The sequence below is a fragment of the Symphodus melops genome (genome assembly GCF_947650265.1).
Source record: "Symphodus melops genome assembly, chromosome: 17".
In the NCBI taxonomy this organism is placed as follows: Eukaryota; Metazoa; Chordata; class Actinopteri; order Labriformes; family Labridae; genus Symphodus; species Symphodus melops.
In genome coordinates this window covers 17,758,216-17,901,838 of record NC_136707.1, presented here as the reverse complement: position 1 = coordinate 17,901,838, position 143,623 = coordinate 17,758,216, and the positions used below count along the sequence as shown (strand labels likewise).

Here is a 143,623-nt window from a genome sequence, read left to right as displayed (position 1 = left end):
ACCCTGTCAAAAAAAAGAAAAAAAGTCATGTTCATTGAAAATCTCAAACTTGTCAGGAGTGGGGCATGTGTCTGTGTGCGTACGTGTGTCCAGGATTGCAAGAGTGCTTACGTGGGTGTTTGACCGACTTGGTGAGTAAGAGCGAGGTGGGACAAAATGAGAATCAGAGCAGGAGGGAACAAAAAGAAAAGGAATGGTTAAGTAATCAGAAAATGTTTTTTTTTTTCCTCCACTATTCTCCTGCTGCATGCTCCAGCTGTGCCCCTTCTGCTGCTGCTGCTGCTTTGGGCCCGTCAGGAAGTGTTGAAGGGGGGGGGGGGGGGGGAGTGTGAGGGGTGGAGGCAGGGTGAGGTCACCGTGCTGTTGGCCCCTGGGATGGGAGGAGAGAAGGAGAGACACTCGGCCCACTGTCACAACTCTATCTATTCATTCTGAATCGTATTGCTAAGTGAGGCCTTCATCTGCAACACATGTTGTATGGAAAGCATTCCACCACACGCTATACATCTGGAGCGCCGCACACAAGAGCTTTCCCCACTATCAAACACTGACCCTCTTTTTTTTTTTTACATGTTCCCATGCACACACAGTGGGAGTGAGTCACCCACAGAGCCGTAGGCACATTTAGAGAGTCGAGACCTCTGTGTGAGTGCCGGGCGCTGCGTGTTTGGGATGCCTTGGGTGTGACCAGGGGTGGCCTGCAAAGTTTGTTCTTGTGTGTGTGTGTGTGTGTGTGTGTGTGTGTGTTATGGTCAATCCAGCTGGCTGTCGTCTGCAGTTCGTCTCAGCGAGCCAGACAGCGACTCCAGCAGACACCACACACACACACACACACACACACACACACACACACACACACACACACACACACACACACACACACACACACACACACACACACACACACACACACACACACACACACAGAGAGAGAGAGAAACACAGACACAGAGAGGAAAGGCGACTCAATGGAAAGAACTGCTGACAGGATTTGGAATTTCTTGATCACCAGCAGATTCATTGGAAATCAAGCACTGGTCATCTTTAAGCCTTTACTGTGGCACTTTAAATCTCACACTGCACTTTATGAATGTAAATATGTGAGCCGACTCAATAATGAAAGTGAAATAGAGAGCTACCTGATGAGCCACAGAGAGAGGAGAAACATTGTCACGGTCACTGCAGAGTTTCCAGTTTTACATGAACTTTTCAGTCATCCATTGCGTGATGACTACACCGTCACTAGTCTGGTGATTCTCAGGGACTCAACCAGCTCCACCTACTCCCTCCTCCCACTACCATGTGTGTAGATTCTTTTTTCTTTTTTTTCTTTTTTACAGACTGGAGATCTACAAACCCAACCATGACCTCAGAGAAATAAATACTCTCCACTGAAAAAACCCCCAACAATCCCAAAGTAGCATTTTAGCTTGTCAGCTGCGTTGCGATTGTGTGTGTGTGTATTTTCTGTAAGAGCTTGTGGCTTTAAATATGCAACTGTTCTCCATGAGCATGCTTCACTTGTGTGTGTGTGTGTGTGTGTGTGTGTGTGTGTGTGTGTGTGTGTGTGTGTGTGTGTGTGTGTGCAGTCAAAACATGTTTGTTCTTGTGGTATTTATACCATAAATAAGTTATTAAGCCCGAATGAGGGGCATTAGGTCTTGAAGGAGTTGCGTTTTCTAACAAAGCTAAGCTGCAGACCAGCTTTAATGAGAGCCCAGGTGATTGTTTTGAACGGTTAACTTTATAATGGAAAAATATAAAAACAACCCCTGTTTTCAATTAAGTCTTTCCATCCCATCCCCCCACTCCTCTGCATCAGTGGAGAGTTCAATCCAAGCTGCCATGCTATATAACCTCTTCTCTTGGTTCAGCTCTTGCTGACTCAAAATGTCAGAATTTAAGGTCTTTTTTTTTTACTTCCACATTCAAAAAGCTCAAATTTTGGCCATAAATAAAGTGTGACATTTTCAAAGTCAAGCTCTTCAACATTTTTTTTCTCCAATAGAGAAAGAAAGGAGGAAATGTCACAAGAAGGCATAAGGTGGAGAATGTATAGATACTGTTCTCCGTCTTTGTAACACTGCTTGTTGTTTCTTGCCACACCCAACTTTTCTTCTGTCGTGAAAGGGTGAAATTCATCATTCAAGGGTTTGTTAGCGCAAAACACATGTTTTGTTACACTCATATGGGTGGGGGAACAGGCTAAGGTCTCATCTGGAATGCATAAAGCATAACAATACATCCCAATATCTCTCGTCATTCTGGAAGGAGCGAGGCCGGGATGGGAAGGGAAGGGATGGAAATGGGTGGGTGAGAGGGAATCTGCAACATCTTCGATCCTGCTGGAATAGTATGAAATGAACTCTGTTAGGATCAAGCTGTTCTTCCCGTGCCTGGCCCCACTTGTATGTGAAAAATGTCTCCCTGTTGTGGGAGGACATTTTTTTAGTTTGGTTTGGTTTAAGTGATAATCCACAAGATCGATGTGCGAGACACAACCTTCATGATAAGCCGTGATAAGCTGTTGTGTTCTTGCTATAAATTTTCCATCTGTATCCCATACCAAAACAACAGGGCCGGGGTTTGTTTTTATAGGTCCTTAGATTTCTTTTGCATTTTTGAAGAATAGCAAACCAACGTCTTAGTTGTCCCAAATCTTTCTTAAGTGAGCTCAGCATTTGTTGTTATTGTACTGTATTCTTTCAGGCAGTGCTTCTCAGGCCTTCAGGTTCCACCTACAATTCCTAAATGACAAATTCCAGCCCAAATTTCGGATTTAGAAAAACACGTTATTCATAAATAAAGCTGTCCATGCATCTATGTGCCAGACTTCAACATTTGACTCTGAAACAATGACTTTGACTTTTTTATTTATTGTCCCCGAGGGGAAATTCTTTTCCACAGAGTGTACAGTTTTAAGGGCAGCACGCCGACAGAGGGTGAACACAGGCACAGGGAGATACATGTGAGACAACAGGACATACATGTGGGGCGACAGACAGTGATAGGGCATACAGTGACAGGACAATGTTGTTATTTGAATCAGAATCAGTTTTTTTAATTAGTGGAAATTTGTGGAAATCCTAGTTATTTATCAAGACATACAGTAACTAAAAAGAAAACATATAGATGCCTTCTTCTGGTGGTGCTTGTGGAAAAATGGTGGGAAAAGACCTTACCAACGGTCTTACCAAATTGGCCCTCTCAAGGTCCATCCTGCTACACTTACTAAAGATAGCGATGTGTTTAAAGGATTTTTTCACAAGTACTGCTTGAAGACTAAGCCATGGATATGTTACGCCAAGGTTTTTGGTAAGATTGTCGTGTTTTGGAATGTTTGTTGGAGCTAATTCAAATGAATTGAAGAGCATTCGCATCACAAATGTTTAGACTTTAAACACATGCTGGTGAATCTCTGTCTGCCCAATCTCATCTCCTCCTTCGCTCCTCCAGTGAGAGGAGCAGGAGCTGTCAGTGGGTTCTGTTTAGATCTCGTGTCAGTGGCTGCTCTGGGCTCCAGTCCAGGCCGATGCCGACGGATGAGCACACACAACACACAGAGTCTCTGCTTCCAGCCAGGCTTTACGGCATGGCCACAGTATCCTGTGGCCAGGCCTCTATACACTGTCACTAAGCCAGCCGTCACATTGGCGGGTGTGTTTCACCACATTCCCTAAAGACGACCATGTCTGACCAGACAGCCATCTTTTTCTACTAATACTGATATGAAACTAAAACAATGTGATTGTTATGGATTCCATTATCAACTTTGGTTTTATGTATCAACAACTAGATGACTCATAAGTCAAGCTGCGAGCCTGAACGAGAAAAGATAAAACTGAAGCTTGTTCAGCAGCATGCTCATTGTTCTTATTCTTCAGGCCCTTTCTCAATCAACACCTTAGCTTGTTTTAAACAGAGTGGAGTATAGTCTGTGCCTTACTCAATATTACCCTAAATCTCCAGTGTGAGCTGCATGTGTGAACACAAACTGACATCTTCCACCCAAACTTTACTCACACCGTTACCTTCCAGCTCCCACAGTACAATATCTGCAACGAAATGTCGTGAGCCAGTGCTCCAACACAGCAGGGAATATTCCAGAAAATTTAGCACAGGCAATCGAGCAGGTAGATGACAGTCATATAGTGCAACCTGTGGGTCAACCGGTGCACATAGTAGATCTGCATCACTCTCTTCTTTGCTTGCCAGTCTTCTTGATGTCATCTCCTGCCTCCTGAGACCCCCAGCTCCCATTCCACAGTGAAAGTCTCCAGCTTTAAGGTAAGTAAGCGACTCATTTGCAGATTTCAAATGCAACACATCAAATGCTCTGAAATGTTCTTATAGTTTTCAGGAGTGCATCTTTAAACTTCCTGATGACCGCAGACTAACTCAGCTACTCTCACTTGTGCTAATCAGTATACAAATCTTATCTTAACACGTAAAATTACCTCATGCCTGTGATTACACAGAATGATCTTTGAACCCAGAAGCAGCTGTATTTCATCTCCATAAATGTCCAACACGTAAACCATAATTTAAAAGAGTCTTTTAAAAATGCATCAGCATGTAAACTGCAAATCACGAGAAGACAAGACTTTATTTTTGTCTTCGGAAGTTAAAAGGGATTTAAGCTGCAGCGCTCCAAGCAAATGAATCATATTGTTGTCTGAGCACAAGTGTTTACTCAGACACATTTGATTGTAATACAAAAAAAAAAGGAATGAGCGCAATCAATGCTGCTGTGATATCTTCCAGCAGATAACAGAGATGTGAGATGTGTGCAGAAATGAGAGCAAGGCGATTCAAATTTAATTCTTTCATAGCTTTTATTGCTCCATTCCAAACCCCTGAGGCCAGCATAACTCTGATTCACAGCAACAGTTTGTATGCTGGTCGTGCCTGATGGGATGTGTGCGCTGATGACATTGAGTCCAACAGGAAGCCAGGGGCTAATGATTAGCACATGTTTAGGATCACTAGGGTGCCACAATCTGGAGTTCTTCATGCCGTATGTCACTGATTTATTTGGTTGTTGTTGCTTCACTGGGAGGGACAGGCCTTTTTTTTTTTTTTTTTTTTTTAAAGCACACACGCCTCTACAACATCGAGGCCTGCTTTATTTGATTTAGCTCCCAGCCAATGGAGATCCAGGGCTTGGTCATGGTCCATTTTGCAGCTTTAGAGTTTAAAATGGGAGAGGTGAGATGGGGCATGCGTGGCACAGATGCTCAAATGTGTTCCTGTTTTAAACTTGCACAGACCTGCTTTGTTTGTTGCTCTCGTACAGTTCAAAGACTTTGACAGACCAGACTCCCAACAATAAGCTGTAAATATTGTGTTTTGCAGTTTGAAGTGACTTTTATTTAGCAAGTGATAAAACGTGCCTCCATTTAGGTTTTGCACATTTTTAGAGAGCTGCAGTGTGATTGTGCATGAACAGTTTAACATGTTGTTGCCAAGAGTGCAATCCTTTAGCTCAGGTCCTCTGCAGCTCCTCCTGTGTGCTCTGTGGGATGTTATCTGATAGTCACTAAGTGGCGAAACAAAAACACTAAGGGCAGCGAAGCGAGGCCAGTTCAGGCGTGAGGATCGGGCGACACAGGGAAAGAGCCATGCACATCCTGGAAAGAAGAGAATACATCTTTGAGAGGAATGTCGCTATCTCCGGTTTCAAAGTGAACTGAAGGGATGCATCAGACACTGCAGCCCAAACTAACCCAAGCTGAAACACAATTGTTAAATTCTGTGAGCAGCTGGGTTAGATTCCTCGGCTTCCCAGCTGTGAAGACCTGAAGATATCCACCGAGATGACCTATAAGGATTGCATTTTGGACAGGCGTAGTCAGCTACTCCCCATTACATTTGACTGAACTGACTTCATAGTTTTAGTGTTTCCTCTTGTGTTTTACTGGGACTTCCATAACGTGTAGGCGCACTGAGGCGTTCCACCATTCCATCATTTTCCCAGAAGTGAAATATGCCTGTCCAGCTGTCGCAGATGTCCTCCAGACGGCCAGAGTCACATCCAAAACCACAAACCATTTAATCCCTGATTGTCTCATTCTTCCTTCAATCCCACTTTTGCTACATGAGAAGTCCAAAACAGTCATTTTACCACTCCTGCAGGTGGCGCCCATTGAAGTGTAAAGCAGGGCTGGGCTTGAACTGAGGCTGACTCATTTAGTCAGAAAGCAGAGGGCTGTTCCTGTGAAACAACTCAACTTCATCTCAAGTCTTAACTTGACTTCACGAGGCTGGAGTTCATTGGTTTTGATTAAAGCAAACATGATGTAATCTTTGCAAGACTGAAAGTGAAAGTGAGAACTCACCTTGACTCTGAGCTGTTTAAACCTTAAAGCTCCTGTGAGGAATTTTTAGCTGCTTATAAAAAGGACTGTAATTAATCCTGATGTCTTTATATGTGCTACAAAAGAGAGCAAGAGCAAAGAGTGATGATGAGTGATATATTTTAAGGTAAATAAAAATGTAGGATTAGATTTTGTGTTCGTGAAAAAAACACTCACACATGCAGGATAAAACCAGCAAAGAGATAAAAGACGCTGTTTTGTCCACAGTGGGCGCCGACATTGGCAACAGCTCCTTTAAGGAAAAATGCTCACAGGATCTTGAAACACAACTAGCAGTATTGATATGATTAGGCGTTCAGATCTGAATCTGAATATGCGTGTGAATTCAATAAGAATAATCACATTATCATTTTCAGGATATTGAAGAAGAAGAAGAAGAAGAGGATAAAGGTCTAAACTTGAGTTATCCACATACACGTAGGTTCTCTTGGAGCTTGCATGATTTCCGCCCAGTGTTTTATATTCTTACTCTCATTAAATGCAGCAGTGAAATCACTGTGACGCCCCTATGTTTTTTTTTCTTTTAGGTCAGCTGTTTTGCCCGAGGTTGTATTGCACAAACAGCTCTGGAGCTCAAATCTGTGAGGTTCATTCTGGGAAACAGAAAACACTCCAGTTAAAATCCACAAACTTTGGGTAAGTCAACTAAATAACCAGCTTGTCTAAAATAGCTCACCTGCGTGCTCGGTGAATCCCTCAATGAGGCAGGGTGCGCCGGTTTTAAATTTCAACCAAGACCTGCACACAATGGCCGTGACTATAGTTACTGCAGCTACTGCCTGCTGGCTTTGTGATCCCTCTCTTTCAAAAGTAGAGGAGCAGCTGTGTGGGATAGTTTTAGGGTAAAAGGTTTTTGGATAGTTTCCTGTTTTATCGGCCGTGACAGAATGATCATAATAACTCATCAGATATGGCTGAGCAACCACTGACACACAAAGCAATCAGTCCGAGCGGTTGGCACTAATATTCTCGTGGGAGTAAATGTCTGAAACAAGATTCTTTTAAGAGTCCAACAATAACAGGTTTTTCTGGTACAGACTGCAATAATGTGTGTGGGCACGTTTTAATGAAAATGATTACCGGTGTATTACTATGATATCATGAGAGCATCCTCTCAGCTTGTTTAAATTAAATACAGTTGTTGTAAAGAAGACCGGGTGTGGCACTTTGGATCACCCTTCAGTGATGCTTCATTTCCTGAGGAATGTGTGACAGATGACGTACCATGATCGCTTACAACAACAACAGCAACAGTGTAGCTTAAAAAAACCGTCACGTTATCCTCATGGTTGTTAGTGTTGTTGTTGTTTTTTAGACTCACAGAAGGTCATAGATGTGTGCGTGTGTGTGTGTATCCTCTCTGATCATACAGGGATGATGCACCACTCAGGCATTTATAGTCTACACACACACAAACACACACGCACACACGCACACACACACACACACACACACACACACACACACACACATACACACACACCTGTTCTGGCCAGGCATCTGGGATTTGTTGCTGCTCCTGCTGCTACCTTCCACCTGACCACTGCACAAATGACATCGTCATAAACAGTAGCATATCCAGCCGAGTGATCGACTAATTGTCAAAGCTCTCTCACTCTGTTTTTTTTTTTTTTTTTTTTTTTTTTTTTTTTTTTGCCTCCTCCTCCCAGCTGCGCCAGGACTCAGGACACTGCCTCTCCTCGGCATCCCACTGCGAGGCTGGGCAGCAGCTCACAGTTTTCCTCCTCGTGTGTTTACAAACAGAGATCCCAGGAATCCACCTGATGAGCCAAAAACGGCAAATGAAGAGGGGAGACTAGAGAGAGGCCGACGGGGGCAAGCTGTGTGCTCTGTCTGTTGCAGCTGATCACGCTCATGTCTGGACTATAAACAGCAAATGTGTGCTTGTTCTTGTGCCACTGTTGTCTTTTGCATCCTTGTTTGCTTTACAACTGTGTCACTTGTGAGGAAATGGCCTGAGACCACAGTGTAATGAGGGATGCAGAACCGCGGCGGCGTAGGCGGGAGTGGCGGCGGGCTGTGGCGGACAATCTTTGTTGTCACTCATCCTTGAATCGTGTTTGCATGGAGATCCAAACTGTTCCATCAATTTAGCATGAAGGAAACATTGCACCCTGTTAACTCCCTTCTTTGGCACATGACAAACTCTCCCTTTTCTGTGCAGACGCGGGAGTAAACAGGAAGCCTGCTTCACACACTCACAGGCATTCTGGGCATACCGCGGGGCCTCCAAAGGGCTGGACTACACACGTGCAAACACACACATTCACACTACCTGAAGAGAACACTTCTGGAAATGTGTTGTACACATTCAGTTAGTCAGCAGGGGGCTCAGTCGGCATGTCCCGCCGCCTTCTACCATCTGGTACCAGGTAAAGAGCTCTTTAGGTGTTGCCTGTAAACAAAGAACACAAACAGATTTATGGTGTAAAACAGAGATGGGACAAAATATCGACACAGCAATATATTTGATCCTGACTGCTGTGATACAGCTATGGATACACTAGGGCCATATATTGATAGTCTGACCCAAAAAAACTGCTGAGATCTTCACTTTGAATTAACCATCTCACTTCTTCATGTCGATGCTCATAACAAAGTCGAGGGTAACATGAAAGGAAGTCGAGTGGCCAAAGAAGAAGATGGCAGCGGGATAAAAGATGAAGAAAAAGACTGAAGGGTAATGTCAGACAAAGTGGGAAAAGAAGTTCAGAGATGCAACAGTCGAGTTCAAATCTGGTCTGTGACTCAGTAGTAGTCATTTCGACTCGTCCAGGGTTTGATCCCCAGCTCCTGGAGCCAGATAGTTAACCCCAAGTTGCTCCTGCTGCTCCGTTGGCGTTGCATACATGGGAGGATTAAAAGACAGTTAACAAAACAGCCATGACAATCAGTGTGGGAATGTGTTGATGGGACCTGCACATGGAAAAGAGCTTTGAGCAACAAGACAAGAGTAGTGCTATACAAGCTGATGTCCACTCATTGGATCTTGAATCTACAGATATATTCATATATGCTGTATATAATTCTGCACTTTAGCTTTTCAGTGGTGTATTGTTTCGTCGTTCTCAAAACATTCATATCGCAGAATCGCTGTATCATGAATCGTTATCGTGGGCCATGAACGTATCAGGAATTGTACGGGGAGTTACTCTACGTTTCCATCCTCTTTTGTAAAATGTAAACAGTCAACGGATCGTTGCAGGATCGTGCTAACAACATTTTGCAAAATTTTTGCAAAAAACATTATGAGTTTATTAGATGCAATAATTACAAATGAAACATAAATGTAGGTAAAATCAAAGAAGCTTCATAACAATGAATGTCTTATGTTACTGACAAATTGTCATAACTGTGGGAACTTTTTCTGTTCAATCCTTTTCTTTACTGTGCTTAGTATGTGACAATGATTACTATAACTAGTATTATTCTTTTTAGTTGTAGTAGTAGTATTTTAGTGGTTGTTTATTTCTTATTTTCCCTCCTCCTACTCCCCATGCACACTTTCCATGACCTCATTCTTCACACAAAATCACACTACACTCACACACGATCAATGGAATTTGCTTTATTTAGTTATATTGCAATTAATCTTACCTTTCCCCATCCTGTCTTTCACTTTTTATTTATAGATTAAAAAATAATTTTGCTTTGTTCTCTTCAAAGTATCTCATTGCTTTTTTTTTTTTTTTTACTGTTATCTTGCAGTATTTGTGTCTGTCTACTGTTTCACTTAGTCACTTGTTTCGTTCAGTGTCTCTTTTGTACAGGACAGCACTGTTTGTCCTTAATGACATAAATGTCACAAGTTCACGATTTCGTTCCTAAAGTGGAAAAACGAGCATGACTGGAATGCCACTGGTGATGTCAGGGATGTTTTATTTTAAAATCCGGGATATTTTTAAGGCGTAAACACTGAGTGAGACATAAAAAGCTTACATTTCGCGGTTTGCAAAATAATACCGTAGGATTTCTCCATGCAATCCTGTGGCCTTTACTACAATCCAGATGATAGGCTGCCACAGGGAGAGGAGGAGGAGGAGGGGGGAGTTTTCGGAGCGAGTGTTGCAAACTCGGTGATTTTCTCGCTCAATAAGGCGACTTTCCAAATACTTTTGGCGACATTTTTCGGAAATAAAATAAACAAACCAAGAATAAACAGGAGAAAGTTCACCCGCAGTTCTCAACATGTTTAGTTTTTTGTTTTTTTTTTTAACACACTTTTTGTTTCTCCAACGATGTTACACCTATCTCCTTACAAATACATGCAAAATGCCAATTATGCAAATTAGGCGATGACGTTATTTAGTGGCTTCGAGCGACTTTTAGGACAGCCAATAGTGATTTTCCGTGCTGAGGAGTTGGCGACACAGCGGGGCCCCCCTGGTGACGTGCAGGGCCTGCAGGGCGGTGTTCTCAGGCGGAGAAAGAGACGGACTGGGGTGTGTGAGCCACATCTGGAATAGTAGCTACAGAAGAAGAGTCGAGAGGAGCAGAAACTCGCTGAGACTTTCCTCAACTCTTCACTTCAGCACTCCCCTTTCACGGAATCAAACCTCCTGCTTGCTTCGCAATCTTTTTGTAAGTTGGACTTAATGTTTTGGAACATTTTTTTCTCTTTTCAAACTGAATTTACTTTTTTGTTTAACACTCTTACAACAGGACTTCACCTATGGATTTGAACACGACTTTGGATGTACTTATAAGGCCCGAAAAAAATGCGCGTTTTTCTGCTGTTTACTTTTTGAGTCGCTCCTGTTGTCGCAGTTTCAGATTGTATTAGACCTTAGAGAATGAAACGGTTGACGCTGAGACGCACGCATGGCGGCACTACGCTGGGATGTTTTTCTTGCAGATGGCTTTGAGTTTGTATCCAGCAGGCAGCTCGCAATGATTAGTCCTGAATCTTTTTTTTCCTCATATCGACCCACAGTTGCTTTTTCACGGGGCTTTTGCAAACACCCATTGCTTAAATTATTGAGTTCTAATTAAGGAATCTTGACTTTTAAATGGATGTAAAGTTCATAAAGTCGATTTATTTCTGTCCCTACAGCCTCACTCTAAACTCAACATTGACTACCCCCATAAGGAAGAAATTATAGCTAGCCTACTTCTTTCTACGTTTGAAATGTAAGGGGACACTTCCACGTTGAGGTAAACATTGCGGTTTGTCGAGAAATGAGGAAAAGGCGCCATCTAGCGTTCAGATAGGGATTACATGGGCTTTTTGGGAGCTTCAACTTCTTGTGGATTGACTTGATTTGTTGTTTTTCTTCTTTCTTTTTTTTTTTTTAAAGATCTACTTGAGAAAATGCTGCTCATCCTGCTTGGAGTGCTCATCCTGCACCTCATCATCCTTATTCTCCTCATTGTGTCCACAGCAGCCAGTGTAAGTGGAGCATTTTCACCCTTGTTATTAGGATTAGGAATCAGACTAAAATGCAAAACAGACAAGGAAATTATGTGAATGAAATAGAACATCATGTATTTTACGATGAATACCGTTTTTTTGTGTAATGGATGCTGTTGTGTATTGAATGGTCTCTGTGTTGTTGTGTTTACCAGGCTTGGTCTGTAGGTGGGGATAGGAGCTCAGATCTGTGGTACAACTGCATGACAACTAATGGAGGCTATCACTGCAAGCCTGCAAGCAATGAAGGTTTGTCAGCACTGCAAAAAAAAACAACCCCAAAAAACAGAAATAAAGTTGCTTTTTTTTTTTTCCTTGGGCGTGTATGAGTTGTTTACGTGTTTGAAGCTCATGCTATCCTTCGTTTCTGTCTGTCTTCTTCCAGACTGGATCCAGGCGGTGCAAGCCCTCATGATCCTGTCCTTGCTCTTCTGCTTCTTCTCCCTCATTGCGTTCGTGTTTCAGCTGTTCAAACTGGTGAAGGGCGGCCGCTTCTTCTTCACGGCCATCTTCCAGATCTTGGCGAGTAAGTATGACTTCATCCCACAACAAGGTCACACCCTGAGCGGATGAGGGTGGAGCTGCTGTGAGATCATTTGCGTTCAGATTCCTTCTCATTCCCCCCTTTTTTTTTTCCCGCCCTGGCTTTTAGGCGTGTTCGTGATGTGCGGGGCGATCATCTACACCGTGATGTGTCCGGATGATGGATCCGGAGCGCAGTTCGGCTATGCCTACGTGCTGGCCTGGGTGGCTTTCCCTCTCTGTCTCATCAGCGGCCTCATTTATATCGTGCTGAGGAAGAAAGAATGAGAGGAAAGAGGATGAGGAAAGAAGAGGGGGAAGCTAGGAGTACCCCTGTCAACAACATCGCACTGTGCCTACTGCCCACAGACCAAAGACTGACATCCCATCATCACAACTAAAGTGCACGTGTCACTAATAATTGTAAACACAGAATGGAGACTCCATCTCTGCTGGGGATTCATCTATTTTGTTTCCATCACATGCTGAAAAAATATCACAGCTGCTTATTTGGTGAATTTGAGTTGAAGTTTTACAACGTGTTTAAACATGCGTTGGTGATATGTTGACTTTTGTTGCACCGCGACTTCCACAAATCCATCATGTGTGATATCAAAGACGAGCAATCCTGCCTTCCTTTAGTACAAAGATGTACATAGTGTCTGTGGTTTTTAGACATATTTATAACATTTTTACATACATTTTTTGTACATAGTGTTGTCAATTTAACATTGTCATGCTCCTTTACGTGATAGAGTTTCGTGCCTCTCACAAATCATGCAGCTGTGCCAAAGAGATGTCGCATCGTATGCCAGAGTATCAAGCTTTGTTTTTCTAAATGTTGTCTTTTTTTCGTCGGATGCTTTATACCGTGTGCCTTACTTAGAAGAGCATCATGAAGGAAATGAAATCTTCAGTAATAACAAAAAGTAATCACAAATTAGTGTCGTCAATGAAGTCATGAAGTTAGTTTTTTTTTTTTCCTGAATAATCTTTGAACTTGATAAGCCAAAAATAAAAATGTTTTGAATTTTGTAAACTAGTTTTGAAAAATGGTGCTTTTTTTCTACTATTCTTGAAATGTATAGCCTTCTTTGTGTCGTGCTCTGTGATTAATTTGCTTTGTACAAACCCAAGTTTGCATTTGTTGTCAGTATTCTTCTAAATAAACCCTCTGAAATTAACTTCACTTCGCTGCTGTGACTCATTTGTGTGCATGACTGACAGGCGTAAAGTTCAACTGACTATTGGTGAGCATATAAAACGTGTTCACACCACACAGTGAGAGTCAAAACTTACAGTGTATACTGTGGGCAATGTTTTTTTTCTCTGAACTCATCCTGACTTATACATTGTCTGTCTGAGTCTGATCTTTGGTGACGTGCTACTCCTTGTAGTTACTCGATTATTCCACTTGGTGGAGATGTGACACACTCGACACTCCCAGGGTCGGTTCAATTACCCGTTCACTGAAATATTTTATGGCTTAACCTTTCTTAATACGCGTTTGAAGGGAATTAATATAAATGGAATATAACTGCATTTAATACTACATGTTGTTGATTTCACAGTAAAACCCATGATTTATATGGCATTTACTTTATTTTTAATTCTATGATAAAATCAACTATTACAGTTCCAGAAACGGGGTGGATCCGATAGCAGAACTATAAATATTGCATAAAAGTAGTATAAAAAACGTGCAAAATATGCCACGAGGAACATCTAACACCTGACGTGAAGCAACAAACAACAAGGAACTGACCCAGAAGGGCAGAACCACAGAGACTAAACAGACACAGGTGAGACTAATGACACAGGTGAAGACAATGAGGGCAATCCGACTGGAGGGAATCACACAGAGGTAGGATTAAACTCAAGAAACACACAAGGAAACACATCTCAAGGCGGTAACAGAAAAAAACACGAGAACACAGAGAGACAAGAATAAGAAAGGACACCAACACAACAGGAAACACTGAAGACTAAACGAGGAGAAACATTAACGCACAAGGGAAACATGCAACACTAGGGACAAGAAACTCAGAAAATATACCAAATCATGACATTACTTTTAATGGGATAAACTTGTGTAGAATTTGGAATAAAACTCTTTATGTAATTTTACGGTAATTGTAGACAAAATTGCACCGCATTTTTTTCTTCTTCTTTTAACATTGAATAAATGGGTTATCTTCCTTTTGGATGTTTCTAAATGTATGTAAAGCACAGTCAGTTGCCTCAAAAATAAAGTGGCTTGTCCTGCCTTATCTTGTAGGTGAAGTGTCTTGGCATCATGGTCATATTTTAAAGTGTATGGTCACTTAAAATGTGAATAGTGTCTTCAGGAAGAAGTCGAACAAAGCGTATTATTGCGTGTTTCTACAGTATCTATTTAACTGTTTAAACGGCACTTGTGACTTTAATCACTAGTGATGACTACCTGCTCCATGTTGACTCAGCACCTTCTGTCTGTAATGGAAGCTGAACAGTGCGTCAGTCAGGAATCACTGTTGTCTCCTAGACATTTTCCCTCATTAGTTTTTTTTAATGAAGTTTGTGTTTTTCTGTCCTTTTGATGCCTTGCTGCAAAACCAGTCGTTCTCCAGGAACAAATAAAGTTGAATTTACAAAAGTATGTATAACTGCTGTGCAGTAAACGTGCCGTATACTGCACAGTGACTGTAATTGAAATGATTACTCATTTAAACTTCTGATCCAATAGCCTTTTGTAATTTCTACTATGTATTCCAAAAATCCAGGCTGCAGGCTAGAAAAACATTGAATATAGCAATAGCACCACCTGGCTGTAATTCAAGGACATGCATGTAAATTGCTGGAAACTTGGCCCCATGCACACAGTATTTGAGCAAAACAACATAAATTAAAGCAAGCACTTTAAAATGGTTCCAGAAAAAAAAAATGTCTCATCAGCATCTCTAAAAGGAAAAGGAAAAATCAGAGATATTTGGATGACAGGTTTCTGCAAAGTAATTTGAAGCTTTATACAAAGACTCCAATCCGTCTATGTCCCTTACAGATTTTCCTGTCCATTTATCAAATGTGTAACTTCCCATTACACTGTTCACTATTCAGCTGAACACTGGCACATTTATAATTTCATGACGTCCAAAATGTTGCAAAAATAATTAGAGACTGAATGTACCAAAGCTGAAGAATCACCATAATATATAATTAAATTACATAATGCTTGCAACCATTTACTTCAGTGGTGGATGACATGGTCATACCTTTTATTTAAAAGTTTAAAAATAAAAATAAAAAAATCCCTTTTTAAGGTCTGTCGCAAGTAAGGCCATGATTTCTTCATCTTTTATTTACAAAATGTGAAAAAAAGTACCAAAGGTCAAAGTACTCATTATGTAATGTTGCCAGTTTCAGAGAAATATCCATCATTGCACTGTAGTTGAATTTGTGCAGCGTTCATGGGTAAACTCTGCAAAGTTTTCAGCCAATCGAGGGAGAACTATGATGCTTAAGCTAAATCACAACCTCACAGTTTATTAGAGGATTTTGATACTGCATTGTGACACTATATCTGTCATAAAATGACGCATAACCAATTTACTGGGTTTTGCCTTTCTTCATGAGATAAAACAAGGGAAACAGCATTTGTATTGTATCGGTATCATATTTTCAAATACATGTCAGAAGATAATAAAACAAACGTGCCATAATTATAAGCTAACTCAGGCATCTACATGATTATGAAGCAAAAATAGTTTTAAAAAACTTGTATATACTGTTTAAATATAGAGAGAGAGTAGCTACCTTGGGGCGGCTGCAGCTCAGTCCATACTTGGGTTGAGAACCGGAGGGTTGCGGCTCAAGACCCGATGTAAACCATAGTATGGATGTTGGTCTAGTAGTTGGAGGTGCGCCAGGTGACTTCCATAACACTGCTGAGGTGCTCTTGAGCTGTGGCAGTATGTAGAAGCTCTCCACTAGTGCATGTCCACAGGTCCTGTTTGTGCATGTGTGTGATTCGGGCCTATGCGTTGTGAGAAGCACGTCTCTTAATTAAAGAGTGTAAAACAGAATTTGACCTCACGGATTATTAAAGTATATTTAAAAAAAAACATTACATAAACTTTCCAATTACATTTACCTCCATAATGTTGTGGAATGTCACTTCAGGATTGAGTAGGTGTACTCAGTTGTGTGTTACTGCTTGGATATATTCTACAATTTATTGTGACAAAAGTTTCTGTGTTTTTATCTTAACCTTAAACTTTGTGTTTTAAACGGTGCCCAAGAAGAACAGCTCAGCATCATCCAGTGACTGATGATGAGACGTTACTTATTATTCCACTAGGTGGGGACTGAATCACACATTTCTCACCATTCATTTTACCCATAACTCAATTTTCCCAATTTGAAAAACAAAAATCTTTAGGTTGCTGTTTTAGTCACGTAATATAAAATATATGTCTGTTCCTCGCATAAGGAAGAGGGTACATGTTCCCCTCTGTCTATGCTGCTAGAAGCTCACAATGGTGGGGTAACTTGACACTAATCTTCTCTCGTGTTTTCTCTCAGAAGTTGGCACCACAGTGGATTATTGAAATAGGATTCTGCCTTTGATCAAACAACGTTTATAGATGTCTTATACTTCACATCAGAAACAAAGTTTGTAGCTGCCAGCTCTTAAATCTACAGAAACACAGGGTGAGCACATGATATTTAACTCTGTAACAGTGGCTGAATATCTGATGACTTTTTCACACTAATTAAATATGCTCAATCCGCTCGTTTGAAAGACACACTTTGCCATATTCCCTCATTTTGACCTTTTTAGCACTTGAAAACATACTTTGTTTGTTTCTCCTCTATGTTAATTAGATCTTAGATGAATTAAATATTCCTAAGTTTTTCATTTAATTCTAAATTTAAAGCATCACATCTTCTTGTATCTAACTTGGTTTTCTACCTTGCTTAGGAACATTGGGTTGATTGTTGGCTTATTGTAAAATCATACAAGTGCATGCACAATTTCACGCTAATTTCATGTTATTTCAACACAAAATGATTCAGAGCAGACTCCCAACAATGTTCACAGATAACACCAGCAGCTATTGAAGACAACCAGCGACTCTTTTTTTAGCTGCCTACCAGACGCCAAGGTGCAACAACCATTAGCTCACATACTACCATCTGTGCACACACTCACATGTGCATGTGTTTGCCTGCTGAGCATTATGCAGGAAAGCAGAATGCACATGCGTCACAGCAGACACAAACTGGGTGTATATTTTAATATTTCCTAAAGGCTGCTGAGCATGCAGACAGATTAGCTCCTTCTAACTTCATCAGTGCGGACACAAAAGAGAGGCCAGATGATGCTGCTCTGGTTGAAGTCCCTGGGCACACAGATAACATATTGGGGATGTCAAGAAAACTCCGGAGGACTATAATGGCCTCACAGCTCCATTTCAAACGTGGTTAACCTTAAGGGTTATTTATCACTGGGAGGTCATCAGGGGGCACTTAGTATTTACTGCAGGACATGCAGGAATGGGGGGGGGAGAAGGAAGAGAGAGAGGAAGCCACCCTCATCAACATCCACTGTGTGCTTTAGTGGCTGTATACATGCGTGAAGAGTATTTAGCTTCCTGATAAAGATATTTGATGACATGTCTGGCTCTCAGGCATTAAACTGTTGCAGAACAAGAGATGACTACATGTCTGCAGCAAAGTGTTTTCTCTGTATCCCAGTTACACATCAGAATCATTTCCATAAGACTACGGTTGGGAATTTCTCTGGTGAGGCAGTAATGGTCGTGAAGGAGCACATACAATGGGCCACAGCCAGCTGATGGCTCGCTGAATGGGACATGTGAGGACTTCAGAGGAAGCTGCAGCCCTCCTCTCTTCTTTCCCTTTAGATTTGTTGCCTTTTTATCCGGGGTGTCTGTCTCCCAGAACAAACCCCGGAGCCTTCAGATGTAGCTAAATGATAGAGAAAATGGCCAAGCCCAGTTCATTCAAAGCTGATTTCATCACGCCCATAAATCTCGTAGAAATCAAAGCCCATCTTATGCCCGCCCCTCTCCTCCCCTTTTGTCTTGGTAATACACATTAGAGTGCGGCTGGCTGCCCACTTTGACGGCAGCCCGGACAGGATCTGGGCAAAGTTGCAAATCTGGAACCCAGGGGCACCTTTGACCTATGACACTCGGCGTTAAATCTTGCCACTAGTGTCCGCCTTAGACCCCCACCGTGCAGAGGAATCCCCCTGCTCCATTTCCTGCCTGAAACTGCGGGAGACATGAAGACATAGGATGCAGATGACAGGGAGATTAGAGGCAAGAGCTGTTTCCACACATGAACTGAACATTTCTCGAAAATTTCAGGCAGCCTGCCCCTGTACTCTTTCTGAGTTTGCTTGTTCACACATGCACCTCCCACCAGGAAACCAACCCTGTCAGATGAACAGAGGTGGGGGTTTCAGAGAGGATAGAGATGAAGAAGAATGTCATGGAAAATGTTTCTCCTTTGAGTATATTTCCCTTTATTTTACATCAGTGCCGTGTTTCGGTTGACACACTCATAACTCACAATCAATAAAAGAGGGGAGACAAACATGCTGGCAAACGTTAAACACGAAGCAGTTTCCTCACATGCACAAGAGATGGTACCAGTCAGGCAAGTTCAGTATGGCACTTGAGCCAGTTGCTTTAACGTCACTAGCCCTTCCCACTCTCTCATGGTGAACCTTCCTGAATAACTGAAAAATGTACTGGGGGTATGACAGGATTATTCTAGGGTGAAGTTGGAGTAAAAAAAAAAAAAATTCAGGTGTTAGTTTTTGCACATGTAGCTCGTCCCCATAACATTTCAAGTTGTTTTCAGGAGTTTTGTCAATGAGTCAAAGCCCCATAGAATATTATTTTTAAAGCTCCTGTAAGGAACTTTTGGTTTGTGTTGATTTTTGGTGCCTATGTAGATAAAACAGTACCTCCTGTACATGTGTAAGTACGCCTATTGTGTACCCGCTCCCCAAAAGATGTTACCCTGCTTTCTTTTAACAGTTTAACGTATCACTTATCTAGAATCTTTGTTTCGGCTGTCTACTGCAGTTAACACCTACCCCCTGGTAACAGTTTCTGCATTAAAAAATACTTACGCAAATCACCAATCTATAGTCCATTGGTCTCATTTGCTTTTTAGGTCATACCAAACCATCTGTTTTACTTTCTCTTTTATTAATCACCTGAAAATACTCACAGGAGCTTTAAAAGATTGTTACACATGCTCTAGCCTCAAATTGGAACACACACAAGTAACACTACGATGTGAAACTTCTCCAACAGTCAGAGGAACAAGAAGTTAATGTAAAATTTCAACACTGCAAAAAAAAAAAAAAAATATTCTAAGCATATTCTCAAATGGAAGTTGTTTCTCTTCATGCTACATGACCCTGAATAATATTTGATTGGAAAGATTGCTTCGGAAACTTGAGACTTAATTAAAACAGTTTGATGTTAATAATTTAGTGCCAGCAGCGGCAGTCAATCGTCATCATCACTGAGTAAGAAGGAGGGTGGTTGCATGAAAAAAAAGAGGGGGAAATAAATTATTCACCGCTATTTTTACGCATATTAAATCAAATTCCATATATCAGGAAAGGGTTTGGGAAGCAGTGATAACATTTGGTGCTCCAATATGGTGTTTCCCTTCATTCTTCGTTATGTATGTCCTGCTGTCACAAACACTTACACACTCACACAAACATACAGTACATTTCGTATGCATACTTGAGAATCACTTAAAAAGCTGCGTGGCTACCAGCCAACATCGAGGACCTTCTAATTTAGCTTTGGTGGCTAACAAGGGTTACTATACCGGTGTGACGAGGCTACTGAGGCTAACATTTCTCCTCTAATTATACAACAGTGAGTGTCTTGCAGCTCTCTGGTGTTTCAGGCCTGAACAGAGCTCCACCAAATTAGAGAGCAGTGTGACAGTGCCGAGATGCATCACTGTGTGGGGAAACATGGAGCAGCGGTTACACGGCTGCTGATCCATTTATGTGCTTCCCACATTTGAGATGTGATGAAAATATGCAGATAATTTGAGAGAGCTTTTGAGAGCTTGCACACACAGGCACGTGAAGATAATTACATACAAAGTGGTATAAAAAGTGATTTGAAAACATGATAAAGTTGAGTGAAAAAACATTCCTTTCACATATGCATATAAAGGACCAATTACCCTATAAAAGGTTTTTTTTCCCCCACTTTGTTAGTTCAACTATGTTCTCCTAGAAATCTGTTGTCAAGTCATTAGTAGTAAGGAAATTTCTCTTAACCTTTCTTTGTCTTTCTGTGTTTCATAGACTGTTGCACAAATTATCACTGATTAATGAAACTCACACTTACAATTATTAGATCTCATAGCAGTACAGAAATAAAGAAAGGAACAAACAAACACAGATAAATGTACATGTATATCAACGCTAACATCATGACAGTTAAAGTGCAGTATCTCGGGTGGCCACTGGGGGTTTGCGCCATAAGCGAGTGGATTTTTACAGCTTCCCTTCCAATTACTCAACTTTTAAGCTAAAATAAACCCTTCTTTTCCCATTCACCAGAACTGAATGTGTGATAATGAAGTTATATTACTCACCGTTACCTACAGATGGGTCCTGCTAGCTGCTTAGCATTACCATAGCTGTTTGTGTGACATTCATTGATAACGTTTTTTTGTGGTTGGTATTTTTGGAAGAATTGTGTATGGACTGTATTGCAGGAATTAATATAGTTTTCCTTGCACTAAAATGGCCATCCATAACAGTGTGTGATCCTGTTTTAAAGGAACTAAATTCCAGTTTTTTGTCAGTTTGTAATAGTAATATTGAGGTCTTCCTTCACCATCCCCTGCTTGTTAGCTTAGCTCATCAAATATCTAGCCAGCTTATTATGAATGGTGTATGTGTATGGTGCAGTTTTAAAATTCTGGTCACTGAAAGTTTGTTTACACTATTCATGCATTCATACACACATGGCAGATGTTGTTTTAATGAATTAGAATTAAGTGTTACTGAGAAAACTTGACTCAGCTTAGCTAAACCCACAGTTAACTCCTTCTTCCTGCTGTACAAACACAATGGTGGCTAAAATGACTTAGTCAAGACATCAGTATGTAACAATGTATGGGTGTCATGATTACATTTGCATCATAACACTTTTTTAAGATCCCGTTAATGGTTTACAGACATAGATCCACTGATCTGTGTCAGTGTGCTAAATAATCCTAAGAAGTGGATGTGATATCTCTTGGCAGATCAAATGAAGGATGGCGGTCGTGGCCTAATTGAGGGGTCAAACTGAAGTGGCTGTGTTTTTTCAACCTCACTGACCTGGGTCACTGGCCCCAGTCTCCCCGGTGGATTTCAGAGAGGATAGGGAGCTGAGACCAGCCGAGCTGTAGGTGTTTGGAGTGGGTGTCTTTGTTTGTCTTCCCAGTCATGAAACCCCTTCTCTGGTGACTGATGGATCAGAGTCCTGATGTCTGGCACAAGGAAAGCTAGTATTACACCTTTAGCAAACACGCCATGGCCAAAGTTCAGAGAAAAGGTGATTGAGATCTTAGCCTATCTCAACCACAAGCTTGACATACCCAACACATTTCTAGGCTCTTTATGCTCCTACAAATAGCCAGAGTTCTACCGGGAAATATTTCTTATCTGTGTGACTCTGTGGCAGTAAATTCCTATAGAATCACCTGCATCCTGATTAGATGAACAGCCTGTTTCCTCCGTCTTCTCCATGTCAGCGGGCTTGACTAACACCAATTTCGTCATCCAAAACCTGATATAGACAAAATATCTTCTTGCATATATTTGTCAGTCTATTTCTGCTGCAGTTGCAACATGTCAGAGTGTTGTGTTCTCCTTATGGCACCAGAACCCTCCTAGCACCAAACATTGTTATTGAGTGTTTAAATTGTATGTGCTTTTTCTTCAGGTAACTAACAAAGATTCATACACAACGTCTGACCGAGTGTAACAGCTTAAAAGGCATTTTAACAAAGTTTACATAACAAGATACTATGCCATTCCCAAATGGGCTTTTATTTTTATAAGACTTAAAATAGAAATGAGTGTCGTATGTAGTGGGTGAAAACTCAAAACTCAACTAGTGACAATTCCCAATAAGAGCTTTAAAGAGCGTTGACATGATAGACACTGGTTAATGTAAGCAGCACGAAGGCTAGAAAAGCTTTTTTAAAGCTGCTGGCATAAAACTGTAAACACTAAGGAACTCCAGAAAGCAGCCTGTTATCCCAACTCTGTCTGTGAGAATCCTCAGACATCTAAACATTTAGGCAGAGCAGCAAAGACTCCTATAGGTTACGATGGGGTTAATAGGTTCTCCTAAATGTCTGCGTAGTCCAAATATTGACAGTGACTCCGTCGTCTCATCTAATGACCTGTCCCATGTCTCTCCTCTTTTTTTTTTAATCTCTCCTCTTGACATGTTGCTTACAGACGGAAGAGTCCAGCAGCTGCTTTTGAAGCAGCATCAAGACCTACATCTCTTTTGATTACCCAGACTGCAACACAGAAAAGGTAGAAGATTCAGAGAAATATAAAAGTGAAAAGTAAAGCTGCAGATGGATCCACAATCGAATTAGCTCATAATGTTTCACTTGAGAACAATCTGACTTTAATGAGAAGTGTGTAACAATATCTTCCTATTAAGTCCTTGTAATAGATAATGATGCAATTATGTCTAGGGAGAGACTTTATTTAATTATCTTTATATAGTAATCTCCACTCAACCGTGATATTACAGGGTAACACGTCCAATTTTAAACATTTGAGCACGTTAACATGAAATATAAGATTGCGACGATGTTTCTGTCACTGGAGCGGTGTCACATTCCACATTACAATCAGAATCTTCTGTTAAGTTGATTAAAAAGTTTAGTAAGTTTATGACTCACTTTTCTCCAGCGAGAAATGATCGGTTTGAAAAAGAACACACTGCCCTGGAGGACTATCATTCTGCTTTGCTGAAAAAACACAAAAAGTTTTTTTTTTGATCACGCTGCCTCTCATGTCAAAATAACATTTAAATGCAGTGAGACAGGTTAATTCAAACCTCTCCAAGAGCCTCTTAGTCAGCTTCTCATTCATGGTGTCAGGCATTGAAACTGCCCCAGGCCCACACAAGGCTGTAAACTCTATAAATGTGTTTTGGAAAAGTCTGAGCTGGTGAGTGAATTGTGGTTAGGCAAGAAAACACTTAAAAAAAGGCCTCTTCCCAACAACAGGCGCACCCTCGGCACAGCTGGCGTGCACCTTGTGCCTGATTGATGTTTTGTCACTGGAATAAGGCTTGTACAATCTACATCTTTTAATGTCTTTATTAATAAATGTATCAAGACAACGATAGAATAGACTATATAACATGTTCTACTGCAAACAAACCTGTGCAAAGCTTGAGTGCCCACTCCTCAAAAATGTGACTTCAAAAGGAATTTGCATTCTTTGGATATCTTACAAAGCGTCAAGTGGCAAAGGCAAACAATGGTGATCATTAGCCGTATCATAAAGCGCGTCGACTAATGAGCCAGTTAACCTTTCAACCTGCAGACACAGGCCTTCTGATTGGCCAGTGAAGCCAAGCATGAAGCTTTGTGTCACCTCCATCAAAGAGGAAAAGCAGAGCTTTGTGGGAAATCATGCATCGTATTTTTTTTTTCAGTCTGCATTAAGATGAAAGCTAAATCTTTAGGTAGCTGTTCCAAAGGAAACAGAGAGTATAGTTTTAATTCTGAAACACTGAGCAGTACGACAAAAAGAGAAGGTTGTTTTTTTTATTATGTGTTAGTTTGACTTTCTCTTTCTTTACGCTACCGCTCTCCTTTGCATGAACTTTCAAAATGCTTTAAACCATTTCCTCAGACATAAACTGGAGGAACTTTGTAATTGTTTCCTCCTTAGCTAGTGCTTAGACATGGCTTTAAGAGCCTTGACCTTTGGGCAACCTACGTTTGAAAGAAGAATAACCAACATACCTTCCATAGATTCATCCAAGTCAAATAAGTCTGCCTCTCTGTTTTTTTTTTTTTTTTGTCTCGCTGCAGATACTTTATGACGCAGTGTCAAAGGAAAAAGGCATTAACATTTCCCCTTAACTATAGTTAAAGGATGAATAAAAGAGCAGCACAAAGAACAACATGCCCTCAGTAAAAGCTATAGTAACTAAGCCTCTGTCTATAACAGATGTAACATGTTCTTTTTCAGCTCCATTTGAACCTCCAGTGCATATTGCACTATAACAAGACTTTTTTTTCAGCATCTGCCGCTGTCAAGGTGTCAAGAAGCGTTTCAACAGCTCCAGATTTCACACCATGTATATTTCTTCGAGTTCATCCCTCCTGCTCTGACATAAGACCAGCAGTAAAGCAAACCTCAACATCAAACTTCTGGGCCACAAAAAAAAGCAGGATTCATGAGAGGAAGTTGTTAGCTAGCCAGAGGTAAGATGAGGGTTCGTATGCTAAAAAGCCTGTAGCGGTCAAGTGCTGACTTAAACTGGCCTCAGAGCTGTTCATCATCCTGGTGAAGCTCAACAAGAGGTTTTTATTTTTTTATTTTTGACTCATCATGGGTTAGGTTACACGCAGAGCTCTTTGTAACAGATTTGTCAACAGTTAAAAGTCATCATATTGAACCAATTGGAAAGGCAGTTTGACATGATGAATAGCAATAACAGAGAGGCAATCAAAATGATGAGCGTAGACGTTTTATTCTCCCACATCATTTAAGCCCCTTTCACATGTGCACTACACCACTGACATTGTCTTGGTGCTTTATACGGATGTTTTCCTGACTGCATACTTATTTAGTTAAAAGTATGAAGTTAGCTTGAGTGGATGTGTGATAACGGTAGGAAATATTGGCAGGATTATGACATGTTGAGCTTTCCTGCCGGACTACAACTTTTCTCCATAAACACTGCTGTCCGTCAGCGCCACGCACTATTGCACTATTTTCTGCAACTCTAGTCAATGCTCTTGTTTCCACAGCGAGCCTTTGACAGAGCTCGCTGCAAGAACACGTCAAGCTGGACAGAAAAGATCGAGGCACACACTGAGTCAGACAAGGAAACCCAAAGAGGATCCGGTCAAAAAAAACCAAAACAATACACAGAGTCACAATTATATATTTTCCATCATTTTATGAACATTAAGTCAAAACAGGTGCAGAATAAACACCAAATTAATCTCAGAAGGTGTTTGCATGTTTTTCTCTTCATTCCAGTGTGATCTTGTAGTTCTCCTTTGATGTGTGCACAGCTGTACGGCCATACGGCTGCGATTTGCTGCACATGGACTATGTGTAAATTGGAAGTAAAATTATGAACCAGCATGTGAAGTTGCCAGTGTGTATTGTTCATTGAAAGGATGGTGCCTCCTGGCTTTAGAGAGCTCCATTGATTCTGCATGTGTGATCGCAGACAGGACTGTCAAATGTCTCACCTTTGGCCTCTCTTTCCCACAGTCACAAGCACCTTCATAAATCTGATCAGCCCATAAAACGCAACATTCCGAGGTAAACGCACACAGCCACTAACGCACTCAGTGCATAGACCGGTTTAAACCAAACAAAGTGTGTGTGTTCTTGTCTCATAATCTTACACGTCAACACAAATACATCATGCCAGAGGCCTTTTTAAATGTCCAGTGTGTGTGGCTACTTCTTAGCCAGATGCGGGGACCACAGCGGCCTCATGCTAAGCCTGTGAAGGCTTCACAGGTCCCGTTGAGCCGCTGCTAAAGAGGAGTGATGAGAGGAGCTGACCAACCCTGACAGCTGTGGCTCACCAAGACGCTGTTTGATGTTGCTGAAGTCTGCTATGAGGCAGGATGATGAAGGACGTTTGATATCGGAAACATGGAGTTAATCGCAACATTTTGCAACAAATAAGTACCCAGTATGGTTCTCCTTTGTAATCACTCCTAGAAGAAAAGTGGATTCTGGTTAGGCGATAATTCCTGCAGAGGGTTATGTCGATTTCAATAACACCAAATGTTTAAATTATAACTGACATTAGTCCTTTCTCTATTCAATAACCATTTGCTCTTTTTGTGTGGAAATATGTTGCTTATAGTTTGACACACAAAAAAGCAGTTTCCTTTTGTGCATGGAGGTTGCACTCGTCATGCGCCAGTTGCAGGAGGTTTGCGTCCTCCTCACTTCTCCCACTTGTACAAAGGGATTTTCCATGCATATTTTCTTTGGCTGTTTTTGCGTTTACACCAGGGATGTAGAGATTAATCGTGAGGCACTTAATAATCAATTCAAAGGTATCAAGGGTTCGAATCGGTTGTCTGAAAAGTGAATCACAGTGGTATCGTGGAGCGTCAGCAGCTGTGGAGCAGAAGAGGCTGAAAGACACAAACTCTCTGCAAATAGTACAACACGACAGAGAACTTCACATACAGCTCAACCAAAGTGATGAAGCATTTAATCGACAGCATAATGAGAAGCTCCAATCACCTCCAGATTCTCTTAAAATAAATTGAGAGAGAATGGTATCAAGAACTCAGTATCCTGAATCGTATCGTGAGTTGAGTGAATCTTTACATTACTAGTTCACACCATAGGCTGTTAATATTAATGGACAAGGCCAGAGTGACGTCACCCATCTGTTACTGCAGGGAGCTCTGGGGGAAACAACCGCCATGCTGGTCATGCTGTCTCAACCTAACTTTTAGACATTTCAGAGCCTCCTGATAAACTGTTAAACTGTGCCTGCCTGTCAGTCAGGTCAGCTATGCACCTAACTATGCACAACTTGTATCGTTCATAAACTCAAAACACTATAACCCTTCCCCCCTGTACTGTGGGCGCCCATGAGGACGAATACTAATCAGACAATTACCCTTTTCTATCAGGCTGTTTATTTCTGCTGTGAAAACGGTAGTTATTGAATGTGGCGTGAGACTTTCAGGGCTCATAGAGGCCGTCACAGGCGACACTCGAAAACAAGATTTTTTTCAGGATTTTTCCGCACTGGCTTCGGTTGTGACCGCTTGGATGCAGCTCACCCTGAAATTTCTCAGGAAGCTTATTGTGCAGAGAGTTTTGTGCACACGTGAAAGCACTATGAGACTTGAACTCACAAGAAGGACTTTGTAATATCACAAAAAGACATTCATAGTGCATTGACACACATGTGATGAGAAAACATGAACTTTTTACTTAAATGGTTATCCCAAATGTAATTTTATTATTTGCATTTCAACATGTATTTAATTCCAAATAAAAATTGACTATTATACAGTCTTCAAATCAAGAAACTGCACAATGGGTTGCATGAATTCTGTATTCACCTTCCACAGAAAAGCGCTCATGATATCCTTTGTGAACCCCAATCTGTTGCTGAAGTTTGACATGGAGTTTTGTTTGGCACTTTAATATCCAATGAGAAGCAACGATGAGGATGAGAGCAGAGCAGCCACGTCAGCTATTACTGTGCCTTCAATTTAAATTAAGAAATTAGTGGCGTTCACTTGCTTCCTGTCTTAAGAAGCTTTTCAAAAAGATTAATTGTTCCGGACCTCTTACAATGTAGGTCAGATATTGAGCTTCATTTGAGTCTGTTCATTATTTGCAGAAAGAGAAGAATCAAGAAAAGAGAGAGAGAAAGAAAGAGAGAAAGCCCTTTCAAAGGAATCAAGTGCCTCTGAACCTTCTGAGTTAAAGTCATTCTGTCTCCGGGTGGAAGCTGATTTCTTGATGAGCTAAAAGCGATTTTTCAAAGTTCTTGTAGGGCATGAAGCCATCTTTTAAGCTGACAGTTCTTTGATCCTGTGGTTTGCCATGATTTGTTTCTGATTAATGTGGAATTTGGGCCTCTCATTCATGTGGATACGTTCCCTCCTTTAACACACGCACGCACACACACACAATCACACACATACCCGTGTACTCATCCTTAGCCCTATAACTCTGCTTCTAAACAGTCACACAGCGTTGACAGACCAAAGAGAGAGGGGGGGGGGTTGGGGGGAGACATGTTCTTCCACTTATAGTTTTGGAGAACCCTGACGTCCTTAGAGATCAAAGATGAATTCATACTTTGACTACGTTTAAAGCAAATGTTAGTTCATGGATTGAACTTCATGCTCTGTTCCTAAACAAAGAAAACACACCTTAACAGAGGTCTATAGTATGCTGATCCGTATTTAAATACAGCTGTATAATGTTACATCAGTATATATCCATATTAAACCTTAAAAAAGAACTTTAGATAACCCGTGGACGTGATTTCCTGCTGCTCTGAGCGAGATATAACGAGAACTTTGCGAGAATTGGTCAGAACCTGACGTCAGATTCTGCCGACGCATGAGAGCAAATCAAGGAGCAAAGTTGTATGATATACCCAGCCCGGCATCTCTTTCAAGGACGGATGTTTGTCCGCTTAAAGTCGATGTGAGGAACTGTTGATTTTGGCGCCCATTGTGAACAGAGCTGTATCTCTATGGTCCTGTATGTGCATGTTCCCTGACAAACTAATCCTGCTTCCTTTTCATTGTTAAATGCTTCCCCGGAACTCTCAGTATTTTTTGTAAAACATTTAATCAAAGGCACTTCTGGTCTGCACAATGTCATTTGCTCATCTGACAACTCGTTGGTCTTGGTGGCAGGAATTAAAATGTGAAGTACTTATAATGATAGAAATATTACATCTCTCCTTTTGGAGATCATAAAGAGTCATGTGTATTCATTTAAGTCTATTTCATAACCAGCATGAACCTCTTCTAAACAGGTCTAAAATCATGAAATTAATTAATTATGATTAATGACAAAGAAACAAATCACCATATGCAGCCTATGCTTGGAATATAACATAGCCATTATAACAATGATACTGGTACTGTATTATATTCTGCTGAAATAATTGAATTAGTCAGCCTTGTCTCTTCTAATAAAGAGCAGCTCGTCGTTCTCGGAGCTGCGGGTCACTGGTTGGTAGAAAATGCTTTGCCAAGTGACCAGAGAGGAACACAAAGTGTTTCACTGCGTTGAGTTAATAAGTGGGTGTAGCCACGATAATGTCCCTGTACTGTAGATATGGGATGACATCTACTAGAAATCGAGTGTGCGTGTGTCTGCACAATGTGTGTGTGTTTGTGAGTGTGTGTTGAGGCAATGAGGACATTAGTTACAAAGCTGGACCACCGACCCACCCTCTCCTTCATGTGTGCTGCAGCAGTCAGGAGAGCCTGAGCTGGACAGAGAGCAGAATGGAGAGGGGTTACTCTTTGATAGTGACGGTGATTGTGATCTGTTTGGCCATTTATCGAGTCTTTTGTTTTTTTTCTTTCACGCTGCAGCCTGTCAATAAGGATCAGTGTGTCAACTTTCTGACTTTAAAGAAAGCTTAACTGTCAAATGGAGGGAAAGGTCTGGGTTTCATCGATTGTATGTGAGTCTTTATGTTTTTGAAATCAGCCACTGATTATGTTGCTTTTCTAAAATGGACAGGATTGAGTTCTGAGCTACTTTTCTGAAAGTAACTTTTCTGAAACCAGAAGATTATCTGCATTATTTTGTCATCAGAAGCTGCCGTGTAAAAAACAGTTGATGGCATTTTGTCATTCAGTAGCATTAATGGTAATGCGTTTTATTCATTGATATTTTGATGGTCTGGGGTTTTACATTCATGTGAATATAAATGCAATAAAAGAAACAATGAAACAATCAACAATACCAAACACAAGTAATATAAATTCAAACTATGCAATCAGTCTCTATTGTGACATGTTTTAGAAAAGGTTATGGATTCATTATAAAGTCACACAGTCATAAAGTCAGAGTGTCCAGTCATTTTCAGTCAGGTGAAGTGTAACCTGAGGAAAGGGTTCTGTTCAGAAAGTAACCGACAGAAGTTTCCCCTTTCATGTAGCTCACTTCACATTTGTTGGAGCTTTAGACAAGAGACTGGACGTCAACCTTTTATCATTAATATACTGTTTGCAGCAAACTGGAAACAAAATGGCAGTGGATATTACAAAAGTTTGGCACTGAACATAATCAAAAGTTTCCAAGGAGCTTTTAATTATGACATTCTCATTGATCCATAAGCTTGCAGCATCAGTACGAGTCTTGAGGACAAGGACCTATTGAATGGTTTATGTCTACTAAATAGTCAAAACATGTCTGAAGTGGGCACCTCATTTATTCTGTTATTGAATCTTTTTATTCTGAAAGTCCATCATGTTTCTTTTATCTTCCCTGATGATATGATATTTATTTAAAATACTGCAAAACTGAGTGCACCTTCTTCTTCAAATGTCTAACTATAACTCAAAACTGTTTCCATTTATTGGATAACTATCTTTGTAACTGCTTCTGAGTTGTTATGCAGCCTCAGACAGGTGAGTAGGGAATGTTTAGAAGATTGCTGTTGTATTGGATTGGAGGAATTTGATGGAAACGAACCTTGATGGGTCTGGAGCCTCACCTTTTCAAAGAAGCTCAGCTGCACCCGGCTGTTGACGTAAATGTAACACTCACTCAATAAAAAGTTAAATGGAAGGTGACATTTGAAAAAGAAGACTAGAGCACAGACAGTTGCCTGCCTTATAGACGGGATGGATGACCTAGATAAAAAAAAACAAAAGCTCTAATGTGGTAATGGCTGAAATTAATTCCATACTGCAACTGTCCCAGTCATCAGGCGTTTGCTTGAATGTATAACTAAAAAAAGATGGGAGCATATCGATTGGGCGACTCATCAATCAAAGAGTTTGCTGCGGCTCAGAGGCCACAGAGACTGGGCTCGACTTAAAAGGACATCAGTTCGATCCCCAGCTACTCTGGTTTGGACCTAAATTGAGAATGCATTGCGGCATATTAACAAAGTTCAGCCATCACTCTGTCATTGTACTTTTACATTAAACCCCACAATGGTGTGATATTAGTGCCCAACTGTGGGAATCTACATTGTATTATGGCAAGCGGATAGCATGGAAATCACGACGTTCGAACAAACAGTGGGAGTTTCACATTCTCTAACTAACTCGACTAACAACTAACTCGCTCACAACGCTGTTCCTTCCAGCTGGTTCTTACATTTGATGCTGTTGTACCTCCTTTTTTTTTTACCTCTGTTATTACTAAAGAGCGTTAAAAACATTAGGTGTTTTCAAACCAAACAGTTCAGAGTATTTTTCTGAAGAGGGACTGTTCACTCGAGAGTTCCCTGAGAGCTAAACACCATGGGGACTTTTCCTGTCAGTATTCGCACCACCATGGTGCTGCGAGAGTCTGAAGCCAGAGCTAAAAAGGTTTCTCTAAACAAGGTTCTTGGAACCAAAATAGCAATCAAAAAAGGACAGTTCCTAAAAATAAGAAAAGGTTCATGTGGTCCAAAAATGCCTACTGTATGGATATGGTTTCATTCTGGTCATCCATTGATTTCTGAAAGAAGCATTTTAAAGTTGAACAATGCTGTTTGCCATTTTATAAATGCTGACTCTGCTTAACTTTTGGTCAATCAGAGGTGAGGTGGAGTTTAGGTGTGCCTTTAACCTTCTGGCAAACAGCTACAACAGGCCAAAAATATTAGACACATTTTAGAAGATTTATTGGGATAAATAAAAAAATAAAAAAGATTAGTTATAATCTGGCCTTTGCAGCCAGCTTGTGGTGTACTCTTAAGGAACTGTGGTATTTGCACTTCAACGTTAATTATTTTCAGCACTGGAGGTTGCCATGGGTTATTACCTCTGATGCATGCTAAGCAGTGAAAAAACATACCTCCACCATCACTGATGGTTACATTTAGTCCTCTCTTGTACAGGCAATGTAAAAAAGGACAGTAACCTTGGAGAAAATATTGATTTCCCAATGGCTCCCAAAGGCCTAGCCCACACTGCGTGAATGAGTGCGAGTGATTCGCCTTGCATGGCACTAAATTAGTTCACAAATGTGTGCGTGAAAGGGGAACACTAACATGTGAGGCACCTTGTTTAGAAGACTGGAAAGGCTGTAAAAGTGCAGACCATTTACCATGCGTCAAGCAGAGGAAACAGCTCTGAAGATACTGGGGAAGTTAATGAGACTCAGGGAAGAAACAGAGTATCTATATGTTGTGTTTGTACTGTATACTAAAGCTATACCAGAGCAGCTCTATGTTGCTGCAGGGGTGACATAAGAGATCAGAGGAGGTTCTATATTATAGTTTATCTCCCTAACTTCCACCAGCTGGCATACACCCACAGAATGGAAAAAGTTGGCTTTGGGGTTGAGCCTGTTGTCTCACAATTTGACTTAATGAAAGTCATCAAAGTGGAAAAAGCAGTGGAGAGGATGGTTTTGAATGAATTACAGGATAAATGCTGTATCTTTCAGATGTGGTACAATGCAGCACAAGCTTGGATATGAAAGGAAAGAGGAAGAAGAGTGGGAGGATTCTGGAGCAGATAGCTGCTACAAAGTATGGTGGATCCGTGAGTGTGTTTGGATAAATTAATGATTAGGTTTTTTTTTTTTTTTTTGGTTGCATGCAAATAAACCTTCAGCATCTGTCTGTGGTTTTTCTCAATTCAACTGGCACGTTTTGCTCTTCAGCCTGATTCCAATTGGAGCAACAACTTCTCAGAAAAGAGAAAAGATAGCTGCAGAAAAAAAGAAATGAGAGCTTGTCATCTGGGTGACAATGAGTGACAGCACTCCCCTGATACCATGGCAACACAAGGAATTCTTCTCAATAGAGCCCATGACGAATCAGGACCTTGATGTTCACTGCTTTCCAATTGAGGAGAGCGCAGGGAGGTAGATCAAGGAAAGATCTCATTCTGTTCAGGAGAGAGCTGCAAGCTAAGAAACACAAATTGAGAGTAAAAGTGGATTTTAGCCATTTGGGGAAAAAATATGAGACTTATTTTTGTGAATCAGTCCCACAGTTAAGAGGTGGGTAGTGTGAAGATTGTAAGAAAGGCAATGACAAGTAGCATGTATCTTACTTTTGTAGCTTTTTTCATACTGTTTTGGCATTTAAACTCCAAGATAAGAGTGTTGAGGTTTGTGCAAAGAACAGCATATATGGAAACACTTCATTGCAAAGCATAAGACAAGTGAAGTGTTTATATGAGGTAGTTTGGATGAAGCGAGACAAAAGTAGATCCAGATTTCAGGACCACACTTGAACGCATATAATGCACATCAGACTATAACATTAGATACTGTGAAATAGTTTAAAGCCCTTTTCATGCAAGATTTTAAAACTCAAGACATTGGGGGAAAAAAAGTTTTTCTTCCTCTTATCAAATAATATAAATGATAGAAACGCCAATACACTATTTGGAGCTTCTAGGATTACTGATGTTGTCCTGAACAAGGCAGCAACTGTCAGCTGCAGATAACATAGCCACTGTTGATTGATAGATTTGCTCTCCTCTTGTGACTGTCACATCATGAGAAATATATTTCAAAAAATGTTGTTTTTTTTTACTTGATTTCTGCCTGTCCAAAACATGAGGCCTATGGAAAACAAGCCCCAGAAATCCAAAACACTCGAGAAGAGATAAGTGATATGTTTGTATGGATGGCAGATAAACAGACTGTGTTGAGGGGGGCCGTCTTGGGAAATTTCCTGTATCGTTCCGGCATTGCTTTAATTTTGGTTTAATCCCGGGAGCAGAAGTTTAACGAACCAATTAATTGCAAAATCACATTAAATCCCTGAAAGCAATGATGTCAGTGTGAAGTGTTTCTTTCGGTGCTCAAGGCACGGATGTAATTGTCCCTGGTTAATGTTCATTGTAAGATCTCTGTTAGAAGGCAACAAGTCCTTGAGTCATGCATTCTAGCTATCCACCCCTTTTTATCCTTGTCCAGTCAGAATAAAAGATGTTCCACTACATGACTTTATTAGATATGATGTGGGCTTGTGTCCGATACTGAAAAGCTTGTATTTAAAAATATCCTTATCAATGACACACATATATGCAGATAAATGTTACTGTCTGGCCCTGCGGACAGCTCAGACAGTGCTCTGCCTTCCACTTCAGATTAGCACCAGCTATAGGGCAAAGATCCTCCTGCTCGGCCCTTTCTGCTGTGTTGCAGACAGACGACAGACCACGCAGCAGACAGTCCATTGTGTAATCCCGAGGGTCGTGCATATCCCACTCCCCCCTCAAAGCCCCAATCTTGGATTATGAAGGTCACACTGGTGCATAGAGAGTAGGGGGTTACGCACACCTCATTACAGAGAAAGCAGGATAAGACTTGAAAAAGCACAGAGATGTCTGAGCTGGGTGGGGTCACAGGTGGTCGAGTCTGAGTGACTCATGCTGATTACTGATTCAAATTTGGAGAAATTCTATGAAAGCAAAGCAAGCTACGTGCGATAATTATTAAAGTGTTGTTCAGATTTTGAGTTTTATGTGAAAATTAAACATAAATGGTTTGCAATCAGGAAGTCACTGAGTGGCTACACTGAGGTAAAGTGATGAAGTCCTGATAATGGCATGCCACTGGGATATGGAGGGGGACTGGATGGACCTAATGGAAGTTTCAAAGTGGTACCAGGCAGGCGGGCGGCTGCAACAAATAGCACTGGGAGACCACAGAATGAACACTAACTACACCACTGCCTAGGTTGGTTAGAGGGCACTTCTTCCTTTATCCCTTTTCCCCTGGGGATCTCTGGTTACAACACACGGATTTCACTGCCGGTGATGCAACTTCCAGTCTTTGCAATATCATGGTGACTGTTTGTCCTCTGAGTGGAATGGAATGACTGATGAAATTACATTAGGGGGAGAAAATGAAGAAAACATTGATAAATCTGAGAATCTTCAAACCTCAAATAGTCACGACTGGTACCATATGTGAAGTTTAAAGCAAAGACCCACCTCTTTAACAGGACGAGACCCATTTAGCTTTCTGCCTGAGGTGGAGAGTTTAAAAATGGAAAAACATTAGTTTTCTTTCTCCTCCAAACACATTAAATCAAACAGAATCCATAATAATTACAAAATAGCAATCATCATTATAAAGATCAAGAGGAGACCAATTTGAAGTTGTTTTATTACACCGACAGTATGAAGCCTTGCTAATGTGCGAAGGCTAATTAGAGTCAAAGCAATTACTTAATCAAAAATGTGATTATAAGGAGGCCTGATGTCTTGTTACCCATCTGTTTCTACCCATGTTTAGCTAAAAATAAGTCACAGATCAAATAGACCGTGAAGATGAGCACAATGAAACCAGTTGGAAACTGTCACATCCACAGATGCTCTTTGAAGTGTGTTAAAGATGTTTTACTTTGAGTACCACCTCTCTCTTATTGTTTTAGTATGGAACTGACAAACGACATGAAGCTTATATTTTGCGATTATACTTTATTTTTTTTCAGCTTTTATGATGGAGAGAATATGTCTTCAAAGTGAGTTATAAATGGAGCACACGCATACTAACCTCTGTGCACCAACACTGTCAAACCGTACTGTTACAGAGTGCAGCACTAAGTACTTAGTGATGGCGTTATCACAAGGGGGATTACTCCTCCTTCTCACTGGTTCAAATTCACAACTGTTGATTAAACACTTTAAGCTCTTATGACACATTATGAAAATTCTGCGCTGCACAGAGTTGTTCTTTTAATACACCAAGCCCAGCAGCAATAATATCCATAGGAAAGGAACAACTATCCTCTTAAGTTGTCCTAAACAACGTTTAGATACGAAAAGCTCTGTTGCATTTGAACAGATGCCTTGCCCTTATTATTTCCAGGACAACATGTTGGGAAATGTTTAGTTACATCATGTGTTTTGACAAGTTGTTTTCAGATGTAATAGAGCATTTGCAGCTCTAAACCCTGCCAATGAGAAGCTGATGTACCGTGGCAGCACATCAGCACTCAGATCTGAACTGACAAGTCTAAAGCGTGGGTGTGTTTGTGTACAAATTAGTAATTTAGAGAAACATCTGCCTCGTCCTAAAATTCTCACCAATGTTGTATTTGAATTATGTGAATCAAGTTGGTCCCACACAATGCGAAGCAGCCCGTCTGTAAGAAGGATTAGATTTGGATTAGCTGTCAGCACATATATGTCAACTCTAAGACTACTGTCTCAGATTAATGCTTGCCCTTCCTATCGGATTAGGATTAGGGTTTGGACAATGTAAAGGAAAAGATTAAGGGACAGAAAGGATGGCAATTGTCTTATTAACCTCTAAAACAAAGTGAACCTAATTATCATCCTCTCCCTGTTGCTTTCCCCCATGACTCTGCCACTTTGGACTTTTCTAAAATGCAACTTCCGTCCTGGAAATTTGCTTTTACTTTGCGTGAAAATGGATCCATCATGTATTTCAAGAGGCTTCAGCAGCCTCAGGACTTTTCCATTTGTCGATGACTCAGCAGAATTGTGCAATCCTTTAAAGCTCCTGTGAGGACATTTTGGCTTTTAAGGAAACAGATTGAAATGACTACTGATCTGTGTTTATGAGCTATAAGAGCAAAAGTGGCCATCAGAGAAGAGAAAGATTTATTTTTTCCAAATTATTATTTTATGTCTTTCACCTCTGAAAAACATAACTTAAAAAAAGGTGGTTGGAAGCAGATATTTGATAATATCAGAGTACAAGACCTTGGTATCTTGTTTGTTTTTGCTATTTTCCATATGTTTCTGTACAGCCTGAGGTTGTATGTTACCAGATAGATTTGGTTTGGGCTTAGCTCTTCTCTTTCTCCAAGTTTTTTGGCACACAAAATGACAGCCAAGGTGATTGACCTCACAAGTAGATTTTGGAGCATTACAGTTGACAGGTGTGTCTCAGCCCACAATCAAATTGAAAATAAATGAAGTGAATGACTGGATGACTGAGAGTGAATGACAACCATTTCTGCAGGCACAGGCAAACAATATTTAACTCATTTTGCATGACTGACACCTTGGCAAAATATGACAGCTTTTTCATTGATATATAATGAGGCTGCAGTTTATCCTGCTTCCAGCACCCAACCTCCAGAGTCTGTGGATTTGTTCCCTAAACCAAACAGTCGGCTAATGTGTGATGTTTTGTTTTGTTTCACTTTTATGCAGTAGCTGTGATTTTATTCCCCTGAGGTAGCTGCCAAGTGGATGTGTGAAGTCGCTTGAAGCTTTGGGCTGCCAGGTGTCTATTTTTCTTGTCTTCTTAACCTTCAAACAACAGCAGCTTTCTTTACAACAGCCTGCAGGGATGTGCGCTAACAGCAATTCCCCAGTTGGGAGCCTAGCAATTACAGCACCCCTCCTCTATCCCTGTAATTGCAAAGGGAGTTGCTTCCTGAGTGCTCAGACTGCTAGCCTGCCACCAGGGAGACGGACTTCATCTCCTCTAGCAGCCCAGGTAAATGAGGGCGTTAGGCTGCAGAGTTAAATAAAGGTTGTTTGTTAATAGAGCTGGGTGATTCATAATATGGCTTGAACCATAACCTTTTTCTGTGGGGTCATGATGGATGGGACATGTTCCTTGAGGCAAGTGCATACACAACCTGTAGTGCCCCACTAAAATATAACAGATAGACGGAGCACTGCAAGGATGACATACAATGACTTTTGTTAGCCAGTAAGAAGTTAGCATAAACCTGCTTTCCCCAGGGAATTTTCCACCAGATTTTAGAGTTGTCATTAATTAAACATGTATATCTACATCTTCGTTCAATTGGGTTCTTCGGAAATAAAAAAACATTTTTTGAATAGTGAATGCAAAGAAGTAAAAAGCTAACTTCAACTTCATGTGAGCAACTGACTTTCCAAGAAAGGTACAACCTTCAAAGTTAGCAAGTGGTGTTTTGACATACATTTTTCTTTCAAGTTCATGTTAATCACATTCCTTGTTCTGGCCTTTAACCAAAAAGAAATCAGCCTGTTAATTTTAGGATCAGCGAACCAGAGCTGCAAAAATGCTGACCCCTGCTTGGTAAAATAAGTCATGGCTTCACCATTCTGTTGACATTTCTTGCAAACAAATAACTGTGTCACAAAACTGTGTCATCGGCATAAAATATGACCCTATCTTCAATTCATGCCCCAAAAATCTAAACAAGAGGAGGTGCCTCATGTTTACAACCACTAACACCCATTTTAAAAAGTGGCTGTGAAACCTGACCTCACTTTGAGTTGTGGAGTGATAAGTGTCACCCAGGGACAGGCAGGAATGCCAGTGTTTTTCATGTAATTTCTCTCCAGATGGGAAACATGACACTATGTTATGTGTTTGTGGAGGTCATGGCAACAACACCGTCTTGTAGAACTCACGTTTGGCACCAAGGGGCGGGGAGGCAACGATAGCTGAAAGTAGTTAATTAGCCAGTTAGCACAATGAGGTGCAATATGGTTAATTAGGCAGAGCAGTACACCTACACATACTTCTGCAGGGATCAAGGAAACAATGCAGGTGAGATGGACGTGGTGCAAGAAAGCATAAAACATTACTTTGTTACACATAGAAAATGCACTAAAAACATTTCTGGTACAGTCATAGATGAGAGACCATTAATGATTTTGGTAAAACATATTTATTTATTTCTTCATAAAAACGACATGACTGCATTTTATTCAACTTCTCAGTCAAACCTGCTTCTTTTTCATATTGTAAAGCAATGCATACAGCAAAATAGTGCCTCTACAACAGCGGGGCCGCAGAACATCACTGTAGAATGACTTCTGTTAAAATGGTGACAATAGGTGCTAGTTAAGGTTGAATAAAACTCAACCATTCATGAAACTAAAATGAGTCATTTTTGACCCAAGGTATGTTTATCTCTGTTCCCTTCAGCCACTACTTAAAGTACGCTCCAAATATATTGAGAATTGCTTTTTTCATCAGATGATGTGTCCGGGTTGAGGGTAGAATTAAAGCATATGCTATGACCTTTCAAAAAAAAAAAAATCTGTAATGGATTATCCATGAGAGCTAAATTTATGAGTGTGATTAAGCGGTACGAGTTATTTTTGGAATGAGACATAAATGATTAGTTGCTGTCAAGCCAAAACAGCAGGTTTTTGGAAAACTGAAATAAAACTGTCTAAAATATTGTGACTTGACTCAGAACGATATAAATAGTGGTTTAGTCAAAATATTGCAGTGGAAATTTGTATCATTATATTAACCTGAAGTTGGCTCAAGGATTAACCATAAAGTTACTACCATTAATGCATCCATGTTTTATTGCAAAGCTTGAGAGATCAAGGCAGTGCCATCACTCAGGTCTAATTGACATGATGAGGAGCTATTACTGTATTGATCCACCTGGCAAGTGGCACTGGATCAGCTGAGGCCTATATATCGACCTCCCTAAGTGGGTCCACAGACCTCTGAGGGTCAAGCAAATGTTAACGGGATATTACCAGTTCCTCGTAAAGTTGGATCCAATTCAGTTTTAAGGTAGAGGCTTTTGGAAAAGCAAAAGGAGGAGACATGGTTATCCAAATTGAAGACGTAAAAATATTCTGCTGGGGAAAAACAAAGAGATACTGACCTTGCTCAAAATACCCGTAAAAACATTGTGCTTTTTGAAAAATGTTTATATACCTGATGAGAATTAAATCTGGAGCAGAAAGTCTGGATCATGGGTAAACCTGGTTAGGCAGCTTAGTGAGTTAATATCATAACAATAAATTATCATAAAATAGACTTCTGAATTTTTACACATCCACCAAATACTGTACATACACTGTATAACAATATCTCCAGAGTGATAGAATTATAAAAAAAAACACGAACAAGGGACCGGCATCAGTCCGTCATCATTGGTATTCTCTTAATCCCAGCCAAAGTCATAACCTGTCATGTGGTAAAACTTGCTATTAAAGGGTTTATAAAAGTCCCTTAGCTTCTGCACCACCTCTGGGTCAATATTAGGATGGGTCCTGCCTTTGGTTTTGCCTAGGCAGTGTGGCTTGCTGTTCCCCTCTGGTCTCTTAAGGCATGGGAAGCCTTTTGCTGGATTAAAGTGGAAATGCTTCTCTGTGACGACCCTCCTGAGCCCAAGAAAGTCCTGGACGCGTGCCATCTCACCAGCAGGGTCGCTTATCAGACGCTCTCCGCTAACAAACAGTAGTTGCTCCATGGGGAAGTACTGAAGCCATCGCTCAAGGTGCTTAGCGTACATGCCGATTTGAACGGCGCTCCATGTGGTGTCGATCAAACCTACTGACATGTTCTTGAAGGTCAAGCTCTCGAACGAAGGGATGTCTGGCTTCTTGGAGCGAGTCTGGGTGTAGTCAGAGATGGCCCGGGTGACAGGATCCCTGACGACTACAATCAGCTTTGTGTCTTTAGACATGGTGTAGATTCGAGCTGGGACCTCCTTGGTGACGTAGTAGCTGGGGGTTTTCTCCATGGTCAACTGACCATCTGAAGACTTGGGCATCAGTTCCCTGCAAAAAAAACACAGACACACAATTAAACTGTGTTTATGCATGCAAAACAAACAACATTAAGTTTGATTTTACTTTGTATTCATCCCTGCAATGCCAGAGCTTTAAGCATGAAGATGAGATTAACATTGGCACAGTGGCTGCATCTCTGATTTGAAGTACTGTCAGGTAGGAGCAAGTCAATCATCATTAATGAGACAATCATGGACCACATTACAGAGTGAGTGCACCTAGAGAAACAGGTAGGTAGCACAGGGGTCCATTTAACCATTTGTGATTGCATGACTACACAATACACAGTTCGTGACATGTTCTGAATGCAAACCCCAAAGAAAGACATTCATCTCCTGCTGCTCTATTTAATCTACCTTAAGACCTCAATCCTCTTTCAAACCCCACAGTCCTCACATTGAAATATTCCACACCTTCATTACATTATACAAAGGCCGGTTTAACTGTGAATAGGTGGTATTGTGTGCCTTAGTGTCGGGCCAAGACAGATGAGTATGACTTCACCTCTCTTCTCGTGTTTTTCAGTAATTTGGTGGAAATTGTGAAGATCTGGAGAGGCCTTGCATACCTCGTTATAAAATGAAAAGCTTTGGAGATGTCAATTCCCATAACTGCATATTCTTCTTGACTCTGGAAGGCTCTGGTTGATCATAATATAGCCTGTTAACTGCAGCCCTGCCTGGATAATGGCTAAAGTGAGCCAAGAGGGATTAGGACTAAGCCATACACGCTAGAGTATTAGAGGCTGGTTGACTGCCTTGTTGGCTGGTTGGGTGGCTGGCTTGTCTCTGGAGAGACACAGAGGAAGATATGTGGCCACGATGATCAAACTCAATGCTAAGTAGTTAATCCTTGAAGACATTCAAGTGATGTACGCAATACCATAAACTCCTGTGCAGTTCAATGCGTCTGACTCTGCTTGCATTCTGTGAGAGTGGATTTGAGGTTTTCTGCATTTATTTTTCATTGTGTTAGAACATTTTCAACATGAAGATAAGGTCACTGTTACTGTAGCAAGGGATCTGATCTATTGTGGTCTGTTGTTGACATCAACATTAGATTTAATCAGACAGGATGATAGATGTGTACAAAAATGAATACTGCATCACGTTGTTGTCTTCATCAAGGACAACCTTTCAGCACCAACCTATTCAAAAGCCTCTCAGTGCACGTTTGATCAGCTCCCTTAAGATGAATATCTGCCAACTGTGCGTCGCTCTAATTGCCATTATTGTGCTGCTCTTATTTAAACAAAAGCTTACAAAAATATTTTTTTCCAAGAACACAAGGTCCTGGAGAGCATGCAAACAAAAAGTCCTGCTAGCGAAATAAATTGTTTTCTTTCAAAATTATATTTTAAAGGGATTATGACAAGCTTCACAATTCCTGTATGCAACAAATTAAAGTTGGTTCAATATCTTTAGGTCTTTGTTTACTGAAATATCTAGGTATTAAGATGTGAGTGCATTAAAGAAGATTACAATTATAACATATTATAATATACGTAAGGCTCTATGTAAATGTGCTTGAGTCAAAGTGGTTAAGTGCAAATTGTTATGTGAAGTGGTTTCAAGGTGAGCTTGCATACAACTCAATTTTAAAAAGAAATAAAGAAATATATATCACCCAATTTATCACCATCACAGATTGCAGACATACTATTCACATGAGGTAAATCAACACTTCTCTTTCCAATATGTACCACCTTGGGAGGTTACATTTGCAGCTGGTGCCATTGTATCTGCATTTCCATTCAAGGTGTTTTGTCCATAATGTAAAACACAAAGCTGGCTGTAGAGCATGTTAAAATCTTCACTTGCTATTAATTCCTGCACACTTAAAATAGTACATGTGTATCTGGTTGCTATACAGTTTGTGCACATCTAAAATCTCTTACGCAGGACCGTAGAGGAGACAGGCACAATATTTTCTTGGGAACACCACATCAATCCATCATTCCTTGCCTTACAGAAGGAAAGAAGATTCTCATACTCTACTTTTGCATTCAACAGATTTAATTATTAACAACATGCATTGTGGTTAGTACAGTCCCTCATACAATATTTATTATACTAGCTCAACAAATATTAAGAATGCAAGTATATATATCTTTCTGCTGAATGTAAGGAAGGAAATACATTCAAGTATTGATGTGTGTCAATTCCAGCTGTACCGTGTGTTGTCAGTCAAAATGTAAGCAATCATTACAGTGATTGGAGATATTCTTGTGTGGTTATTGAGAGCTGTTGATCTTAATCGAAAGACAGGAAAGCAGAGGAGCCACGTCATTAAACTGATGACAGTCATTTCCAACCATCTGCCACAATACCCCACTCCAAAACCCCAGCAGCTTTCAACTTGCACATTTCCGTGGTGAAAACGAGCAGGAAAATGCTCTGCAAGATGTTGCTGTGCAAAGCACTGGGAAAAGGATTCCCTGATTATGAGAAACGTAGGCATCACCCGTACCTCGTTAGCGCTTTACAAACACTCATGGGGTTCTATTTCTTATACAGTTTCATCACCTGTCACCTGCTTCTATTTGCCTTTCAATCGAGGCCTTAGGTCTTTTACATTTATTCCACTTTCCTCTCCCTCAGAGTCTTAGCCACCATTGTATATGATGGAAAGAACTCCAAACTAATCAAGGTAATAGGTACGAGAGACACAAACAACTCTATCAGAATCCTTGCAATTATCTGCAACATCTCTTGGCTACAGACAAGCGCAGCACTGTAGGCCTCTCCTGGGGGCCTCAAGGGACACAAAAACTTACTACCAATCAAACTTTCCACTTAGTCCCCAAGCAAAACAATCTGGGTGAGAAGAACATGCATTATTCATCTTAGCAGAGAAAAAGAGCAGGGGAGAATATCTCAGACTGAGAGAAGAGTGAGAGAGTTGCCTAAGGGGTGCAGATGTAGCAAGCTTTCACAATTTGTTCTGCTTAATAAACAATGTCGCCTGGAACCAATAGGTTTCAGTGCATCTCCATCTATCAATCAGCCATGCAGAGGCGTCATCATTGAGCTTCAAGACAATAAAAAGTAGTCCTCTGTCTATAAATGAGCCACAGCGGGCAGACTTTTGCCCCTTCATGAATATTGCATGCTTCGTTTGAACTAAAAGCTAAAAACACGGCTTTACTCTAAAGGTGTAACATCTAAGTGGGCTCGTAATGCACTTTCAACATTGGAAAGCAAGCAGCCATAAGGTTCAAAGAGTTTCTAACTTAATTGGTGAACCAAAAATAAGCCTGTAGTGGTGGTTGCGCTAACACATAAACATCCTTCGCCCTCTAACCTGTCCTTTAAAACTCCGAGGAGAGCAGCAGGACTGAGGAGATAAGGGAGAGGAAGACTGCTTGTGAATGAGATAAAGCAAGAGAGGCCGGAGTACAGAGAGGATTAGATAGAATCAGGTGCACTGCTGGAGGTTCGGAGACAGCATGGGTCGACCCCACTGACACAGAAGCCTAAGTTTTAAGACACAGGAACTTGTGCAACGCTGTGTTTGCAGTTTTCTTTTTTTTTTTTTTGTGCAGCAGTAGCACAAGATACATCAACATTACTACAACCTACAGATGTCAATCCAGGAGTGGTGGGTTGTGTAATGTTCCCTGTGTGTTTTGTCTGCTGGTCAGTCAGGTGTGGCCATTAAACCGACTGCTTGCGAGACAGTGTTTGAAATGTGCTGCCGTGTTTACATTCACTGTTATCAGGTAGCAGGTTCAAAGGTAGGAATTAACAACACTGCAGCGTGTGGCTTTTTTTTTTGCTCGGCTGCCTGATGATTCCCATCAGTAACAAGTTCCGAAAAGACAGGAACAAGTATGCTGGAGAAAACTTACAGACTTTTTTTATATCCTGCAGAACTATGCTTCGCCGATTGCATCTGTAATTTGCATCTGTATTTCAGCTTTTCAGGCCACAGTGACAAAAGAAGGTTACAGAAGAAAAGGGATGCATTATCTAATGTCACGATGGCTTCTTATCTTACTCTGCTACTCTATGAGGGGTGAGCTACTGTGGGAATTGTTCGCACTATCAGAGACGGGATGAGAGGTGGTGGTATGCAGCCACTTATAATAATAAGACAGATAAACTGCCAGATGAGTTCCAGACAGAAATCAAAAAAGGGAAAGTATCTTTAGCGAGGGTGCTCTTTGGTCATTGCAGCTCTTCTTATCATGATTGTGAAAAGTCATCGTCATCGCTCTGCGCACTCAGAACCTTCCATTATGACACTGAATAGGATTCAGTCTCTCAGCAGCATTCCTAAACAGCAATGATAGTGCAGAGAATGCCTCTGCCCCCCTCCCCACCCCCAATCCTCTATTATTACTGTCAGTATGCAGAACTCAAGGCCACCTGGCTGTCTGATGGAGACAGGCTCGGTTGGAAGAGAGAAGGAGGAGGAGAAGTAGGAGGAGGAAGAAGAAGAGGGGGGGAACAATGTGTGAGCCCTCACACAACTGTCAGCCTTGCATTAACACATGACAACTCTGGCTCTCGGGTTGTTCATAGGACCAGCACGCCTTTTCTATCACGAAGGTGCCGCTTGAAAAAAAAAAAGTATATTGAAAGGCTTAACCAAAGACACAGGATTCGTTTAGCAAATCAACTAACTAATAAACGAATCATCATCTGAACAGTTGACGGTGATACTCGATGGCAATATTGTGATCCAACAAAATCAGATGAGTCTCAGTCTTTTACCGTGAACAGGTTGTTTTTGTCTGATTCTAATTCAACAGGTAGGACATAAGATATGAAAAACAGGCAGAATATTTGACAATATCCAGGAGCTAACAATGAAATACTGGATCAGCAAGGGTGATGCACGCCAGCAGTGAACTAATAACAGAATAGGGTGGGTCCACAGATTGTGCACAACAGAAATATAAACCCATAATCATTTCAGGGAAAACAGTGCAGGTAAATTGCCCCTAGTGACGTCATCTGAGTCGGCACCTCTTGCAGGAGTGTATACATGAAAATGAACTGGGCTGACTTTTTGACTGAAACTTTACAGTTTACCCTTCTGCATCAGTGCCGTGAGAACTTCTGCCCTCATCATGCCCTACAACCTACACATTGCGTTTGCAACGGCATAAAACTGGCATATTCACATTGCATTATGCTGTGCAGAGCAGCGAAAGAGAAGCCAGGCACGGCGTGTGACCAAACAGTGGGAATCTCCATGCACAGTCAGACATGCAAACACAAAGCACTGTTGCACATTGCCAGCTTCTTTTCCCCATTACTCCTCCGTTACCACCACCGATGACTAAACCCCACCACCATCCTGCAACCATGCGCAACAAATTGCCTATCTTATACTGTCAGTTAGCATGTTATGATTCAATGTAATGGCATTTAGAGGCGGGACTTGTGATCAAATGAATGTATCAGGACGTGTTGCAGCAGGCTCTGTTGTGACATTTCAAAGTGGCACATTTCTTTTTCTTGATATAGAAAGTTTCTTCTGGTTAACCATGTTTGTCTTTTCAGCCCTTAAAGTATTAAGCATGGATCATTAAGATGACGTCACTCAGAAATAACTGTCTATCGTAATTAAAGTAAATAGAATTAGTAGTAAACATACGCTATTCTAACTTGTTTGTGCCTGCACATGTATACCACACCTGCAGAATGAAATGTGAAAATTAGGCCTACAATTATTTTGGACAAGCCTGTGGTTGACTTAAAGATTAAACAAGAAAATAAAACTGTTGGTGTATAGTACGAAAAAACTTCCCAGACTTTTAGATCATGCTGCTCCTCCCTGTTTAATGCTGGGGAATCAAGGTAGCACGCACCTGAAATCTCTTACCCAACTGTCAGAATGGAAGGTTCCATTTGGGTGCCAGGTTTTGACAAGTCAGACAGGGACTTGTCAAATATGGGTCCATCTCCTGCTCACCGGTCAAAGAACAAAATAACAGCATCCCAGTCAATTATTTTTTTTTTTGTTCAATGTTTACTCTAATAATATGGGCATCTTGTCATATACTTATATAGCAATACCATATTATGATGTCACATTTTATGTTTGGAGCAAATAGTAAACCTATTCTTTGCATGCTATTTATGACTCCAATGTATGCAATGGTTTGCTACAATACGATAAGTCCTCACAGGCTCATGCTGGTCTAAGATGATCTGCAAAAGCAAACAAGACTTCAAAGAAGGAAAAACAAAGATGGCTGGGCCAGATTGGTGTTTTCTGTCGTGGCTCTGACTTGCTGTCAGTGAGTCTCTGCTGAGGAGAGAAAGACAGCAGCATGAAACAACACATTCTCTCTGAAGATTCCACAAAAGACAGAGACGAGGAAGTCAACAACTCGAGCGGATATAATGGAGTGAACTTGTTTTGTTTTTGGTGTTTCCAAAGTGCTGTAATAAGTGCTGTGGTTTGACAAATTGCCTCAAGCTAAAGCCCAGGGGGTTGCAGCAAATTAAATCTTCAATCTCCAGAAAAGGGAGGGGCAGGTGCACATTATCAGTATTGACAATCAAGTGGACCAATTCAAGGAAAGCTAGCATCATTTCAGTCATTCAGAGGAAGAAATTTGGCACAAACTGGTATAAACTTTTAAAGTGCAAGGTATTGTGGTTTTTATGGAAATATTCTAGGAACGTTCGAAGCAACAGGTTACGTGGGATTATTATTTTTTTCTCTTTGAAGAATCTCATTATGAACACCGTTTTCCTTCCTTTTCCTGTCAGAGTGCTGACACATTAGTTTAAGCTGGGGCATACTGTACCTATATTGAGAGTGTTCTCCCTTTCACCAATCCCCCTGTGTCCTTGCAAAGAGCTGAAAAGTGTCGAGTAAGCAAAATGCCACCGGTGGACTCCACTGAACCCACTCATGGGAAACACAACTTTCCACACAGAGATCTCTGAAAGTCAACTTTCAGGCGAAAAAGCTTAAGTGTAGTGTTGGAGTCCTTTCTTGGGCCGGTTCCAATGAATGCTCTTTTCTGATGAACCCCCTGCTGGGCTTCGTCAAAGAGCACTTTCACCCTTCTGAACACATTTGCATACAAAGTGAAGGCAGAGAAAACATGTTTCACACTAATTGTCTGCTCCTTTATTGTCAGGGTTAATGCAGACCTCAGGGGTCCTCCAGCATCCCCTTTCATTGAGCTCTATAATTCTGTTGCGCTTTCTAAAGACTCACTTTAAATTTACTGCCCTCTATCTGCCACTGGCCTGCAGTAAGCCTCCCTGGGGCTCTGAGGAGGATTAGACCGTCTTCTCTGACACCCTCAGTGAGTTATAAGACGGTCGCTTATTGTTCCATATAAGGAACCTCAAGAGGAAAACAGCAATTAATTCACATGTACTGTATGGAACACAGAAGGCCTCAATTTGAAGCAGGAGATGAGGAGTTAACCTGCCAAAATAAGACAGTACAAGAGGAAGTTTGGATGTTCTTGTTAAAATAGAAGGTGCCTTGGGGTTGCATGTGTGTAAGCATGCACATCATCCGCCGCCTTCTCTTTTCCTGCCCTAAATGTGCTGTATTGTGGTCGGGGTCCTGCTGTGTGAGGGGGGCCTCTCCTCAATGTGGGGCTCCAGCAGGATGGACACAGCAGACCTCCAGCAGTATGGACACACCAATCACAGCAGATAAATGCTGTGGGCACAACTCAATACCACCACAGGAGCAGATAAGCCCACCCACTGGACCGCTCCTCTCCACAAGCTCCCACAAACCATTATAGTCTGGGGGCAATGAAGTGAGACATATGGGGAAACAAATCAACAAAACACTTTGACTTCTTTCTCTTAGCTTATTTTAAAGACTTCAAACAGGACAGCAGACTGAAGAATACAAACTGTTAACAGGCCACACCAAGTACATAAATGCTAATTTCTCAAGTCCTTCTGAGAGCATTTTGATCTACTTTGCAATTTTGACCTATCACTGTAACTTCCTACATTGTTAATAATCAATATATTTCCCCCACATGTGTCGAAGTGCTTGTTTCCAAACTCACTTTATTTAAAATACTGAATTATTCTGTCTGAATTACCTCTGGAAGCTGCATGCTACAGACCTACTTTATTTTCACTGAGAAACACACATCTTGGCTGTTTTTATTTTGAAAACTGTTCCACATTCCTTAAGTCTCTTCCTAATGCCTTGTTTTTAGTCCAATAACAAATATAAGAGAGTTTTCACACATGCACAAAACTCTTTTTTTGTGTGTGTTGAGTGTGATAGGTGCACAGACAGAAAGAGTTGATGAGTATGATGTTGTGGGTAGTTATGAATTTAACTTATTGATTATTGGGTTCCAGACAGATTCGAAGTTGGCAGTTTGTTTTTTTGATTGAGGCAGAGAGCTGTACCACTGCTATGTATTCGATGAGTAAGTTTTCCCGATGTGCAATGTTGATTTTTTTCTCTCGATTTCCGGTTCATGAGGACAGTTTTCTTGCACAAAACTCTTGTTCACAACATTTTAGCTGATAGTGTGAACACAAATGGTAAAATGTTCCTCATAGTGTATTAAAGAAATAAACTCCGACCAAGCAGGCTGGGGTAATTGTCAAATTTCCATGCACGTATGTGAGGCTGCTTTATTTCGTTAATCCCTAATGTAAAGGTAATACATTTTTATTATAACGTCAGACTCTGTCACTTTGTCACTGCTCAGAAGGATCAAGAAGTGCATCTGTTAAAAAGACTTTACTCTGGACTTTCAACCAATAAGCGGTTCTGTTACTATGATGAAGTGTTGATCTCAAAAGACGTGTTTATGCACTGCTGAAAATTTCCTGAGAATTTCAGGAGGACTGCGTCTAAAGTCCTGATCTAGTTGTTCACAGATGCACCACAAAGCAGGAGACTATGTTGGTCTCCATGAGGCAAGATATGAAGAAAAAAAAATGTGGAAGTGCTCGACGAAGCAAAAGTCTTCTATACTATGCTATAAAGAGAATATTTGCAATTGTATCAATGCTTCTGTGTAGTTCCACAGAATTACAACATCAACAAACGAGTAGTAAAGAACATACTGGCAAACAGGAAACTTCATAGAGTTGATATATTTCTTGCAAAAAGATGGTACTCTACTAGTAGCATGCATACAATCCAAGGTTGTGTACTGATCACAGGGAATAAACATCACCACCCCCTCCTGCTCGCTCGAGGGGAATTCTCCTTATGATATCCTGCTGCGTTCTCACATAAGCTCACTAAGACTTTTTAGGGAGAAAATACAAGGAGGCCGGCAGGAGAAACTCCAAATAAAGTTTGAGTAAAAATGTGGTTGTTTTTGTTCATGCAATTAACTTACCCTGAAAACTTCAGGAGTTTTGTGGAAGTCTGAAATGATGTCAGTCAGATGTGATGTCAGTCAATAGATTGCTTTGGAGCATTTGTCCCATGTTGCTCACTGTCGATGTGAAATGTGTTACACAGATTTATAAAAGCCTTATGATATTGCAGCTTGCATTGAAGCCTTTAATAAAAAAAAAAAAGTAGGCACACTGTTGGAAAACAACAACACAAAAACAGCCGAGTGATTTTTCTCCGTCCAGGCTCGCCTACATGATCATTCCCTGTGGTGTTGCCCTGCTTGTATATGGGCTCGACCTGTGGCTCGGTGCGCTTACAGTGACAACTCAAGCCGAGCAGTTTTAATTAACTAGATCTATCTGGAAAAAAAAGATTCATTATAATGTCTCAAGATGAAACTGTTTCCCACATCAGATGTCTGTGTGCTTGATGTTCTATCATCTCTCAGAGCAGGCAGCTGAAAGGTCTCAATTATATCCAGCTGCTTCAGTTCTGTAGCATTTGTGTCCATCATTAATGCGAGCTTCTCCTTCTTATTAGACAACACTCACTTGAACATGCATTGCCCAATCATGCACCACCTGTCCATAGAATAAAAAGAAACAGCAAACATTTAAAGAAGATCAAAAATCTCCAAATATTTCATGATTTCAGTTTGCTGTTATCGCTCAGCCTTTAGAGATGGACAAAAGACCACTCACTTCACAGACTGATCATCCAAAAATGCCCCAAACCTGTCCGGAAATTCTTAAAGGAGCTTAAGCGAGAAGTCCTTTGAACAATGCTTGGCTTCCTCTATTGTATCTCCATGGAGCCAGCTTTGAAACCTTGTCTACATCCTTTGACATTGCCTGTTAATCCCTCAGCTCAGTCAGATGGACACTTGAAACAGCAGCATCTCTTATTGTCGTCCTATTGACAATGTGGTTGCTCTGATGTGACGCACTCAGCGACAAAGCCTTTCCGGGCATGTTTTGGGAACATTAAAGATCAATAATTTCCGTGAAAATAGTGTGTTTGTTGTTCATTTCCACTCAGAGAAACTATGTGAGTAATATCGCAGCTGAGTCAATAGTACAGAGTTTGCATAGTGAGATGCAGTACATGGTACAAGGACAACAGTTGCCATGGCAGAGAATACAATACAAATGTTACGTTACACAGTGTTAAAGGTGTAAGCAGCCTCAGAATGATTATCTCTGCCTTTGACATTGAAGTCAGGATCATGATCTTTGCCACTCAAGGATGACAGAGTAACTTACTGACTCCAAAACCCCTAAATTAAAGGGTTGAATTGCATTGAGAATTCAAGTCATCTTTTTTCTATACCTGCTGCCCCTCCTTTTCAGAAAAAAACCCCCCACAGTGAATCTGCACGCCAAGGACAGATGGAGAAAAGAATTCCACAAACTCAGATTGAAGGTCAGGCAAACAAGAAGCAAAATCAATCGTTCTTAGAAAATGATCACGAGGAGAAGTTGTGCCTATAAAAGTCCAACTTTCAAATATGGGAAAGTAGTGTCTTTGACTACTGTAGCTACTCTGGGGTTGCACCTGCTGTTGTTGTGAGGCACACAATGTATTTTACATAATGCTCACAACTGATCAATAGCAATATACAGAACATAAATTGTACACCGCAAAGTCTTTGTTATTCAGCAATCGATACAAAAAATATAACAGATAATTCACTCGTGCTTTGTGTTTGCTGTGGCCTCAGGCCTTCAGCATAGATTAAATTTGTGGAGGGAAAAAAAATCAATAATCAAGGTAATCAACATCAAGCTGTGAACAAATGTGGTCTCTGGTTTAATAAAGAGCTAATATTAAGGGATTTAATGTAGGCTTTAGTTTTCTTTCCACGAATAATTGAATTGAAAAAAAAAATCCCTGCAAACTTCAAACTTCACTTCAAAAAGGACTAATCTACCATTCAACAGTAATCTACCAACATGGTCATATGATTCACTGCACAGACTCTCTGTTATATTTCCCACTTTCTATGTTCTAAGCTTTTTCTATCAGCTTGCACATTTGATAACGTCCCAGGAAACTTGATGAAATGTCATTTGATTATCGTCACACGTTTTGTATAGCTCGGCTGCTGATGAAAATTAGAGGAGACCAAACTTCTCCTAGAATAGCAGTGTTTATTTTATATTAATTAGTGTCTATTTAAGATGAGCAAAGTCTGAATCTGACATGTAAACAAAGTTGTTTGTTCACGACCAGATGTTTTATAGTGAACTGACTTTTATTACTCATATTAAAGATGGATTAATATGGTTACAGAATTTGACAACAGGTGTGTTTATGATTCCCAGAGCTACAAAGTAGGCTTAAGTGTTTTATTATATCGGGAGGAGTTATGCTACCAAAGTGCAGACATGAGTAAGGAATCAGACGCTTTACTGGCAGCCCATGTTAATGTAAAACGGGGCATAGCAGAGCTCATTGGACTTTTTTATTCTTCTTTTGAGTCGTGTTTATTGATAGGAAAATGAGGAGGTTGCTATACCTGTACCACTCCAGCCCCTTGTCGTAGTTGCGGTCGAAGAAGTGCGGCTCCGCTCCCACCGCTCGGATGTCCGGATGCAAGCGCAGAAACTCCAGCAGCGCCCGCGTCCCTCCTTTCTTCACCCCGATGATAATCGCCTGGGGCAACTTCTTACTTTCCGACTCATTGAAGAAACCCGACATGGCATTATCATCCAACGCCTTCGCCTCGCCTTTAATTTCATCCCAGTCCTCTCCTCTGCTGTCCAAATCGTTCTCGTTATTCAGTAAGTCCCTGGACGCGCCGAGAGAGGACTCTTGATTGTCAACTTCAGCGTCGTTTTCGTGTCTGTTCAGCGAGCGCAGAGCCTGCACGTTTGGCATCGTGGAGCAGTAGCCAACGCAACAATAAATCATATACACCCAAAGGGTCAGCATTATGCAGAAAACAAAGAGTTTGTTTTTCACGTGGGATGATGGCACAACATGTAGACTGTGTAAAATCGGACTATATTCCATAGGACCGCCGTGAAAAAGTTATATTCCAGCTAACAGGCATTTTGGCAGAGGCGCCTCACTCCTCTGCCATGACTGAAATCCTTCCACAAGACAGAGATTATAGTCAATATTGACTCTGATATTGAATTGTACATCGGATGTTCCTTCTGCCAATCCAGTTTTGCTCCAAATAGCCTAGATGCCAATAATTTTCTTTAAAGGTGAATCAAAAATCTGAAATAAAAAAAAAGAAAACAACAACTAAAATGTATGAAAATATCGCCAGGTGAGCGACACGCGCTTCAGGGACAGAGTTTGTCTCCCATCACTTGCTCTGTGTGTGTGAACGCTGCCACAGCTCCACCACCAAATTATCCACACCCGGCAACAGCGTCAAGCCTGTCAGAAGAGGGCGGAGGACTTCCGCTAGAGCCCTTCAAAGTAAAGAAAAGAACTCGTAAAAAATGTTTTCGTAACATTCAAAGAAAATGAATTGGACATGGAAAGTAACCTTAAAATAAATCTGATCCTGATGATGTTTTTGATATCCCGTGCCTTTATAGAGACTATAATATCAATGTGTTTTTTTTTTTCGTGTGCTAAATCAGAACTCAAATCAAGAAATTAAGTAGGCTTATTCCCTAACTCTAGGCCTGTAAAAGTGGGTACTATAACATGGCTACTGTAAAATCCCTCATTGATAGTAATGTAGGTTATTAATAATAGGTTGCCAAATCCATTAGTTATCCATCGTTTGATTTTGAATTGTGCTTTTTGTAATACATTTTATTTTGAAAGCTCTAAAGATTCCGGTCTTGATTTGCCTTATTCCACATTGACGCAATTGTCAGGCGCTGACACCAACTTCATGTCAGATATTTCAGGCATTAAAACAATATGATAACTTATCAGTGTTTATCCTGCTGGTAATGTTTGCGTTGTTGGTCATAAAGAGGTATTTGATTTCAGCCTGTTTAATTATCGGTTAAAATTTCCTCATGGGTTTATTGTCCAAAATAAAAAACTCATTCTGTAGAAATTAAAAATACTTGTAAAACAATAAATTAGCATTGTCTACATTAACTAGGTGCTTGTGATGAATTAAAATCGGAACTTAATTCATTCATTTTTTTAAATGTTTTTATTGTGATTAATCACATGCTATTTTGTCCCTTTAGGTGCACTCTACTGTGTCGCCCTGTTGTCCCAGCGATGAAAAAGAGTGACACTGCTGCATCTCAAAAATCTCTGATTTTACTCTCCAACATGCAATATTTACTTTGTTACTGTTCCTTGGGCAGTTTTCATCTGTTACAAGTTCTTTTTTCCATCGTTAATTGAATGCTGTAACGTTCAAGTACCAGACGGTCCTTACAGCCAGTAAAGTCCTCCAGTTTAAGACATTTCAAAATGTCGAAATAATAAATCTTAAAATATTCAATATAAAACAATGGATTTAAAAAAATGCGATTTAAAATATCATTAATTGGGACTAGCTATTGACATTTTCGGATTAATCACAATTACACATTTTAATCGTTTGACAGCCCTCTAATAAATGAATTCAAGTCTCGAAAAAATAATGCAAAAGTCTGCTTAGGCCTATTTGTTTGTATTTTTAAAAATCTGTATTCAAAAGTCAGCTGCCAGCAGGTAAACAAGTGATGTGACACACAAGAATAGTGTCATGGACCAGCTGTGCCTTTAATCGGCTACGTCACACTTTTCCAGTTACTGTGGGTAAAATGATCCAGTGAGTCAGAACTAATTGGCCTCATAATCTTTCCTAATTACTGCTGTAATCATTCCAAACAAGGTGAACGCACTGTCCTACATCAACAAATGTTATCAGAGTAGTTCAGGGATCCATAAATGTTAATCATTTACTCTGATGATGGGGAGTGGTTGTGAAGCCACTGGAAAGTTTTCTGTCTTGATGAAGATATGTGACTGTGAATTCTCCAATGACACTGAACATTTGGTGTGTGGGCATGTGTGTGGTGGCACCTTCTCTTGATGTGGGGTCAAAGGCTCCCAGTCCCACCGCACCCCTGAGCTAGCAGAGGATTAGCAGGATTACCCCAGAGCTGCCATGTCAGTCAGAGTTTCACCAGAGACAACCCTGCCCCCTCCATGTATAAGCCCCTTATCTCATCTCTCAGACACCTCTATATATGATACACATACCTGTGTGTGTGTGTGTGTGTGTGTGTGTGTTTTTCTAATCCCAATGGTTGAATTTCCACACTTCATGAGCACAAGATAACCTGTTTGGAAAATTGCGTGCATCTCAGGGTTTGGTTAAAGCAACACAGTCACATGGTTTGCCCTCTCTGCACTGTGTACACTTCATGTTTGTCTTTGCACTGTGGACTTGTAACTCTCTGAGTAGGAGTTGAATGGCTGAGTTCAAGTATTGTATTCACTTTATGTTTACTCTAAAGTCCATAAAAACATCTTGGAACTTGTACAATTACATAGCAACAGATAAGAGGTCATACTTATAGACGGATAGTCTTAAAAAAGACGTTTAATTCCACACGTAGAGATCTCAGAGAGAAGAAAACTATCAGTAAATGAAGCTATGAGGAAATTAGTATCTGTTTGGGAAGAGTTACAATGTGTTTGTCTAACCTGACGTTTCTTCTGACAAAGTATGAGTCACGACTGAAGTTTTTTCCTCCTAATTCAGTCACTTCTAGCCAAGTGTAAACACATTGGAACACTGTAAAGGAGGAGAGCCAGATAAAAAACAGAGTGATACAGAAGCTGTATGCTCTTCTTAAAGGAACACAGAATTTTTTTTTTCTGGAGATGATGGACTCATAGAAGAAACTTAGATTCAAGTCTGACTTAAATTAAGCTTTGCATTAGGCAGGACGTGGAAGTCATACGCCCTGGCTGTAATCAGCTAACAGCCAGCTGATTTAATTGTTGCCACTAATCACACACGCACACACACACACACACACACACACACACACACACACACACACACACACACACACACACACACACACACACACACACACAATCACAGCTCATGCTACCATCAAGGCAGTCCATTTAAAGACAAGCTCTATCTCACTGATCTCTGCTACATCAATACTGGACACACTATGCTGCTTCTGCTTGCAAAGCTTTGCTTCCATCTTCCCAGTCGCGACCTTTCCACCTCAAGCCTTTGGTTCACCATTGTAGGTGTTCAGCACTGTGCTCCCTGGAAAGCTATGGTATACCTTCAAGCAAAGCTTTCAACACCAAGCAAAACTGTATTTCTATTTTTATTGATTTTTTTCATAGATGTGTTTTGACACACAGAAAATAATAACGGATTAATGTTTGTGCCCTCTTTACAAAAGTCTGGCTGGTTGTTAGCGTTGATGATGTTGGACAGGATACAATAAGAAAGAGCATTAATTAAAGAGCATTTTAAACATTAACATCATTCAATCAATGTATCAAAGCACATGATGAAGTTGCATCTTTTTACATTCTTAATTACATGGATTGTTTTTACATAAATAACTTCGGTATAAGAAATTATTTGTAAATGGAGAGTAAAGAGACACATTTAAAAAAAAGAGATCATGGACCATATTTTTCCCTTTTTTTATGGATTCAGGTTATCTACATGGAGGTTACAGACTTGTAAAGCATAATAAAGGGAAGGTAAAGGACTAAGAGTAAGAATCAAAGACACCTGAGGCAGCATTCAAATATATGTTAGACACACACTTTAACAAGAACCTCGACACCGTTTTTTTCAATCTCCGTGAAATAGTATGTGCTGATTTGTCCCATCTGTCATGCTTCATGGTGCACGGCGACAATACCTCATACACACACATGCACACACAACCGTCTGACCTCTGTGTCATCTGACAAGGACTCTGAAGCAATGCACCGGACACTCTAAAGGGAGTGTTTGGCTTGTTTTTCACATCCTCAATAAGATTAAATTTACTGAACCATGTTAACACTCTTCTTCTCCAGCCTAAACAGATGACATAAACAGCACTCCGCTCATACATGAACGCCAGACTGTTAAATTGAACACTGCAAAAGGACACACACTCAGACACACACACACACACACACACACACACACACACACATTTGTGCTGTATTTAGGTATGTCGGCTTATCTTCCGTACCACTGCATAAAACTCCAGTATCAACAAATGCAACCTGATCTAACCATTGTATATTTGGGTATTCATTCTGCCATTTTGGCTCCATGTTCTAATTTAATTTCACACCACATGATAATGTTGTTGCTTCACTGCCAGGAGAAGAAAGCTTGAAAGTGTGTCTTTCTACCTAACAAGGACATGTGGCGTCCCACACATCTGCCTGCACAATAGCCTCAATGGTGCTGCTAACAACTTGTGCTTGCTTATTGCCATGTCCTGTCAGCATGCCTGTGAAATGTACCTTTCAGCAATTCCGCACATGTGGATAAAGTGTGAATCAGGTGGAAATTAGAGCTCTTTGTTTGATTTTGTATGTACTTGCACTTGCTATGTCAAGAACTACAATCTGTGTTAGTGTCTTGTGTGCACAAACATAATAACAAAGACAAACAAAAATCCCATCGCACTCACGTCACAGTTGGAGCAACCTCCAGATGTCAGAGATCTGAGCCCATTAGTGAGTAAAGTGGACTGATGGATGATCTCATCTGCCCGCTACATCCCCAAAAAGAACAAACAAGCGCTAACAACAGTAGGTCTTACACACGCAAAGCCTTCAATCTAATGACAGGGTTACTAGGTGAGTTAAGGGGCAGATCAAGAAGCTGCTGTTACTCCTTCAGTACTCCTTTCAAGGCCTCCAACTCTGGCTAAGGCTGTTTAAAACGTCTATAAATTCTCTGGAGCCGTGCTGGAGACCTTCTTTATCTTTCGTTAAGGAAAAGCTGTTGCCTGAGCGGATTTCCTCGCTTGATCCTGTAGAAAAAGGTCTTATCCCCTCGCTGCTGTCCTCCTGGGCATGAAGGAAGGCCGTTTGGCAGGTTGGAGAGCTCAGGCAGGCTTAGATGTTCTGGTCCTGCCAAGTCCTGCACAAGCTGAGAAATCCTGTAATGCTGTTAGCAGTTTTGTTGTAGCCGCTTTGTTACATTGACACAAATATAGAGGCTCTGAGTTTCCCATGTATGTGGCAACGTTTCAGGAACATGATGCAGGGTCTATTTCTTTCTTTAAAGTACAGATGCCAATGAAGAACATCAATTGACTTGAAAAGTAAGACATGAAATCGATGTGAAATGACCTCAGTCTGACATTTGATTGGCCCTTCTTTTACCCTATAAGGCCATTTATTGGACAGTATCGTGCACAAACCATACTTTGTTGGAATAATCTTTTCTTCAATGGTCTTTTACCCCCCCTAATTAATGTTTTCTTAAAACTGGTTGTCTAGTTCTGTAATGATACAAGTTGTCTTATTTTCACCTCATCCAGATGGTTCACAAGTTGCAATGTTGCAGTGTCAGCTCAGGTAAAATTTTATCACCTAATTTTCAGGTCTATTTTAGTTCATTTAAAATATATCAGCATATGTGCCGCGAACGTTCTGGATGGAATTTTCACACTGTTTTAAATACATGTAATTTAAAGTGGCTGCATTTATTTTGTCAGTGCTCTGCAGCCATGGTTCTCACCTGAGTCGGGATAAAAAAGTGGGTTGCAAAGTGATTTTTAGTGGGTCGCACATGTGTGCCATGAGAAAAAAAGTCGTGGCTAAAAGACAACGCTGCGCTTTTATTTTAAAGAACATGTGTTGTAGGGTGGTTTGTTCATATTCAGTAGTTGACTGTAGGTGGCGGTAATGCACATTTATTCTGCCATTAGAAGAAGAAGAGGAGCTATGAAGTTAGTTTTTATTCTGCCAGTTAGCATGGCGAAAGGCTCGTTCTCATAGCATAATCCCTTTATTTTGAGCTTTTCAGACAGCTTTGCAGCAAACGTGAGAACTTTTTATGTATACTGTAATTAGTTTGAGAAGATCCAGCTGTGTGAACAAGTTTGCAACACAAAAAAGACAGCAACAAATGCAAATAAAAGTGACATGAAATCTTGCAGAGAATATGTCATGACAAAATATGATTTGGGCAATTAATAATTTTTAATCATTTCATTTCATTTTTTTGGACATCATTGTTGTTAATGGTTACACTGGTTAGTGTTCAAAAGACTGCAGTGAACATTCGATGGCAACGAGATACCCTTGAGTTGAAGGCTCGGAAGCAAGGCGTCCCACAGGGAGTATATCCTGGATGAAAATGTGGCCCATTATTCGAGCTGAGAACAGGTGCTTTCAACAAAGAAACCTGCATTGTTATGGCCCTGTGGGAAACGAGGGGAAAATCAAGGTCCAGGATTTAGCTATGTGGTCTTTTTGAAAGTAAAGCAGATCATAAACCCAGGTTGTGGGTCAAATTTGTGCTGACATTAATAGAATAAAGACAGAAAAAACAAGGAAGCATCAAGATGGAGGTGAGTTTACTTCACCAAGAAACAACAGGTGAATTACACAAAATCTGTGCTGGACCAAAACAGCTGTTCTAAGTCTGGTTTATGATTGATGGCATTCATTAAAGTGAAACATTTAGAATTAATTTAATAGTTTCCCATTTTATTTAAATCAGACAAATTAATTCAACGGTTCATACTTGTTTGGTTCTTCCCAAGCTTTCTTAAAACTATTCTTTTTTTTTTTATTCTGCTTGGAATCCAAAAATACAACAATATTGTTTTCGTTTTTGTGTCTTAATTACTTGATCTTTGCTCTCAGCTTGTATTTATTGTTCAGTGGAGAGACCACGCATGTCAGCAGAACTCTGAGGTCACAAGAAAGCAGCGCTAAGGCCAAGACAAATCTCTCAGCGAAGCTCCGTCTGGGTGGAGGTCCTCCAAAGACGCATTACGCTCCATAATTTCCATCACTTTTCCTACCCTTTGCTTTTGTTTTAACATTCTTGACATGCTTTTTCTCTGACCTCGCTTGCATTTCACTCATCTCTGAAGATTACAACTGCTTATGGATAGCCTATATCAGATATTTCAAGCTTCTCATGAGCAGAGTTAAAGAACCACACAGAACATTGTCCCTAAAGCTTCCCCACCCATTGAAACCTGTACAGTACAGAGATAATCTCTGCCACCTACCCATTCTCGCTCCAAGCTCACTATAGCCTTCATCTCGGGTCTTGGCTGCTGTCAGACTGGAGCAGGGCCAACTTTGATCTGGACTGAGATGACAAGGCTGTGTGGTCCCAGCGCCTCAGGCCTCCTCTGTCACCACAGACACAGTATGACAAGGTCACCCGAGGGAGGGCAGAGGTAATACACGCATGATCTCCAGTCTACCTGTGATAGTTGGTGCAAGACATGTTGGGGGGTAACACGACTTGCAAGGACTTCAAATTAAGTCAGAGACCTCCATGTGTTTGCATTTACATGCTTAAAGGTAATTACAATTTTTAGAGTAACCTATGAATATTAAATCCAGCAACAATATTTCATCTGGATTCAAACAAGGTTTATCTTCATAATACTTGGTGAAAATTTGTCCTTATTTTAAAGCAATCGAGCTGCATAACACTGTTTGGTGTTCATGTGGTGCATCTATGTGCATGACATTACACAGCATACCTAATCATCAAACTGCATGCAGTGGACTTCCTTGTTAAAGTAACAATGCATGGAACCTCAGATTTGTAAAACTCAATTGTTTAATAAGAATACAATCACTGCTGATTGCAAAGTAACCAACTCCAGACATTACCAGTTAGAAATAGCTCCAACTCGTGCTGTTTGTCCCGAACTCCTCTCGTTAGACGTGTACAAAGTCGTTCTTCAGTTCTCTGGTTTTATTTTCCATCACATCAGTCACACAGTGATCATGTCCGGTATTCTGTGTGTTGAAATGAAGAAAAGCTGGTCTGTGGGCAAGCAGGCAGCCCCCCTGAGGAAGAGACGAGACAAACATGATAAGAGGCTGTCGGTTAAATTACAGACTGCAGGCAGCCCTTAATGGAGTTCAGCTCAGGGTTGAGGGAAATAAGGTCAGTCAGACATCAGAGCTACACGCTGATGCTTCATACATTCCTCAACACTGTTGTCAACAGGAGAAGAGGCGTATTATTACATTAAGTTCAGCCCTTTGAACACAAATCCATGGACGGAAAACACACAAAGTTACATTTATTGTATTTTCTATCCACAAACAAGCCTCATTTCTATAATAATATACTGATTCAACCTATAAAAAGGTAATATGAAGCCAACGCAAACAGTGTATCGACCATTATGAACTCTGTCGGAGGAGCCAAGCACGCTCATTAGCATTAGATAAACACACTGCCGCACTCGAAACATGTTTGATGAATGAATATTTCATGAAGGTTGTGACAGTCCGGTGAAAAAGTACCCTTTTACAGATTTACAGTCTAATCTGCAGCAGTAAGGGTGGGCCTATACAAAAAAACACAAAAAAACACATAAAACCTCTTTTTATTTGACATACTTCTCCGAGGTCAGGATCAAGATTTTTGCCAAACACTACACGCATCTTTAATCGAGTAGTTAGAGCTCTCTGAACATTTGATTTATGTACCCTTCAGTGTTCAGCTTGGCAGGGTAAGTCTTGACCTGAGTCTCTAAAGCGTTAGGTAAGAACAAGTGCTGAGGGATCCAGTACCAATTTAGCTTTCAAGCCTCCAGCAGGGATACGGCATTCGCGTGTTCATTTTACATTTCCCATGCTCTACGAGCAATCAGCTGAAATATCCCACCTGTAAATCTCTCCGTCACTGGTGGCTGGCAGGCCGGGGAGGAGCTGGCTTGTCCCTCAGGTTGCTCGCCTCACATCATAAATCCTGAACCATCTGAGCTCAATCCGTCTTTCAGATCCATGAAATGCCAAGGCTACCTCCAGGCCTTGGTTTCCAGAAGAGTTGGTTTCATATCAAACGTAGTGTACAGTATGTGTGTGGTGTGTGTGTGTGTGTGTGTAGGAGGCCATTAGTTTGTGTGTGTTGTCTTATGTGCCAATGTTCAACTTACAACAACATCTCGATGGTAAGATGTGGAGAACAGCTAAGTACGTATGCTTGTTAGCAATTCCATTCAATATAGTGAAAGACATGAATGCCGTATTTTCAGTAAATCTTTTGAATTCCTTTGGACAGGTTCATTTTCTCTCTTTTCCAGTGAAAACAAGCAAGTCCCAGTTGGTTTATCACCATCTTCTTTTTCACGCTACCCTGATATAGCGCTGACATATTCATATTCCTTGAAAGGGTTTCAAAAGCTTCAATATTCTAGACTGTTCTTGCCATCCAGAAAAGGAAGCAACAGGCTGGTCTCTGTGATAAGCCAGACCACCATGACACGCTGACATTGACAACACTTGTGAAGTAAGTTCAGCCTATATCAATGATCTATGTTTCTATACAAAGGAACAAAGGAAAATTACGTAAATAAAATATATGGGTGCTTCCATAGGACTTCCATAAATGACACAAGTTTAAAAACTAAACGACCCCCTCTACTACTTTGAAATTTAACGTGAAAGTTATGGCTGTTGGTCCCCATGAAGAAAGAACTCTCCTCTCACAGAAATCTGCTGTCTTTCTATCACGACCTACCTTCTAGTTAGTGTGCTTGCAGGTATAAACATGCTGTTTCTTCGAACACAAATGCAATGACAGTACAATGCAGCTGGAGCTCACCACACCCCTGCTAACTCTTATTGAAATGATATTGAAAAAGCAGTAGCAGAGAGGAGCATGCCCGGAACATGATCTTATCATAAGACTTAACGCGTCAATGAGTTTGCCTTGGGCAAAGACCTGTCACTCCTGTGAACTTACTGTTTATGAGCTAAAGGCTGATAAAAAATAATGATGGCCTTTTGTATAATTTGGAGTTGTTATGACTGGCACTCGGGCCATTAAACACATAATAAGGAGTTCAGTGAGTTACTGTAGGGTGAAGGGTCATAGTAAACTCTGACTGACAGAGTTGATGCGTGGATAGACTTGTTTTAGAGGATCTCGAAACTAATTTTACCACACAACATTTGGTGTTTTCACACACGCACAAAAGCCATGAACATTTCCTGAAATTTTCCAGGATAAATGTTCCACCCTGAGAATTTTTCCTGCCTGCTCTTACATCAAATTAGTCTTCGTCAGTCAGTTTCAACATGACTTTGGTACAATCCATTTCCACTTTCTGTATTGCGTCTGCGACTCAATGGTAAAGTCGGTCGACTCTGAAACTGGGCGGTCCGTGGTTTGATCCCAACTCCTGCACCCACATGTCTGATGTGTCCTTGGGCAAGATAACATAACTCCATGTTGCTTATTTTGGTATGAGTAGTTGAATTCGATTAGCGAATGCTGGTGACTTCAAATAGCAGTCTCTGACATCAGTGTGTGTGAATGGTTGTGAATGGGAAGGTGGGTGACCTGCGGTGTGAAAACGCTTTGAGTCGTCTAAGGCCAAAAAATTGCTATACAAGTTCAAGACCATTTATTATAAATCTTTAGATAACAATATATACTGTACATGTGTACACAAGTGTTTACAATGATTTCAATTTGAAGATCTTTGCCTGTTGTGAACAACAGATTATACTGCAATAGGTTTGTGACAAAGATTTGGAGATAAAATCAAATCAAATTCAGCAAAGTTTTAAGTTCAGTCACCAGTAATGTATTAACGTATCCCTTTACTGGTCTTGTTTCTGCCCGATTACGTTCATCTAGCTCTCAGGTTTATTGTCTAGTAGCGTATGTTTGCTGGAAGATCTATGTGATAAAAGACATGCTGTGAAATTTGACACCTTTGAAAGCAGGATCTTCTGAGTTTTGCGTCACACCTCATAAATATAACGTATGAGTAATCCCGTTGAAGTGATGAAGTCACCCTCACCTTTTTGTACTTTCCTGTTGCCATCTCTGGTTTGTTTTATTTCGAGATGCCAAGCTTCTAACGTGCCATCTGTGTTTAGTGCTGAGCTCGTGTCTCTCAACTCCAGGCTTCCCCCACCAGCAGACCTGCATTTAGTGTCTGAACGGTGTTTGTGATAACCATCATTTTCTGTCATTTGATGCATGTTAAAACAGCACCCGACGTTTAGACCTGTAATATCTCTCCCCCTCAGATGTCACTGCGTTTTCATTAGGCCGGGCGCTGGGCTTGCTGGGGCTCTTTATGGCCCAGGATAACCCTTTAAAGATACAGCAACAAAGTCTGGTCTCAGTGCTCTGATTTACCCGAAAGGCTGATGTTAATGGTTTAGGTTTGTTTCTCCATAGCCAGGTCAGAGCCAATAACGTCATCAACTACTTAGCATACGTCTTTTTAAATGATGTAGATGTTGATTGGTCCCTTTAAATTTTTTGTCTCTCATCTTGGTTACAGGGTAACCTTAATCTTAACTTCTGTATTTACAGCATCGACTAGCGTGAACATTTTAAAAAAGCATTTCAAGGAATATTTGACCAGTGAATACATGCTGCTGAGTCATTGTTTGATGTAATTTCTTTTTTGTTGTAGATTTGTCTTTTGTGTTAAATTGTTATGCTGCTGTCCAAGCCAGGTAGCTCGGTACCATTTAAAGAAATATCGGGCAAAGAATAAACAGAAAATTGAATTTCTCTTAAATAAAATTGAGGCTAAGACTTAACTCTTTGGGTGCCGGCTCACAGTGCTAACCTGTTGACTTCAGCACACCTTCATGATGAATATGTCACACTTCTTCTTTAATGACAGACCAAAGGCTTGTAGTCACCCACCCCTCACACCCAGACTGATTGATCTGGGTAATTTGATGCTTCATGTCTGAAGATAAAACACAGGCATGATGAACGTGGCGATCCCTGCAATCTCCTCCTCTTTTGAGCGGGTAGCTTTCAACCTGAATGTGCCATTAGGATCTTCCTGAGGCTCCACCTTTGTTTGTTTGGGTTTTTTTGGACAAAGCCAACACTTGTTGACGCAGCAAACTTTTTGTTTCCTAATGACTGTATGCAAGGGTCTTGTAAGTGCTGCTTTGCGGGAGTGACTCCTGTAATAGCACGCCTCAGCAGTGGAACAACAGGGCATCTGACTGACCAGGTCACTGTCAAAGTGGAGCCCTAATTTCAGTAGTAGCAGCAGCAGCGGGTCATTGGGTGGAGAGGCTGTGACCTAGCAGAAGGCTTCATTAGGTGAACCGGGAGCCAATTAGTCCCCAGCTGCCAAGTTGTTTTGCTCTCTTGAAACGGAAACTTTAAACGAAACGTGGGCATTGAATTCATCCTCACATTCCCCTCTCAGTTTGACTTCACGTTCACCCCTCCTGTTCCTCTTCACGAGGACATGCTGCATCGTGGAGGGATTACCGGTGAGAGAGTCTCTGGAACAGGCCAGCGGATGTGAAGCATCGCCAAGCTGATTTAGAAGCGTCTTGAGACTCTCTCTCTCTCTCTCTCTCTCTCTCTCTCTCTCTCTCTCTCTCTCTCTCTCTCTCTCTCTCTCGAAGACTACGTTCTGGGGGTTGGGGTTATGAGTCAAGAAGACCCCTGGAGATGCTTTCAGAATTGGTCCCAGCATCATAGAGGGGGCAGGGTGGGTGTCTGGACTGGGACTGGCCAGTTTGTCTGAGCGGGGACTAATGAAAACAAATGATCTGACAAGGTCAAAAGGTTGAGATCAAGGCTTCGCCCCTTCTCAATTTCCAACTGGGGAGATTAATGAGGGTGGAGAACAATCATCTCTCTGTATCTTTTCCTCCCTGAGGCCTCTGGGCCCTGGAGCAGCGATGCACAGCCCACCTGTTGGCCAGTTACGGCCTTGTGACACTGCACTGGAGGGCATCACTCCTGACTCTGGCCTGTGACTTCTCTTTCCTGTCAGTGTCAGACACAGGACACATGGCTCCAATCAAACTCCTCAAACTTCTTCTTTATCTTTGATATGCCATGACATGAGACCGATACCACAACTCGCCTGCCTATCTCTTAATTGGACATCTAATGTATGACTTTTCGCAGTAAATTTGGGTTTAAAATCTTCCAAATTTTTAACCGTGGTATTAGCCTTGACTGACTGATTAACATGTCTCTTAAAGTGGTTGAACACTTGGATGGATGAATCTCAGCAGATATTACACATCAGGATAGGGGCGCTGGTGTAGCTCAGTCAGTAGAGCAAGTGCCCTATGGGAACAGTTCATGTATGATCATTTCAAGCCCTCAGTTGACACTAAAGCTCTCTTTACTAATGATTCTTGAGTGGTAAAAGCAGGATCTGGTCAGCTGTTTAACATGGATATTAAGTCACCGTATAGCAGTCATCTTCCTGGAGCTCTACCTTCTGTCTGATGTGCTGAAGATGTTTGTAAGACAAGACTGCTCCCTTCTGGACACCCAACCTCAAAGCAGCACCAAATCGAAAGACATAGTCAATCATATCAGATCATTCTAAATTAAAAAAGAAAAGATTTTTGGCATTGTCCAGTTTGTAAATCATTTAAAAAGGAGTAGGCTACAGTCAAAGAAGTGGAAGCAGGTGCAGTAGTGTAACGCAGGACTCTGCACTGGACTGGCTGTAATTTCCCCTTTACAGAACTCAATGTACGTGACCACACCGCTGGAAAATGATGTTGAATCCAAGCAGGGGTATCATTCAGTCAGTGAAATCGCATGACTTTGTTAATGTGATGTCACTAAACAGGAGGTACCCCTGCACTCAAATACCAGTGGCATATGGATGTGTACAAGTATCAATGTTAAGCATATATCTGTGATAAATGAAATAACGTACTTTATTGTTATTACATTATCTTGATATGTTAATCTGTCTCATTATGCAAAAATATTGTGAGCATGTGTTAGGAGATTTTTTTTTTTTTTTAATTCATTTGAAGCAATTTTGAAAAAAACGTTCTGAAAACGATCTGCATTTTTGTACAGCATTCAGACTTGCAGCAACTGTCTATGGTTGTGTTATTATTGATTGACTTTATAATGAAATATATTACAGAACTTGAAATGTCCCTCATGACCCTTATCCAGCCCCATTCTTGGCACCAATGTGTGCATTTCAGCTGTATTGGCACATGTAACACACCAGATGGCGATGTTAACCAGGCTGGCTCCTGTGAGCACTAAACGCAAGTCTTGTGTGCACAGAGAGACGCGCCCACTGTTTTAGACTGCGAAATGTTACAGTGAATCATTCAATTTATGCCATGCAATTAAAAATTAAAATACAACATTGATTAAAAATAGATTATCAATATTTTCAATATGTTATGTCCACCAGAACTAGTGGAAATATTCAGGATATTTTTACAATGGTGTACAGTATATCTCCACATTCATCCGTAGGTCATTTGTCTCTTCACATTTCAGTTTAAATGTTTATCAGTTATATCTTAATCCCGATTATTGTTAAATAGCTCTACTATAGACTAATTACATATTTTAACCTTAATAAGATGTTTGTTTGATCACGTCTATTACACCTTTAAGAACCGGCACGTCCAGCCTTGATTTACTACATTTCCCAGACTGCATTAGTGCGCAGCCGCTACTTGTCACTGCTGTCGCTCTGCCTGTGTGAGTGCCCGCGGTGAATTGGTCCAGCATCCCTGCGCAGGCGGTGTGGCAAATGTAGCTACAGAATCATATCATTTGAAAATATGTAATCGTGGAATAAGTTTTTTGGCGTCGGCAGCTTGCGATGAAGGAAGGACAGTATGGAGGACTGGAATTTGTGCTGCGCCTCTGTGGAGCGAGGACCGTTATATTGCGAGAAATAATGCGGAATATTTCCCCCTGTAGGTGTTAACGCAGAAAATACAAAATGAAGAAGCAATTCAATCGGATGCGACAGCTCGCCAACCAAACGGTGGGAAGGTAAGCAAACCACTACCGTGCGCTGCACTCGCCGGGCGAAGTGAAAGGGAAGAGAAACCCCCTTAATGGCTCCATTAGGATGCGAATTATTGCCATGCAATGTGATTACTCATACATGCTATTAGCCTTAATGCAATGAATAGGCAATCATCAGTGCAATTGTTCTAATCCAATGGAAAAATAATACTTCATGTTCAAAACGCCTTTGGTGCTCCTACGCGTAATATCCACTGGAACAGGCTACCGCATAGACAGCGTGTAGGCGCATTGCCCCAGTACAACCTGCCCACGGAAATCCATTAAATAGAGACAATCGCAGTGTCACAGACACGACCCCCTTTTGTTATAACAGGGTGCCACCCATGGAGTATGAAAGGTATGCACTAGTGAAGATTCTGTGTGATTAACTGCACCTCCTGTCACAGAACCTGTCAAAAGGTGAACGTGATGCAGACAGATGCGGTGTGGGCTGCGACGTGAGGGGGGAAAAAAGGGAAAAAGGCGCAATGTTTTCATTACGCAGTAACATCAGCTGTGAGCAGGGGAGTACCCCCTAGGCGTGGGTTATCAAGTGAAGGTCGTGTTGTGCACCTGACATTTACCTAACATATACTTTTGTTTTGCTTGAATTTCATTGTGTACTGCGCCCTGAAATATATTTCGCTGCCCAGCATTAGTTCCACAAACAAGATGCTAAATACCTTAATGAGAGGTTAATGAAGAGGTTCCCAGCCCTCTATTCTGTGTGATTCCCCTGCATCTAATGATCCTGAAATCCACTCCCACCTGCAGAAAGAGGCTTTGTGACCTTTTACACAGGTCCTATAGGGGTTATCACTGCCCCCCCCCCCCCCCCCCCCTCCCCCCGCACACACACACACACACACACACACACACACACACACACCCTGTTCATTTCTCTCTCAGGAAGGCGGAGCAGCTTGTCAAGCAGCGTAAGCCAGGAGGTGTTCTCTGCTCTGTAAGAGAGGAGGATTAGGACCTGGAGGTGTGTGGGGTCATTAATATTACAAGGCTGCATGCATGTCATGCACTAAAAGGGAGGGGACACACCTTGCAGGCCGAGTTTGTAATATCTGCTTCTTCTATCCCCTGTCATTGAGTCTGTGTGACTCATTAGCGTGTGTGTGGGTGTGATTCTGGATGTGTGTGTGGGCAGGCGGGCTGTCGGTACAGCCTTATTTGAACGCACTTCCCACATGTAATGCATGCTGGTGCTGTTGCGAGGATAATATTCGCCTCACTCTCTGCTGTTTTCTCAAATTGTCGGTCTTAAGAGCAGGAACAGCAACCTGCTGAGGTGGTGTGCACGTACTGTATCTCAGAGTAATAAAGAGCAACAGCATTCCCTCTGACATTAACCCCCCTGCGAACAGTGCCCACTTTTCTCATCCGACAGAGCCAATCTTGAACCCTCAAAACGAAGCATAACTGTAAATGAACAGCAAACGAAGCCCTGCATTCATTCCCACTAAATGGGGAGCCCAAGCCATGTTCATGTTGGTTTGGTTTTTGGTTTCGGGTGAGGAGTAACAGGTTTGACCCTCCTGGTGACCTTCAGCCGTGGGAAACATTCGGGTCATAACTGGGAGAAATGGAAGGAAAAGAAGATCTGATGTCAGTATGAGCCATCTGGACAACTTTAATGTCAAAGAGGGGAGCAAAACCACTAAAAGCTTTCTTGGTGTAGAGCAACACACTTTGTCTGAAAGTTTGTCTGCTTAGAATTGCTCCTAACAATGGGTGCTGTGGATGAAATGGCCCATCAAAGGTGTTTGTATGTTGCCAAGAAAATGAAAGTCTGGAGGAGTATGTGCTCCCTTAAGGTCAGCATGCTGTTTGTGGTTATTAAATCCCTTTTTTTCTTTCTTTCTTCATCTTTGCTTTCTCCTTTACTGATAGCTTGAAGGTGATGTTGCGCTGATCTCGCTCTCGCCTCTGTTTGCGTCTTAAGCATGAAGGGCGACAACGTCCTTTTGAATCACCACCCATGAAAAAAAATGGTGGTGCCTATCTGAAGTCTTTGAATCCTTTACATACATTTCGTGTTTACATTTACATGTCCCTGCACCCCGTGTTTTCGGCATGGGGCTTCTTCATTGATTGTTTCAAAACAATGCAATCGTATTTGAATGATCAACAGAATCAAAAAGGTACATAAGCTTTGGTCATATCTTTAACCAAAAAGCAGCATTGAGAAAGAGAGAGAGAGATAGCACTGTTTAAATATGTTTTTGGTACCGATATGTGGCTAACAGATTTGTGCAATTTAGACATTATGCAGCACACTAAATCACCCAATAATGGGCTCCTAGGACTTGAGGAGGAGAGTGGATAGAATCGGAAATGAGGGAGAGAGGAGTGGAGGATGACATATGGGAAAGACGCCACAGGTTGGATTTGAACCCAGGTGGCGCGCTTTAAAGGGGCATGCAACCGAACCCCGCCGCCTCAGGGCTTTTATTGTTTTTGCTGTGGTATAAAAATAGGTACAGAGATCATTAGATTTTTTACCAGTATCATCTTTTGAAATCTTGATATTTTCAAACCTTGCCGAACATTCCCATCAGGCTGCACTTCTAACACTCCCTCTGTCTTTACTCCACACGTCACTGGAGTCCTTTTTTTTTTTTTTTTTTTTTTTTTTTTTATACGAGGAGGAAAATGGCATCGCAATTTTTTAACAGTTGATGAACACACAGCCCATGGGGAGAAACCGCGCTGTGCCGACTGAAATGGAGATTGTTCAGTCTCAAATGAGAGAAAGCACTCAGCGAGCAGAACAAACGCTGCGCTGCAAAGATGAGCAAATTCAGGAAGCTCTCACCGCTCACAGTTTCATCTTGTTGTCACTGATGCTTCAGCTATACAGTGTACGGTTCTGCTGACTCAAACGTCACACATCTTAAGAGTGGGTTACTCCGCTGGTTGGAGGATTTGACCTTCAGTGACCTCTGCAGCCCCCGGGGGAGCCGTTAATACCACAGACCATTCCTCAGCTTCTTCAAACCAGCTCACCAATTCCACAAGAAGCACTCTGCCCTCCATGTTGGAAACGACATGACTTTGATATGAAGAGTCTGTGCGTGGGAGGCGGTGTGTAGAGAGAGTCTTTTTCTGCATTGACAGCATTAACATATGTCTTCTGTGTGACGGAGATTGAAGGTCTTTTTCAGTGTGTGTATGTGTATGTAGGGGGGGGGGGGGGGGGGGAGGTTGGCAATCAGGTGTGCTGTGTCAGCACCCCTCTGCCTCTCCAAGGCTGCTTCTGCTGCTGCTGCCTCCTCTGCTGCTGCTGCTTCTGCTCGCCTGGGTGGGGATCCCTGTCATGTGATCGTCCGTTTGACCAATCACCTCTTTGGAACCAAGACTTCATACTGGAGGATGTGCGGCCATGCATACTGTATAGCTAACAGAAGCGTGTTGTGGACGAGCGGGAGAGACAGGAAGGTGTGAAGGCGCTGTAAAGAGCGGGAGAAAATTATGTCTGAGATTTTGTTCGTGTGTGTTCACTTCTGTACATTTTTGGTGATTTTTGTTTGTAGTACTGCCTTCATAAAGGCCTCAGCCTTTAAATGGCATGGTACTTGTTATGCCCTCGTACACCAAACAAGCTAGGGAAAGATTTTTTTTGCTTGAGCAGGCTCCCGCTCTCCATTTCTTTTGACCTAATTCTCTATTCCCAACTCACTGCCCTATCTAGGTCTAGGACAGCCTGCTAAAAGAGTCCATGATATGAGTCTGTAAGACTTTATGCAATACTTGAAGTGAATGTAATACATAAATGAGTGCTAAATACATACAGAAAGCATCACTGTCTCCAGCCCCAAACTCCTGACAAATTACCTCCTTCTCCAACACCATCCATCTTCACACTGTGCATCACTCACCTGTACCATGTTCTCTATTGTGGTAATAGCATTCTTCCTGTCCATGCCTTTAGGACAGGCTTTGACTCACAACTCCACAATGCAATTATCAGAAAATGGCAGCCATTTGTGGGCTGAAAGAGGAGTTGTAGATGCTTTCTCTCTGCCACGTTTTCTCACTCCATTCCTCTCTTTTTTTCCTTCCGCCCGACATTGTGAAGCAAGAGGTGAATCGTGCTGGCTTTGCAGTGACAAAAGATCCATCGACAGCGTTTTTGTTGTAAGAGTGGGACATAAAGGAAGAAAAGAAAAAAAAAAACACAAGATTATGGCCTGTGTTTTTGCATTTTCGTGTACTGAAGTCGGACAGTAAAACAAAAGATGAATCGCGAATAATTCACGTCTCTGTGAACATATCTGCTTCGCCTGGTTTTACATTCAGCGTTGCGTTAGCCCATGTGCGCCTCTTGGCAGGAGTGTGTGCAGGACAATAAAAGAGCATATGGAAGCTGACAGGTAACATGAGATGTAGGAGGCGACGCTGTTGAATGCCAATGCAGCTATCCTCCTCTCTCTCTCTCTCTCCTTCCTCCACCTCCTCCTCGATGCCACTATTTGCTGGCTTGGCAGACGAGGACAGAGCTGGGGAGATCTGCAGAGCGTGGCCTTCACAGAGCAGGTGAATCACTGCTCCTCTGGGTTCACTCTTGTATAGTTATTCTGTGTGGTCACATTGTTTATTGAATCTTCTACACTTACAGCATGTTCCCTAACAATCCAAGGCCCTTTCATGCGGAGAGTTCTAATCCGTTTTAAGGTGGTGTAGTCATCAGCTATCAGTGAGTCATTACTTCTGTTCAACATCTTCATTTTAAAAAAAAAGAAAAACGTTTTAGTGCCATTCAGTGCTCAAATCCGAGGTCCATGATGATGACCCTCTCATAACCCTGTCAGTGCCTCTCAGAGACGTCATTCTGCAGGGTAGAGTTAGTGATAAAGAGCCTTTGTAGCGGGGCCATTTTGGCCATCAAAAGAGAGATGATGTAATATGTGACAGAAGCGCAGCCTCTCTCTTTTTCTGTGTCGCTGATTCCCTCAAAAGACTAACCTCTTAAAGAGCCCCTGTCCTGGTGCTTCTCCACAAGTTCAGCGAGCTAACATGAGAACAGACACAGGACCGTTTGTGGACGGTTGCTTGCTCACAATCATTTGTTGTCCTACTTGATCTTCTGCTTATTAAAATGGGTTTGATCACAGTCGTGATCTGCCCCTCATCTTGGTGTTGACCTAGTCTGTTCCTCATGAGCTTATCCACAACAGGAAGTGACCGAAGGGCCTGACTGAAACATAGAAAATGTGAGGCTTCAGGAATAAGACGAGTTAAAGACTGCTACTGATACTATGAATACAATAACCATTTCTTTCGGCAAGAACTTTGACGTCTTTTATTAAAGTAACATCATAGTGTGTCAAGTGTTGTTGTATTGCCCAAATTGCAGGCGATGTAATATTACTGATGTTTTTATTCAATTTAGACTGTGCTCTCTGTCCCTTTAGCTTGAGGTAGCTGTTATGAATATGACTGACAGCAGTAATTTGAAAGTGTAGTCACTGTTCAGTTCTACTCTCAATAATTAAAATCATTGCCTTTAGAGTATTTTGACTTCAGGGTGCAGGATGCCCAGGATGAGGCATCACTTGTACCACAGAGCTGCCTATTAAGCTCTGATTCTTCAGTATTAAGTTGGCATTTTACAATGATTTACTGATGTTTTGGGTTTTTTTATGATTTAAGTCACATTTTTTTGTGTTTTGTTCTCACTAACTATTTTTCATTCAAAGTCAGGCATCGACCAATATGGGATGTGTGTGTGTGTATAAATATATGTAAAACCTTTTGAAACTGATATATCTTTCTAAGATCCCTCGTCGACCTTAACAGATATATAGATATACGCCTTTTAGTGCATTGATCCTTTTCAAACTTGTGGTAAAGATTTATAATGAAGAAAAGTTGGTAACTCAATGTAACTGTCAAAGTAACTGTGCATGTGCATGTGACACTGCTTGACACTCTGGAGAGTGATAATGCTTGTTGTAATTCATGGAGGGCTCTCTGCTGGTGAAAGACTGTGAGTTTCATATCATGAAAGTAAAATGAAATGCTATTTGACTGGTGAATAAATCTAGCTATATTGGCACATAGTGCCTGATAGTCACTTGATGGGCTAATATCGGCCGTTAGTATTGGCTGGCTGATTAATTGGTCGGGCTCTGATTCAAAGACAGAGATTGAATCATTGTAAAGTAATTTGTATGAAAAAGTATTCACGTATCAAAACTTTGATAACAGTAAGCATAATAACCTTCTCTTTAAATAACTTCAACATACAGTTTTATTACTCAAACGGACAGTTATATTTAAAAAACGTACATGCATTCTTTTAAAAGTGAGCTTGATGCTCATGATAAGAAACATTTTATGTAAAAGCAGTAGCAATTAAAGCGTGTGCTTTATAACAGGAATGCCTGACAGCTTGTTTCCGAGGTCTTGTTTGTTGAGTGAGTGCATTATTATGAGAACCATTGACTGTAAATGAGAGTGGCTAAAGTATAGGGGGGTATTGTTGTTAGAAATAACTAAGCAGCTAGGCGACTCCCTTTCAATTTGCCCACTTCCTCCCATTCAGGAATGCCTATACAGCAAAAGAGGAAGACTCAATCCACCAATAATCATGTCCTGTTTTGTTCATCCATTATAGCTTTTTTATTCAATTTCTTATTGTGTATGCATATTTTTCAAATGACTCCTTTCCTCTGTTTTCCACAAAGGAGATACATCAGTTACATTCACTGTTTCATCACATTATCTTGTCTTTTTAGAAACCCACAATGAATTTCATTTATGCACAGGAGTGTGTATTGGAGATAGCAAAGAATGAAGGGCATCATTGATCTTTGATGTCTCGTCTAGGCCATTTGTCGTTTGTGTTCTCTACTTGACATGTGACATCATTCAGGTGCAGTATATGTATGCTTGGTAGTGTGAAAAGTGGGTTAAGTCACAGAGCAGAGTGCTTCTTGTGCAGATTATTCACCATGAATAAAGTTATTAGAGATAACTCACTGCTTGTGTTTCAAGTAAAACATTGCTGAAAGCTGCAGGCTCTCTCTCTCTCTCTCTCTCTCTCTCTCTCTCTCTCTCTCTCTCTCTCTCTCTCTCTCTCTCTCTCTCTCTCTCTCTCTCTCTCTCTCTCCTCCTCCTCCTCTAAGGTTCACTCCCTCTCTGGACATGTGTGTGTCTTGTGTGTGTGTGCGTGCACACTGCCGTGCACGTGTGTGTACACTCCTCTCACAGTTATTCTTGCATACTTAACAGAACTGTGACCTAGTTTGCTGGACAACTACAGTAAGTGGGTTTCTCTGTTTTAGTAACCTTGCATCCCATCAGCCCTCCGCCTTGTCATTTGGGAGGAAACTGAGTGGGCCCCTTGATGCGTCTGCACAGCAAAGGTCTGGGAGGAGAAAAAAAAGCATTAAAAGGAGAAATATTCACAGAGCATTTCTAGCATGAACTCTGCTGCGTATTTTAGTGTGTGTTTGTGCTTGTGACAGTGTGTATTGCTCACTAGATCTCATGCCAGCGCTCCAGGCTGTGTGGTGCCCTGCTGAGGCCCAGGGCCACCATTCTGCTCCACTACCCTCCCCTCGCAGCACAGGACCTAGCATCTAGCACAGCTCTTCCAGACTTTGTAGCACTTTGTTAGCGGCGTGAGTAAACCAGAGCTGTCTCAGGTGGACCTGTAGACCCAAAGTGTAACTGCCAACCGATCGCTCCGCAATATTGCAATATATTCAAGACTATGAATGTTATTTTAATCACATTTTTCTGTCCACATGGATTATTCATGCTTTCATAAACAATGCATGATGCTGTGGGGCTGAGCATGATGGTTTCCAGCATTAACATATCTTAAGATAAAAATATTTTCTTTTATTACACATTTGCACAGAATGGTCAGAAAGATATTTTACTTCTGGCTTCATGGAATTACAGTGACATGTAATGTCAAAGGTCCCTGCAAATATGCACATTAAAATTACATTTCTCTATTGCCAGCTGTGAAGCCCAGATGTCCTTAACAGACTCGGACCCTCCCTGTTATTAGCACTCAAGATGTTGCTTCCAGAGGGTGAGAGGGATTGAAACAAAGTCTGGCAGTCTCTGTCTTTGTGTGAATATTGTTTGAACTAATTCATCCCCCTCCAGGTTTTGCAGTTCTTGTTTGTGTTGCACAGATTGTTAGTTCCCTTTTCGCCGTTGAATCAAATAAATAAGCAGGACAGCGTTTGAAATTGTCTCCTATGTGCTAGTGTGAAAGCTAATGGAAAATTGCACAAAAATCTCAATATTTTCAGTCGTGTGAATACACGTGCGTTTGTGAGTAAGAGTGTGCGCGTTTGTATGAAGTCATCATCAGGTAAATAGAGGCCTGCAAAGTTGCAGATGGTTGGAATAAACCGAGCAATGCACTCCCCTCCATGAACACACACCGCCCACATGGCTGCTGACTCTCCCACGTGTTTACTTTCCTCCAAGGACTCATTCGGCGCATTATTTGCTGAGACAAAATTTCTCTGTTCACCTCCAAAATCTCACAGCTTGAGGTTTTCTATAGGCAAGCAACCTCACCTCACATCGTCCCTGCATTTCAGCAAGTGCGGTGTTATTTTGTCCTTGTCTCTTCACAGGCCGATAATGTACGATACTGCTCTCCGAAGAGGAAATACCACTGTCTGAAAACAAACAAGCTCAGAGAACGAGGCGGTGTGCTGTCTTTGAAGATAGGCTCAAGTCTGTTTGAAGTCTGGGTCATAATGGCCACATCACTCGTGGTCAGCGAGGAAGCCAGATGTCTGGGCTTTAATTTTCATACCCTTGTTGTAAAGCAGCACTGCACAAATTGTCTCTTTTATGCAGTCTTTTGGTATCTACATTACCCTAATCATTTAAAGCCTTTAGTAAAGACGTTGCTGCATACTTTAAGAAAAAGGAGAAAAAGCAATGAATCATTGAAGATTAGTTTGTTGAATGGCCTTTTGAAAATTTAAAGGTCGCAAAGTAACCTTTCAGCAACTTTGAAATAAGTCGCAGAGCTTCTCAAAACATGTCTGTGAAGTTTTTTGCCTGGGCTTTCTCGCTCCATGCCCTCCTCAGACAGACTGAGAGAGCAGAACAAACACCTCGCTGTGGGAGTGCCACCCACCTAAGGGAGGAGTTACTGCCCTTTGTGATGTCATGAAAGGAAAATCTCCAAACTGCCTGTTTAAGCACACATTTTCTGTGGAGCAGGCAAAAGACTGTGTATGGACCTTATAATAAGAAGGGTTTATAGTATTTTCATTATTGCTTCTTGTGTGACACACAGCCTCAGAGCTTCAGAGGAGACTAATACACTCATACGTTGATGCCCAGGGCTAAATCATTAGCTGGCTAATTGGTTACAGAAATACAAGTTTAGCTAATAAGAAAGACGTGGCAGGGACTAAGGCATTAAAACAATCCAAAAAAATGTCACTATACATTAAAAAAACACTTTAATTTCTTAAGGATGTTTGATTGATTGTCCTAAAAATCACACTGAAAACGGTAAAAAAAAAAAAAAAAAAAACATATAGCCTGAACCTGTTTAATTGCTTTTCGAAATAGTTTATTTCGTGACACTATTGATCGCTATTATACTGGAAAATTATGCTGAAATATCTGGCACATTACCATGTGCATTCCTTTGCAAGGAAAACATGTTTAGTTTGCAGAGTGTGGCTAACGTTAGCAGTAGAATTACAAGCCTTGACTAGAATTTGGTGTCTGCATTACAGTTTGGACACAATATTTAACCAGCATTAGCCGATTGCATTAATATTAATGAGCGAGACTTACTTCTCTACGGATTACTACAAAACTTTGCTAACACACTAGCATTTCCACATCACTGTAGGAGGTCCTTCTATGTGCTTTTGTGCACTTTTGTGCCCTTCAGATACCTTATCCTCAGAGGGACACCTGGACAAGCCAATGTTAGGCCAGATGGACTGTGATGGAATTACAGCTGCATTGCAAACACACAGGGTACACTATCATTGTATAATAAATGTGTTGGTCTCACCCCCCAGGTCTTTTACACAGCATGGAGAGAATTTTCGAGGCTGTTGGGGTGTTGCAGCTAAAATGAGCCAAGCTTTTGTGCCCTGCTTGGGTTATTTTTATCCCCCTTTGTCATGTAATCAGCAATCTGCGATCACACTTATCCTCTCAAATCAAGCCAGAAATCTCCCACCCTGCTGTCATTCTCTCTCTTTGGGGCAAGCATGAACTCACTAACTTCCTGTATTTTTCCTCCTACTTCAGGGAGAAAAGCAGTTTTCCTAGAGACCGGTTGTGATTAGATCCATTGGTACATGCTTTGACCCAGTTCCCATGGCTTCATGCTTGCAACTTGGCCCTGATTCCAGGGATGCTAACAGACATTGTTAGCTTTATGACCCTGGCAACAATGTATGCAACATGTATTCATATGTCAACTTTTTTTTGCTGTGGTTTTCGTTAATGAATCAGGTATGGACAACACAGAGTCACAGCTTGCTCTGTGTTTGTCCGCCTTGGTGACAAAACATAAAAAAAGCTTTTGAGCTATATGCTGCTAATGTATTTCTGTCTGGCTGATAAATAATAGAGTACAAGGGAAGGTCTTTTCCATTCTCTTTGTCAACAGTAATACACATTTAGAATTTTTCTATCAAGAAATTATACAAAGAAAGCTATTATTCCAAATTGGCGTTGGCATGATTTGGGCACAATAGCAGGAAGTGATTGTGCAGACAGGAAGGGGAAATGCGAGTATGTGCATGTGTTGCTGGGGGTCTGCAGGTCTAGTTTTCACTCAGTTTAGGCAGCTATACTGCCCGTTATACCTTCCTTGCCAGTTTACTACTCTTTTGAGCAGAAAAAAAGCATCTTGTTCTTAACTCAAGTTACTTCTGATATGTCCAGGATTGTTTCCTTAGATATGCTGTGTGTCGTTAAATTGTCAGAATGATCGATTCTTTAAAATTGTTCGATTCTTTGTGATACAAAAGACATCTACAGATATCCTTCAATACTGTGTTTTAAAACAATACAATCTCCACGTTTTAGCTTCTCCAGGATTGGTGAGTCCAATGTGAAGATATAGTAGGCGACATTTTATCCACCACACATCCAGCCTCATGTTTCATTAGTTATTGTTTGCTTGTAGCCTGCTGTCTACGATTAAAATGAAGTGTTGGTTGTTTAGGCAGTGTGGAGGTCTACAGCTATCCACGGTGGCTGTGGTCATTACGAGGACAAATCATTTTATTACTGCAATTCGCTACTAGTAACGTGTTACTGCACCACACAGGATATAGTTAGAACTTTCCTAAAATCTTATCAAAGTTTAAAATCACGCTATCATGGCAAGCCTAGTGTGTCTGCTGTGTCCAAGTTTGTTTAAAATCCCTGAGCGAAAACTCCAATTAATATGTAAAAATGGACTCCTAAGAGACAATCCACCTTTTTTATTATATAAAAGGCATATTAAGCTCCATAGGGAAATCTCCTCCCTGGAAAAACCCTAAGTCTGAAAATATAAGCTGACTGAACTGAGCTGACACCATACATTCATGATATCCTGTGGTTTGCTTTTTTTTCTGAGCTTATGGCTCATTCAGTACTCCGGATGAGTAGTTTTATCTGCTTCAGCGGCACTGAAGCTCTGCCCTTTCCTTCATTCTTTGGCTAAGTCCCCAGTCAGCTGGATTCACAGAGGGGTGTGATGCTCCTCAGTATGAACTGGCAAATTTGAATTTGTTAGCCTTCACTCACTGCTGTCCAGCTTGTTTCGCTCATACTCTGCTTCGTTTTCAGCATGAACAGTTCGTCTGATCGCTCACTTGTTTGTACTTCGTTCTTGTATTGTTTAAGATCATGACTCAGCGTGGCCGCTACAAGAAAACATGCACACCCACGTATGCTCCAAGGAGACAGGTACACTGATATAGGCCACCCTTTTTTGGAGCACTGCTACGTCCATGAGTCTGTGTCCTATACAAAGCAGCTGGAACTTTAATAAGTAACATTTTCGCAAAGGCACACAAGTATGACAAAGGTTAGAATGCATATAAGACTACATTGACATTATACAGCTACTTGTCATGAGGTGCTTATATTTTATTATGCAAGATTTCTTTTTCACATGCTCTTTCACAATTGTTGATCACTTGTGTCAGAAGAAAGGGGCTTACAACAATAGTAGTGTAAAGATACCTCAGACATTTTTCGGGAGGACATATTTTATTTTCTCATGTCAGACTATGACACCAATCTGTAATATTCCCCATCACCTGCTGTGTAGCCTGAAAGACAATGTTTAAGCAAGGTCAAATTATGTCCAGTCTTAAAGCTCCTGTGATGAACTTTCAGCATATTGTTGATTTTGCCACCCCGGTAGACAAAGCAGACACTCTTACCTCTCTCCGACTTCACGCTGTATATCGGTGCATTTCATTTGATCACAGAAGTCAGAAAAAAATCTGAGTTTGCCTTTCTGATTCGTCATCAGGAATGCCCCCTGAAGTCAGATGTGTGACTTGAAAACTCGGGGCTAAAATCCAACATGGTTCTATGTGTATCAGCAAAGTAGACTATAGAGTTACTTAGTCCTTTTCTGTCTTCGCACGTCAGGTAGTGTATCGTTATTGCCAATTACACACAAAACAAAGTTACTCCTGGAGGCTTTCATGTAACTTGTAACGTCATTCTCTGGTTAAAGAAACGCTCCATTTAACGAGGTAAAAGAAACGCAACTACATCGGAGAGTTCTTAGTTAAACGAAACACACCATGTGTTCATGCCATTGCTTTCTCATATTCAAATAATAGTTACATTTATCACTTATTGGGAATATTTGATGAGAAAAAGTAGTGTCTTCATTGTGCTGCTAATCATCTAGTCTGAACACTTACGCTGCCACGGTTGTTTCAGACATTACAGAAATAATGAATCTTATTCCTTATGGTCTTGTTTGCTTTTGTAGGTTTTATATAGACTGGTAATAATTGAAGTTTGTTTCCTAACTGTTTCACACTTTTTTTTGTCTCTACAGGGCAGAAAAAACAGAGGTGCTAAGTGATGACCTTCTTCAGGTGAGCTACAGTCAAAGCTTATACCATCTGTGTGCGTTTGTGTTTTAACATGAGAAATAATCTGACACCTGTGAACCAGCTGCGGGTTGTGAAATGAAGGTCTGGAAGCAGTTAATGCTGTCATTATTCATGCTGTTTCACATTAATAGGTGTTAATAATGTGATTATGAGGACTGTTTTGAGACACGGTTAATAGTTCAGGCATTTTTGTCTTGCAATGCCTCACAGCGAGCCAACGTCTCATTACAGTATACTCATTATGTCTGTCTCTGAAATCACCCACTCCTTATTTATAAAGACCCCTATATTTAACACTGCCAATAACCAAGGTCTTACCATTGTATTAAAGGTACTAGGTTGTATTAAATGAAATAAACATAACATTATCAAGTGCCTAGAGGAAACACACAAAGCAGTTTCCAAAAGTGGATTGTAAGTTGTGGATGAGCTTAATGTAAAGTCCTCTGCATTGAACACTCGTGAAAATGATATCGCGTTTTATTTTGGAACCAGCAAACAACTACTGACGCTTTCTTTTCCATTTGTTTAATTTGGGCAATTTCTGGTGAGATTACATTTCTCCTCTACTCTCCCTTAGGTGCACTTCACTTCATCAATCACATTCTGTGATTCATAGTTATTGTAATTATGCAACGGTTCTGACATTGAGTGTAAAAATGTTTTATGAGCCGAGATTGTGAATGTTCATCAAAACTTCAACTCAGAACAATGTGTAACAATATCTAACCCTGACATGTTGTATTTAAAATAGCTACTGATAGTCCAAATTCAAAACATTGTGAAACACTAATGAAAGCTATTTCACCCCCCACACCCCCCACCTCCCTAGAGTCCATGAGCATGAGAGTTTCCAAGTCAGGGAAGCTTCAGTGTTTAGCCAGCTCTGCATCGGTCTGTTGTTCTGCGTTCTATCCTCTCCACCTGTTTTCAGGCAGCATCTTCAATATTTCTACTACTTTTACTACGTTTCTGGTTGTGGAACTTTTTTTCGATATATGTATTGGCCTTTTTGGCGCATTATAATAAAAGTTATATCTGAAACAGTTCGCTTTCATGCTTCAATCCCTGCAACACCTGTTGTCATTTATCTGGGAAACGAAGGGGCATCCAAATCATCTGTGTTGGTTTTCCTTTAAACTGCCTACCTACTCTATTCACAACAAATACAAACCATTCTAGACCCAAATTAAAACTTAGAAGGATGGTATACAGGCTACCTCTTTGTCATCAGAGAAGCCAGCATTTTAGCAAAGCCTGTTTCCTTAATGTATGGTGATATAGTAAGGTCGCTGTATGATTGAATTTAGGAGATATCTTCACAACAAATTGTCAACAAATGTATACCATTCGATTTATGAAGCTGCAGGAGAGATGACCGTTGTCTGGGTTTTGGTCAGGACATGAAAGTGGACATTCCTCAAGGTGTCTTATGCGTGTATGTTTCGTCCAGGTTGAGAAGCGTCTTGATCTGGTCAAGCAGGTGACACACAGCACTCACAAGAAGCTGACTGCCTGCCTGCAGGGTCAGCAGGGCACTGATATGGAGAAGAGATCTGTCAAGTCACCATCTGTGAGTACCCGAATCCATCACCACAGCTGATATGATACGTGATGATGCCACTAACGTTATGCATAATCCTGCTTGAGACTAGTGATGGTATTTCTCTCCTCTGTTAGAAAAAACTTCCACTCACGATGCTGGCACAGTGTATGGTGGAGGGGGCTGTAGTGCTGGGGGATGACTCTCTCCTGGGGTAGGTCGCTGAAGTTTACTCACACATCATCATCTTCATTGATTCAGCCATTGATTTCCTCTCTGTCCTAGTTACCCTTATTTGTCTTTCATCTGCTTATGAATGCCTCCGTGTGACTTTGCTTTCACCTGACAGGAAGATGCTGAAGATGTGCGGTGAGACAGAGGAGAAGTTGGCCCAGGAGCTCATCCAGTTTGAGTTCCAGATAGAGAGAGATGTGGTGGAGCCTCTTTACGTGCTCGCTGAGGTGAGCCGGCACTGCGTTTAATAAATGTGCCAACTAAAACCTAACACCTCACTGAAATGATTAGAACATTTTTTACTATAAAACTCAAAGCTGAACATGTTCTTCATTTGCATAAAAAATGCTGCTCTTTTGTTCTCGAGGCTGACTTCAATCCTTCTATTTGTATTTTTTTTTAGGTGGATATTCCCAACATCCAGAAACAACGAAAGCACTTAGCAAAACTTGTCTTGGACATGGACTCTGCACGGACAAGGTGCATATTTAAAGCTGCTCTAAATAAAAAAAACCTCTGTCAATAGATGCAATGAAACAAATGAAAGGATGACATATCCTTTTTTTTTTTTTTAATCCTGTGGCCAAAGATTTCACCAGTCGTCCAAGTCTTCGAGTCACCCGAGCACGCTGCAGCCAGGTGCCAAATCTGAGTCCCTCCGAGAGGAGATGGAGGAGGCAGCCAATAGGATGGAGATTTGTCGGGTGAGTTGCCAGTCGGTGCCCCTTGCATGTTATTTTCTCTTCCAGCTCCTTTGCTCTCCGTGTGATTTATTACCCTCCTGCATGTATCAGACACAAATGGACCACAATGCCAGGATGATATTCCAGCTTTCTGCAGATGAGACAGTTTCTGAAGGCAGGATTTCACTTGTACTTTCTATTGCAGGATCAGCTATCAGCAGATATGTACAGTTTTGTGGCCAAAGAAATAGACTATGCAAACTACTTCCAGACTGTAAGTATTTTAATTGTTAAAAATTGTAAAATGCACTGCATACTGTTTTTTGTAATCTTTTCTGCCACTAAAATGTTTTGTTCTTATAGTAACACAGGTTATTATAGAAACTGTATATTATATAATACACACATACAGGACTGTCTGTCCTCATCTCTTCCCCTTGATGTCCTCTCCTATAGCTGATAGAAACGCAGGCGGAATATCACAGAAAGTCATTAGAGATTCTTCACAGTATCCTGCCCCAGATTAAAGCTCACCAAGGTGAGTCACCCACTATTTGTGTGTGTCTATGTGTGTGTTTGTGCTGGGGGAGAGAGAGAGAGAGAGAGAGAGATCTGCTCCGATTCTGCACCTGAAGCAGTTTCAAGAGAACAAGTAACGGAGATAATAGCTCTGATGTGTCATATAACAATCTTGTTTAGCTGTAATTATCCTTCTTCATAGTTAAACAGTGGCTGCATTCACAGGTGTTAAACCAAGCAAGAGTCCTTAAGCACAACATTTTCCATGACAAAAAGTAACAAATTGAATTAAAAATGTACTCAAACTGCAGTTGCGATTTAATGAACTGTGTTTAAAATAAAGACTCTTAAATGTTTCGTAGTCCCTGGTCTGATAGGGTCCAGGAGGAGTCTGTTTGTGTCTGTGTGGGATTCCAGCTGCTGTTTTGTGTTGCAGAGGCGTGGGTGGAGAAACCCTCGTACGGCAAGTCTCTGGAGGAACACCTGAATATTAGTGGGAGAGAGATCGCCTTCCCAATCGAAGCCTGTGTCACCATGCTGCTAGAGTGTGGCATGCAGGAGGAGGTATAGAGCATGCACGCACACAAACATGCATACTGTATAGAAGTACTGTACATAATGAATCACATGAACGGTAAACAATTTTAAATACTTTCAATTGTCTTTTTTTGTACGAGAGTTAGCTTCAAGCTAATTTACATCTGCAGTCTCTTGGCCATTTAAACAACAGAGTGCTGCAGACATCTTTGTACGTGTACATTCAATTTGCAAAAGCATAATAATGCTGTTATGCTTAAAAGGCACGACTGTAAACACACAAGAGCCGCTTCACATATACATATACACACACTCAGGCATGCAAACACACACAGCGCCTTCTGCCTCTACCTTTGATGGCACATCAGGGGCAGAACAACTTTGCCCCAGTTTCCCGCCGATGTGCGTTACACATTGCAGACTAGGTGTAACAGGCGCATAAATATCTGGCTTTAAAATGGCAATCTGTCTGTGACATAATTCAATAGATAGTTTAAAACTTGGCTTTATCTGACCCTGTCAGACTGGAACACTTAAATTGGCTCTTATCTTCTTGACCTTTAAAAAAAGATTTCATTAACGTGAGAAAGGAGAGAGAGGACAAGTAGTGACAACTTTGCAACAGGATACAAGATAGTGTGCAGCATTGAACTTTAAGGAATAGCAGTATCAGAGCTGTTTAATAAGACTCAGTAATCCGAGTACGTTTTTTTGTTCTTTGTTATAAGATAAAACTCCTATGTTATGTTGTGTTAAAAACAGCCTACGTGTTTTGTAAAACGTCAGAACGCCACTGTTTTCATGTTGTTTTTCATCAATCAATGTCAAGTACTCAACGATAAAGGCTCTTTCTTTGGCGCAGCCTTGATTCACACTCTGCAGGGTCATGTTTGATGTGATAATTACACATGATGATGTGTTTCCTGTGTGTGGGCTGCAGGGCCTCTTCAGAGTGGCTCCATCAGCCTCCAAGCTGAAGAAGCTGAAAGCGTCCCTGGACTGCGGAGTTATGGATGTGCAGGAGTACTCCTCCGACCCTCACGCCATCGCAGGTGAACTACACCCACACAGATGCCTTGTTTCGCAGCCTTTTTCCAAAACAACAGCCCATACTATCTGTTATTGTAAGGCAGCGGGGAAAAAGTGGAATACATCGATGATTAAAAAAAAAACTACCGGTAGGTTGTTTTTGTGTTTTATGTGTTCTGTCCAAAGTTTTTGAGTTGAATTAGGACCTAGTTGGCGGAAAATGTGTTTTTTTCTTTGGCTGATGATAACAGCCTTTATCAGTACTACACTCAGTGCTCTTGTCCTGAAGGCTTTATCCTGTTATTGCTGTCCATTTCACACATTAGCATGAAATGTGTGTTGAGCAATCTGAATCTGGCAGCTGCAGTGGCTGCAAGGGCCTGCTGGAGGGAAAGTGGAGATACTGTATGGGGCATGGCCTCATCTGTGAACCGAGGAGAGAAAACAACCCTCCCCTCCGCTTAAAAAAAAAAAAAAAAACTGTTTTTTTTTTTTTTTTCATCCAAAGGGGCTCTGAAGTCATACCTCCGTGAGCTCCCCGAGCCACTGATGACTACTGAACTTTATGATGAATGGATTCAGGCTTCCAAGTGAGTAGCTGTTTTCCTATTATAAGGAATTTCTTAAATGATGCCATTGCCTTTAAAAAACAAATTAGAGGAAATAGTCTGCAGTCTTTATACAGGAGGTTTCAGCTGCCATGTGCCATTTATTAAGAAGTATGGCAACAATCAGCCAATCAGTTTGTTTTGTTTTATTCCTGCAGCGTTCAAGATATGGACAAAAGGCTACAAGCATTAATGGCAGCGTGTGAAAAACTCCCTACAGACAACTTGAACAACTTCAGGTCAGTGGTCATTTTATTTTCCTATTATTTCATGCTAGTTTCCCATGTTGCCCTTTCATTTTAAAATGTAAGAACAAGGATTGTGAGATACCATGGCAAAAAAGACGTTTTTTGTTTGCATTTCAGAAACTCATGGAAATGTAAAGCAGTTTGATCTATCCATAAAACAGCCACTGAGACATGATCATTTCATTCAATGATAAAATCCTTTCAGCGCTCTGCAGTCTCAGTGCAACCTGCACCACCTGCAGCCAAGAAAAGTAACAGCAGCAGCTGCTTTGACATTCAGGGATTCAGATATCAACACCTGCAGGCTGTTGACACTTGCAGTCAATGACTTTTACATATGCAGTAATCATTACTTTCAGTGCAAGTGTTAGAATTCCACATTTTGACTTTTTATTGGCTTTTACAGCCAGCAATGACCTCGAAGTGGCGGTTGATATCTCTTACTTTCTTGAATGGTAGGAATCATAGGTTGAATCTGGTCAGAATAATCTGTCTTCTACATTAACTGCAACCTGCTTAAAGTTAAAAAGGCTAAGTTTGTGAGTCAAATGTGATGTGCAATGATAGTTAATTCAACTGTGTGAATTTCAAACTAAGATGTCTAATGTGTGAGAAACTAATCATTGTATCCAAACAGATATCTCGTCAAATTCTTAGCTAAGCTAACAGAGTACCAAGATGCAAACAAGATGACTCCCGGTAACATGGCCATTGTTCTTGGTCCTAACTTGCTTTGGACACACACAGAACCGTATGTATTTTTACACTTCTAGCATTTTTGGATTATTAAGGTTCATCAGGATGATCAGTTCTGTTTTGTCTCTTGTTTGCAGGAACATGACGGAGATGATGACCACCCTGTCGCTACAGATTGTTAGCATCGTTGAGCCCATTATACAGCATGCTGATTGGTTCTTCCCTGGAGGTGGGGATCACATTTTATGTATGTAATGATGTAGTCAGACTGGGCACCAAATGGGTTCTGATTGATACTCAACTTTTAGTTTTATATTCTCTGGAATATTGTAGTTTATGACTTCGAGTGTTTGGGCAATTTTTGTGAAGTCCGACTTTTACTTCTACTGCTTGTATTTCGACTTGTATTGTGATATAAAGCAAATAGGTCAGACAGTCATTTTCTTTTCGTTTTACCCTTTTGGCTCAGCCCCTCATACATATGAAGATACCATGAATGTTAGTTACTAGAACAGATTAAAGACAACAAGACACAGTACATTACACACAGCAAAGTAATCATGAGTGTGGAGCACATCATGATATCTGAGTGTGATGTCTATGAAGCCGCAACTTCCTGTATCATCAGCTGCACATGCTATGCGAACATTAATGGTTTATTTTGGCCTTTTCATGCTTCTTAATCTGGAGACATGACAGTTGATAGAGTCAGAAATCAGTGATAGAAACAGTGGGGAATGACATGCAGGAAAGAGGCCACAGGTCTTATTCAATCCTGGGCCTCCCACTTGGAGGACCACAGCCTTTGCACATACCGTAGGGCGAGTACACAAACCACTAGGCAAGCGGCGCCCTTTGAATTTAGTTTTACAGAAGACATTGTTCTGGTCTGGATTTGATTGTGCTCTGCACTGATAGCAGCTTTGTCAGAGGGATCATATTGTAAGGTTTTCACAGTTTCTGTCGGCCTGTTGTACCACCCATACACATATAGGCTTTAACTTTCTCTTTATTGGATCCAATGTCTGGGAATTCTAAAGTAAATGATTTACTGTATTTCTATTCTTTAAAACCTACTGCACCTCCAGCCCTACTGCCAAAAAGGGTCTGCTGATGGTCACATGCTGTGCAGAGAAATCATTTTTCTATTCTGTCTCTTCTGTCAATGGTTATGGTGCCATCTTATGCCACTGGTGTGATCGATGTCCTTACAAATATTTTCAATACCAAAATATATATCACTTATCCCGGCCACAGTAATTCTATGGTAAAAGAAAAAAGGATGAGAACTACAACTTGAATGTTTAGTGGAAGGTATAAAATGACTTTGCAGTAATACTAGTTAGAGTGCAATTGTTTCTCTTTAATATATACATTTATTAAGACCAGTGTAATGCTGTGTTAGATTAGAATGCACAGTAATATCACTATTTATGTGATGTCTGTGGGCAGATACTGAAACTTCCTTCTTTGGTAGATTCTAAATTCTACTCAACACAGACCCACTCATATATTCTCAAACTAGTAAAACCAGTATACTGTTTGTTGATGATGTCTTCTCCTCCCTCAGAGATTGAATTCAACTTGACGGGCTGCTATGGCAGCCCAATCCACACCAACCACAACTCTAACTACAGCTCCATGCCCTCGCCGGACATGGACCAATCGGAGCGCAAGCAGTCGCACGACCAGAGCCGACGCCCACTAAGCGTTGCCACGGACAACATGATGCTGGAGTTCTACAAGAAGGATGGGTATGATGATGATGCCAAGTGTGTCCTTCTGCTGCCTACATATCACTCTCCCACTCTCTTTCTCTGTCTTTCCACCCACGCCTCATCTCAGGCATGTGATATTACATTTCTTATTTCACATGCACTAATATTCCATTAGCTCGGGTTAGTATTGATGCCTCCTGTTTGTTAAGTTTTAGCTCCAATGAGAGGTGAGGGATGTACCTTTTATCTCACCTGTTAATAATTCCAGCACATACAACTACATTCCCCATGATCAGCATTCGTCAGGAGAAGAGCAGGCTGAGTCATCTGAATACATGGGGCATGAATTACCTTGAGTGGCATTGTCTCTATGGCAACAGGTCTCTGATGGAGGGCTGCCGGTTACCTCTTTTTTCTTTTCTTTTTTTGCTCAGGAAATATTTTTCTTCAGGGCTGTCTTCCCTTCCTCCCACACCCGGCTCCTCCTTCACAGTCTGGCTAGCACGTCACCTAACCTGAGTCATTTATCCAGCCGGTGGAAAATCACTGGCAGAATTTGAACCAATGCCTTCACCAAAATACCCCCATTTGATTAAGCATTAACTGCCACTCTGGAATTCTGGATGAAGAACAGTATGAGGTGAAAGCAAAAAGCTTTTATCTGTTCAGAGTAATTAGCAGCTTAGGAAAGAAGTGTTCTCAAACAGAGAAGAAAAAGCCTTAAATGAAAAGATAAGTGCAGCTTGGTTATGCTGTAAGACATCCTCTCACCTCAGGTACATCACTCCAGCTCCCTCATGCTGATGTGGATCTTTGCGCCCCCCCCCCCCCCATCAGACACAGACGACTTGCCCCATTCCACTCTCCACACTCACAGACTGTGTTCCCAGTTAGTGTGCGAGCGCTTAATCCTGTCCAACAGTCAAACTCGACTCTAATGCTGACTTCACAACTCCAAATGACGCACTTTACAGAAGAATCCATTTCTGCAGACCTTCCTGAAGAACATAATTATCCCACAAACCAATAAAAGTGGAAAAAAAAGTTTTTACAGTTTAAAAAAAGTTTGACGAAAGAATCAAAATGATAACGAGACATTCATTGATGTGACGAGAAAAACAACAACAACATGGTCTATGAATTAGTTCATTACCTTCATGGATATTTTAAGCATGTTTGTCGAATTGGTTGTGTTTTTCTGGTAAATCACAAATGGAAGACATGCAGTAAAAACACACGTTGGAGCTGGGTTATTTTTTATTTCTCATTGTCTGATGCCGCAGCAGGTTTCCAGGCAACGTGTGATGTCACGTCATGAAAGTCTGTGAGGTTTTAAGTTTAAAAGTGGAGATTGGGATTTGGCAACCGAGATGTTGACTTGTGAACCATTTCAGCATCACTTTTGACCGTGTATCCCTTTTGCCTCTCTTCCCCCTACTAACGCAGCATTAGGAAGATCCAAAGGTACCGTATCATACCTTTCCCCCTCTCTTTCTTCCTCACCAAACCCAACTAATCTCTCCCTTTATCGTGATCATACATGACTCTGTATATGTATATGTCTGCAGTATGGGCGTCCGGGTTATGGATACCTCATGGGTGTCTCGGAAGGGTTCTTCCACACTGACACGCAAGACCTGCTCCACCCCTCCAGGCATGCAAGGCCCCGGCTCTCCTGCAGACACTCTCATCCCCGAGCAGCCAGGAGAGCTAGCGATCTCCCCGTCGGCGACGCCGCCACCTGTAGAGAGGGTTTGGTAAGTCACGGTGTCCTCCTCTTCCTCACGCATCCAGTCACCGCCACCATCATCACCATCATGAACTTTCTGAGCTATGAGTGATCCAGACCCTTGGCTGTGTTAATCATTCTCTCATATTTTTGCAATTTTCTTCATAGTCTCTCTCTACCAACACCTTCATGTCTCAGTTTGTTGTTGTCATGTTCTGTCACTCTCCACATTTTTTTGTACTTCACCCTGCTGTTTGTCAAGTTGATGTCACTGTTATGTAATGTAAAACGGGTCACTTATTTTCCGACTAAAACTTCAAAAGGTTATACTCAAACAACGATAGAGTTGTGTTTCTATACATGGCACACAGCTTATTTCTGCAAGTCCTTTGCTAGCATGCTAATATTTCCAGTATCCCATTGTTGTGGCTTGGCTTTCTCAGCTTTGGTTGTGATTTTTCTCCCTTTCTGTTGACACTGATTTCACAATTTTTTTTAAACATGATTATCATAGTTGAGCACATGAATAATCACCTCATGGTCGCCGCCTCTGCCTGTGTGGCGGACAAGAGATAATATGGCTTCTGGCTTGGCTGGCTTTTCCCTCCTCTCCTGTGGCTCTTTCAGCCAATGAAAGGGTTTTGTGTCTGTTTCACACTGCCCTGGGCTGACTGCAGGACATGCAATGCAAACAAATCATATGCTATACTGTAGGATTAAGGGGAGATAGGGTTTCCATATGCAGCAATGAGGAGATACGTGTTATTAGCTCAGCTTGATAATATTGCACAGTAAGCTGCAGACCAGCACTGCACTTTGACAAGCGATCCTCACAGCTCCATGCAGTGTGCAGACACAAGGTGATCAACACACTAAACTCTTTTCCTTTGGCAATAAAACTTTATTTTCCTTTGCTGTTTCTTTGTGCTTGTCTTTGTATTTGCACTAAGCTGACTGTGTGCTGAGCTTGGTGCCCACCACCCACCCTAAAATGCATTTTTTTTTACTTCTGTTTTTGGCTCGGGATCGACTAACACACTAACACCCTAATCATCAAAACAGCTTATCCTTTATCGCTCCAATGCGTCTCCCTGTTCAATCACTCGAGCTGTTTTTTTTTGTGTGCTGTCTATTCTCTTAATATCTACAGCTCAGACAACGTGTTGCCAAATCGGCCGGACACCTCTCATGCCCACCCACCCCCAGGGGAGGACCGGCCACCCCCCCCTTACCCAACCTCCTCGTGCCACGCTGCACCTCACCTCTTCTATCCCAAACCCCCGCCCTGCGCTCGCCCTGTGGCACCGGGTCCAGAGTCTCAGCCCCCTGCCTCACCCCCACCCCCGCTGCGCTGGTCTGGCTTCACACCCCCTGCTCCGCCCCCTTCCTCCTCTTCTTCCTCCTCCTCCTCGTCACTTGACATCAATTCCAACCCCAAACCCAGCTGTCTGCACTTCCCCAAGCACAGCCCCCCAGGTGACATGTTGCATGCCCCCCCACCAGATACTAATGCCTCACCACTCTACATCAAAACTCCCTTGGTACTTACCCGCCATGACCAGTCCCTTGGCAACCCCCCTAGCCTCCCTTCGTCCGCGCCCCCACCCCCGCCGTGGGCTGCCTGTCCATGTGCCCGAGAGAGAGGACCCCCCAGGCTGACTAGGTAAATACAACACACCCTCGGCTGCTGTGGATGTCTCACAGAGTGGCAGCTGTATCTCTCCTCTAGCTCGCTGGCTCATATTTGCTTTTTTTTTTTTTTCTCCCTCCCCCTTCGAATTACATATCTCAGATTCTGTAACATTCAGGTTGTCGGGGGATGCCTCTCATGGGGGTTGCCTAGCAACTAAGGATGTTACTGGCTTATTTAGCTCTCAGTTTCATGCTGGTATCGAGTAGATGATAAATACATGGAAAATGCTGCATATGGCTACCAAATAGCATATGAATGTATTTATTCTACAGTTTGCAGCAGTTTTTTTTACTAACCAGTGGAGGGGAAACATCATTGTTTACAACTACATCCTGGTAATAATGTATGGTATAGAATATAACTCTGAGCATCGTACAGCTGGAGCCAAAGTGCTGAGTTTGTCTTGAGTGGCAGTTGCAGTCTCCTGACTCATAGGTCTTTGAAGATACATGGCGGCATGGGACAGCCTGTATCATTACAGCAAATCTTTGTCAGCAGTCAGACACACGCTCGGTTGATAACACTGCTGCTTTGATTTGATATCTCCATAATGTCCAATTCAAATGGCTCACTTGGATTTCAGGAGATTGCCTATAAATGGAAGTCACATAATCCAAACTGTGACCATTGCAGTATGGGTGCTGTTATGGGCATCGTGTTAGTTCACAACAGTTAAAACATGATTGGTGTCTTTACTAGTTTGTATGATTGAGTCCTTAATGCAGAGATTACTTACAGATCCCTCCTTTGCCAAATGTGAGGACTCTGTTTGGAAAAGAGAAATAAGGGGGGGGGGGTCTATTTTGAATGCTAGCACATGCTAATGCTAACACATTACTGGTGTCTCATTGATTATAATTGATATCAAAGCAGTGCCTTAGAACACTAGACTGCAGATTAAAGAACTGTATTTAGGCGCCATACCACAAGACCAGCCTATGTCTCAATAGAAATACATTGTATTACATATTTTTACTAGTTTAGTAAGCACTAAAGTAGATATCAATCAAAGGTGTTTCAGCACAAAGGTTCATACTGGGGTCTTTGGTGGAGGAAATAAGCTAACAGTGCATGAAGTAGGTAACATGTACAGTACTACACAAGGTACACAACAAACTGAACAAAGTAAATGTGTGAGTTTCTGCCTCAGGAGACATTCTCGTACTTCCTTCTGTGTGTTTGTGGATATAAATGTGTACACCATCTGTTCACCGAGGCGGGAAAGAAATCTTTAAGCTCAGTGTTTTTGGGAGGTTTTTTTGGATACCATTTTGAGTCTTTCAGGTTCAGTTCACATCCCAGCTGTATCTGTTGTGGGCTGGAGATGAGTCAAGAACTTAACTAAAACCTATCTATACAGAGGTAATGAGCTGAGTTTGAGTTTGTCTTTTAACAATTCAAAATATAACACAACTGATTGACATGCCAAAGCCATCTTATGTCCTTTTATTATGACAAATAAATCAGTGTCCATCATTTTTGATGTTGTTTGAATGTGCGGACAGATTCATTGTTTTATTTATTTTTTTGTCATGTGAAACTGTAAAATTAAAAGGTGTAATATCAACAGATGTTACTATTTTTGCATTGAAAACAATTTGCTTGCCCTCATTGAACTTTGTTTGACATCATGTTGTGGGTTTCAGATAACATTGTAATGTTAAAAACAGTATACTGAATGCAGTGATACACGAATATGTGTTGGTGATGATGATGGTGGTGGTGGTGGTGGTGGTGATAGTGGCACTGAGGTAATATACATACATGATACTGAGTGAATAACACACTGTGTCTGATGCCTTCACATACTAATGTCTGTTTGTCTTTTTCAGTTCTTTGAAGAGTAAAGAGCTCTCCCCTGTAATTGGACACAAAGCCATCCAGGTGGCAGGTCCAACAGTCCCCCCCAGCAGTAGTCCTCAGAGCAGCAGCCAGTCGCCCCACTCCACAGAGCACAGTCCACACACCCTGCGCAAAGGTGAGCCTGTCTCCAAATACTGTATGAGCTTAGAGTTGCTCCCTTTGATCTGAGAGGATTCTTCTTTACATCCGACTGTATAATATGACTGTGTTCTTTATTTACAGGTTCCAAGAAGTTGGCCCCTGTGCCCCCAAAGGTCCCTTACGGCCAGTCTGGTGGGATGTCCGACCAGTCGACAGGTCAGCCGTCGCCGGTCAGCCTGTCCCCAACACCACCTAGCACCCCTTCCCCTTATGGACTGGCCTGCCCTCCAGGGCAAGTGCCCCCATCCTCCCCTGGGCAGACCCCACTAGGGGCGCCCTACTCGCTTTCGTCCCCACCCTCCTTGACAGGAACACTCACCAAGTCGCGGCCCGCCCCTAAGCCCAGGCAGAGACCCAGCCTGCCCCCTCCGCAGCCACCCACAGTCCCCGCAGGGTACACTGGCCAGGCCATGGCCCCAATTCCCCAGCCCCTGGAGCAGGGTCTCCTGGATGGACTGTCTCCCGGGGAGAGCATGTCTACAGGTAAACATCAGCCATTGGCAACAACACCGCCGCCGCCACCACCACAGGTGGGGCTGCAGCGGCCCTCTCTCAGACTTGCGGTGGCTCTGTCCAATGGAGATGGTGGACGAGTGTAGGACTCTGTAGGACTTGTAGATGTAAAGACACCTTTCCCCTATAGTGACTGCTCCCAAATGAATGTCTGAATGAAAAAAAAAAAGTTGCCTTTTAGACACAGATGCCTGATGATGGAAAAGTGTAAGCACTAGCATTTCTTGTGCTAACATAGTGAGCAAACCTCCTGACCTATGTATTCATTGCTTGTGTTATGTGATGATGTTTCTGGGTAATGTGTGGAAACATCAGACAAGCATAGCTCGTCCTGCTTGTATGGAAGTTGCCATTAGATTCATCATGTGCTCTCTGTATATCTGTGTTACCTTCACTCGGCAGAGGTAGGTCAGAGGCTTACACACCAGCCCAGTATCTCTAAACGTCCAGCAGGCGTGGACGCATAGCCAGACAAACCCCCAGATTCTGTCTCCAGTATGATGTTCTGATGATGAGGTGTTCTGTCATTTTATACCAAGCTTTCTGTCACTTTGTTATATTTATCATTCTCTTGTTCCCCCTGCTACTATTGTGTACCTTGCAGCTGTGTGAGGCCAGGGATTCAGTGTGGGCTAAGTGTGAGGGGGACTTTTAGGGTAAGCCAGAACCGTCCCCGCCCCATGCGCTCCATCTCACTGCCTGGCCTCGTGCTGTGGCTGCCTCTGGGGTCTCCTTCAGCCTGCCTCAAACAAACCAACCAGTAGCTCTCATTCAGAACAGTTTCCCTATTTCTTCCGAGCAGATTGTTAGCTCTGTGCGTGATGTTGGAGTTCAAACAATAGTGCATGGCTTAAGGACTTCCCAGAGTGCACCACACTGCGCTCACATTGCAGACGCCGTCGCTTACCAAGGTCCATCCTAAAGCCCCCTCTCCTTTTTTCGTTGCCCATTCCCAGCCCTATGCCAGCAGACATCCCCCCCCCTCTCCCCCTCTAACACCCCTGCCACCGGTATCAGGGGGCCACAGGTAACCCCCACTCCTCCTTTGGCAGGTTCATTGCTTTTTATAACCTCTGCTCCCTCTTACTACACTGCCACGCTCCATCTCATTCCTACACAGGAGTAGTCATCAGTCTCTGCTTGGACCTGCTGCTTTCAGTAAATGCAGCAGCGCAGTAGAATCCCTTTACGTAGAGAAAATACCGTATCCGGTCCTCATGAGATTTCCATTGTTACTTCAAGCCCACTTGGTGTCTTGGTGCCATTTTTTCCACAGAGTTCCACACACATCTTGTTGCCTCTGTGTTGGTTTATCTGGCCATTGTTGTAAACGTGTACAGTAATGTGTCATCGTGCAGTCATTTTGACTTGTTATTGTATTTTATCTGACAAACTATCTGTTATTGTTGTCTCTAAAGACAAAAGAAGCTGTGACATATTACACTAGTTTGCTACCAAGTTGGTGTGACTAGCATCACACTGGAAACATCCCTGTGTAGAATGTGAAGCACATGTATTTTACTGATTACTTGAATCAGGGAAGACATCATATGCCACTTACCATGAGTCCAGACTCAAAACGATTAATATTATTTCTGCTCTCTTCCGTTTTTTACACCTCATTTTCATCCTCATATGCCCTCTTCTCCTCCTCCTCTTGCTCATCGTCACCATTCTGCTCATCACACTCACCTCTCCCGTCATGCTCACCATTAGATATCTTCAATTATGAAATCCCCTCCATCAATGTCAATCTGGACAGCCTCATCGATGAGTTCAGCGGTGCCCCTTGCAGGAGGTCCAGGGCAGTGACAGACTCTCCAGAGGGGGATGCTGTGCCTGAGGAGGAGCCCCAGAGCACCACTCTATGACCTATGACGCTAAGGCATCACAGCTTACCAGCACCCCTATGGCTGCACATACTCTTAACTGTCGCCACCTGCTGGCCTGATGGAAACACACACTGGCCTCACCAATGCCCACCTGAAACCAGAAGTCCAGCACATCTGCTGCAGGCTGCAAAGAATCTCGTCTCTTACAAATGCTCGCTACAACATAAATGTAATAGAACAAAAAAAAATAAACACCAAAATGCCATAGTGAAGGAACAGTTGCCTTTAGGAGGAAAGACTGGAATAATTGATGAGTATTACATTTAAAGATTTTTTTTTTTCCTGCTTTGCTTTGTTCATATTTGTTGTTTGATGCAGTGGTCTGTATTTCTGTGGGGTTTTTTAAACTTTCTTTTGCCTTATTAGAACATGCAATCAAATTGCAATATGATACTCACAAGTTGTACAACTTTTGGTTAGGGAAACTCAGAGTCCGACGTGGTTAGGAGCGAAGCCCATCCTCAGGGTGAAACGGAGAGGCAGAGGGAGAGAGTAGTCTGGTTGTTTTGCTCACAGGGTATTCAAGCTTTGTGCACATTAGGAAAAATATGCTGAGCCCTTGAGACAGGTTTGGATATTTGATGCAGTTTAAATCTTATTACACCCAGTCTTTACTTCTCCTATTCTTTCACATATTTCAACGTAACTCTTTATCAGATGTTTACCTTCGTGCAGGTGAACACACTTTAACTCACTTTATACCAGCACAGTATAAGAAGAATGTTACTGTAAATTATCTTTTTTTGGACATGCATCTCTTAGTCAGTTTTTAAAGATAGCACCATGTCGTGTTTGCATGACGAGCCAATAGGAACTAACCGCTTCGGATCTAGGGGCCTCAGAGTGGCAGAGTTTGATTTTGTGTGAGTGTTTCTGATGTTGTTGTCCTTGGAGGGTAAATTTAGACCACCCATGTGCTGTTACCGTTATGATGACGATGGATGGATGACTACACTGCCTTTAGGTTGGTATGATTCTCTCTTAACCTTGTTTCAAGTGCTTCAGGTTCAGCAACCTTCGATCCCTTGTACAAAGACTGTATATAAATTGATGTATATAAATCTGAGAGGAAATCTATATGTAAAATGCATATCTGGAGAATATATAATAATAACAATAATATATGTGCTGATATTTATCATGTGTAAAAAAAAATGTAATGATTCAAAATTTGATGTTATTTTTGGTCCCCGCACACAGTGAACAAATTTCCTGTAGAAGTGTAATGTTTCACTTGAACACCAGGTAACAACAATGCTGCAGCACAAATGCAGAATGTTTCCTTCTGCTAGACGTCAATTGTAGTCTTTAATAATTCTTTCTCCTGAGCTTTGACTTCAAACATGCTATAGGCCGCTAACGGCTTGCAAACCAACAGCCTGTATTATCTTTGTTTCTTTAGAGTCCTTAATTTGAACGATCCTGTATAAATGATGAGATCACTTTGAGCACTGTTGGACCTTTTGAATTATTCACATCGAGGACAAATGCAGTCCTATGTTATTCAATAGGATAGACTACAGCGAGTCAAATAAATATCTGCACACACAATTGGAGAGGCGAAGTGCAAAACAATATATCTGACACTTCCAAAGTGGATAACGGTGGTGTCATTTTGGGTGTTGTTTTTCTCACCACAGACAGTGAATCAGAGGTTAACAAATTCATCGGATAACAGATGCTGCAGTGTCACTGTTTTTAGTTCCATACGAAACGTCTCGGGACAATAAATTTGTCAATTAAAGTGCAATTACAGTGTTTACTGATCCACCTCAGTCCCCCCCAAAAAAGTGGTCAAAGTCACCCCTTCCAAAAACAAGCCATTCATTTGTATCGCTTTTATTGATGTTTCTTTAACCCTTGAGTTTACAACTGACAAAATAAACTCTGGGTTCTCTCCAAAAGTGATCGACAGTACAGTATGCATCAGTGTGTGTTCTAAATGGACTCTGTTTATGAAGATTTTGGTGATGTTGATTCTTATATTAATAGTTGTGGTGATTATGCTGTATGAAAACATTTGCAAGTGCCCTCACACTGGTTGTCATTTTGGAACTATAGACATGATTAATGTGTACTAGAGGTTTTATTTTCCGTGCTGGATCCATACATTTATACAAAGAGGTTTGGGGTTTGTCTCTCTCTCTCTCTCTCTCTCTCTCTCTCTCTCTCACACACTCTCTCTCTCTCTCTCTCTCTTTACAGTATGTGTGCAGACTGAATGTGACTCGCTCCGATTTCAACTGCAGGCTACCTGATTTTTTACTAATGTGCAGGGCAAATGAGCACTTGTGTTTGGTTGAAGGTTAATTAGGGCCTGTCGGCATGTGTTATTATCAGTGCAGGGCAGTGTTACTGTAATGCTTTTGTGCATCATATCTGGAACTTACAGTAAGCATGCATTCATATTCATTATAGATGTGATAATTCTGCTGCTGAAAGGAACAAAAAAAGCATCTGTAACCTCCCCTGAAACACAAGTCATGATTTCATCTCATAACTAATTTCTGCCTGTTAATGAACTCAAGTTGATTTTTAAAGAGCATATTCATGGGAGCCACCTTTTGCACCAAATGGTACATTTTTACATAGTTTGATCAAGCTTTTTATGTACTGCATAGATCTACATTTCCTATGTCACTTCACCACCAATATTAGGGTCAGACGTATAGCTCAATTTGTTTACATTTTGAGGGTTAGGGGGATCTAAACAAGAGAGAAAAAAGGGAAATCTGAAAATGTGTCATGCATGCGCTTAGATAGTCTTTTTGATAATCCACATTTTGTGTCAATCACTGTCTTTTTAGGGATTGTGCGAGGGGTGAAAATGAAAGACGGACTAAAGAGAATGTGGATCAGGACAAATGGTCCCCGGTGGGGTTTTGAGCAATACGGTAGAGGAGTAGATGTTGCCTGTGGATGTACTGCCTCCTTCTGCTTTCACTACTAGTGTACAAACAAAAAACCTGCCGCTTGTCGAGCCCACCATACACACCCGCCCCCCCTCCCTCCCTCCTCTGCTTAGCATATCAAGTGGAACACAGTGTGTACTGTGAAGCCTACCTGCAATCCTTATCAGAATGTCAGAAATAAATATATATATTAAACTCTACATTTGTAATAATCTCACCTGGTTCATGTGGATTATTGTGTGCATCTTTTTGTCATGGATATATTTGAAATGAAATGAGTTCTACGAAAGTTATTTCCTACTTTTCTACATTTATTTTATTACTTTATTTGAATATCTGCTCCGCATCTGTGCCACTACATTATTATATCAAGGTTTAAGATAGGCTACTTTTTTATTATTGTACATTTTGTAAAGAATTTAGAAGAAGACATGCTTGATTAATCCTAGAGGGAAAATTTGGTTTTGTTTTTTCACATTGTGATTGAACAAGCTGCACACACAGGCCATGCACATGCATGACCTCAAAGGATCCTGTTGACAGAGAGATGTCAGAATGAGGCGGCTGCACAACAATGAGCACATTGCTGAGGGGCACCTCTGCAATACTGGAGAGTGAAGGGGCACCCCCCCCATCAACCTAGTTTGGTCTGTACATGCATTTGTCAGTTCAAGTGCATGTACAGACCAAACTAACCTCCAGTTCCAAACCCACAGTGATAAAAAAATATCTTTGGCTTGTGACTACTTAGACTTTTTTTCCTTACTTGTTTAGGATTTCTTCACTTTGATTGTTTGCAGTTCTAAAACAGATATTTCCCCACTTCTTGCAGTAATGATTTAAAACATGTTTTTAAATCCAAACGTGTAAAAGTATCTGGAAAAATAAATAAATAAAATTAAGGAAACAATTTGTGAATCCAAACTTTGTCCCTCTACCATTTATCCCATCAAAACTTTTGAGTAGACATCTTGATATGAAATAGGAGTCAAAATCTATTTTACATCCACAGCTGCAACAGTGAAAATGCAGATCATTATGGGGATTCTTCAGTCATGAAAACTAATAGTATCATAAATAATTACCATGTATAATGTTTAATCGTTCTACAACAGAACAACCAGTACTTTCATATAGTCACATGTATGACTTAAAATACAAAATAGTCTTATAAATGGAGGAGGCATGCTAGTCTGTATTTGAAAGTGAGCAATCAGAGTGTCCATGAAAAGCAGGATCTTACACATGGAAAAACATAACAAATTGCTTTTGTTATTTATTTTTTAGTCATGACTTTTTGCCTTCAAATTAGTGACTTACTCATTACAGTTACAGTTGCTATTGATCCACCTACTGAGAGTCAAGCCTTCAACCGGAATGTGGACTAAAACATCTGATTCATCAAATGATAAATACAAAAAAATCACTGTCATCCTCCTCAGGGAAACCATGGTATGACTAAAAAAGCAGAGTGTAACCTGTAGGACAGGCTGAGCAGGACGGCTGAAGGCTTGACGCAGGAGGAAATTCGGAGTGAACCCGTTTGTCCAGATGGTGGTGATACTGCAAATGCTCTGTCTGGAAAACCAGCCCAGGTTGCATAATGCTGGTCCCTCTTTTCTGTCTTAATGTGGACTCTTGAAGAACCGCGTGGTAACCTGATGTTACTGTCTGTCAGTGTATCTCCTTACAGCCATCAGACAGACACAGCTCTTCTCGACGTGCTTCCTTCAGAACGGCTGCATGAATTATTTCTAACTGAGAGTTTTAAAGGTGGCTCTGTTTACACCGTCGTTACACCACACTGTCACATGTTGTATAGGAGGATACTGAGAGTGTCGTGCAACTGCTCTTTTTTAAAACTGTGTTAAAGCTTTGGAAAGTTGTGTTTGTGAAGTTCTTGAATGGAAATGTTGTTATGGACATAAAGTAAATATTTCTGTATTGTTATTCTGAAACTTTGGTCGGTGTCAAACATCATCACATCCTTCTTCAGAGACCGTCTTCTTCTTTTTTTAATATATTTTCAAGGAGATTTTTGTTTTAGATTAGATATTTTAGATTGTGGATCAAAAATATATGAAGAGGGATGTCTCCATCTCTCCCCAACAGTGCAGCAGGTTTGTTTTGGATGGCTTACAAAGAAAGATCAAATCAGTTATTTGTAAGTTAATTTTGTTAACCAATATCCTCATTTTGTACATATTTATATTTTAGTCTTTCCATCTTTACCGTAAAGTTTTGTTTGGAAATAATTAAAGGCCTGCCTCTTATTGATGCCTGCCAATAAAATCAGGGTAATTTTATAGAAGGATGCAAATAAAAGCAATCGCTTAAAATTTAAGTTTTTTATGTTCAGGACAAAACCATCAAAGTGATAATAGGTACTGCTTTGTACTCAGAGAATGCCAACATTGACAAAAACAGAACATTCCTCAATGGAGCTTTGAATATAAATCTGATACATCTCCTTGTTATCAGAAAAATAGAGTCTGTCAACATACCCTCCCTCCAAACTGCTAAAACAGGCTCTTTATTGTCCCACATAGCTTACTAAAACTGAGCTCATGACCTGCTGCCCAAAGGTAGCCTATGGGCAATAACAGACACGGAGACAAGTCAAGCTGTTTGTTCTTTAGTTGAACAGTTTTTGTCTTTAAAAGTTGCTTAGAAACTGGTATCCAACAACAGGGTAAGACAGAAAGACATTAGATCTTTATACAGCAACAGGATTGAACTGGATGGAATTATTGCTTTTCCCCCCCCTGTGTTTACTTAAATTACTATAGATAAGAATGCTCCCCTCTTAAGGTTTATAATATTTTCTAGACATTTTCAAATTTTTGACATGTTTTCGTCTCATAAAGCAGGTCAAACATGTCACTGACGGGAATGCAAAACAAGAATATGTCAGGCTTTCCTCACCTTTAGCCTACTTTATGTTACACTGTTGCCTTGTGTGATGCTCATAAATGTCACAGGCATGTCTCTTCACTTCCTGACTTGGTATACCTTTAAATCTGATAACAGCCTGCCAGACAAGTGAGCCAAAGTGTTCATTTTCATTTACTTTAACATTCTCTATACACTGCACCCAAAATGTTTTGTATGTTAGAACAAATAAACTGCTTCAAACATTTATTGCATGGAGTGCTTCCTTGAATATTTTCCATAAATGTCAGTCTTTCCATTTTTAGCACTTCATAATCCAAACATCCACATTACTGAGCTATGCCAACAAGATCCAGGGTAAAGTGGCTGCTATAAGTGCTACTATAGTAAATGCTGACAATAAAACAACCAGGCACCGTGCAGTTGAGCAGATCCTTCGTCTTCTCCTGCGCTGCGGCTGAACCACAGTCATCACAACGCTGTGCGCATCTTCCTCAACCATGGGTCGCCCTTGAGCGCTTATAATGAAGATTTGAGACGCTTTATGGCTGGGTCTGATCAACCTTTGTCGACGGATTCGCTCAGACACCCACCTGAAGCAGGGTGCGACCCAGTTGAACCCCCTGGGCAAAGTGTTCTCGGAGGCGCGCTGTGCGCTCTGGAGCTGTCCAAGCGGCAGAGTGAGAGGTACCTCCAGAGTCTGCCCTTCATCTGGATCCTTGTCCGCCTCAAGTGACACTTGCGCTTCTTTCTGTTTCTTGATGAATGTGAGATGTCGGCAGATAGGACAAGCAATAGTGTCTCTGATTGTTCCATCGCTGTTGATGCTGACCAACGTTTTGACCAGACAGTCGTGGCAGAAAACATGCCCGCAGCTCAGAGTCCTCTCAGCACCCGAAAGACCCTCATAACACACTGGACACTCTCGTGCGTCTTCCTGGCTATCATCCCGGTAAAATGCCATGGGAGGAAAAACAACCACTGTGGCACGAGAGTTGAGTAGATTCCTTGGTAAACGTAGTGCGAATTCCTTTCAAGGTCTTGTCCTCTCAGCACATGACTCTTTACTTTAGGCTTTGGGTGGAGGCGAGAGCTGCGCCTTGTAAAACAGGGCCTGCCACCTGTAGCTGCAGTGACTTGACTGATTGGGTCCCCTGCAGGTTTTATTGGCAGTTCAAGTTGTCCAACTGGTTCACATTTTAGTTTTCCTTACATTGTGTTGTATGTAATACGTTATTTCCATAAAACTACATTCTTTTAATTAATGATATTATTTAAAATCTTTTGTTTACCTTCTGTTGTCATGGAATAGGCTACTGTTACTAAACATAGGTCTGTTTGCATTTAATTGTGATAGCCTTTTATTTTTGAAATTAACCTTTTATGGACAGTTTATTCTGTTTAATTTCTATTCTTTGATTTAATTTTAGAAAATGTGTACACATCATATTTTATTTCAAAATTGTCAAATGAAAATGTTTGCCGTTTACGTTTACGTTACGTTACGTTAAAAAAATAGGCCCAGGCATAAACCTACCTTAAAGTATGGTTGTATTCTATGTTGTTTTCCAAAGTTATACAGACATTGAGTAGTTTAAGAAACGTTATTTGATAAATAGGCTTATTCACCGCCCATGTTGTTCAGTGACCCACTGTTGTGTTTTTTGTGCAGCAATAATATGCCACCTTGTGGTCATTGTAGGAAAAAACTGTGTAGCCCTATAACGATAGACGGACCGACCAAATGAAAAAAGGTGCGGCTCATTCTACTACATCTGTTTCTGTAGCAGCCCTGCCCTTTTCTGACGCAAGCGTGCGCTACGTCATCGCGTTAAACCGAGTCAGGATTTACGTCTGTTCCGGGAGACGCGTTGGCAATTTCCGAAACACACTGGTCTGTCACTTCAGTATCATCCGAGGCCGGGACAGGGGAGAGGTGTGTACGTGTTTGGTGGATGTAAAAAGGACCTACTGACACAGAAGACACTCGGACACCCATTTGACATGAGCAGGTACCGAATTAACAGCAAAAAAAAAAAGCTTTGTGGTGTGTTTAGTGTTTGGTCAGTTAGCTGTCGTATTCAGCCTCGGTAACAGATAAAACTGCTCGAGTTCCGTTTGAATGTCGAGAGAATTGTTCTTTTCTTTATCGACTTTAAATGGCATTTACTCTCCTATATCTCATACGCGGTTTTCTCTGTTTTCTGTTGTAGGTTATGGCCAGGGGTAGCCTACAGCTTAGCTTGTCATGTACTGTCTGTAGTAAAAGTGCGTAAATATTAAGGTCAAACCTCGCAGTATCACACATTTAAGCGTGTACAGGGCAGCTGTAACCTGGTTTAAATATCCTGCTGCTTCACATAAATGACCACATTAATGTGAGCCTACTCACTTGTAGGCCTCTTTAGAAGTGATTTGCGTGAATGTGATGTTTACTGTAAATGAACATTTGTTGGCCGAACGATAATTGTCATAGCCTGTACATTAAGAGTAAAGCTTGATGATAACTGTTAAAGGATTTTGGCTTTATTCCTTTTAAAAGCTGTAGGTCTTATTGTTGTGAACGTGACAGTGAATCCATGACGCTGCAAAAAAAAGATATAGAAATAAGCATTTTGGGAAACCCTCGTGATCCCGGTAAGGGGCCTCTGAGGAAAAGTGACTATATGCTACAGCAGTATCTACTGTATGCTGTTAGCAAGCACCCAGTCATCTACAAGAAAAGAGGATGTAGAGAGAAGGGTGTGTGAAAGGACACTCTCTTGTCTGCTATGAAGAGAAAGATGAGTGCAGTGAGCTGACCACCACACAGATCCTGTCAGTCTGGGTATTGTTACTACAGACAAATAGATCCATGGGGTCAAACTGACACCGCTCGCTTCAAAAGGATGCTGACATGAGAGATAACAGGAGCTGTCATGACCTGTTATGTGATTCAGGGGAATCTGCATGTAGGAGGTAGACATTGTCTGTTTTGCCTTTTTTTCTTCAAAATTCAAAGATCCTGTAATTGAACTGTAGGTTTAACAAAAAAATAGCCGTGGAGGAGGTGAAAATATGTGTGAGGTCTTTGATCTGAATCACCATGGAAACAGCTTCCTGTCACACATGCCTTTTGTAGAACACACAGAGATCAATAGACGTTCACAGGATCTCATTCAAGCCTCTCAGCATCACAAAGAAACAGATCAGTTATGTTTGCTATCGCTCAACTGAGAAGTGTTTAATAATCAGGTTCTTTTTTTAGAGTCTCTCCTTTTGCCGTTCGATGGAACAAACATGTTATGTCACCAGCAGCAGCTCAGGAACCTTTTCCTTTCTCCACCCGTGCTGTGTTTGGGTCTCCAGTTTCCTTCGTGATTTTCAGAGCAGCACACTGACACGTGAGCGGCCTGTGGTGACTAAAATGTTGGTGACGCCACCTCAAAGGAATGTTCGAAGGGAAGAGCAGACGGTCCAGCTTCTGAGTCCAGACCAGCTTCTTCTTGGGAAAATAACACTATTTTACCTATAAACCCAAACTGGTCTCTCTGTTCCCAACATGATGAAGGCTTTAGTGACATATGCCAAGCTCATACTCTCTGATCTTCCCTCAAGCTGAGGGGTTTCCTCCTGTGCTACATCTTCTGATTTGTCTGAGCTTTCTGCAGGAAATCCTGATCATCTGTGTTGGGATTATGATATATATTCATGGAGCCAGAGCAAAGGGGGAGTGACTGTGACTGTATCGCCTCCACCCACACAGAACACACACAGTGGCTGTTTCCAGATGTGTTTAATCATCTCCTGAAACCGGCCGTACTGATCCTCATAGATCACAGAGTGACGCAGAGTTTATTAGCTGAGCAGAAAAAGAGGAACACACATCGTGTAAAGTGTTGACATAGCAAACAGGAAGGAAGATGAAACACTCGCTGAAACATGTTTTATCATTGAGAACTCGGCAAAATCCGACAGCTTTGATGGCTTATTAAACTGTTTTTATGTAGTAACACAGGGAACTGTTAATGAAGCAGTTATTGTGTTGATTTGAGCTGAAGCTGTCATGTCTTCTGACACATTGGTTCTTCAGTCAGTCAGTGGTTGATGAGTAACTACGGATGACATGACCTCAGCACGATGACGCAGTCGGAGCATTCTGGCATTGTTCGGACTTTCCTAAAAAAAAAAAGATTTGTTCAATCTGTTCATCTTGTTGAAGATTGAGGGGAATGTGAAGCCTTGCATTCGCTGCTTGTTTAGCTTTAAGATAAGAAGGAATGCACTGAACCTGACTGTACATGTCAGAGGACGCAAATAGTTTTGTACCGAGTCATGTTCACATTTCGACGCTCGTCCTACTTTCAACCCTTTTCATTTGTTCTTGTATTATATGTATCGTATAATAGAAATATGTCTTCAATTGGGACGCATGTATACAGAGGCTGTAGTTCTTTAAGTAGGAGGTTCAGGTTGGACCCCCTGCCTCTTTCCTGCACTGGCTCAATGGTTTACTACGCTTATCATCCAGTGTCATTATATAAGCATCGTGGCACTGTGTGCGCTCCCATGTATCGAGGCTACAGTCGTCGTGCGGGCGACCCGGGTCCGCGTCCGACCCACGGCAACTCTCTCTCTCTCATCTCTCTCTCTTCTCTCTCTCTCCTCTCTCTCTCTCTCTCTCTCTCTCTCTCTCTCTCCTCTCTCTCCCTCTCCTCTTCTCTCTCTCTCTACTCTCATCTCTCTCTCATCTCTCTCTCTCTCTCTCTCTCTCTTCACTCTCTCTCTCTCTCTCCTCACTCTCTCTCTCTCTCTCTCTCATCTCTCTCCTCTTCTCTCTCTCTCTCTCTCTCTCTCTCTCTCTCTCTCTTTCTTCTTGAGTGTCGTTCTTCCTCTATCCAAACCATTCTCATAAAGCAGAACAATCTGCAGAGGATGGCAGCCACCACTTTGAGTTAGCTTCATCTATGTGAGTCCTTTTAAATGAACATTACACACGATGGAGGAGTCTAAGTCAAAGTTTTTTTTTTTTTCTCTTTGGCTCAAATTAAAACTGGTTATCGTTCGAACCGTGGTTTAACAATGAACGCAACATTTCCCATGATCCCATGCTATCTCATCACCACACTAAGTCTTTATTTATTGTGTGACCTTTTCAGCTAACATGTTGGCTGTGAGGTAATCAATGTGTCCCTGTTTCTCCGCAGGTTGCTCTGATATGGACAAAGAGATGATTCCAAAATTTTCAACAAAGGACGAGGAGGTCGACTACTGGAAGTCCCAAGCCCTCAAATATAAGACAAGGTAAACTGTGGGATTTCTTTCTCATATGGTCAGTTATGATGACATACTGGATCCAAAATAAATCTGCTGTTTGCTTTCCAAACATGGAGACTACAACCGTACAAGCTGTGTCATTTTGTCTTTCAAAAAAGTTGAACCAAATATGAGCAGGCTGCACTTCTTATATGATTAAAAAAAAAAGAGAAAATGCTTCAAAGTTCCATCAACTGCAGGAAGAAGCTGTTCTAAAAAAGCTGCACTCACTCCCTCTTATGTAAAAGTCAAATGTGCTGAATGGGAGGTTTTGACTGTAGTCAGGACAAATGTAAATACACAATCATTTCCATGCAGACTTTCTTTGGATTGGTCTCAGTCGAACATTTCAGCCCAGAAAGCCTGTGTTTAAGGAAGCCTTATAAGGTTAATGACCAGACAAGGTTTTTAAAACAGTGCCCACAAAGGTTGTGGTTTTTGCTCCGGAGGAAATGATTCAATCTTTGCCTGAGACCGGAGCCTACTCTATGTAATAAGCAGCTGCTGTGCATGTGTGTGTGTGTGTGTGTGTCTTTGTGGATTTGGGGGAGCTCAGTGATCTGTACATGAAGTGTAAAGCTCAGCACAACGAGGGTTAAAGTCCTGGTGGGTTTCTGAGAAATTCCTGCTGTGGGTACTGGGGGGGGGGAAACTTCCACCCGTGGAAAAAGCAACACTGAGCAGTTCACCTTGGCTCGTCTCACACGTGTTTTTAAAGTATGGTTTTCCCAGGATCACTTCTACAGAAGCAGCTTGCACTGTTGATTAGTTACTGATTGAAAAGTTCACTCCATGATGTAACATGTTCAAACTTTAGGTTTTGTTGACATGGGGCCATTTGGACATCACACAGGTTTGGATTCTCAAAAAAAAAAGAAGATAGATTCACAAGAGATTATTACACTATTACACTATTTGTGAACATGTTTGGATTCACAGCGTAGCCAACTGAGACTGTATTCAAAACTATTTGATTAACTGCATTTAAATTGTTGTGAGCAGTCTCTCTCCTCATGAAGTATTACTGTAATGCCAGATAGCCTAGTGGTTGTATTGCACGCCCCATGTATGGAGGCTACAGTCCTTGTTGCAGTGGCCCTGGGTTCAAATTTGACTTCAGCCCCTTGCTGCATGTCAAAATGACTTCCAATGAAGGCACTGGAAGGCAGATTTCGTACGGGCCAGATTTCGTTTGGTCTACTAGTGAGATTAGGACCGTTTTAAATCGATGTGACTCAACAGATTCACATTGGATACGCACACTGCTGCATCACCACATCATTTGTTGCTGTTTGCCAACGGGGCAGATATCAAGCTGAAAGGTCAACTGATACACCGATGCACGCATTAAATCCATGTGCCTTGACTTATTTCGAAGTCGATTTTCTCACGTCAGGCGTTATTAATTGTGTGAAAGTGGACAAGCTGGACTGTCAAACTGGGACGTGCTGATGAAGCAGCCGCTGTGGTGTTGGTATGTATGGAACGACCCCCGAGACAACAACTGATTCATGGACTCCACAGTCACTGTGAGGCCATTATCCCAGCACGAGTCAGCTGATCTCAGAACAGGGTTCACCACAGTGTCAACACGAGTGTGAAAACAGACAGGAAAATATGAACTTCAGTTTGGTTTAACAGATTACCTTGAAATGTTTCCTCTTCCTATTCCACATTGAAATGTGAACTTGGACTTTATCATGAGTTGTCATGTTTTTTTTTTAAAGATTTCGTACGGGGATGACCCTGACCAGCACACAAACACACTTCCTGTTTTCTTCCCAGTGTCCTCATCCTGTTTCTACACCCCTCTCCTTGCACCTTTGACCTTTAGCCTCTCCCACAGCTGAAGGAGCCAGCCTGGCAACAGGGCACAGTACAGCTGTCTCTTTAGAGCTGTATATTTAGAGTGTTTAACTCGACAGTGCTGAGCTGTGCACTGTTTCCTGTTTGGAAGAGGCAGGAATAAAGGGTTAAAAATGTGCAAATATCTGACAGACTTTTTTTTATGCAGGTTTTATTTCTGGCCTTTGGTAGAGCTGCTGGAACATACCAGCTCAATCGGCTCATCGTACAGGACAAAAGCCAGTGGGTTTTCTAGAGCTCATGACGGGTCATTCAGCCAGGCAGCGTTACACAATTGAATGGCGGACAGTGAACAAGCTGGCTGGTAAATGACAGCGATTGTTAATGTGTCTTTTTTTGTTTTTGTTTTGTTTGTGTACTGTGCAGTTGCCATGATGCCCAAGAAGAGCTGCAGGAGTTTCAGGAGGGGAGCCGGGAGCTGGAGGCAGAGCTGGAGGCACAGCTCGGTCAGACTGAACACCGCCTACGAGACCTTCAAAGTGAAAACGAGAGACTGAAGATCGAGATGGAAAACCTCAAGGTACCGGAATACCTGCGAAGCTCGACCTTACTTTTATGGTCACGACAATCAACTCAGTTACTTAAGAGGTTATCTGACTTATGTTGGATCCTGAGTACAAGGTTCAAGGTCTTACTTGCATGTTGTTCTTAATAAAGTCTGACTTTATGTAATCGTGCATCACTCCTTAAAGGGACGTCAGGATTAGGAGCAAGAGAAAAGAGAACTAGGAGGACAGGTCTGGTGTTTGAGTGGGACTGTGTTCACATGCAGCATAATGACTTCAGCCTCTCTACACAAAGCACAAACGTACTGTGAATGAACTCCTGGCACAAACGTGCCAGTGTGCTAAATATGATCTGTGGTAACGAACCAGAGACATCATGAATCATGCAGTGTGACTCTGGTCCACAGTACAGACACACAGGCCTGCTACATACCGCTCTGTGAATGAGTGAACATGAGTGGCTGTTTGAAAGGGAAATCATGTCCAAGATTTCAGCAGGTTGTAAAAAACAACAACAACAATAATAAGGAAACTCAAGACGGCTGTAAAATGCATAAAATACTTTAAAACAACATGACTCAGCAAAAAGAGTTTCAGCCTGGAAGGTCCTTGTTTGTTTTTCTACACACACACTCTAATGCTCTTTTTTTGTCCTTTCATCAGGAGAAGCTGGAGCACCAGTATGCCCAGAGTTATAAGCAGATTTCTATGCTGGAGGATGACCTTGGCCAGACCCGCAGCATCAAGGAGCAGCTCCACAAATATGTCCGAGAGCTTGAGCAGGCCAATGACGACCTGGAGAGAGCTAAAAGGTCAGACTGTCTCATGACTCCGTGTTATCACTGGACTTGTTAAAGAGAGTTTTTTTTTTTTTAGAATTGAGGAAGTGAAATAAACAAGCCACGTCAAGGCTTTATGAGGGGGATAGGTTTAAAAGCTGCGTCTACTATAACCTCCACACAATGTTTGACAGTCATGTTCGTCACCCTCCATAGGGCGACTATAGTGTCTCTTGAGGACTTTGAGGGACGTTTAAACCAGGCCATTGAGAGAAATGCCTTCCTGGAGAGCGAGCTGGATGAGAAGGAGTCTCTCCTGGTATCTGTGCAGCGGCTGAAAGATGAAGCAAGAGGTAAAGGCGAAGCACAGAAGAAATTAATTATGTCCTTTTTGCAGTCAATCTGCCACCTGTGTAAGGATTCATAGTGAATCATTCTTCTTCTTTTTTTTTTTTTTTTTTCCCTGCAGACCTGCGACAGGAACTGGCAGTAAGGGAGCGGACCACAGACAGGATGTCAGCACCCAGCTCACCTACTTTAGACATCGACAAAATTGATTCTGCAGTACAGGCGTCTTTATCTCTCCCAGCTACACCTGTAGGAAAGAACATAGAGCACCCTTTTATCACCTCAAAAGGTCAGGACTAACTCATCGTACTCCTTTTCTTTTGTGTACGTTTGAAGTAGAAAGTTCCCTTAAATATAAAATGTTTTTGTTTTGTCTGCTTGTGCAGCGTTAACCAATGGCTGTGGCAACTCATCCCTCACTCCGTCTGCTCGAATCTCAGCTCTTAATATTGTTGGGGATCTCCTGAAGAAAGTCGGGGTATGTATCGTTCTCCGTCTGCGTTATAGAAATGTGTGTCCTCAGCCACAAGACAAACAGAGAGATGTTTCTGATGAGGCGAAATACAAATTGTTTCTGTTTATCTTATTTATTTTTCCCTAGGCTTTGGAGTCGAAGCTCGCGGCCTGTAGAAACTTTGCCAAAGACCAAGCTGCGAGGAAAAATTACTCGAAAGACAACAGCACACTCATCAACAGCAACGCCACCAAGTTCTCGCACTCTCTACATACAACCTACTTCGACAAAACGTGAGCGTGTGATCTCTTTATCATCTCAATACTTGTCTCTTGTCTCAGTCATATTTACTGCGTGTACATATTTTCTAATATTGTACACTTCCTTCTGGTAACTTCAGAACTGTTAACGGATTGGACCCCAGCTCTTTGACCTCCATGGCAGCAACCAGAGCCGTGCCCCCGCCAGGCATGCTGCCTCTGAGCGTGTGAGGCCTCCCCTAACCACATTAACCTCCACCAAACACAACATGGGAACAGAGAGGACACTTGAACGACCATTACATTGTGTGCTTAAGTGTGTGTGTGAGTGTGAGAGAGAAAGAGAGAAAGTGTTTGAAAGGAAGAGTGTGTGTGTGTGTGTGTGTGTGTGTGTGTGTGTGTGTGTGTGTGTGTGTGTGTGTGTGTGTGTGTGTGTGTGTGTGTGTGTGTGTGTGTGTGTGTGTGTGTGTGTGTGTGTGTGTGTGTGTGTGTGTGTGTGTGTGTGTGTGTGTGTGTGTGTGTGTGTGTGTTTGCCTGCTTGGGATTTTTTTGTGACGTGTGAAAGAGAGAGTTTGACTTTACCATGACCTTTGCCCTCCAGGTGGCAGCTCGAAATGCATCTGTGAGTAGGTGCACAGACGTGTGTGTGTGTGTGCGCGCGTACGTTCCTACCACATGCTCGCATGTGCCTGAAGCTGTACTGTACTGTGCTCGTATGAATGTCACTGCAAATGCGATGCTCTCTGGATGTCAACTCTGACTCTGGCTCCTTTAAACTCTTAGTTCCACTGTTTATCTTAAAACTACTATCCTGACAAAAGGTCTGTTACTGACCACAGCTTCCGTATGAACCTTCCTTCCCTCCTCTCTTTTCTCTTAAATTGCACAGCTGAACTGAATTCAATTTAGAATGTATTTAAAAAGGGATGTGTGTCAACTAATTTATCTTTCACACTTTGCTTTAAAAAAGCTTTAGTTCTTTTTGCTCTTTTCTTGCATGTTTGCATAATAATATGGGGTTAGGGAGGTGAAGGTGGACCCCATGTTCTTGACTGAAGTGAATGTTGATCGTTCAAAGCCATGTAGCCATAGTGCAGTTGCTCCTTTTGTTACTGGCTACTTGCGTTCATTAATCTTTGAAGTAGCCTCTTTGTTTAAGCTAAGAAATATCAGCTGGTTCTGTCCTCTGGGTTAAACCTGCACTTAAACGAACTGATCCCACAGGTTTGTCTGCAGGCGGGACTTTTCCATCTGTGGACATCTGTTGACATTGAGGGAACAGTTTTGCCTTTTTTAAAAAAAAATTTTTTATTGTTTAATGTGTATTTATTTTGTTGTTTTTATTGTTTTTGTATCGTGGCTGGCTCATTTACCTCATTCTGATCTTATTGCTATTTTCCATGGTGAGCTTTTAGTATTAGCCGGTAATGGACTCCAGGTTCCTCTTTTGGGAAGAGTCTTCAACTTTGGCAATTCTACACAAATAAATGGTCAACTGTGGCCTCTATATCAAACAGCACATTGGCTTCACTTAACATCAGAGAATTTGATTTAAGTCAAAATGCCCCTTTTCATTGATGTGTCAACATCAATAAGCATCATTTGAATCATTAAGTATTCCTGTTTATTTGGTAATATTAAGATGTCATCTTTGGGCGCTCTATACGCCTGTTACTGAAGCTTGTTTTACAACCAGTGTACATAGCTTGTAAGGATGGTCATTTGTACATAGTGAAATTTGGCATTGAGGTCCTATTTATTTCAGATTCTGTATGGCATGTTCAGACACTTACATGGTTTAAGCCATTGTATTATAATATGAAAATGTTTGTCAAAGTTGTTTAAGTAAATAAAGATTGAGATTACAGACGTGCTGAGGAGTTTGGGTCATCCTTAGAAAGTTCTCGTTAGATTGGGGACAGGAGTTGCTCTTTATTGTGCGGTGTCTAGGCTGCCGATTTTCAAGATAATTGAACAACTTGCTAAGATTGTTGACACTGTTTCCATTGTCAGTAATAAACTTCCAGCTCAATGATGTTAAATATGCTTTAATGCAAACATTAAAAGTTCAAGTACTGGTAATTAGGTCGGAATGTAAGTCACAAACAATGACAGTCCAACAGTTTGTTTTTTAAACTCATGGTCTAAAGGAATGAATTCAGTCTGTATTCAGTCTGTCTCGTTGTCCATGGGGTTCTCTCCAAGTCCACCATGTTCTACCACATCAAAGCCCCAAGTTCTTCTCCATTTCCTCCTTCAAAACATTCTTCTTGATCTGGAAGAACAGAAGTGAGCAGCCATTTTATTTTGTATCAATCATCCATAATACCATCACAACAGTTCACATGTATCTGTGACAGTGCAGCAGTGTTGTACCTTTCCAGAGGCTGTCAGAGGGTAGCTGTCCACAAAGAAAACGTAGTGTGGGATCTTGAAGTGAGCGATCTATGGAGGAGAACACAAACACCAGGTTTAACAAACAATGACTGTACAGCCTTGATCTGAGTTTTGGCCGTTTTGTTCATGATGTCTCACCTGGCCTTTGCAGAATGCTCTTATCTCCTTTGCAGTGGTAGTCTGGCCCTCCTTCAGTCTGATGCAGGCACACACCTGCTCGCCCAGCCTCTCATCTTTCACTCCAACCACCTGGAAAATAGACGGACAAGCAAAACAACTACAATGTTCACAACTCAGCCTTACTGCCCTGAAAAGAACATCTACAATTTTGAGAGACAAAAAAAGAATGACTCTGCTAAAAAATACTTGGTCTGCAATGGTTTAGAATTTTGCTGCCCTCCAGTGGTTTTCAATCTCACCTGCACCTCCATCACATGTGGATGAGTAAAAAGGAATTGTTCTATCTCAGCGGGGTAGATGTTCTCGCCTCCTCTGATGATCAGATCCTTCATACGACCTTCGATGCGGCAGTACCCAAAACTGTTCAGACTGGCTGTGTCACTGTGTGGTAGAAAATCACAAAGACACATATCTATTGTTCCCCATGTGCACAGCATTTTAAGATTCCCATGTTTTCTTAACAAATGGAGAACACAGTAAATTCAGGTCCTTACCCAGTCTTGTACCAGCGAGATGGGGAGATGGTTTCATTGGTTTTCTCAGGATCGTCCCAGTATCCCAGCATCACACAGCTGCCTCTGACCAGCAGCTCTCCTGAGGCCCCCAGAGGGACTAATTCCCCTGTATCGGGGTCCACCACTTTAGCCTAGAGCAAAGACATTTAGGCATTAGTATCAATGTTGTTAAAGTGATGTGCTCATAAAGGATTGTTTAAATTAGACAAACCTCTGTGTGACTCATGATGCATCCAACAGTATCGGTCTTCAGCTCCTCATTGTCATGTGGGAATCCCAGGAATGTAATCGGGCTATTTTCAGTGGTTCCATATCCTATCTATTAAAACATGATTTACAAAGGTCCTTAGAAGCTGTTGAGTCTCTGTTCTTGTAAGAATTGTGCAGTTGTATAAAGAAAGGTACAGGACACATAGCTACTTGCTTACTGTTATCTCTTTCATGTTCATGTCTGCTCTCAGTTTTCTCACAATCTCAGAAGGGCATGGAGAACCTGCCATAATACCTACAACACAAGAACATGTACATCAACTCAAGACTAATTTAAAAAAAAAGTGTATGTTCTCTTCTTCAAATCTCTTACCAGCTTCAACTGAGGACATATCATACTTATGTATAACTTGTTGGCTCAGCATGTCAGTGAACATTGTGGGAGTGCCATAGATGAAATTGCACCTTGAGTGAAAAAAAGAGGAACCGAATGGATTAGAGTGTGTGAAATTCTGCCTTTGACAATCATTTGGTTAAAGAGATGAGTGTCGTACTTTTCGCTCTGTATGGCGGCCAGGTTGGCTTGACTGTTGTACCCAGCTGAAGGAAAGACCAGAGTGACACCATGCACCGCCATACACATCCCTCCCAACACAGATCCGAAGCAGTGGTACATAGGTACAGGCACACATACTCGTACCTGAGGCTGATGGACAGATGGAAAACAACGATTACTTTACCTTTCAATGTTGATGAAGTCATAAAATCAAGTGACATTTATGGACTTACTCTCCATCCATAACCCACTCTGAGGCCGATAAAGTAGGCATTGTTGACAATGTTGTGGTGGGAAAGAGCTGCTCCCTTTGGACTACCAGTAGTCCCCTGGAAATAATATTTTCTTAATTATTGCTACTGATAACAATATCAGGTGAGAAAACAAGTTTGTCAGTGTAAACTTACTGATGTGAATTGAATGTTGATGGGGTCATCAAAGGACAGCTTGTTCTGCAGATCCATAAGCTCGCTGTGGTGCCGACTTTCCCCAGCTTGCATCACGTCGTCTACGTGGAGCATCCCTGGCTGTCTGCTGTCTGTCACAATTACCATACGCAAGTCTGGAACCCTGGCAGGACCCAAGACAAAGCTCTTTGTATCTGTATTACAACCAAATAAACTCAGACCCTCCTAATGTCAGGGGGTGCCTTATGCTTATTCGTAGGGGTCCAAAATAAATAAATGGCCTGATCCCCATGAAGCTTGGTGAAAGGTTTATAGAGGACCAGAGAACCAATCAAATCTGGACAAGGCAAATAAATGTACAGATGTTTAAATGATGACAGCTCTGAGTTACTAGTGGATCCAAATGAATTTAGACTTAAGTATTTCATTAAACATGGTGGAAGAGTTTTCCTATGGGCCAGGAAAGAACGCATCCAGTTTTGGACTGGATGTGGATCTGACTCACAAACAAGCAATAAATTATTGATCAGACCTATACATCCACACAAAGTGTTTGCAGGCTACACAGTTACATCTATTAGGAGATTAGACCACAGTATGGGTCTTTGCCAAGAATCGCACCCCCTGCGTGCCTGTCCACTAATTGATTGCATAATTTCCAAAATCTTTTTCTACCAATAAATCAAGAAAGCACACTAATATTTGATATTGAATTCATCATACCTGGAGCTTTTGATCATGCCTGCAGGCATTTTGTCGATCTCGGGGCAGAGCTCCCTCAGCATTTCACAGAAGTTTTGTGTTTTAAAGTGAGAAGGGCAGACCACGGCTTTACACTGGACCTGTGAAGAACATCACCTCCTGTCAAAATGATGTTCTCACAAGATGATGAAACAATTTTCAGTTGGATGTCGTTTCAATAGAGTTTTATAAGAGGTTCATTTCCTGCAGAACTCATACCTTCTTTAGTGTAAACTCCACTTCCTTCACCTGATATGCTGGATTTAGGGATACCTGCACATTTAAAAAACATTTAAATTCAATACTGTTAATCCAATACAGGCTATTTCTGTATACCACATCACACTGGACAGTATACCTTTATACAGATAACCTAGTAGGCATACAACAAATCTCCCCAGGGCTTCTGAAAGGGTTCAATGTGCAGCTTGCTAACCCTTGACACTTGACACAGTGCAGAGGCTTATGTCATCTAGTCATCCAGCTACAGTACTGCCTATGCAATGGTTTAAACTGACCAGAATAATTCCAACTTTCGCTGAAGCAAACTGGAACACAATCCACTCATATGAGTTGGGTCCCCAAATTCCAAGTCGGTCACCTTTTGTCATGCCCAGAGCAAGCAGACCTGCAGCCATCTTGTCTACCTGCAACAATAAATGTCACAATTGGCTCTCACAAATGATATCAGAAGCTTTATCATTCAAGTAAAATAAACATTTTGGAATCAAGGTCATAGTTTCATAGGGCTTATTATGCAGTTAGGCTGAAGACACAGAAACTTAGACTCACATCTTGTTGAAACTGATAAAAGGTTTTCCGTATGCCATCCTGCAGGAAGACCACAGCTTCACGATCAGGCCAACGCTGGACCGCCCAATCCAGGCTCTGCCCTACAGTTAGGGAGAGCAGTGAGGCAGACGAAGTACCATGGACATAGCTGGTGGTCAGAGAGGGTATGTGAGGAGGACTGTCCACATGGAGAGACCTGGGAAAGAGAACAAGATTCAGGAAAAAAGTCCATGGGTCAAGTAAATTAATAGAATACACCTGATTTAAGCAACAGATTATGCAAATACTTCATAGGGAAAGCGCCCTCAGAATTAACCTTGTTCAAGCTTAATGAAAAAATCTACAATACAGCAAGAAATTAAGACTCAGTCTTAACATCCAAAAACAAGACAAGCTAATGCCAACTTAAATTATTTGTGAGATGCCAGTGCACTGATAAACCAAATGCTGTAATTAAAAAATTCAATCTTAGACCATTGACAAACAATATTAATGGGGAATGCATGTGGGTTATGACCAAGTATGTCCCTTAATTGAGTAGGCAACCACAACACTTTATGTGGTTCCAGGCCATTACGTGGATGATCAGTGGCGACCAATTTTAGTTTGGTTGGGCCAACATTTTTGTACATTTACTGACAAACTAAGTAAGTCCAGATACTTCGGTAGGCTATTTTCTTGACTTCCTACACAATCAGTCAAACGACACAGAGAAAAAAAAACCTTCTGGACTTCCACTGAGAACAAAAAACAGAGAACAGGAGAAACAAGAGAACGTTTGTTGTTACTAGTCATTTACTGGTCCAATCACAACGAGAAGTAATGGATTGTTAAAGATGTTGATGAAATATGATTCACATGAAAAACTCTGGATTCTTTTGATGAATAGGGTTGGTTGAGAAAGAGATCCAACAGACAATAAATTGACATCAAGTGACAACCAGGATCAAATGTTCTCACCCTGGCTCCGCCTTCTTTTCCCCCTAGAGCAACTCTTCTCCCTTACAAAAAGGAAGAAGTAGGGGAAGGGAAACCACACAGCAGGGTGTGGATGACAGGATTCTCTGATTAGGTTGTGGTGGCCATGTATATAACTTATTAGCATGGCAGAAGCAGAAGGGTCCTCTCTAAGCATTAGAGGGGGAAGGATCTTGTGTTTGTTTTATATTGAAGGCCTACTGATGAACAGAATGAATCTTAAATAAACTTTCAGACGTGTTGTAAACTGGATGTCCACTGACATCTGAATCAGTTGGTAAATGACGTTGACATTGCATGTTTGGCAAGGCCTCACTCTTATTTTTTGCAGGATTAGACAAAAACTATGTTTAGCAGGCTTTAATCTGGAGACTTTGTTACGACAAGGAGACAATAAATAACACTTCTAAACTTATGCTACAAGGCCATCTTCTGCACCTCTATTTACCACAAGAATTAGAAACCTACATTTGATTCAGTCAATAAAGTATCTTGGGGTCAGACATGTTCTTAATATTGGCATAGGCTTCTCTTTGACTCAATTTTAAACTCTGGAATTGACTTGAGACTGACTGGATGGAACAAGTCAATAGTTAACATTTCATAGATTGTGGTTTAATTAAGTCAGGCATCAGCTTGCAAGCTAATCAATCTGAATCCAAATCAACCATAAGACTGTTATAAATCATCAAAGGCAAAGTGAAGTCTGGTCTAAGGTCAAGGCAGGTGCCAAGTCATGTGACTCAAAAGTGGAAGAATAAAATATTCTTGTCTGAATAGGATACAACATCAGAGTAATCCAGTACACACAGGATTGTTCAGACTGACTTCTCCAGCTGCACCCAGAGGACACCAATCAATCTTCAAAGTTTGTATAATAGGAGAGTTTTATTGACGGGAACTGGTAAATTAGTGGAGAAAATTTAATAGGCTATCATTTGTACCTGGGCTTATTGAAAGGGTTTGTTTGTTTTCTTTGTTTTTAATTAATCAATCAAACTTTATTTATATAACTCCTTTAAGACAAATTAAATTGCAGCTCAAACTGCTTTACAAGAGTGCAGAGAAGTTATTGTTTGTAAAATCAGAGACTAATGCATACCAATTACAATTTAATGAAATAATGTAAAACAGATTCATGTTAGGCGTTTAACACAACTATAGGATAACCCATTTCTTAATTGCTGACCAAATGGGCATTAAGACAATCCACAGAGATCTGTCACCAACTTAAAAATAAAAACCCACTGCAGACTTTAATGACAAACAGTATCATGCACTCTTTCGTACACTGTGTTCCTTTTTCAAAACCCTTAAACAAAACAACATGAACTTACCTGCACCAGTGCAGTAAACTTGTTCTGCATACTTTCAAAGTCTTGCTGTGTTTAAATTCCTCCACAGATCTGAAGCTGTAAGTGCAGGACCTTAGCAGTGAGGACGTTTTCAAAGCTGTCATTTCTCTCAAATCTTTCAGGGTCAGTCTGTTCCAGAAATACGGAGCGTGATGTGTGTGTGTTTTTTTTCTGACAAGGTGAAAATGGCTCTTGTTTCAGCCAGACTGGTTCCAACCAACTTGTTCCCACCTGCCTTCACTTCAGTTGGAGTTTATCGCTGGAGAGGTAATGTTTAACCACAGCTCTTCCTTATTTAAGAGGTCAGAGTATCCTTGGTATATGGCTTTTTCAAACGTGTCAAGAAAATATTAACTATAAATAACTGTATGAAATTAAAAAAGTACATATTTTTATGGATTCAGTCACATGGTAATGTTGTCAATATTTACTTCTGTGTATCATAAGATTATTTTTTCTTTAATTGTGTGAAGCTGTAATCAATATTCATATTCATCCAAGATTTTGATGTGCAGCTTTTGTTCAGTATGGAATCCATTGTAATCGCAGTATACGCTCTTGAAAAATGAACACAATCAAGTCTGTGGGTTTTGGTGGGTGGGTATCCTTATCTTTCAGTTATTGTAAATTTGAAAGAGATTTGTGGCCACAGCTGTGTGATTTGTGACTGTATCGAAAAGATGAAAAGCAAACATTTATATTTTTTGTGTTACCCTTTTTTTCTTGAGCCTTCGCTGTGTGGTAGAAAATCACACCTCCTGCACCACCTGTGCATTTTCTGTTAAAAACACTACACTGTGTTATGCAGAACATTTCTCAATTCTGTTGTGGGCTTAGAAGATGGTATTTTGCTACTTTTGATTTTAAATCTGGGAGGCTATTATTTATGTTTTGTTGTATTATCTGATCACAGCTGAATAAATCCTAAGATGATCCACAGTCTTTTTCATGATTTTATCATGATATAACCAAGACTGATGAATACATTTTGTAGGATTTGCATAAAATTAAAGCATCAATAGTTGAAGTGGCATTGCATTGGTGGTTTGCACACTTATTGTAATACACTGATTAGTTTCTGGGAAGGGTCATTCTCCTTGCACAGGAAAAACAAGTAAGTTATACTTTGTCAGTAGAAGGGGAGGAAGGTATGTGGGGAGGTGAAAGGCATTTACAAAGGGGACAAATCCAACATAGAAATTCATTTTTCATCATTGGCACACATTAAAAGATGGACCATATTTTGATTACAAAATTTAAAAATATTTATTCAACCTGTGACCCAAGGTCTTTTAAAGCATGCACTGTCAGTGTATGCAGCTTCTAAAGATGTTTATTTATTTATTTTATTTTTTCTCGTTTTCAAGGACCAGTATGTTGGATTTAGTGACATCTAGCACTGAGGTTGAAGATAGCCGATAACGGCTCCTCTTATCTTTTCTTCAAACAAAACCTGCAGGGGCTTCCTATTAATTATTATTCCATTGTGAATAGATCCATTCAACCTTGCAGACAGATCCTTTGTAAATATCTTTATTTCAGTTTAAAATATACAACCATAACAAAAAGAATAAATTGAGCTGCTGACGCTATTTTCAAAAATGCAATCCTCTGAGTTGGAGGCAAACTGTGACATAAAAGCTTCTCAGCCTTTACAAGTAAATTACTAGGAGCTAGCTTGTTATTCTTTATGGAGTTGGGTCTCGTGATTAAGAAAGCATAGCATAGCATAGTTGAATATTGAAAAAGCAAACCTACAAACCTCTTGCAACAATAAAATAAGCTATTTTGACTAATACTCCCGCCATCTTTACTTTTGTGCCAACAGATCAACTCTGATATGATTGTGACACGTCTGTCACTTCATTGTCACAACAAAAAAAGCAGAATCAAAAAAACACCTAACAGCCAACATTTTCTCAAAAATTATAAAATTAATTGAAAAGTATAGATGTAGCCTAATTCAATCATTGCAAAGTAAATTAACACATTGTATTGACATAATGCTTAACAATGTTACAATATTGAGGGGGTCTTTTGAAAAATGGGGGTCCATGGTCTAAAAAAACTTTGACAACCCCTGCTCTAGAGACCATCAAGGTCAAAGAGGCCTAATTTATTCTCCATTTCCTCTTTCAATATGTTCTTCTTGATCTAGAAAAGCAGAAAGTATTATATCACATTAAAACAGTTTAAATTATTTGCAGAACATCAGAAAGCTGGAGCAAATACAAAATATGAGATTGACAAAGATCTTTAAAGTCCAGGAAATCGAAATCCTCCTGTTAGGTAGCATGATATGTCTGAGCTTGGTTTGAGAATTAAAGTCTTAAAGTTTAAAGTTTAGCATGGACAAGTGGACTCAATTTGGGCCGATGGTTTCTCAATAATGCAAAACAATTTACCAGTGGCCATGCATGCAAATTCTACAGCCATTATGTGTATGTGTTGCTTAAATGTATCTCTATCTGTAATGCAGTCATATCGAAAAATTCCCAATATAACAGTCAGTCTATTTGACAAAATTCAAGGTGATCTCTATACTATAGACTTAGACTATAAGTGAAGTGCTGATATTGTGTAAAAAAATAGCTTAAATGCACACGTCTTACAGGTTAAATTTGCAGTGATTTTAGTTTTGTATATACTAACTGAATTATGTGGTAGAATCAAGCTTTTTTCATAATGAAAGGGCAAATTGATACATTTACTTTTGACCAGTTTATCACACCTCATGACCTCTGAACCTGAGCTGTGTTCTGTTTTTGGACTTCTATGCTAGTCACAGTTTGGCCATAACAAACACCATGTTCAAGCACAGGGTCTCCATAGGTGCATGTAACACCAGGATATCATAGACTGGAGGTCGATGACAGACATTGTGGTCGTCTGACCTCCGGCAGTGTGTCTCGGACAATTGGGTGAAGGGAGGGGCTGAGCTGTCAACTGATCACCACCTGGTGGTGAGTTGGATGAGCTGGTGGGGGAGGAAGCCGGTCAGACTCAGCAGTCCCAAACGTGTCGTGAGGGTCTGTTGGGAACATCTGGCAGAACCCTCTGTAAGGGAAGTCTTCAACTCCCACCTGCGGGAGAGCTTCTCACAGATCCCGGGGGAGGCTGGAGAGATTGTGTCCAAGTTGACCATGTTTGCACCTCCATTGTTGAAGCTGCTGCTCTGAGCTGTGGTTGCAGGGTTTCTGGTGCCTGTCGTGTTGGCAATCCCGAACCTGGTGGTGGACACCGGAAATAAGGGAGGCTTTCAAGTTGAAGAAGGAGTCCTATCGGGCATTGCTAGCTCATAGAACTACTGAAGCAGCTGAGAGGTACCGGCAGGCGTGCCGTAGCCCGGGCTGTTGGAGGCAAAAATTCGGGCCTGGGAGGAGTTTGAGGAGTCCATGGAGGAGGACTTTTGGATGGCTTTGATGAAATTCCTTTACCAACTGGTCAAATTCAGAAACATGATTCCCTTCAATCGGATGACTACAAAAGACCTGAATGACACCTTCTCAGTTAACTGACGTACAATACTATCCATATCCGATATCACGTATCTTTTTCTGACAAGAACACTTACAGAACATGTAGATAATCTCAGTTAAATCCCTTCAGGATTTTTAATATTTGTTTTAGCATTATTACCCTGCAGCTTTAACATTCAGAGTGAATGAAAAATAAAACATTTATTGTGTTCCTTCATAGTAAGACCTCTGATGGTAAAACATTTAGCTTTTTCTGACGGGGAAAATGTTGTCAGTGTTCTCAGCCCTACAGTTCATCTTGTTTTGAAACTGATGCCTTGGATGACCCACAGAGTCAAACTAGACCATCAGAGAGAAGTTGGGTTATTTCTGTGAAGCTATTTAGTATTTCTGTCTTACCTGCTGCAGGGTAGGTGTCAGTGGGAGTTTAACAACATGCAACAATGTTCATGGTAGATAACAATTCTGAGTTGAATGTTTGACAAAAATTTGAAGAAAGCTAAAAATGTTATAAGAAAAAGAAAAAATACATGCGTACAGATCAAGATCAACCTTTCCTGCTTTGGCCACAGGGGGCATTATACATTGACCCAACCTCAAAGATCCACAGTGCATAGTATAAAAAACAAATAAAAATCAGTTTTCCCATGTCTCACTCGTTTAAAGTGAATTAAATCAGTACACCAGTATTTGTTCTTCAACAGAATGTAGCGACTCAAGAATAAATTATGGTCAGAATCAGAGTTGCAGATGTTGAGATAATTGGTGTTGGTACAGCTCCAAAGACTCTGCCTCTTACACGTTCTGAAATGCAACTTGATAGCACTTTTCACAAGACCCTCCTGGCCTGTTCTGTTTCTGTGTTCCAAAACATGACGAGAGTCCACCAGGGTCCTTTAAACTAGAGACCTAATTTCTTCTCCATTTCCTCCTTCAATATGTTTTTCTTAATCTAGAAAAGCAGAAAGTATTATATCACATTAAAACTGTTTACACTATTTGCAGAACTTCAGAAAGCTTAGGCTAATACAAAATATGAGACTGTCAAAGATATCGTTGAAACTAATAGACTTCAAATAACGATTATTGTATATCAAAAGGCAAGAAGATTTTTTTCAGGTAGGCAGGCATTCAGGTGTTTGGGAAAAATCAATAAAAGGCCAAATGTGGAAAAAAATTGTATGAATCAAAAGGATAAAGATGGTAATGTAAGGAACAGTTGTTCTAAGTCAGTGTGAGGAGAAGAATTGTACCTTTCCAGATGCTGTTAGAGGGTAGCTGTCCACAAAGAAAACATAGTGTGGGATCTTGAAGTAAGCAATCTGTGGGGTAGAAACAAATATCGGTAAAAACCTGTGCAGCTGTGTCTGCTTTAAGTGTGTCAGTTATTGGATCATTTACTCATCACTTCTCACCTGGCCTTTGCAGAATGCTCTTATCTCCTCTGCAGTGGTAGTCTGGCCCTCCTTCAGTCTGATGCAGGCACACACCTGCTCGCCCAGTCTCTCATCTTTCACTCCAACCACCTGGAAAAAAGACAAATCAAACAAATGATGACATTAATGAAGTCAGCTTTTATTAACAATGTAAAAAATGTATCCATAGAGAAACACAAATTATAGCTTTGCTGTTAGCATATTTGAGATTTTTGCTGCCCTCTAGTGGTTTTTAATCTCACCTGCACCTCTGTAACTTTTGGATGAGTAAAAAGAAACTGTTCTAGCTCAGCGGGGTAGATATTCTCCCCTCCTCTGATGATCATATCCTTCATACGACCTTCGATGCGGCAGTACCCAAAACTGTTCAGACTGGCTGTGTCACTGTGTGGTAGAAAATCACAAAGACACATATCTATTGTTCCCCATGTGCACAGCATTTTAAGATTCCCATGTTTTCTTAACAAATGGAGAACACAGTACATTCAGGTCCTTACCCAGTCCTGTACCAGCGAGCTTGGCAGATGGCTTCATTGGTTTTCTCAGGATCGTCCCAGTATCCCAGCATCACACAGCTGCCTCTGACCAGCAGCTCTCCTGAGGCCCCCAGAGGGACTATTTCCCCTGTATTAGGGTCCACCACTTTAGCCTATAGTTATAGGACACAGACACAAGTTGCAGTGGTGATATATATTGAAGGTTTGTGCAATCTATAAGAAGTACCTCTGTGTGACTCATGATGCATCCAACAGCATCTGTCTTCAGCTCATCACTGTCTTGCGGGAATCCCAGAAATGTAATCGGGCTATTCTCAGTGGATCCATAACCTAGCTGAAAAAAACATAATGTACATGGTTGTTTGAATATGCTGGACAAGATACTCCTGTTAATTTATACAGCATTATTTGCAAGGCCACATGACAAACTACTGCTCACCACTATCTCTTTCATGTTCATGTCTGTTCTCAGTTTTCTCACAATCTCAGGGGCACAAGGAGCACCTCCCATCAAACCTATAACAAAGCAGCTCATAAAGGATGGCTTATCACACTAAGTTCAATATAACACATCATGTATGTGAAAGTCCTCAAATCTCCTACCAGATTCAACTGTTGACAAATCATACGTGTGTAAATCTTGTTGACTGAGCATGTCAGTAAACATTGTCGGAGTACCATATACGAAATTGCACCTCAAGTGGAAACACATGAATGGCAATTATTAACAGTGTGTAATGTGTATTTAAAAGTCATTGTGTTGATGAGCAGCTTGTCATACTTTTCGCTCTGTATGGCGGCCAGGTTGGCTTGACTGTTGTACAGAGCTGAAGGAAAGACCAGAGTGACACCATGCACCGCCATACTCATCCCTCCCATCACAGAGCCAAAGCAGTGGTACATAGGTACAGGCACGCATGCTCGTACCTGAGGCTGATGGACAGATGGAAAATAAGAAAAATGAAAAAAAAAATGAAAATACGTTACCTGTTACTGTACCTGTAGCTTAACTTTTATGTACTCTACTGTGTAGTCATAAAATCCAAAGGCAGTTAAGGACTTACTCTCCAATCATAACCAACTCTGAGGCCAAAAAAGTAGGCATTGTTGACAACATTGTGGTGGGAAAGAGCTGCTCCTTTTGGACTTCCTGTTGTTCCCTGGAATTAAACATCACTTCAGTATCGTTGTTGCATTATACTGTCAACTCAAAGTGAAACAGCACGTGCACAGCTTACCGATGTGAATTGAATGTTGATGGGGTCATCAAAGGACAGCTTGCTCTGCAGATCCATAAGCTCGCTGTGGTGCCGACTTTCCCCAGCTTGCATCACGTCGTCTACGTGGAGCATCCCTGGCTGTCTGCTGTCTGTCACAATCACCATACGCAAGTCTGGAACCCTGGCAGGACCCAAGACAAAGCTCTTTGTATTACAACCACAAAACCTCCTGTTAGGTAGCATGATCTGTCTGAGCTTGATTTGAGAATTAAAGTCTGAAAGTTTAAAGTTTAGCATGGACAAGTGGACTCAATTTCGTCCAATGGTTTCTCAATAATGTAAAACAATTTACCAGCAGCCATGCATGCAAATTCTACAGCCGTTATGTGTATGTGTTGCTTAAATGTACCTCTATCTGTAATGCAGTCATATCGAAAAATTCACAATATAACAGTCAGTCTATTTGACAAAATTCAAGGTGATCTCTATACTATAGACTGAGTAGGAGATGGAGTATACCCTAAACAAGGTACACTTAAACATTCCATCTCTATACTATAGGTTTGCTGATAGCAAAGTGAAGTGCTGAAAATTCAGTCATGCTGTCTTTAAATGACAGTAGAGCAACATGTATTAAACATTCAACACTGGCTCGGTCAAACCTGGAGCTTTTGAGCATGCCTCCTGATGTGTTGATCTCAGGGCAGATCTCCCTCAGCAGCTCACATAAATGCTGTTCTCTAAAGCGAGTAGGGCAGACCACAGCTTTACACTGGACCTGCATTGAACAAATCAATTCTGTTGGTGTGTGTGAGGAGGATTTATTATCAGGAAACGTTTACAAATGTAAATAGTCGTGTGTAAGGAGGCTGCTACCCTGTTAAAGAACGTGTACCGGTACCTTGTTTAGGGTATACTCCATCTCCTTCACCTGATATGATGGGTTCAATGACACCTGAAAATGTAGAAACAGAAATATGTCTATACATCATGCCTCTGCTCATTTTCATCTGTGCTTATTTAGAAGCTACATAAAACAGTCCCAAAAATCAGCCGAATTTATTGAAATTAGATTGTCCCAGTAGTTTTGGGCTAAAAAAACACTGCTGTATACTTTATGTCAAGCAACTTTCTCTTTGTAGTTTCCCTTTGGCATCTAATATAAAGTGATATATTGTTGATATTGAATTAACTCATGTTTCCGGGTAAGTTCTAAAACGCTAAGACAAAAACACTTTCTGTAGGACCTATCACAGGTCTGATCACAGGGGCTTTTTGTTTTTCCTTCATCCAGATTTAAGGACTGTAAGTGTTACCACAAATGCTGTAAATTTAAAAACAACTCCATACCAGTATGATTCCAGCCTTTGCTGTAGCAAACTGAAAAAGGATCCATTCATAAGTGTTGGGTCCCCAAACTCCCAGTCGGTCACCTTTCTTCAGTCCCAGAGCAAGCAGACCTGCAGCTGTCTTGTCAACCTGCATCAATGAAAGTCACAACAAAGGAAAGGACAAAGCCTTTTAACAGAACTATCAGCTCTGTGACTATAAAATAATAATTCATGCCTGCATTTGACATGCATAACATTTAAGTTCATGTGAGGAGTTTTTAAGACTGCAAAAAAATACAAAGTACAAATGGGCCAGTGGACAGCCAGTACTTTGTTTGTCCTTTCAAGGCTACTGTAGAAACACAAAATAGTACAGAAATCAACAACTTGTATTTTAAGGTATAAAATAATCCCTTTTCTCTAACTTTTTTCTGCCATGCATGACATAGTTGGTTTTTTTTTTTAACTTTTGTATCATGTTTCTCTTCACAGGGTTTTCTCTAATGCTACTCTGTTTTGTCTCTGTTTTCAGTTTAAAAATGTGGATTTTAACAGAAGTCCCACCTCTGACAAGGCAAATTTTGGCTTTCCACCTGGGCTGAGCCAATCAGATTGCAAGCAGGAGATCCACACAGTTTGAGAAGTACTACACTGATCTCAACAAACTGTATAGAAGGAGGTTATATTTCAGTCCATCAGTCCTTCATGTTATTTGTCGTGTGTGGGTGCTGCTTTCACAAGTCAGTTGACGTTTTTCATAACAATGACAAAAACAAGGTGGATGTCAGGAAGTCATACATATATCTATGAACCTGGAAGAAAAATTACTGGAAGGACAGACTACATGAAGCATTGGCGTAGATAATCTGTTACTATTAAGATCCCATGCATGAAGTCATTATTTAAGGGTTAATCCCTGTGTGAAGCTCGGTGGGAGCCGAAGCTGAAAGCAGAAAATGTGGGACTCACATCTTGCTGAAACTGATAAAATGTTTTCCGGATGCCGTCTTGCAGGAAGACCACAGCTTCACGGTCAGGCCATCGTTGGACTGTACAGTCCAGACTCTGACTTACAGTCAGGGAGAGCAGTGAGGCAGAGGAGGTGCCATGGACATAACTGGTGGTTAAAGAGGGTATTTGAGGAGGACTATCCACATGGAGAGACCTTGAATTGTGAGAAAAGATTCAGGAATAAGCACATGGATCAACAGCTGCGATAAATACACATACAGACTGCTTGAAACGTACAAAGTGAAACTTACACATGCCGGACTTCTGAATAAAAGATCAAGGAATATAAGCCATGCCTAAGTAAGGGTCATTCTCAGTCTTAATTTCCTGTTAAAAATGACTGGCCATGTTTTGTGTATTAGCATATATTAAGGTGTTATTAGGACCATTTTTATTTTGTCGCCTGCAAATCAAAAAGGTAATCTGGATTTTGTCAATATGTTTTGATTATCATTTGAGATTGCATCTTGTTGGTGTAGTTTTCTCCTGTGAGGAGTTGTTTTGATTGGTTGTAAAGCAAACTGAAATATTTCTGATGACAGAACCTGTTGCTGTGGGGAATGCCTCAGACAAAGTGGTTTTAAAAACACCAACACAACACCCGTCTGCAGCACGGAGAAATCAGCTGGAGTGCAGAGACAAGGAATTCCTGAGGTAATTAAACAGATCCATTCACTTTAGTCCAAGATAATGTGATGCACGTGGTATAAAACTCTATTTAAACCTTATAAACACACGTTAATTTTTCTAAACCATCAAAACGATGAAAATAAACCGGACGTTTGAGTGTTGTACCAAATTACTTTTGTATTAAAGAATCAGAAAAAAAGATAAGAGGCACTGCTTTCCCAAAGGGAGCCCAGAATTGACACTGACATATCTATCCCAGGAATTTATATCACTGACTGAATACAAAGATTACATGCTGATATCCTACAAATTCAGGCCTACCAGTCTTTTAAAAAAACGGTTTTCATGATTTCTTAGTAATCCTCTCTAGACCTTCATAAAACACAGACATCTGAAGGAACACCGTGTTCCTATTTAATCTCTGAACATGAAGATTATTAACTTACCTGCACCACTGGAGCAAACTTGTGCTGCCGAATTTCCAAGTGTTGCTGTGTTTGAGTGCATCCACAGACCTGAGGCTGTGAGCACAGGACCTCAGCAGTAAGGAAGACATCAGCACAGCCCTCAATCTCAAGTGTTGCAACGGTCAATCTGCGCCTGGTGTTATCAACAACAAGCAAGCATTCAGTGACAATACAGACGCAGTTTGTAAAAAAAAAAGCACAGCCAAGTCTGGACTTCCTCCGTAAGCGGAACTGGTTTTGTGGATTCAGTAAACAGCACAGTACACTTCTTATAACTCCATTTTGGACTCTGTGCTCACTTTTGGCTTTCGTAGTCAACATGATCAAAGTTTCCAGAAAGATTATTGGTGTGAAACTAGCTGATCTGTATCTCACCATCAACGATCGAGCTGCAGCTAAGGCTCGAGAAATCTTACAGCGCATTCTCAGTTTCCTGTTGTTGCCTCATGAACTCCTGTATTTACATCACGTATTTAGGATGTTTGTTGTTTCTATTATCTAAGTCTATGTGGGTTTTTTTCCCAAAATGTTCTCACCTGGCTGCGAAAAACAAACAATAAAGTTTGTTGACGTTGAAGTTGGTCGATCCCAAAACTCTCTGAATGACTGGTTTGAAGTAACTGGGTCCTGTACAGACAGCTCACAACATTTCAGTCCTTATTCCCTCCAAAATAGCCTGTTTAAATGCTTAAACCTCAGCTGGACTTTATTACTGTATGACTAATGTTTAACATCCACTCTCTCCCATAAGAGGCGACAGAGTGTCAGCCGTTTAGTTATATTGAATAATTGTTAACAAACATGAAGGAAACATTAACTGCAGCAGCACACTGAACTCTTCACAAAGAACAGTAACCATGTCATGAGACACTTTTTATTATGACTTGGTGCAATATAAATCAAATATGACTGACTTATGGATTGATTCATTGCTATCTTTTTTAATTCACACTCTGGAAAGTTACAAAAACACTGTGCTTATTGTCCTTGGAATAAAAGGAACCTATCCTCTGGGCCACAGGCGTTAAAAGATGTCGACAAGTTTGACATAAAGTTATGTACGTACTGAGAGTTGGAGCAGATATTTTCAGAATAAAAACTGCCGAACCTGTGGCTCTCTTCCAACATGTCATTCACTGCTCTCTCTATCACTGATTCCTGACTCCAGTGTGTTGGACATATTCATGTGTGAATATCAAGTTTGACTGCGATAATCAGCTTTCTATGAAGGATGTGCCTGTACATTATATTTATTGCTATAGGCATGCAATGCTCCTTGCTGGTTTAACTTGTTGATAGACACAATTATATTATGACACAAATGTTCTAGCACACACTTTAATTGTCCCAATGCATTGTGAAAGCTCTGTGGTGTAATCTTTCATTATTCATGAACTACAGTGGCACTTAATAAACTGCAATGAGCGAAGGGCAATTTCATTGAGCAGAAAAACTTCATTCCCATTGACTCCTGCTGCTAAAAATTGCTGCAATATTTACCATCAGTCTTTTTCTGACAATTTTCCTCCATTGTCTAAATGTACTCAATTTTGCTGGAATCGCCTCTTTAAAATAAGATTTTTTTTCTTTATTCACCAGCTGGACAAACTCAGAAACATGATTCCCTTTAATCAAATGACTATTGAAGACCTGAATGACACCTTCTCAGAAAACTGACGTACAACAGAAACCATATCCAATGTGTCTTCTTCTGAGAAGAACACTTACAGCACATGTTTTTAAATCCAGTTAAATCCATTCAGGAGGTGTTAAATAAAGCTTTTTATATTGTTTTAACTTCATTTTGGAACTACAACATGCAGGGTGAAGTAAAAATAAAACATATATGTTGTGTTCCTTCATAGTAAGACTGAAGTGACCTCTGATGGTCAATCCTGTAAAACATTCAGCTTGACGGGAAAAAGGTTGTCAGTATTCTCAGGCCCATTGTAAATAACCTCATAGACCCCTCTCAGGCAAAAAACGTGTTATTTTGTTACTGGATTTCTTCCCAGGCGTCATGAACTGAACATGAGCTGTTGGACTGTGTTTTCCTTCTAAATTTGGTATGAAATATCTTCCAACACTCACTGAAAATCTAACCCTTGTGGACACACTGACGAGATTTTAAGTACACACTCGGCCAATTCGCTCTCAGAGTATGGTTCCTTTCCTTCATGCGGTCACTGTTGTCTTTGGGACAGCGACTTTTATTCATCAATTCTCTGTCTCAGCAGGGCAAAACAACTCTGTTCTTTATTTACTCATGTCTGAAGGTACAGACATTGCCTCACAAAGTCAAATTGATGCTTTATTGTGTTAAATACATTCTCTTTGACATTATACATTCAACTCATCCATCAGTGCATGGGCGTCTTTTCATGCAGTACCAATGATCACAGCTCGAGTCATGTTCAGGCTTTGTTATGACTACGGCGTAAATCTACATCTCACCACAGCTGGAAACATGAGCGCTCTCTCTGGGACAGGGGAAAGTCTTTAAACATAAAGCCCACTGTGCAGTGTATACGGCTCTGTTATTATGGCTTGTGGTCTAATACAGTGTATAACTCACTCCAAAAGTGCAGACAGTGATGAGTAAATGAATGTAATGTAACTACAACACGGTCAGAGTGTCCCATCCCAAGGTTCAGTGACAAGACGCATTAGACTGCTACTTGAGACAATCAACTGCAGGGGGCAGCATCAGTCTTACTCTGAGTCAACCAGTAGAATGGAAAAATGCATAATGAGATTCTACATTTATTTTCCAATTTTCTTTCTCATACATCACACTTTAATTCAGCAACAAGTACTGTTCATTTCTTACAGCTACAGTTTTCAAAAGTAGTCAAGAGGTAAGTTGAGTACATTTAATACTTGATCTGTAACTTCCAAAAAAATGTGCCAATGGGTCTTCAATACATAAGGATTATTGAAGGAAAACAGCCTATTGGAACTCAACAGTTCACCACTAAGATGTTATATTTGAAGTTTTGAAGTTTTGATTTTATAATTGTATTATGCATTCTCGCACGGGCTTAAATTCAATTAAATTAAAAAACGTTATATGTCCCCGTGGGGCAATTCAAAGGCACAGAGAAGCACTGACTTGTCGACCGCACGAGCAGCGACCCCGGGCAAGATTTCTTCCCTAACGTCTCGAAAATTATAGAGAACATCTTGTCTTCTTTTCCAAGCTTTTGAGACAAAATTAGCCAGCTTAAAAACAGCAAACTTAAAAAACCATTCCAGTTTTTGCAAATCCCAATATTTCATTTTTTTTACGAGCTACTTCATTAAACAATGAACTTCTTTAGTCATCTTATTTTTTTACAAAAACACCTTAGTTACCTCTTCATCCAAATCACACATCTTACAAAGTCCGTTTTTTTCGAGGATATTTTGGAATAGACCAACTTCATACTTGGCTCAACTTTGAAAGATCCACATTGGAGATTTAATCCGTAGTACATTGTATAAAACAATCTGTTTTCCCATGTCTTACTCGTTTAATAAAGTGGATTGAATCAGTATACACTATTGTTTATTTTTCAACAGAAAATGGGAATTTGCTATAAACCTCTTCAAGAATAATCACAATCTGAGCTGCAGATGTTGAGATATTCTGGGTAAAGCTCCAAAAACTCTGCCTCTTACACGTTCCATAACGCAACTTGATAAGTACTTTTCAGCACTTTTCATAAGACCCTCCTGGCCAACAAAATGCTCATGTCTTTCAACCTCAAGCTAGTTGATTCCAGTGACATCATCAGAATTTTTTTTTTCAGCCAAGTCAGAGGTTCCTGCAAAGACAGGGTCTAGCTGTTTTAATAATGGCTAGGCTTACTTTAATATATGACATGGGAGAAGTGTCCATAGACTAATCATGAGTTTGTTTTTAATGCACATATCTCCAGAGTTTCCGGAGTCATAGCACCAGTAGTTGAGTCATATGAAACATTTAAAGACTTCTTTCAGCAGCCTTAGAAATGTTAAGACAGCAGAGTGAGCAGTCAGCACATTTGTGTGGCTCCTGCACCATTCTCTCTCTCTCTCCTATTTCTCTACTCAGACGTGTTATGCATTCCACAGTTGAGTGGTGATAATCCTCCAGAAATCGACACATCATGTCATTCCAGTGAGCACTTGCTCCGTGGTTCTGCAAATGGGTATAATTGGCGTGTCATGAGCCCAGAAGTTCAAAATAGCTTGTTGTAGCTTCTAAAGAGAGACAACTAAAAGACAAAAAATACTGCCCATTAAAGCTCCTGCAGGCAAAATTCAGTTTGGGCGACCCCTGCGGACATTGGAGTACATTTATTTTTGTTTTGCAGATTTTGTCCTGTACATGTGTATTTGTCTTTACATTTATATAAAAAGAAATGTGATCCTGCTTTTTTTTCAGAAGTCAGTATTGAAAATGCTTGCTTAATGGCGTCTTGTTAATCACTTCATATGACACCTAACCCGCTGCAGCTGCTAAGGCACTAAGATGTAGCTCAATAGATCTTGTTGCCAGTGCCGATTCTAGATAATGTTGGGGCCCTAAGAAAACAATTTATTGGGGGCCCACCTCCAAACAGCGTTCATTATTATTTCCCCTCTTCTTTCACTCCCATAGAGATAATTCCTCTTCATTTTAACTTTCGTAGAAAAACTTTGTTTTTTACAACAATAATGCATGGGACAACAAGCAGGGAATAGAGAGTTAGTGCTTTCAGATGGGCCCCCTGAGGGAGGTGTTCTACTGTCATTGCAAAATTTGCACATTTTAATTCACTTTGACTTAATGTTTGTCAACCATTGGGGGCCCACTACTGGTCTGGGGCCCCAAGCAGTTGCCTGCCCTGCCTGTTGACAAACAGCACCTCTGCTTGTTGCTGACAGTCTTATTTGCATTATTTGCTCATATGAAGGCTTTACCAATAATTTCTGTCTGTTTATTAATCTGTAAAAACATTCTCACGGGAGCTTTAATGTTATTATTGTCAGACGGATTTATATGTAAGAAACCTAGTTTTTTGTTTCTATACTGTCGTAGAAAGTTCACAAACTTAAGAGTAAAAAAAAGGACTTCAGTTTTGAGCCAGCACCAGTCGTGAAATCCATCCTCAAAGTTAATTAAACAGGTTGACCTTCGACCTTTACGAGTGCAGGCACGGTCCTGAACTCTGATGAAGGGTCACTGGCTGCCACCTGTGCCCAGCTACTATGTGAAACATCTATATGCGTTGTGCATGCAACTGTGTGAGTGTATGAGAGCGTGTGTGTGTTACCCCCTACAGCTCTACTTTCCCTGGGCTCAGCCATTCTTTTCCCAGCTGACCACTCAGCTGTTGCCAACACTTGTCCACTGGATAACTGTTGCCGTAACTCTGTACTCAGCACAAGATGTTTACAACCAGTAATGATTTTAATGAAATCACTGCGCTGCTCTCTGACATGTAGACCATAATATAATGTTGCACACTTATACACGAAGGACCAAGCGTGCATGGGATTTTTATGATTCTTTAATTTGTTCTGAAACACAGAGAGACAAACATCAACTTCACGTGGCTGCACACTCTCGGACATCTTGGTTAACTGAGCTACGCAGTTAACTTTTCAAAGATGATGCTTATGCCTCTCAAACAATGATACAAATATTCTGCACACACATACACACAGTAAATATTAAAGAAGGCTAACTGTGGATTTTCTACTGTCACTTACATCACTTTTCTTACCTGAAACACAGAGACATAAACATCAACTTCACGTGGCTGCACACTCTCGGACGTCTTGGTTAACTGAGCTACGCATGGCATCAAAGACCCTTTGCGCTGCCCTGAGCTGCCCCAAAAGTGCCTGTGTTACACTTTGTCCTTCTTTGATCCACAATTATACCCTTAAAAATATCACAGTGCCTTTGTACAGATATATTTAACAATAAGACTTAACAACTGACAAAACAGAAATACTTAAATAATATGAGAGGGGGGGTGCCTACTGTCCACAAACATGCCTGACATAACACTGGCCTCACAATAAATCAGTGGAAAATCTGATTTTGAGGATTGCACAGAAGAAAAATGAACCTGTTTAAATCTGTTTAGACATTCGCTGAGCTGTAAGAGTTGTTAAATTACTGGCTCTAAATTCCTCTGATGTTTTCCTAAATAAGACAGCTCTGCTGTCGGGTTTGGTTTCTGTTTAGCGAGGGTTAAGAATCCGAAAAGAAAACACAATCAGACCTTCGAATCTTTAATCAATTTTTCTTTGGCAAGGATCCCACAAAAACAAACCTAACTATGTTTGATGGGATTGAATTGATTGAAAAACATTTTATATTAACTTTTTCATAAATAAAAAAGGCACACGTTTTCACAAAAGCCCTCAGTTATATATATATATATATATATATATATATATATATATATATATATATATATATATATATATATAACAGGCTTCTTTTTTAGCATGTCTCTGTAAAGTTTGAAACAATCACTAAGGAAGTGGACAGATGATGCTAAGAAGATATTTACATAATGAGGTCATGTTTGCTGTATTGTTATCGAGTTTGGTAGATTTACCCAGGTGCAGAAAGTCATCCAACCCAAGTTACGTCTCAGGTTTGCAATTAAATAAATCCATCTTACTCCAAAAAATTGTTTCTTTCTTTGTCGATCTTCAAGTTTGCTTCAAGTTTTGAACCTCATAAACATGTCTCTAATGAAGCCATTTAGCCACAGCCAATAGTTATCATGGCAACAGCTGAAAACACATAATCCATGCAAACAGTTTGCAAATAACTGGCTCAGGATGCCTGCAGAGTCATATCTTCAAAATGAACCTTGTAAGTTAACATGGTTGTTTGGTTTCCTGCAAAATCTTTGCAGACTTCATACCCTGTGCTTGTAAGCAAATGCATGTTGTCAAGAGTGAGAGGGATTATCAGTATTTATTTAATTTTTTATTGTTTGATGAGTGTGATTTCTGGCTTCTGGCTTTATAAAGTTCTTGGGCATGACTCGGTATACAAAAACAGACTTGGAAACAGAAATGATCTAAAAACGAAACGCCATATGATGGGCCTATTAGCTTTTTATTCACGTCCTCCCATCAAGAAATAATCCATCATTCTCTGTCAAAAACCAAACAGCTCACATCCGCTCCTGTGTGAATTCCTAAGTGTTCACTTCCTACCTCTCCATCACACAACCTATTATCCTCCTCATTTAGACATCCATCAAACGTCACGTGTTCAATTACACAAACCATCACGCTCTACATTTGTCCCGCCATTGGCTGTTGATCTTGGTCACCCCACAATGGCATAAGACATTTCAATTAGAGGCTAGAGGGTACGTCCCCGTCTCCTCCAGATTCTAATGGCTGAATTTAGACAGGAACCTTTTTTTTTGTATCTTTTGCTCATCCAGAGGCCACAGCACAGGGCAGAGGTCAGAGGGGGTTGGCCCTGTTGCCTGGGAGGAGTTCACAGACAAGGCAAAGCCATGATGCTCATTGGACTGTGCAAACTGCAGATCTGGTCTGGTCTGACAGGCCTGAGAGAAAGATTTTATCATCATAATCAGAAAAGAAACAAGTGTTGAAGAATGCTAATGTGGAGCAAGAAACAATCGTATACAAAGTACATGTAATGGCAAGCTATCATGCAAAGACTAGCTTTTGTTAACAATACATTTTTCTCAACTTCAGAGAACGGCAAACATTTCCAGACCATGCTAGTTGATATGAGTGTTTATACTTTTTTGGAGCCTGGTGGCTTTAAGGGCCCCTCTACAATTTGACATACAGAAAAGGTCTGAGGTAGAGGGGGTTTCCGAGGCTTACTGACTTCATGAAAAACACTTCTGGTGCAGATTTCTTTTGTGTCTTATATTATAACAGAAACTTCATACAACAAATGAACTTTGCAAAAAAAAAAAGCATATGCATTAATATTAATTTCATCAGGATCCTTACATCTCATCTCTTTGCAAAACACCGCCAATCAGCATGGCACGGTGACATCATGAGAAAGTTGTCCCCCCAGTTGACAAGGCCTACTGTTGCCATGGGGCTCCTGGAAATGGCACTGTGGATCCCAGTAAATGAAGGATGTTGGGGGAGGGGACGTGAAGGCAAGTAAATAAAAGTGCCATTTGCAGTCTGTTTGTTTGACGTCCTTGGAGCCAAATTCTGCTCAGTTATTGGACTGCAGGGCATTGGGGGGCTCCCAGTGGCTCCTTGCAGCGGGACCCCCCACTCTGGAGGACGCGGGTGTGTTTGCTGAACGAACAGGGCACCCCAGCACGGCCTCTGGGTGCCATGTGAGCTGACAGAAGCCACAGACATTGACTCATTTGTAATAAAGAGCACAATGTAGGACAAAAAGAAGACGGAGACAGTCTTGCAAAGACAGACGGGAGTAACAAATCACCATTCAGAGACAGAAACAATTAGTCATAATACAGACATCAGCAAAGGCAGAATAAATTACATAATGAAGCTTATTAATGAGGTTTTCTTCCAAATGCATAAACTGTATTAGATTAACAGACTTTTGCAAGGGAACATGTATCTTTTCAATCGGATTGCATCCCCAAAGTCTCAAACTCAAACTCTCAAATCAAGGGGAAAGTTGTCTTTACTGGCATTAATCAAACAAAACTGAGCAACACTGATCTCCCAAACCATATGACGAAGACTGTGCCTGGTGTACTTCACACTTCAAGCTTCCCATTACCTATGTCGGAGCAAACAATTCCCAGACCCCCTTTGATACCTGATATTTAGCCATGCAGGTCCATACTGTGACCCCGCAATCACTTTTTGCTTCAGACACCCAACACCAGAGTCCTTAATCCTGCCAGAGCACTTCAGTGTTGGAGGCGGAGCAAAGTAGGCTCCTGCAAGGCATTAGACTGGGGAAAAAAACACGTCCCACTGGGGATTAAAAAGCATTCTGTGACATGCCTCATTAGCTTGTTGACCCTCACTATCTGATGTGTTCTCCGTCTGACTTCATTCTTATAAACCTATACTGAGCAGCTCTATATGCTAGCTACGCAATTGTATCAAATGGTCCACACATTTACTGTATATTAAAATGGACAGTGTTTCTCCATCTCCTTTCATTGTACATGTGAAGCCAATGTACCAACAGGTGCTGTGATGTATTTTACTGGTGATGTGATTTGGAATCAAGACATGAAGAGATGGGAACTGACTCGTTCAAACCATGAAGCTGAAATCACAAAAAAAAACAAAAAAAAAGGACAACTGCTCTATGCGATGAGGCACCAGCGCCACTGGAAGTATCTTCCACAGGGGCATCCAAGAGGGGGCTTTCTTGCCCCAATCTGCCCATGCATCGAGATTGTACCAGTTGCGTGCATGTCTATATTCGTGCACTGATTGCAGGAAATAAACACCACCACCCTCCCTGCTCACTCGGTGTGAATAATTTTGATTATATCCTGTTGCGCCTATGAATCTGACTTTCTGCGATAACAACAGGGACCTGGCAGGAGAAACTCTGCTGTTTGTTTTTTGAAAAATAAAAACTGTCATCATTATTTCTCCTGGTTTGCAACTGGATATATTATATGACTGGTTGCATCTTAAGCACATGTTTTCATACAGTTTTAGGACTGCTGGCTTCCCTAGTTTTGAGATTTTACCAAGACCATTTGAAGGGGCTTGTTGTTAAATAACTACAGATGGACAAACAGGTATGTCATGAACTGTCTTTCATGACGATGCTGCGTAACGGAGGTGTCAGGGCAGTGTTGTGTGTCAGATCAGAGGTGTTAAGACCGCAGCTGCAGAGCGAGTTGTGGCTCAGTGTGGGTGGTGGCTATCTTGCTGCTGAGGCGGTGTGTTTATGTGCGCTGGGGTTTGGGCCACGCGCATAGTGCCTAAACAGACAGACTCAAACACACACACACACACACAGAAAAAAAACACAGAGACTCTATTGATTCCAGCTAATGAAGGCAGAGGCGCTGGGGGAAGCCATGCACCAAGTATGCGTGTGCGCGTCACGTGTGTGAGTGTGTGTGTGTGTGTGTGTGTGTGTGTGTGTGTGTGTGTGTGAAGTCAACACATTCCCCACATTCCACGACTTCCCAAAGAGGCATAAAATATTAACCACATTAGCTCTTTTCTCTGCTGGGGTCTGACTGCTTTGACTTTGCTGCCCTTTCTTTCCCTTTGCCAAGTGACTGTGCACTATGGCTCCAGTTTTCAACAGACGTTTTCTTTTTTTTTCTCGCCCTTTTAATTCTACCCACGAGATGACCATGCAGTGACTTCTGGCTGAATCCTACAGACAGCACAAAGACTCCTCATAGCCTACACATGTCTGGTTTTCACTGGTCCCTCGAAACTGGTACGACAATGATAAGCATAAGGCATGTCCAGCTTGGGCTCATATGCACTGCAGTGGTTCTAATATAGATAACGTTGTAGAGGACTACCTGACAAGTTTATGCTAACTGAACGCATCTGTCACCAGCAGCTGAGAGGAAGGAGAGAGGGAGATGTGACAACCAGGACAGCTGGATCAGCCAAGTAATGACCGTCCTCTTCCTCCTTGTCCTGAGGGGCTCCTGGTGTTTAAGTCAGAGCGAGAAGGTTCACAGTAAGGCTTCATTACCATAGAAACTGTGTTTGCATTTCCCAGTGAGCAATTCCAGGGCTGCATGCTTTCAGCTGGAATCCAGACTTTCAATTCAATTTACGGGGCTGTCTGGAAAAGCGATTGTCTATGTGGGGCAACTTATTGAAAGACCTTCTAGGTACATTTCCGTTTAAGTGAAAAGGCATACAAAAGGAGCCTTGGCTATGGACTGGATGTGAACTGAACAGGCCTGGTTGGCAGATTCATCATGCGGCGGGGTGAGACAGCAAAGAGCTCAAATAAACTGATCCCTTCCTTGTGTTTTATTTGAGGTGATGAAAATAAAAAACAACAAAAAAAAGCTTTCATTTAAACAGGGAGCCCGAGCAGAACTGTAGACGCCAATCAAAATTTGGAGTGTGGTCAGAGAGTGCTTCTCTCTGCTGCGTGCCCAGTCACTGGGCTGTATTCAGGTCTGTCTTCAGTTGTCTCCCTCATACCAGGCTGCTGCGCTGGAACAAAGAGGCCTTTCACATTGACCTTGACACACAGCCACCCCCATCACCACAGGAACCAGCGCAGAGGAATCCACTCCAGCTCTCTGATATCAATCTCTCTGTACCTCTGGCAGACAGGACCGGCTCAAGGCTGAGGTGAACCTCGGAGCGGCTAATGCACATCATATGAGTAAGGTTTTTATTTCAATAGAGAATATAGAGAAAATAACCTGTAAGCACCACTGTGAATATTATATCTTATCTGAAACCCATTACCTTCGAATCCAAAAGGTCAAATATAAACTCTGGATATACAGTGTTATTATAAAGCAGCTGAAAATACAGCAATTTTCTAAATCAATGATTTACTTGTCTTGAGTAAAATGTAAACAAGAAGTAAAAGCGTGCATATCCCGTTTTCTCAAAGCTTTAAATGTCTGTTTGGTGTAAAATCTATATAAGTAAGTATTCAGGTCAGAAAAGAAGTACATTCAGAGAAACTACAAGCAATTCATATTTTGCTTGAAAATACTGTACATATTAGATGTAGATGAAGCTCATGTTGAAGCAGCCAACATTTCACTGTCTTTATACAGTTTTAATGACTGACTGTTAGACTTAAATGTCAGCAGGCACCTGTCCATCACATCTATATTAGCATGTTAGTATTCCCTTTGCAAATCTAATGGTAGTTAATTGAGTTGAACAGCATTTTGTGGTTAAAAAAAGGGGGGGCAAGTCTTCTCGGAAAAGCTTTCCACAAGATTTTTTTGAGTGGGTCTGTGGGATTTTTTTACCATTCAGCCAGAAGAGCGTTGTGTTTGACAAGAGTCTGGCATGCAACCGGCGTTCTAATTCTTCCAAAAGTTTTCAATGGGATTGAGGTCAGAAACCTGTCCCATATATCCTTTTGGTTTTACTTTGTGTACAGAGGTGAAGTCTTGATGGAAAAAAAAAGGCCTTCCAAAAACTGTTGCCACGATAGTTAAAGGAACCATATTCCTTTACTTCAGATCCTGGAGCATTACTGGAAGTGATATTCCCTTCACAAACTCTGACAAAAAAAGCCCCAGACATTTTCCCCTCCTCCACCAAATTTCCAATTTGTCTGCTATGCCCCGTTTAAGCTAAGGCCCAATGTGAACAAAAGTCAAAATCCCTTCCCAAGCAGCCACATAGAACAGGTTAAATTTTCAACCATAGCGTTACTTATTTTTTAACAACTAGATAATTGACAGTGACATATTTATGACAATATGATCGTTGTCCAAACATAAACAACAAAACAGAGGCTAACTGGTGAAGTGAACTAATCTTGATAAATCAAGTAGAACAAAGAACCACCAACTTACCTCTCTAATTTACCAAAACCATGAGAACACACGGTTTAAAGAATTTGCGATTCGCCCGGTTCTAACACCAAACAGATTGACAAAGTAAATGTGGCGTGGATGGTTAGTTATGCAGGAAGAAATGGTTCCCCCTGTGCCACAAGGATCTTCCTGCCCTACTGGGAAACACATCTCCACAGCATTTCATTGGTTGGAGCAGGAAATTGATAGGCCAATCGGCTTCTTTGACTGGCACACCTATTTACAGCACAGAAGCAAGCAACAAGGTCGATAAAATAAGAAACATATTACAGCTCGTAGTCCTATTGTCACTATAAAATCTTATACGTTACCCTGGTGATTCATTTTCTTAAAGAACACATTCCTACTGCTCCGTCCTCACACACGATACAATATTTATTCACATGTTGTATCATAACCACACTTGGTTCCTGGGGCAGGATGTAATAAACTGCCTGATGGCACAGATGTCGTCCTATAATGGTGCGTTTACTGCAAAACCCATTCAAGTCAGTGAAGTTCAATAAAGAAAGTCTGGAGCTTTTTCTTCAAAACAGAAGTAATGCCACTGTCATCACTTATGGGCTTTTATACATGTGTAGTGGTGACTGTGTGTGATGGACACAGCTACACACTGAAAGGCTGTAGGCCGCACAACTAACACTCACGTTTTTATTTGCAACCATTTACAAGAATGACACAGGCTATTTGTTTGGCTTAGCATTTGTTTATTAACACTTTTAATTTAAGTACACAGTGAATTTAGTTGGTCATTGTTTGTTTACCAAGTGAAGTTATAATAATAATTCATTTCTCTTATCTTTTGAGTTACCTGGCTGGTGTTCTTTCCTTCCTGGTTGG

At 41.1% G+C, this 143,623-nt stretch overlaps 7 protein-coding genes and 1 long non-coding RNA gene across 13 annotated transcripts in view; 4 read left to right on the top strand and 4 right to left on the bottom strand.

The window, feature by feature from the left end:
* The first annotated feature begins 10,811 nt into the window (after positions 1-10,811).
* Positions 10,812-13,514, top strand: pmp22a (peripheral myelin protein 22a). The gene is made up of 5 exons (XM_079365589.1): positions 10,812-10,979; positions 11,696-11,787; positions 11,964-12,057; positions 12,194-12,334; positions 12,461-13,514. Exons 2-5 carry the CDS (start codon positions 11,710-11,712, stop codon positions 12,616-12,618), a joined length of 471 nt encoding a protein of 156 aa, XP_079221715.1. The 5' UTR covers positions 10,812-10,979; positions 11,696-11,709; the 3' UTR covers positions 12,619-13,514.
* Positions 13,515-38,881: 25,367 nt separating this feature from the next.
* hs3st3b1a (heparan sulfate (glucosamine) 3-O-sulfotransferase 3B1a) lies at positions 38,882-53,453 on the bottom strand. The gene is made up of 2 exons (XM_079366636.1): positions 52,613-53,453; positions 38,882-40,764 (listed from the first exon to the last, which is right to left on the bottom strand). The coding sequence occupies exons 1-2, from the start codon at positions 53,107-53,109 to the stop codon at positions 40,146-40,148; spliced, it is 1,116 nt and encodes a 371-aa protein (XP_079222762.1). The 5' UTR covers positions 53,110-53,453; the 3' UTR covers positions 38,882-40,145.
* Positions 53,454-67,677: 14,224 nt separating this feature from the next.
* Positions 67,678-99,910, top strand: arhgap44a (Rho GTPase activating protein 44a). 6 transcript variants are annotated; one of them, XM_079366041.1, is made up of 23 exons: positions 67,678-68,008; positions 81,078-81,117; positions 82,589-82,708; positions 82,816-82,892; positions 83,028-83,139; positions 83,316-83,392; positions 83,502-83,616; positions 83,801-83,869; positions 84,052-84,133; positions 84,551-84,678; positions 85,592-85,703; positions 86,189-86,270; positions 86,447-86,527; positions 87,174-87,287; positions 87,370-87,461; positions 88,803-88,986; positions 90,397-90,414; positions 90,519-90,707; positions 91,830-92,342; positions 94,205-94,350; positions 94,458-94,532; positions 95,494-95,545; positions 96,606-96,696. In XM_079366041.1, exons 1-22 carry the CDS (start codon positions 67,956-67,958, stop codon positions 95,499-95,501), a joined length of 2,487 nt encoding a protein of 828 aa, XP_079222167.1. In that variant the 5' UTR covers positions 67,678-67,955; the 3' UTR covers positions 95,502-95,545; positions 96,606-96,696. The 6 variants fall into 6 exon arrangements, with proteins under 6 accessions (XP_079222167.1, XP_079222165.1, XP_079222166.1 ...); XM_079366039.1 differs by having other exon boundaries at positions 94,458-94,859; XM_079366040.1 differs by lacking the exon at positions 95,494-95,545 and having other exon boundaries at positions 96,606-99,910.
* A 2,402-nt stretch (positions 99,911-102,312) lies between these two features.
* On the bottom strand, positions 102,313-103,864 carry LOC306838819 (RING finger protein 222). Its single transcript, XM_079367193.1, has one exon. The coding sequence runs from the start codon at positions 103,547-103,549 to the stop codon at positions 102,923-102,925; it is 627 nt and encodes a 208-aa protein (XP_079223319.1). The 5' UTR covers positions 103,550-103,864; the 3' UTR covers positions 102,313-102,922.
* A 560-nt stretch (positions 103,865-104,424) lies between these two features.
* Positions 104,425-113,965, top strand: ndel1b (nudE neurodevelopment protein 1-like 1b). Its single transcript, XM_079366047.1, has 9 exons — positions 104,425-104,597; positions 107,772-107,868; positions 110,113-110,266; positions 110,916-111,064; positions 111,248-111,384; positions 111,501-111,668; positions 111,766-111,857; positions 111,981-112,126; positions 112,234-113,965. The coding sequence occupies exons 2-9, from the start codon at positions 107,783-107,785 to the stop codon at positions 112,322-112,324; spliced, it is 1,023 nt and encodes a 340-aa protein (XP_079222173.1). The 5' UTR covers positions 104,425-104,597; positions 107,772-107,782; the 3' UTR covers positions 112,325-113,965.
* Positions 113,397-120,389, bottom strand: LOC306838087 (medium-chain acyl-CoA ligase ACSF2, mitochondrial-like). Its single transcript, XM_079366043.1, has 16 exons — positions 120,207-120,389; positions 117,892-118,087; positions 117,618-117,746; positions 117,319-117,372; positions 117,082-117,200; positions 116,359-116,521; positions 116,185-116,280; positions 115,950-116,101; positions 115,769-115,860; positions 115,614-115,690; positions 115,397-115,504; positions 115,165-115,316; positions 114,910-115,051; positions 114,629-114,739; positions 114,470-114,538; positions 113,397-114,368 (listed from the first exon to the last, which is right to left on the bottom strand). The coding sequence occupies exons 1-16, from the start codon at positions 120,326-120,328 to the stop codon at positions 114,318-114,320; spliced, it is 1,833 nt and encodes a 610-aa protein (XP_079222169.1). The 5' UTR covers positions 120,329-120,389; the 3' UTR covers positions 113,397-114,317.
* A 1,352-nt stretch (positions 120,390-121,741) lies between these two features.
* LOC306838088 (medium-chain acyl-CoA ligase ACSF2, mitochondrial-like) lies at positions 121,742-136,151 on the bottom strand. Its single transcript, XM_079366044.1, has 18 exons — positions 136,028-136,151; positions 130,275-130,428; positions 129,157-129,352; positions 128,207-128,335; positions 127,758-127,811; positions 127,519-127,634; positions 126,875-127,037; positions 126,701-126,796; positions 126,418-126,569; positions 126,240-126,331; positions 126,076-126,152; positions 125,863-125,970; positions 125,637-125,788; positions 125,382-125,523; positions 125,119-125,229; positions 124,957-125,025; positions 124,606-124,655; positions 121,742-122,335 (listed from the first exon to the last, which is right to left on the bottom strand). Coding segments are annotated over exons 2-18 (1,818 nt in total). The 5' UTR covers positions 130,385-130,428; positions 136,028-136,151; the 3' UTR covers positions 121,742-122,334.
* A 5,378-nt stretch (positions 136,152-141,529) lies between these two features.
* LOC306837620 overlaps positions 141,530-143,623 on the top strand; it is a 2,767-nt gene continuing 673 nt past the window's right edge. Inside the window, exons 1-2 of the long non-coding RNA XR_013780982.1 lie at positions 141,530-141,600; positions 143,591-143,623. The exon at positions 143,591-143,623 is cut by the window's right edge and continues 63 nt beyond it. This is a non-coding gene — a long non-coding RNA (uncharacterized lncRNA). The remainder of the gene's footprint in view (positions 141,601-143,590) is intronic.

What these genes read in the sequence shown, in the direction of transcription:
- arhgap44a (XM_079366037.1), top strand. Translation starts at nt 67,956, where the DNA reads ATGAAGAAGCAATTCAATCGGATGCGACAGCTCGCCAACCAAACGGTG. An exon ending in ATAGGATGGAGATTTGTCGG is followed by an intron (nt 83,617 to 83,800) that starts GTGAGTTGCCAG and finishes TTTCTATTGCAG; the next exon opens with GATCAGCTATCAGCAGATAT. An exon ending in CGACCCTCACGCCATCGCAG is followed by an intron (nt 85,704 to 86,188) that starts GTGAACTACACC and finishes TTTCATCCAAAG; the next exon opens with GGGCTCTGAAGTCATACCTC.
- hs3st3b1a (XM_079366636.1), bottom strand. Translation starts at nt 53,109, where the DNA reads ATGGAATATAGTCCGATTTTACACAGTCTACATGTTGTGCCATCATCC. An exon ending in AAGGGGCTGGAGTGGTACAG is followed by an intron (nt 40,765 to 52,612) that starts GTATAGCAACCT and finishes TTTTTTTTGCAG; the next exon opens with GGAACTGATGCCCAAGTCTT.
- LOC306838088 (XM_079366044.1), bottom strand. Translation starts at nt 130,384, where the DNA reads ATGTCTTCCTTACTGCTGAGGTCCTGTGCTCACAGCCTCAGGTCTGTG. An exon ending in GCTCGCTGGTACAGGACTGG is followed by an intron (nt 125,524 to 125,636) that starts GTAAGGACCTGA and finishes TCTACCACACAG; the next exon opens with TGACACAGCCAGTCTGAACA. An exon ending in GAGCATTCTGCAAAGGCCAG is followed by an intron (nt 125,026 to 125,118) that starts GTGAGAAGTGAT and finishes TCTACCCCACAG; the next exon opens with ATTGCTTACTTCAAGATCCC.
- pmp22a (XM_079365589.1), top strand. Translation starts at nt 11,710, where the DNA reads ATGCTGCTCATCCTGCTTGGAGTGCTCATCCTGCACCTCATCATCCTT. An exon ending in CAAGCCTGCAAGCAATGAAG is followed by an intron (nt 12,058 to 12,193) that starts GTTTGTCAGCAC and finishes GTCTTCTTCCAG; the next exon opens with ACTGGATCCAGGCGGTGCAA. An exon ending in CATCTTCCAGATCTTGGCGA is followed by an intron (nt 12,335 to 12,460) that starts GTAAGTATGACT and finishes CCTGGCTTTTAG; the next exon opens with GCGTGTTCGTGATGTGCGGG.
- LOC306838087 (XM_079366043.1), bottom strand. Translation starts at nt 120,328, where the DNA reads ATGACAGCTTTGAAAACGTCCTCACTGCTAAGGTCCTGCACTTACAGC. An exon ending in AGTTTACTGCACTGGTGCAG is followed by an intron (nt 118,088 to 120,206) that starts GTAAGTTCATGT and finishes TCTCTTTCCCAG; the next exon opens with GTCTCTCCATGTGGACAGTC. An exon ending in GAGTGGGTTATGGATGGAGA is followed by an intron (nt 116,102 to 116,184) that starts GTAAGTCCATAA and finishes TCTGTCCATCAG; the next exon opens with CCTCAGGTACGAGTATGTGT.
- LOC306838819 (XM_079367193.1), bottom strand. Translation starts at nt 103,549, where the DNA reads ATGGCATTTTACCGGGATGATAGCCAGGAAGACGCACGAGAGTGTCCA.
- ndel1b (XM_079366047.1), top strand. Translation starts at nt 107,783, where the DNA reads ATGGACAAAGAGATGATTCCAAAATTTTCAACAAAGGACGAGGAGGTC. An exon ending in GCCCTCAAATATAAGACAAG is followed by an intron (nt 107,869 to 110,112) that starts GTAAACTGTGGG and finishes TGTACTGTGCAG; the next exon opens with TTGCCATGATGCCCAAGAAG. An exon ending in GCTGAAAGATGAAGCAAGAG is followed by an intron (nt 111,385 to 111,500) that starts GTAAAGGCGAAG and finishes TTTTCCCTGCAG; the next exon opens with ACCTGCGACAGGAACTGGCA.